Source organism: Glycine max, chromosome 2 (genome assembly GCF_000004515.6).
Source record: "Glycine max cultivar Williams 82 chromosome 2, Glycine_max_v4.0, whole genome shotgun sequence".
Lineage (NCBI taxonomy): Eukaryota > Viridiplantae > Streptophyta > Magnoliopsida > Fabales > Fabaceae > Glycine > Glycine max.
In genome coordinates, this window is record NC_016089.4 from 13,496,280 (window position 1) to 13,640,458 (window position 144,179).

At 36.2% G+C, this 144,179-nt stretch overlaps 5 protein-coding genes and 3 pseudogenes across 5 annotated transcripts in view; all 8 read right to left on the reverse strand.

The window, feature by feature from the left end:
* Positions 1 to 7,278: 7,278 nt before the first annotated feature.
* On the reverse strand, positions 7,279 to 12,724 carry LOC106794277 (phosphoenolpyruvate carboxylase 4). Its single transcript, XM_026127011.2, has 8 exons — positions 12,569 to 12,724; positions 10,681 to 10,776; positions 9,746 to 9,884; positions 9,330 to 9,373; positions 9,024 to 9,234; positions 7,724 to 7,854; positions 7,506 to 7,652; positions 7,279 to 7,284 (listed from the first exon to the last, which is right to left on the reverse strand). Exons 1-8 carry the CDS (start codon positions 12,722 to 12,724, stop codon positions 7,279 to 7,281), a joined length of 930 nt encoding a protein of 309 aa, XP_025982796.2.
* An 11,118-nt stretch (positions 12,725 to 23,842) lies between these two features.
* On the reverse strand, positions 23,843 to 24,855 carry LOC106797228 (uncharacterized). Its single transcript, XM_014771452.1, has 3 exons — positions 24,850 to 24,855; positions 24,216 to 24,756; positions 23,843 to 24,108 (listed from the first exon to the last, which is right to left on the reverse strand). The coding sequence occupies exons 1-3, from the start codon at positions 24,853 to 24,855 to the stop codon at positions 23,843 to 23,845; spliced, it is 813 nt and encodes a 270-aa protein (XP_014626938.1).
* A 3,261-nt stretch (positions 24,856 to 28,116) lies between these two features.
* Positions 28,117 to 45,267, reverse strand: LOC102663750 (phosphoenolpyruvate carboxylase 4-like; annotated as a pseudogene).
* LOC106795734 (uncharacterized) lies at positions 33,565 to 36,419 on the reverse strand. Its single transcript, XM_014766608.3, has 2 exons — positions 34,105 to 36,419; positions 33,565 to 33,829 (listed from the first exon to the last, which is right to left on the reverse strand). Exon 1 carries the CDS (start codon positions 36,042 to 36,044, stop codon positions 34,500 to 34,502), a length of 1,545 nt encoding a protein of 514 aa, XP_014622094.1. The 5' UTR covers positions 36,045 to 36,419; the 3' UTR covers positions 33,565 to 33,829; positions 34,105 to 34,499.
* A 22,364-nt stretch (positions 45,268 to 67,631) lies between the features above and the next one.
* On the reverse strand, positions 67,632 to 73,359 carry LOC100789118 (phosphoenolpyruvate carboxylase 4). Its single transcript, XM_041012617.1, has 10 exons — positions 73,342 to 73,359; positions 73,081 to 73,167; positions 72,117 to 72,212; positions 71,181 to 71,319; positions 70,084 to 70,224; positions 69,663 to 69,727; positions 69,377 to 69,587; positions 68,077 to 68,207; positions 67,859 to 68,005; positions 67,632 to 67,637 (listed from the first exon to the last, which is right to left on the reverse strand). Exons 1-10 carry the CDS (start codon positions 73,357 to 73,359, stop codon positions 67,632 to 67,634), a joined length of 1,041 nt encoding a protein of 346 aa, XP_040868551.1.
* Positions 71,453 to 107,488, reverse strand: LOC100799679 (phosphoenolpyruvate carboxylase 4-like; annotated as a pseudogene).
* A 14,333-nt stretch (positions 107,489 to 121,821) lies between these two features.
* Positions 121,822 to 131,442, reverse strand: LOC102664197 (phosphoenolpyruvate carboxylase 4-like; annotated as a pseudogene).
* A 232-nt stretch (positions 131,443 to 131,674) lies between these two features.
* Positions 131,675 to 144,179, reverse strand: part of LOC106794261 (phosphoenolpyruvate carboxylase 4) — a 33,946-nt gene continuing 21,441 nt past the window's right edge. Inside the window, 10 exon segments of the mRNA XM_041012618.1 lie at positions 131,675 to 132,135; positions 132,275 to 132,364; positions 132,932 to 133,027; positions 133,110 to 133,186; positions 133,863 to 133,941; positions 134,114 to 134,182; positions 134,306 to 134,383; positions 134,635 to 134,723; positions 134,963 to 135,125; positions 136,111 to 136,221. Coding sequence (XP_040868552.1) covers positions 134,988 to 135,125; positions 136,111 to 136,221 — 249 coding nt within the window. The 3' untranslated portion in view covers positions 131,675 to 132,135; positions 132,275 to 132,364; positions 132,932 to 133,027; ... (4 more) ...; positions 134,635 to 134,723; positions 134,963 to 134,987.

Genomic DNA, 144,179 nt, shown 5'->3' on the forward strand with positions numbered 1-144,179 from the left:
AAAAATTAAAATGCCCCCAAATTAGTTAGATAAAATAAATTTAATTAACAATTTGTTATATTTATACTATCATTTAAGAGTTTAATATCTATGTAATAATAGAATAAATCAAACTTACCATACCTGATGAATTGTGATTAGATGATTCTATAAAATATATTACACTATCTATGCATAATTCTTTTCTCATCATTTAATTATTAAACAAAGTACTATATTTTTTTAGTTATCTACAATAACAGTAATGGAGTTTAAACATAAAACATCATACAAACTTAATAACTTTCCTTTCACCCAGCTAACCTTGGTGGGTTTTAATTATAAATGATAATTTTTAATTTTATTTTATAAAAATTACTTTAAAAATAATGCTTAGAGTAACTTTAATTAAAAAGTATTAGGAACATAATCATCTAATTCTAACACATTTTTTATTTAAAATTTATTAAAAATTTAAAAAGTAAAACTCTTTTAAAAAAATAGTTCATAATAAAGATTATGTTTAAAAGAATATTTAAAAAAATATATTACTAACATGTTTTATTTAATTAATAATACAATTTTGTTTTACTAATAATAAAGCATCAAAATTAAACTAAACACAAATAAAATTTGCACTTAAAAAAAATAAGCTGCACTAACTAAGGTCAGTTTAATAATAATAAAAATTCATAATTTATATAAAATTCTAATTTATTTTTACGCCCATATTAAGTTCAAATAATAATAATAATAATATAAAAACAAAAAAACAAAACTAAGCATTACTTGATTATTTCGTTTTCAAAATGTTTGACGAAAAAAAAAACATAATATGAGAGAGAGTAAGGAATTCGAGGTGGCCGCCTAGAAAGGTGAAGGTGGCGTTGCCGACAGCGGAGCGGCAACGACCGAGGAGGATCAATCTGCCCTTCAAGAGGAAGACGACAACCACCACCCGCAGCTCCGACTCGCCACTGTTGTTGTTTTTGTTCTCTATTTCTTTTAGGCTCTTGTTTCACCTCATTGTTACTATGTTGCTAGTCAACACTCAACTTCTGCAGTGTTGAATTATTCAATAAGTGAATGACATGTGGTCTAGTGGTTGTTTTTCTACGAACATGTGTAAACAAATTAATTGTTAGATCAAAATTAATTGTTACAAAATTTATTATCTAAATTTTCATGCGCATTAAATATTAAAAATTTTAGTGTTACATATAGTGACATTAATTATTTTATAATATAATTGATTTATTAGTTTAGTTGGTTAGAGTGTTGTGCTAATAACACAAAACTCGAAGGTTTGATTCTTGCTTGGGTCATTAATTTTAAATAAATTTGAAAAACATTTTTGAAAAAAAAATAAAAAAAAATTATTTGAACCACTTATGGATTGGACAATCCTTAAGCTTCAACACTCGTTTGATGGGTGCACCATCTATTATGCTGGGTGCGTGTAACAAAGCCCCATTATGGAATGGACATCCATCAACTACCATAGAATGGACTTAACTTAGTTTATTGGGACCGATAATAATAGTCGTTTACAACACTTGTCATAAACTTGTAAAAACAAATGTAATAAATTTTGTAGGGAGATAATTACATTATTTTAAAAATTAATATATAAGTATATTTTCCTTCAATTATACATTGTCGTATATGATAAAATTGTTGATTTTAATAATAATTATTTTAAAATCATATTGATAATATTTTTTATTAATCAATAATGTTAATAAAAATATATATTTACTTAACTTACATTTAAAAGATTTTTTAAATGACCTATAGTTTTACCCTTTAACCAAATAAGTTTTTTTTATAAAATTTTATGCATAAGGTTAACTTTTTTTATATAAAAAAAAAAAGTTTGGCTTAACCTAGGCTCTATATAGGATAGGCCATAGGCTTGTATGGAGCAGTTTGATGTATTCTTTTTGCTACAAACTAGATCTTGATAAAAAAAAATGTATATATTTAAAATTCAATAGTACCATCCATAAAAAAATTCAGTAGTACCTTAAACAATATTATTTTCTATAAAAGAATTGTCGTTCTTGTGAAACCAGAAACAAAACACTCAGAATTCTTGTGAAACCAAAAAACAAAAAACTTAGATGAGTAGATACCCTTTTTTTAGTCTTGATGGAACTGGATATAATAATTGATTTGAAGGACTTCATTTAACCCCATTTTAAATAATATAAGAAAAAATAAAAAATCTTAGTCAATTCAATTGAAAAATCTGCACCAGTCCTCGATTTGGCCGATTGCACCAAATTGACTCTTAGCAAAGTTAATTCTGAGACCAGATACCATTTTAAATCTTTTGAGAATAGCCTTAATAACTGTGACATTATCCATAGATTGTTCCCCAAAGAAGATAGTATCATCAGCAAATTGTAGTATGTTGACTGGGATCTTTTTCTTTCCCACCATAAAACTGTGGTAGCAGTTTTTGGAAACAGCTGCCCTCATCATGCCTGTCAAGCCTTCAGCAACTAGGTCAAACAAAAAGGGAGCCAATGAATCCCCTTGTCTCAAGCCTCTTTGAGGTTTAAATTCAGAAGTAGGACTTCCATTCACTAGTATAGATATTGATGTTGATGAAAGACACCCCTTAATCCAGCCAATCCACTTTTCATGAAACCCCATTCTTCTCATCATGTAAAAGAGGAAATGCCAAGACACAGAGTCATATGCTTTTTCAAAATCAACTTTGAACACCAAACAAGGTCTTTTAGATCTCCAAACCTCCTCAACAATCTCATTAGCAATTAAAACTCCATGAAGCAACTGTCTGCCTTTAACAAAAACTGATTGCCTTTCATCTATGAGATGATTCATAACCTTGCTAAGCCTATTTGATAGTACTTTGGCAATAATTTTGTAGACACAACCTATTAGAGATATTGGTCTGAAATCACTAATAAGTTGAGGGTCCTTGATCTTGGGGATAAGAGCAATGAATGATGAGTTGAGACCCTTGGGGAAGACTGCATTCACATAAAATTCTAAGAAGAACCTAAGGAACTCAGGTTTCAGCTCCTTCCAGAAGTGCTTAATGAAGCTAAAATTAAGCCCATCAGGCCCTGGGCTTTTTTCACTGCCACAAGCCCACACTGCACTAGATATCTCCTCCTCTTTGAAGGGTTCCACCAACATCTCACTTTGGATTGAACGCAAGACATTAAAAGAGACCCCATCTAAGTTGGGTTTGTGCAGGTAAGGTTCAACAAATCTGCCTTTAAAATGCTGAAGAACTGCATCCTTAATGGCAACAGGGTTTTCTACCCAACTACCATTAATTTGCATCCCCCTCAAGGCATTCCTCCTTCTGCTAGAATTAATGATTTTGTGGAAGTAGGAAGTGTTGCTATCTCCCTCTTTGATCCACTTACATCTAGACTTCTGTCGCAATATTGATTCATGAAGAATAGAATGCTCCCAAAGGTCAGATTGGGCTTTCTTGAGCTCTTGAACTTGCTGATCAGTAGGTTGAGCTGTGAGGGAATTCTCCAAGTCATTCAGCTTATGCTGGATTAGCTTTACCTTGTTGCCCAAGTCTCCACAATTTTCTTTGCTCCAGGTTTTTAACCTTTGCTTAATTTTCTGAAGTTTGCATTTCAAGGCATATCCCCCCCATCCCATAGGCTGATTAGCAAACCAGCAGTCCCTCACCACCTTATTGAAGTCCTTATTGTGCAACCAAGCATCAAAAACCCTAAAAGGCTTAAGGCCCCAATCAATATTTTTAGAATTCAAAATGATAGGGCAATGATCTGAGTAGTTCCTTTCAAGGTTGTGTTGGGAACTATCAGGCCACTTGGATACCCAATCATCAAAGACCAGCACTCTGTCTAACTTGCTCTTACAAGAACCATTAGGCCTAACCCAAGTAAAGGGCTTGCCCAAGCAAGGAATATCATCTACCTCCATTTCAGCGAGCCACTCATTAAATTCAGCTATAAGATTAGTGTCTGCATTACAAAGAGTGCTTCCCATTCTTTCAGCTGGGTGTTTAATGCAGTTGAAGTCCCCTACAAGGCACCAGCACTGAACCTGGGACTGATTCTTCATTAAATATAGCCTCTGCCATAACTGTCTTTTGCTTTCTAGCTCACAAGAAGCATAGATATTAGCCACCACTACCCTCTGACTTTCTACCAGCCATACCCCCTCCAACATGATGAAACCCCTTTCAGCTATTTTAATATCAACCTGGAAGTTATTGTTATTCCTGACACAGAAAAGCCCCCCAGCTGTATTGACCGCAGGAAACCATTTCCAATCAAAGTCTGACTGACCCCACAGAGCCTGACAAAGTGCCTTGTCAATGGAATCCCTCTTTGTTTCTTGCAAACAAAGAAGATCTATCTTATGCTTCCCAACCAAATTCCTGATAGAACCCTCTAATGTTATAGGATAGGATATTCATTTATGAGGTTTCCTATTCCCCAACTCCTTAGCTTCTTTTCTGTCTCTACACTCCATTTCTGTCTCTACACTCCATAGAAGCATAACTGTGAAGGAAATGTAGGTTATCTGTAACTGTCTCCATGCCTAAGTTTTCTCCGAGATGCCATAATTGTTGAGCCTCTTGCAACACCTTATCACTGCACTCAATTATGCTTTTTAACCTCCTTTCTGAGTCCACGTAACTCTGATTTTTGACCTTATCCTGATTGGCAAGTTGATCTGCTAGAGCCTGGATGCCATCTTGAAGTTGAGGATGCTTTTCCTCAATCTGTGAGAGTCGGGCCTTAAAGAGAGAGTTTTGTTGTCGAAAGTAAACTTTAGAATACTTGTCTGGAGTCTCTTTTATGGATTGGATTACAGGTAGGGATTCCTCCTTATGGCACCCGTCAGTTTTCAAAATTGGGCCTAAATCATTACTTAGCCCACCCTCTTTTTGATTCTGCACAGCTTGCACCCCCAAAAGCTCAACTGGGTGGATGTCTTCTTTATTACACCCTCCTTGAGTCGAAATTGGGCCCTTAATGCAACCTGGCCCAATTCCTTGTTGAATCTGCCCCGATAAAGAAGGAGAGAGAGACTGCGTGACATGTCCCTCTTCTTCCCCGATAAAGGTCTGGTCAGCAGCTACTTTCGCTCCACCATTCAAATACTTTCCCTCTATGTGATTCCTGTGCCTTTGATCATCCTGTAGGGTATTATAGCAGGTTACCTCTTTGGTGTTAGCAGCTTCCTCTTCTGTTCCTGCGAAGCTGTCCCCTAGGTTGAGCTTACCAAAGCTAGAGCCCAGCATACCTTCTACAGTGCCTTTTGACTTTTCTTTGGGTGTAACGTCTGCCTGGATATTACCCAGGGGTCTAAGATCACAACAGCGCACATCGGTCCCTCCTTCTGCCCGTTGGGTACGAGACGGAGACAATTTCTGGTTGGGCAGCTCCGACGAGAAGGAGAAATTGGTATTAGTGTCGTCAAGAACATCGCCAACCTCCCCACCGTCGTCCGATGTTATCATCTCCGACCACCCATCGGACGGCGAGCTTCCTTTCCGGTTCGACCCACCTTCGAACCCTGTCTCTTCCACAATCCATACCCGATACTCAAGCTCCCCCACACGGACGATGACCTCTGACCTTATCAACGGCGGAAGCGGTGTCTGCACCAATACTCGAGCCCGGTCCAATCGTCGGCGGTCCTCTGTGTCATCGTCTGACTCGATGACATCCCCAATAGCAGCTACAGCCCTCCTGAGATTTTTCATTTCCCACACCTGTATCGGAAATCCCCACAGCTGGAGCCAAACAACCCTGTTATTGGGTCTACATTTCGGCGTCCACTTCTCCAGTGAGTAAAAGAGAGAATCATCGCTTTCCGTCTCTGATTGAATGAGGAGTTGAGCTTTGTCATCGGACATCCCAGGGAGAAGAACCATGTCGTCTCCGAGGAACTTAGTGCGGACGTTATATCCTAACTCCCAAGTGATACGATCCTCTAAGGTTTCCACCTCCATCACCTTCTTTAGCATGCCCACCCAGGTTTCGTTACACCAATATTCCCCGCCTTCATCTGGGTTGATCAGAATAGTTGGTGTTTGTGCCTCGTCTGTCCTTTTGTCTCCTTGGCACCCCCCTTTAGTCACCACGTCCACATATGATCTCCGAAGAGCACCAGTAGTTACCCCGCAGGGCTTACTTGCTTCGTCGGTGTACTTCCTCCCAATGGGGTTCTTTTTCAGCAACTCTGTATTCCGAACTGGTCTGTCGAACCTAGGAAGGTTGACAAATAGTTTACAATCGTTGATGAAGATGTTGTCCAGTCTCACCTCCAATCCTTTTGCATCCGAGACTCCCTTGAACCGCATGAACCCGTATCTCCTGCCATCCTTGTTGAGCCTTTTAGCGATGTATACTTCACGTACGTCACCCCAGTTTTTGAAGTGCCTCCATAGCAACTCTTCATTAGCTTCGTCGGGGAAATGGGTGAAATAAAAGGAAGTAATGTCGGCATTGTTCCTCCAGTTAAGGCGATAGTGTTTGTTGTTGTCCCCTATCTCCAGATTCTGTGATTGTCTTCCCGCTAAAGAGGATTTCTGCATAACCTTCATTGATCTTCTGCTTACCACCTTAGTCCAGTTTTCTTCCTCAGCGTAGTCATTGTCCCTTCCGAAAATGTTGACTCGTCGCCCTCCATATGGTTCTTCCCTTCAATCCATACTCCTCCATCTCCTTGAAGGGGAACCGTTTGGAGTTCTTCTGTTTGTGCTAGTCCTCGCCGTGTTTCGATACTGCTTCACACTCGTCCTCGCCGTGTCTGTTTCGCTCCATCTCTCATTTCTTCTGTCTCTGTCTGTCACTCTCCTTCTCTCGCGCCCTCTCTCTGTCTCTCTCCCTCTCTCTCTCTCTTTCTCTCTCATCTTTTTTTGTAAAGTGATCATGTAGGTGTGTAGTATGATAGATGCATTCTGGTTGAACAACTCTTGAGCAAGAAAATCAACCACTCCTTGGAAGCTCTGTTTACGTATCAAGGAGGAATGTTGAAGTGCTAATACACAGTTTCAGTCGCATGTTCTGTTCTAGATATTTTGATAAGGGGTATGAGCTTAACTGAAATTAGGAAAAAGATATGTATGATTAATTGAACCAGTTGATGTATGTAATATTTGCTGATATAGGCAGTTACAGAAAGAGTTTCAGTCCTTATTTTGGGTAAATTTGTATCAAAGTTTGAATTGACTTTTAGCTGGCTTTGAACTTCCTCAAAGTGTAGTGTACTAGCCTTGGTTTACACCATAAACTAAGTTCATAGATCTAGAGTTTAACTTTAAACCTAAAAAGAACAAAAAGCAAGTTATAGGTAATGTAACCAGTCAAAGTTGTAGACTAAAGTTATGCAAAATAAACTCTCAAACTTCAATCAATAATATTGAAAAATGAAAAGAAGCTCAAAATAATTTAAATATCAACTTCTTTCCTTTTCTTAAAATGAAAAGTTTTACCATCCTACTGGATATAGAGCTTGTAAAGCTTTGCTATGTATAACAATCTCACCTCTATACTGGGAGGAACCAGTGGTCTCTTCCCTTTCAACTCTCTAGTTAAGAAGTCCAGTTTCTTTTCTTCATCCCATTCACTGTACGTACCCATATCCAAATACCTTGTAATTGCATCAATGGTTTCAGCATGTCTGCTTGATTCCTGTCACACTGCTAGTTTCAGGCCACAACTGATTATCCAAACAATAATGAACAAAAAACTTTGAAACATACCTGACGCAAGTCAAGCTTCATTAACACCATGCCAAAAGTAGCAACTCTTCGAATCAGATCAGCTAGTCGACCATCAGCTAGCACCCCAGATCCACATAATTGCTGGAGAAATGTAGAGCTAAATGATAATTCTGCACAATATTAGAGGGTAAAAGGGTAGAAAAGAAAGAATACCAAAGATTCATAACAAAGGAGAAGAGGTTCCAAAAGCTGATATTTTGTTTCATAATAATCCATAGGATCATGTTTAGATGGACCATGTCGATAAGAATCTCCAACCGTCTACGAGTTCTCAGAAGCTAAACACATGGAACGAAAGATAATATTACCGGTTATTAAGGCAATATATAAAATCTGCATATTCAATAAAAATGTAGATGTGATTTAGTTTTAATGGCACCCCAGGATACAAATCCTCCACAGACAATATTCAAATCAAAACTAGGAAAATATATTTTTCATACTATGCATATCCTAACGTATATATGGTTCTATCTATATAATCATCTTCACTGTGAAAGCCGTGGAACAAAGCAAATAGGATTGATCTCAAGATTAGTACATTTAACAGTCTTTGACCAAAAAGCAATATGATTTCATCATATCCAGGAACGTTCCTAATAATGCATATAAATTAATGATCCATGTGTCTGCTATCTGTCATTCTACACAAAGACATTTTGCAATTGAATTTCAAATCCGTAGTGCCAAGGCTCAAGTTCAAAAGTCCTTCACTCTTTATCTACAAATAATACAGAAAATATCAATATATGCTGAAATCAATCTCGTAGAGCTTTATTTGCCACAACGTTTTCTACAATAATATCAATCCTTAGTGGTTCTGCTGACTTAATTTCATAACCACGTCTTTCTCCCTAAAGGAAAAATCAAGCCAACAACATAAATAAAGATAAGATAAAAAAAAATATGGTTTTAGATTGTCCATTTACGGGAAAATATTTTGGACTCCCAATATTTCCAAATTATTTGCCGTGGAACTTCACTTCTAAACCAAAATGTAGTTTCTACCAACCCAAACAAACAAACAAAAAGTTATGCAATATCATTTATTTCATTTGCAAACTACAGTCTACACGGGCACATTTAGTACATGCCTGCCAGGTTATAAAGCTAAAAACTCCTAAGACATAAGCAGCATAGTTTTGTACAAAATAAAACAGCAGAAACTGAATACATGTGTCCATGCAACCAATTTTGAAGCATTGTTGAAGTAAACCAGAAGTAATACCTTAACTTTTATATATTCAAGGACAACTCTATAAGGAGCAATTCCAGGAACCTGAGTTTGGCTCCAAAAGCCTCTGAAAACTGGTCCTTCCTATTTGGGATTCTGCAAACAGTTTCCTCTGAGCAACAAGTTGACTAGAGTTGAAAGAAGGAGAGTATGTCATTGAAACTAATGAAGAACTGGAATTTGGTAAAATTGGTATTGACAAACGGACATTTTGACTGCCACCATTGCTCTCAGTTGAACTTGAAGTCTCACCACCCTATCAGTGAATATATGTACACATGTATTATCTAGGATTCAATGGAAAATTAGGAAATCTACTGAATTGATCTACCTTGTGATTGGGTTGTCTACTGAAAATTCTGGCATGTGTCTGGGATACTCAGATCCACCCTCTTCTACATGAAATGTAACATTCAAACCAGAACTTCATACAAGAAGTAATGCATAAAAGAAGACCAAAGAGGGATTAAATGAATGACCAAAGCCTCAAGGATAAATAGATAGAGCATAATATCATCATTCAAAATATTACACGGTAATATTAAGGGTTTCAAAAGGACCATCAAATTCACATGATAATCTAACACAATAAAGAAAAAAAATAAAAAACTATACTATCTTTAAGTGGTTCAATTTGCCTGTGCACATGAACTAGTGTTACTTCTTGACAAACAGTATCCAGAGGTCACATGATATAAAACAAAGATGACTGCTATGCCCATTAGCATTTGGAAGATATCAACAAACACAAAACTAAACAGACAAACCTTTTAGAATTTCATGTGCCAGTTCTGACAACTTATCACCGCACTGGTTCATGGATAGCTCAAATCTTAGGCCATCCACTTCCCGAATGTAGAGGTCAATCGCCATCCATCTTGACAGAAGTGAAACATCTTTTGTGACCTGATGAACAAAACGAAAACCAATTACACAATCAGATTTGAATAACAGGGTCAAATCAAACGCAAATATTCTTCAAGAAAATCCCACTCCTAGGTAAGAAAAAAAATTTCTTGTAATTTATTCGTAATGTTTGAATTACACGCTACAAACTTTAGTAATTGAAACAGCAAAGCACATCCTTCAACTGTAGTAACATCAACACCGACCACAATCAAGCTTTATCCCACACCTGATGGAGTCAAACACGGATCAGTTAATATCAGAAACCAATTTTTCTTTAAAAGCCATTTTTCTGTCCATATCTAAAGAACAATAACAACAATAGTGATGTTAGCTACATGGATCACACAATGTTACTGGGTTCAGTTAAAAACCAAATTCTCAGGCTATTCATGTCTAAATACATTCAATGTAATTTTACATTGGCTATCAACTGCCCAAAATTACCCACCTCTTTTATCCTAGCCTGAGACAATATAAAATTTGACTAAAAAGTACAATATTGGAAAAGTTCCAAGAATATTATTCAAACAAATATTTTGCATGTTAAAAGCTCATTTATTTTTGTCTGCAGTTTTCCCAGTTCAATCATCATTAAACTTGCACTTTCCAAAATGACAGGCAGTAATACTGGACATCTTCAGGTTGTCAATAATATAATGATATTACAGATTCAACTATGCTTCCACTACTAGAAAACTTCTCACGTGTTGAAAAAGAATCATGTAGTTATTTGAGAAAATGAAATCACATAGTAAAAGTACAGGCAGCATGAATGGATATTTGAAGATGCTACCTTTGCTGTCACATTTGGGTTTCCGTCTCTATCACCTCCCATCCAAGATCCAAATTTTATTGGAGTGCAAGTCAATGGAAGTGGTTTTCCTGTGTGCTGCAAGGAAAGATAAATTGCACTGAAAATCTTAAAGAGAAAGAATGTACAAGTTAATTGACATAAATTAAAGATGACAAACCTTCTTTAAAGCGCTGCTAACTCGACGTAAATAATGAGGAACAGCTTTTCAGAGTGACTCCTCCACAATATTCAATACTGGGAGAATTGAAAAATAAATAAACCAAGGGATTCTTCCACTTCTTTTTTTTTTAACAGTGAATCAAATCATGCAAGAGATGACATATTGTTAGATCTCAATATAGACCAGTTATCTGGAGGGTCTATTCTAGAAGGAAGAAAGCCCCTACACGGGAGATAGGATCGAATTAGTTATTAGTTTAATCTTTAGGGCCATCTATCTTTATTATTCTATCTTTATCTTTATTATTCTATCTTTATCAATTAGTTGGATTAGGATATTATAAATAAGAGTATTCTCATTAGAGGAGGGGGTAGAGAAGAATTAGAAATTGTAAAGGGAGGAGGGGGTAGAGAAGAATTAGAAATTGTAAAGGGTTTTCCCTTGGAAGAAGGTTTCCTTCTTGAATCTATTTTCTGTTTCTCTTGTTTTCTCTGCTGTTAGGGATATTTTCTGTTTCTCTTGTTTTCTCTGCTGTTAGGGATATTCAATACCCTAACACATATAAATTGTCAAGGATTCTCTCTTAAAAGATTGATTTATTATGTGTTCATGTAGGTGCCTTTGGGGATAACAAGGACAAAACTCTTGAACACTTGGTCAAAATGGCCATAGACCATTCTTAGGAACAACTAAAAAGCCTAAAGCTAAGAGGTAAAGTATATCTAAATACCAAAACAAACTCTTAAGGAATTTTCAACTCCCAGCGATAAAGATTGTTACACTGTTAACCAATTACCAACGAAATCACACATGAATAAAGGTCAATTTTTCAATTATATGGCAATTCATGATTGGATGACACGCTACATTTCTTGTTAGCACTGTTGCTTGTTAGGAAAAAAAAGAGTAAACCACCATTTGAGTCTGTTACATTAGTTCTTACATATAGTCCCTAGCTAAAAGCTAAAACTAAGGAAATTTTAAATAAGTTCCTGAAAATACAATCTGTCTATCACATTAGTCCAAAAATATAAGAAAATTGTGAATTAATGATAATATTAATAAATGTTTAGGGACCAAAATGGCAATAAGTAGTTATGTTTAAGGACTTAATGAATTCTAGAGACTTATTAGAAATTTCTTTAATTTCAAGGATGAATTTATGTGACAATGCATTACACTTTCACGAACCAAAATGATGATTCACTAAAGGCAAAAACTGTAACTGATACAAAGCAATTGAATTTCCAAACTGAACATGGAATATTGAAGATTCCATTCGTAACATGAGGAACCCAAAAACTAACTAAAAAAGCAATTAAATTTCCAGCATAAGAGGTTTAGCTCAGTCATTATTTGAGTCTTTGCATAAAACAAGAACCCCACATGCATGCGCATTACGCATGTCATGTTTCAACCTTCGCCCATTTTCTCCACAACCGAACAAAACCAAAGACTAATTGATAAAACAGTGATGAAATCACAACGACAAGAACAAAGATAACAAGAAAAAAGAAATTAGAACCCCATCACCGAAAATTCACAAAATCAAGTTAAAATCATTAACAGCATACTCCAATAATTCTAGGAAAAGGTAAAGAAGCAAAACCCATTAAAGAAAACACCAAAAAAAAAAGTGGGGTATTGATTAAAAACCCAAAAACAATTATTTTAAGTGAAAAGAAAAAAGAAAAGAAAAATGAGAACCTGTGAAAGGACTCGAATTTTTTCGAGCTTGTCAACGAAGGTGGAGCCAGCCTCCCTCTGGAGAATGTCGTTGAGAAGGTTCCCTAGCAATTTACAGTCATCTTCGAAGCCCTGGAAGGAGATTTCCTCCGCTATGTCGTCAGTGATGTCCGTCATTGTAATGTTCCCACACACACAACAAAAAACTTAACACACACAAAAAAAAAAACGAATACAGAAGAAGAAGAAAGAGAGTGAGAGAGAGAGGGTTAATGTGTGTGTGGTTGAAGGAGTGAGTAGAGGAGAAAGTGGTGGCATATAATAAGGTGGCAAACAATAACTAACTGGCGCGGAGGAAGGGACCGTTGTGAAATTGTGACGTTTTACTTCCATCCACCTTATAGATTAATACATAAATTAACAATTCTTTTCTCCAATGTTTTAGGATCATATTATTATTATAATATTAATTTAAACTAAGGATTAAGTCTATACTTTAATGCTTAAAATTTGAATGCAGAAAAAGTATTCATTTATGGTGTAACTTAATCAACTGAGCACTGAATTATTATAAACTTATTTGACCAGTTTGATATTTATGAATTAAAAAAATTTATATATTAATCATAGTATGCTAGACTCATAGAAAAATCATATTTTATAAGAAAGGTAATTTTTCATTATCAAAGTGCATTTGCTTTTATCGTAGAAATATTGGAGTATTTAATAATAATAATATTATAACTCTAATTGTATATTAATTAAAATATCTAGGTATATTATTGGTGTATTTTAAGTGTGTTAATAAGTTATATTATTGGTTTATTTTAAGATAATATCTAGGTATAATTTGTTAACGTACTCATATTAAAAAAACAAGTATATATACATTAGTAAACTGGTATATATATTAAAAAAATTCAAAATGTTATTTTTTTGTCAAGATCTAAGCTTGAACATCTGAACCTAAGTAGCATTTTTTAGTTAAATTTTAAATGTAATTTTTGGTGATTAAAAACAATCATAAATTACAAAATAAAAATTAAAAAATCAAATCACAATTTGTGGCTGTACAACAACCACCACACACGTCCAAGGCAAGAGATTCAGATTGAGGGCCCAATTGGTGGCTAGAACAACGGTGTTGCTGGCAAAGTTCAATGTAATCACTGACAACACCATCATAGTCACCCAACGCATCATCAAGAAGCTTCCAATAGGGACAAATTTCAGGCTCACAAATTGCAAGTCCACCCCCGCAAAGCCTCCACCCTACACTCTCACAGATCTGGTTGTCGATGTAGAGGCATCCATCGGAGGAAGAGGCAGTGGTGCACAGTGTCAGGGTTGAGCCAACAGAGGAGGTGGAAGGGCCGACTTGATGAGGAGGAAGTCATCGTCGGAGTCCTAGATTTGGAGGGAGAGAGAAAGAGGGGAAGGCGAACCACTTGTCATCGAGGTTGTCATGGAGGTGAGAGGAGGAGGGACAAGGGCAATAAGGCTTCGGAGTAGAAACAAAGAGGACGAAGGGTAGAGAAAGAGAAGGAAGAGAGGCTAGGATCGTTGGATTAGAGAGAGAGAGAAAGAGAAAGGGAAAGAAAAAGAAAAAGTAGGATAGTGCCTAATTTTTAGTGGACACACATGAGAAACTTAGGTTCGGATTCGTCCAAACCTAACTTCGGGCCAAAAAATAACACATTTCTATTTTGTGAGAACGAAAAACATACAAAATTTTTTACAGAGATATATTCCAAACATTTTGACATTTATAAGAACAACAAATATATTTTAGTCTTATTTTTATTGTTAAAAAATGAGTAATGCTACTAACATACTCTTTAACACACTCCTTCATACACACTTTTCTCCAATGTGTTAAAATGTATTGAAAACTGCAAAATCAAGAGAGAGAAAGTCATTGAATACTATGTGGGACTCACTGAATTTTGTGATTTCAAATAAATTTCAACAAATGAGAGAATGTGTGTTCAAAAGAATGTGTGACCCTAACATTTCTCGTTAAAAAATATAGTAGTTTACATATATAATTGTCCTTTAGTTTATGTTAATCTAAATTAAGAGTGATTTTTTTGTTCAAATGAAAGGATACTAGATGCTAATATAGACCTTCTAATTTTTAAGTGGGTCTATGTTAACATTCCCCATATATAGATAGATATATGAGGAATGTATCTTATATGAGGGTTAGAAGATTAAATTTGGACTGTCTAATCAAACATGAATGATCAAGATTTAATGTCATGTGACCAATTAACCACTTAAAAATTCATGTTATTTTTTTAATAAATCATGTGAATTTTTTAGATTAAACCTTAATACTCCACATATAAGATGTTTCCTCTCATTATATATATATATATATATATATATATATATATATATATATATATATATATAAAGTTAGATATAAATATATTAAGAACTGAGGATTCATAGAGAGTGACGACGGGAGAGTGGAAATCTTATTGGTATTGTTGTAAACTCAACGATGGTTTTTGATAAAACCGTTGTACTTAGCTTTAAACCAAAGATTGTTTTGCAAAAACCGGTGTGTTAAGCTTCAAATCAAAGAAGATTCTATAAAAATCATCTTGAGCACCTTCTTTTAAAGACGGTTTTTCAAATTAAAAAATATTAGTCAATTATTGTTTCATAAAATAAAATAGTAAACAAAATGAAAAATTATTTAAAACGAATTTTTGTAACCATTTTTCTGGCAATTTGATTTGTTTTGAACCGACTTGACTTGTTCATCATCAATTTCTTTTTTTTTTCTTCTTGGGTTTTCTTGACCAATGACATGGACAATTCATGTGTTTTCCAAAAAATAAAATTATGGTTTTCATCAGTTTTCAATTGAATTGACTAATATTTTTTTATTTTTTCCTATATATTAATCAGAATATGCTAGACTCATAGAAAATTCATATTTTATAAGAAAGGTAACTTTTTAATTGTCAAAGTGCATTTGATTTTATCATAGAAATATTGGAGTATTGGAGTATTTGGTAATAATAATAATAATAATAATAATAATAATATAACTCTAATTATATATTAATTAAAATATCTAGGTATATTATTGGTGTATTTTAAGACAATATCTAGGTATAACTTGCTAACGTATTCATATTAAAAAAAAACAAGTATATATACATTAGTAAACTGGTATATATATTAAAAAAATTCAAATATGTTATTTTTTTGTCAAGAGTTAAGCTTGAATGCATTTGAACCTAAGTGACATCTTTTAGTTAAATTTTAAATGTAATTTTTTCAGATTGAGGGCCCAATTGGTGGCTAGAACCACGGTGTTGCTAGCAGAGTTCTATGTCATCACTGACAACACCATCATCGTCACCCAACGCATCATCAAGAAGCTTCCAATAGAGGCCAACTTCAGGCTCACAAATTGCAAGTCCACCCTCGCAAAGCCTCCACCCTACACCCTCGCAAATCTGGTTGTCGATGTAGAGGCATCCATCGGAGGAAGAGACAGTGGTGCACAGTGTCAGGGTTGAGCCAACAGAGGAGGTGGAAGGACCGACTTGATGAGGAGGAAGTCATTGTTGGAGTCCTAGATTTGGAGGGAGAGAGAAAGAGGGGAAGGCGAACCACTTGTCATCGAGGTTGTCATGGAGGTGAGAGGAGGGGGCAAGGGCAAGAAGGGTTCGGAGTAGAAATAGAGACTGCGAAGGGTAGAGAAAGAGAAGGAAGAGAGGTTAGGATCATTGGATTAGAGAGAGAGAGAAAGGGAAAGAAAAAGTAGGATAGTGTCTGGTTTTTAGTGGACACACATCAGAAACTTAGGTTCGGATTCGTCCAAGCTTAGCTTCGAACCAAAAAAACAACACATTTCTATTTTGTGAGGATGAAAAACATACTGAAAATTTTGCAAGGATAAATTCCAAACATTTTGATATTTATAAGAACAAAAAATATATTTTAGCCTTGTTTTTATTGTTAAAAAAAAAGAGAAATGCTACTAACATACTCTTTAACACACTCCTTCATACACACTTTCTCTTATGTGTTAAAATGTATTTAGTTGAAGAACAAGTTCCACAAAATCTTGAACCTACCAAGTGTGATGGTTGGGATTGGTATGAGTGGGATCATTTGCCACACCCTTTGGTTGGGCCTCTTGAGAAAATGGTCAAAGGAGCTTTCGACCCATTTCCAATTTGATTCTGGTAATTGGTATGATTTTTTTTGTGAGGATTCTTGGATAATCGTACGTTTGGGTTAGGTTTAATATGTTTTTGTATGGAATTTTTGTTTAGTCTAACTTATTGTGATGAAAACAATTATGGTTTGAATCGGCATTCAGGATGCACATAAACTTGCAAAATGTCTAATTCGGAAGCAATATTGATATTGTTTGAATTACGTTCCATTTATTCAAACTTATTTATTAAAAATATTTTTTAAATAAAATAAATAGATTGTTTTATATTTTGAGATGTTTTAAACTGCTTTTGGTTTAAAAAATAATAATTTTCTACTTATTTTTTAGAAGTTAACTTTATATGTTTCTTAAAAAAACACTTATTTCACATTTTTTTAAAGTTTAAACAAACTGATCCTTAGTTAAATAATAAAACAATCAATTATTTTGTTACAAATTAATGTAAAAATAAAAAAATAATTATAATTCAATTTTTTTAATATAAAAATTTAAATAACATTGAAGTCTAACTTTTGACATAGAAAGAATATAATAAAAAATTAAATTAAGAGGAGAAATTCATTTCATTATACATAACTATATTATTTGATGAATATTTTTTAATTTTTTATTATTGTAATTAAGTTGTTTTTATTATACATATAAACAACAGGATTTTGGTTATATATATATATATATATATATATATACATCAAGTGTTAGATCATAAATTTTACTCTCAAAAAGTTCCAACACTATATTCATGAACATCAAACCCGTTATCTTCAAAATATCATGTGTCCAATCATTTCGTCTAAATGGATGGACAAAATCTAGTATTGTTTTCTTCTAAAGTCAATTCATTAGAAGACATTGTGGACATTTTTTTGGTACATTTAAGATCATGGTCATAGTTAAAAAAAAACATGATTAAATCATTTTTTTCTACTGGCATTCCAATCTAGGAGCTTGTTTTGAATTTAAAATGGGAGAAAACCATGGCTTGAGACTTGGGAGCTTGAGGAACGAGAGTAAAATTGAAAGGAAATCTTAATATATATTTATACAAATCAAGTTAAGTCTTCAGCCAATGTTTCTCGCCCAAACATAAAAAAAGGCTTTATGTATTTTTTTTTTCCAATTTGTTATTGGAATTTTGGCAAGAGTATTAAATCCCTGAGGTAACAATAGCGATAAGTAGAGTCGTCTCTACAAGAACTTGTGCAATAATTAGGTTATTTAATAATAAATTTAATAGACTATGAATTTCAATGTGATTAAGTGATCAAAAGTAAAGTCTTAAAAAAAGTAACTATAAATAGAAATATCATAAGAAAATGGTTAAATTGTAATTTTAGAATTTTCTTAAGTCTTTTTTTTGAAAACTAAAGTAATCATTTGAAGTATAACTTGATTAAAAGAGATAAAAAAATTTCACAAAAACAAGTTTAAATGATGGAAACATATTTTAAAAAATAGACTATGTTTTTCAAACAAGATCAAATTCAAACACATCTTTTGATGTTGTTTGAAAACTTTTAGAACTTGAACTTCATTTATTAATCATAGGATTCGACAAATCCTAAGAGAATGTCTTGTGAGACAATTTCTGCGAAACGAATCTCAGACACAAAGTACTAAATGAAATCTTAAATATCATCTTTAATGTTGTATCAGATCATGACTTACTTATACTTCCGTCTGAAATATCAAACAGAAGATCATGAAGCATAATCTGATATCACATAAGACAAAACTTTTAACCTTTGTATTTATTTGCATCTAATCAAAATAATTAAGGGTCTTGATTCGTCTTAAAATATATTTTGACTTAACAATAACAAAAAGTAAAGATAATTGCATAAGAGTAAAGAGTTAAAAAGGAAGAAAGTTAGGAATAGGAAAAATTGTCAAGGGTAAACCTTGCGTACCTTGAGTTCCTATGAAGATGGAACTTAGTAATGGAAAGGGCCCATCAAGGGTGAATCTTGGGTTTGTCGAGCCTTGGACCAAGGACGTGTTTGCCCTGGGTTTTGTACTTCCATGGAGTTGTGTCGAGGCTTACCAAGGACGGGCCTTGGATTTTGTAAACCCTTATGGATCAGCAAGCGCGAAGGTTGGGTTTGATGAGTCTTGCGTGCAGTGCAAGTATTGTTCTCTTACATACACGCCTCTTACAAAGTGGCAGGTACTGGAGACACGGTGGTGTCTATCAGTGGGACTCACCAAAGGAGGACCTTGGGTTTCGCAAGCCCTTTGGAGGATTGACCAGGGAATTTTCCGACTTGGGTTTTGAGCACCGTACTCTTGCATACATTGCATACATATCACTCGCCATGGGTGGTATGCACTGAAGACGTAGTGATATGTTTCTGCAATATGTCACTTGCCATGAGTGGCACACACTGGAGTCTTGGTAGGGTGCTTGTGGGCATATGTCACTCACCGTGGGTGACATGTACTGGAGTCACAGTGATGCGCTCTTACATGTATGTCACTCGCTGTGGGTGGCACATACTGGAGTCGCGATGAAAATATGCTCTTGCATGTATGCCACTCATCATGGGTGACACACACTGGATACTTAGTAGTATGCTCTTGCATATATGCCTCTTACGAAGTGGCGCGTACTGGAGACTTAATAACGTGTTGTTACGTGCATGTCACTCGTCGTAGGAGGCATGCACTAGAGGCTTAACTAAATTCTCGTGCATATATGTCGTGGGTGGAACATACTAGAGGCTTAACTAAATTCTCGTGCATATATGTCACTCGTCGTGGGTGACATATACTGGAGTTGTGATGCTTAGAAGGAGGGCTTCCCAAGGACGGACCTTGGGTTTTAAGAGCCTTGTAGGTACGACTATGGATGTTCTTGTCTTGATAAGAGACATGTCAAAAGGAAGTGATGCAAAATTTTATTCAATGTATTTAATTAAGTACAAATCCCCTTCATTACCCCAGATGTGCCACGTTAAAAACCCTTTAAACCAAAACCCTTGATTTTTCTACTTTTGGGACATAAGACTTGATTAGGGAAAAGACTACAACATTAGGTTTAAAGTGTAGGTCAGCTAAAGTAGAACTTCAGGTGGGTGGCATTCAACATTCGTGGAATTACTTTGCCATCCAGCTCTTGTAGGCAGTACGCTCCATTGTCATGGTTGGTTGTGACCCTAAAGGGACCTTCTCAGTTGGGGCTAAGCTTTCCCGCTCTAGGATCTTTTTTGGCTTCCTCTCAGACTCGCCATACGAGGTCGCCAGGTTGAAAGGCTCATGATTGAACCTTTATATTGTATCTTTTGGTTGGCAACTTCTTCTCTAATCCTTGTCATTTCTTGGACTTTATCAATGATTTCAAGTTCCACCCTCATATTTTCTTCATTTTTTTGTTGCTGAAATAATAGTCTCTTTGTCGATGATTCCCCACCTTCTATGGGGATCATGGTGTCTGTGCCATATGTAAGTTGGTAATGAGTTTCATTGGTGGTTGTTTAGGGTGTACAATGGTACGCCTAGAGTATGTTGTAGAGTTCTTCTTTCCATAGGCCTTTAGACTTGTCAAGTCTAGTACGCAGGGCCCTGAGAATGACTCGATTAGTTGCCTCTGCATGTCCGTTATTCTAAGGATGTTCAACAGAGGTGACAAGGTGCTTGATCCCTATCCTTGTCAAGAAGTCTTCGTAAGTCTGAGCTTTGAATTGAGTGTCGTTGTCGATGACGATAGCATATGGGAGGTCGTACTTGGAGATAAGGTATCTCTAGGCGAACTTTTCCACCTCGCTGGCCATAATTTCCTGAAGTGGTCTTGCTTCTATCCACTTGGTGAAGTATTTAATAATGACAAGTAAGTATTTCACAGCTCCTAGGGCCTTTGGTAGCAGTCCCAGTATGTCCATTCCCCACATGGCGAAAGGGCAAGCGCCACATGGCGAAGGACCAAAGGGAGCTTAGACTGTGAAGGTTGTTAGGAGAAGTGCATGGAACGTCTGCAAACTCTTGACATCTTCGGCATCTCTTGGTAAAGTTGAGGGTGTCTATCCTAAGTGTTGGCTAGTAGTAGCCCGCTCGCACCGCTTTAGTGGCCAGGGAGCGTCCTCTGGTATGGAGACCGCAAATCCATTCGTGAAGTGCTCTCATGATGTAGTCTGTCTGTTGACTATTTAGGCACTTGAGTAAGAATGTTGTCAACCCTCTTTTGAATAGCTTGTCATCAAGGATGGCATAGTAATTGACCTTACATTTGAGGTGTTGGGCTTCGTCCTCATTTGGCGATAGGACCCCCCAAATTAGGAAGTTCTTGTAGGAGATCATCTAGTTTGGTTACTTCTCTTCTCCTACCATAATTTCCTCAGCATCTATGGTTGGAGTTTAAAGTGTCTCCTAGATGATTGTCTTGAGGTGCCAACACCTTCTTAATGCTAGCTAGCTTAGAGAGGAGGTCCACTCAAATGTTGCTTTCCCTGGGGATGTAATACATTTAGAAACACCCAAAATTGTTGATGAGAGACTTCGCTATGTGATAGTACTTGAGTAGTACTGTTTCCTTGGTCCGGTATATGTTGGCAACCTGTCCTTGGACAAGTTATGAGTCTATGTAGCTTCGTAGCCACTTGGCTTCAACTTTTCTTGCTAACTTTAGACCTGCAATGAGTGCTTCATGGTTTGCCTAGTTGTTTGAGGCTCTGAAGTTGAGCTTGAGGGCTTGCTCTAGAGTGATATTGTCAAGGCCTTCGAGGATAGTCCCTACCCCGCTTCCTTTTACGTTGGACACACCGTCAACGAAAAGGATCCACCAGTCTAGGGTGGTTTGTCGTTTCCGACGAATTCTACCAAAAATTCAGTCATGAATTGCGTCTTCATGGGGTCGCGTGGTTCGTACTGGATGTCAAACTCTGAAAGTTCGATGGAGCAAGCCACCATCTTTCTTACGAGTTCAGGATTTCCCAAAAACCTGCTTGATGGGGTAGTTCGTCTTGACTACCACTTGATGACTCGGGAAGTAAGGCTTGAGTCATTGGGCCAAGGGAATGAGTGTTAGCGCAACCTTTTCAATCATTTTGTAGCGTTTCTCAATGTCATGGAGCATATGACTGGTGAAGTAGATAAGGAGTTAGTTCTTCCCTTCCTCTTGTACAGGGGCTGAGCTGATAACTTCGTCAATTACTGAGAGATACAAGAGCAAGGGTGCTCTTGGCCTTGATCGACTCAAAGATGGTAGTGTGGTTATGGTCTTCTTGAAAGCTAGAAAGGCTTGTTCACAAGTCTCGTTCCATTAAAAAGGCTTAATTTTCTTGAGCAGTTTGTAAAATGGTTTCGCCTTTTCGGTGAGCTTTGGGAAGAACCTAGACAGGGATGCTAGCCTACGTTGAGCTTCTGAACTTCTTGTATGTTGGTTGGGCTATGCATCACTCGTATGACAGTGCATTTGTCGGGGTTAGCTTCAATCCCCTGGTGGGTGATCATAAAACCAAGGAACTTGTCGCCGCCTACTCCGAAAGTACATATTTTAGGGTTAAGGCGCATTCATATTTTCGTAGTTCCCCGAAGACTTCTTCCTTGTCCGCCACATGTTGGGATATGCTTTGAGACTTGAAAACTATGTCGTCCACATATACCTCGACATTTCATATGATTTGTTGTTTGAAGACTCAGTCCATCAGTCGTTGGTATGTCGCGCCTATGTTTTTTAGGCCGAAAGGCATGACCCTTTAGTAAAATTTGGCATCTTCAATGATGAATATTGTTTTCTCCTCGCCTGGAAGATGCATTCTAATCTAGTTGTATCCGGAGTAGGCTTCTAGAAAGCTTAGCACCTAGAACCCGAATGATCTATCGACTAGCCTGTCGATGCTGGATATAGGGTATGCATCTTTGGGGCATGCCCTGTTCAGTTCAATGTAGTCGATGCACATGCGCCATTTGCCGTTGGCCTTTTTTATCATGACGACATTGGCGAGCTAGGTACATAACCTAACCTCTCTGATGAAGTTTGCGTGGAGTAGCTTGTCAACTTTTTCTTTGACAGCTTTATGCCACTTTTCTCTCGTCTTCCTTTTCTTCTATGATACTTGTTTGGCCTGGGGCCAGATAGCAAGTTGGTGGAAGATTATGTCAAGGTGGATTCTTGACATTTCAGATGGTTGCGAGGCAAAGAGATCAATGTTTTTGCGTAGCATGTCAGCAAGGCACATGTATTCATGAGCGGAGAGGTCTCTATTAAGCCATGTGCACTACCCCAATTTAGGTCTAAGTTGCAACTGCGCAAGATCTTCAATGGGTTTCAGGCCTCTATTGAAGGTGTCATATCGCGGATCTATGTCAAATTCACCACCCAAGCTAGCTTGGTAGACAGTTAAGGCTCGAACATGAGACCCTTCATCCACTGTCATGACTTGTGTGCATTCAGCCACTATAGGGTGAGGCATGGCAGGCTCCTGAATGGGAGGATATGGTGCTACCTTCAGGCTCTCTGCATAGCACTGGCGTGCTTACTTTTGGTCAGCCTTAACTATTACAATCTCCCATGTCAGTGTAGGGAATTTCGTTGTCAAATGGGGCATGGAGGATATGGCTCCCAACTCCTTGAGTGTCTTTCTTCCTATTAAGGCAAAGTATGATGTGGTCGCGTCAACCAGTAGATATCTGATGGTGAAGCTCCTAGAGAGCTTGCCCTGACCGAAGGTGGTCATCAAGTCCACATAGCCTCGGGTTTCGACTCTCTCGCCTATAAAGTCGAGGAATGGACTTGCGTAAGGGTGGACAATGTCGAGTGAAACCTCGAGTCTCTGGAATGTTTTCCAATACAGGATGTTAGGGAAATTGTCCTGGTCGATGAGGACCCTAGACACCATGAAATTCACTATGATGATGGAGACAACCACCGTGATTGTCTTGGTTGACGAGATTGATGCCCCTGAAGTCCTTGTGCCGTAAAGGTGATAGGAGGGACACTTCGCTATAGGAGGTGTCGACAAAATTAATGTTGATGTCCCAGATAGTGTGTAGGTGCTGCTTTCAGGACTGGTTGGACTGTCCTTCATAGGAAAAGCCGCTAGCAATGGTGTTGATTACACCTCTGATGTGCTGGCGGATTCCTATTCTGGTTAAGGTGATCGCTCGTGCCGCTGTGGTTGTTGTCTCTGTCTACCTCGGTCTTCCAGTCTTCTCTTGTCTACTTCTTGGTTCTTGTGTTGCTCCTCTTGATGTCCTTTAGGCCTTGCTCCTGCCTGGTAGTGGTCTGGTCTCTTAACAAACTGGGCTAAGTATCCAGCCTGTATAAGTTCTTCGATCTTGCCGTTCAAGGCCCAACAATCTTTGGTGTTGTGTTCAATACTGCGGTGAAACTTGCAGTACTTGGTTGCGTCTGACCCTGGCCTCAGAGATTTCATTTGGGGTAGCCGGACAGGTACCTCCAGGTCGAAGGCTTCCTCAAGAATCGTGGTACGATTGGCCGTCAAGGGTATCTAACGCTCATACCGGGCCTTTTGGAGAGAGGTTGGCACTTGTCTAGCTTGTGCCTCTTGTCTGACTTGTGCAAGTAGGTCTTGGTGTTTGCTTTGCACCTTTCACACTTTTGTTTGACTTGGTAGACTTCATTCCAGAATTTGGACATTTCTTCTATCTGGATGTAACCCTTGGCTCGTTCGTGCGGCTCATCCATGCTACCAGGTAGTTTTTTGCACAAATTATCTACGAACTTGCTAGGGTGTAGTGCGAGAAGCATGGAATGCAACTTTATCTCAGTGTTGAGATTTCGGATCTGGACGACTGTGCGCCCAAATTTGCCAATGAACTTTCTGAGGGATTCATCGTCTGCTTGTCGTAGACTGGCCAAGGCAGCCAAGGTCATGCAATGAGACCTACTGGTGGCGTACTGCACACTGAATCGTTCGATGAGGGTGTCGAAGCTATCTATGGATCTTGGTGGGAGTCCACCATACCATGTCAATGTTGCTCCCTCGAGGGATATAGGGAAGACACGACATAGAATTGCCTCGTCATTGGTGTAAAGGCTTGTCTATGTTAGGAAGGCATCCAAATGCTCGTCTGGATCTGTTGTCTCATCATACCGCTCGAGGTTAAGTGATTTCCACCCCAAGGGTATGTCTACCTCCATAACGCGGTCGATAAAAGGATGTCAATGGACAGTCTGTGTTGTTGGACGATGCATGAGAGAGACTCGGATCGTCTGCAGTGTTGCTTGAGCGTTGGGGGTGTGATTCCCCTATAAGACTTTTTATGTTATGTTCACTTAACCAAGTCGTGTGTGCCTCGTTTAAACGAGTTTATTAGAAATTCCTAATGCTATGAGCCCACTTGTAGTATAAAAAGGTGGCCTAAAACACAAAGCAACGGTTCCAAAGTTTATGAATTCCAAGGCACAAAGGTAAGAGAGAGTTGTGTGCTGGTTTCCATGCTTAGAGATTCATCCCTAATTGTCTGTTTATTAATTTTTCTTTTCCCATGGTTATGAGTAGCTAAATCCTTTGTTTGTTGGGATTTAATGTAATTGGATACTGCTCACATGTAATTATTGTATTTTCCTTATTCAATAAAGTACTATTATTGTTTCTCTTCTATATTTATTATTTGTTCTTGGTCTGATCATCTTATTGCATGATTCTCTCTATTCAATTGCTTTGCAAAATTAAATTGGATTGAGAACAAAAGAGATCAACCAATGAACTTTATGCCTAGGGATAGGGTAACGATTATTGGTTATCATTTAAAACCCTAGTTCATATTGTTGGTCAATTGATTATATTACTCAAGGGATTGATAGTGCAATCAAAACACTTTGGTTTTCTCACTTAAAAGATTAAGGTTAGCAAAAATTGCAGGTTAATGATAATATATGCTTAATTGAATAGGAATAATTTGTAATGCATGTTACGTTAACCCAATGAAGTTAATCTCCAATGATTTCATCCATTGATACAAACCAAGTTTTCTGGGCACACCAAGTGTTTGAAAAAAATCAACAATCAACTTTATTCCTTTTTAACTCTTTACTCTTATGCAATTGTCTTTACTTTTTGTTATTGTTAAGTCAATAGATATTTTAAGATGAATCAAGACCCTTAATTATTTTTATTAGATACAAATAAATACAACGGTTAAAAGTTTTGTCTTATGTGATATCAGATTATGCTTCATGATCTTCTATTTGATATTTCAGACAGAAGTATGAATAAGTCATGATCTGATACAATATTAAAGATGACATTTAAGACTTCATTTAGTACTTTGTGTCTGAGGTTCATTTCGCAGAAATTGTCTCACAAGACATTCTTTCAGGATTTGTCGAATCCTATGAAGAATAAATGAAGTTTAAGTTCTAAAAGTTTCCAAACAACATCAAAAGATGTGTTTTACTGTGATAGATCTACTTTGACTAAAAGGAACTGATTTTTTGTTATAGTGATCAACACGAAAGCCAATCATAGTGGTTTTCCTGCATGAAGCAGGATATGCGTTTAATGCAAGCATTAAATGATCTAATAACCACAAGCTTCAGATGCAAGCTCAAAGGAAAATTATAATCGTTTAGAAACAACAAACACTTGAAAATGAAAACCTATAAATACTAGATGCTTTGAAGAAATGAGTAACGAACCTACACGCTATCATTCAAATTCTTTATGTAGAAAACTCTTTGTATATTCTTATAAAGTTTGAAAAGCTCTCAAAACATCTTGAATACTCTAAGACAAAAAACTAAATGCTTAGATTTCACATTTGTTTGTAAGATGATTAAGATTTAATCAGTTAGCAAATCAAACAACATATCTTCTGATTTTTATAGAACCAACAGTGGCTTGGTAGGACAAAGAATATTCGGTTGTTAAAGCTTGACGATAAACTTTGTTGTGAGAGCTAAAAGTAACAGTGACAAATACTTGTAACTTTTGTGAAATTAGTGAAACTTGATTGCTAACCAAAAACTGAACTTAGTCTGAATGGTAGAGACAAACCAATATAAATATGGGTCTTACTTTCTTTTTAGTTATCTTTTGTCTTAAACTGACATAGTGTTTGAATTTGATCTTGTTTGAAAAACATATTCTATTTTTTAAAATATGTTTCCATCGTCTAAACTTGTTTTTGCGCAAATTTGTTATCTCGTTTTATTAAGTTATACTTCAAATGATAACTTTAATTTTCACGAAAAAAGACTTAAGAAAATTCTAAAATTACAATTTAACCCCTTATGATATTTCTAATTGTAGTTACTTTTTTTAAGACTTTACTTTTGATCACTTAATAACATTGAAATTCATAGTCTATTAAATTTATTATTAAATAACCTAATTATTGCACAAGTTTTTGTGGAGACGACTCTATTTATCGCTATTGCTACCTGAAGGATTTAATACTCTTGCCAAAATTCCAATAACAAATTGGAAAAAAAATACATAAAGCCTTCGTTAAGTTTGGGAGAGAAACATTGGCTGAAGACTCAACTTGATTTGTATAAATATATATTAAGATTTCCTTTCAATTTTACTCTCATTCCTCAACCTCTCAAACCATTGTTCCCTCCCATTTTAAATTCGAAACAAGCTCCTAGATTGGAATGGCAGCAGAAAAAAATGATTTAATCATGCTTTTTTTAACTATGACCATGATCTTAAATGTACCAAACAAATGTCCACAATGTCTTCTAATGAATTGAATTTAGAAGAAAACAATACTAGATTTTGTCCATCCATTTAGACGAAATGATTAGACACATGATATTTTGAAGATAAAGGATTTGGTGTTCATGAATATAGTGTGGGATATTTTTTAGAGTAAAATTTATGATCTAAAACTTTATATATATATATATATATATATATAACCAAAATCCTGCTGTTTATATGTTTAATAAAAACAACTTAACTACAATTATAAAAAATTAAAAATATTCATCAAATAATATAGTTATGTATAATGAAATGAATTTCTCCTCTTAATTTAATTTTTTTTAATGTTTTTTAACTTTACCAAAATATTCTTTCTTTGTCAAAACTTAGACTTCAATGTTATTTAAATTTTTATATTTAAAATATTGAATTATTAATTATTTTTTATTTTTACATTAATTTGTAACATAAAATAATTGATTGTTTTTATTATTTAACTAAGGATCAGTTTGTTTAAACTTTAAAAAAATTGTGAAATAAGTGTTTTTTTAAGAAACATATAAAGTTAACTTCTCAAAAAAGAAGTAGAAAATTAATATTTTTTTAAACCAAAAGCAGTTTCAAACATATCAAAATATAAAAAAATCTGTTTATTTTATCTAAAAAATATTTTTTAATAAATAGGTTTGAATAAATGAACCCTAATTCAAACACTATCAATGTTGCTTCTGAATTAGACGTTTTACAAATTTACGTGCATCCTGAATGCCATTCAAACCATAATTGTTTTCATCACAATATGTTAAACTAAACAAAAAATTTCATACAAAAGCATATTAAACCTAGCCCAAACGTACGATTATCGAAGAATCTTCACAAAACAAAATCATACCAATTAGCAGAATCAAATTGGAAATGGATCGAAAGCTCCTTTGACCATTTTCTCAAGAGGCCCAAACAGAGGGTGTGACAAATGATCTCACTCGTACCAATCCCAACCATCACACTTGGTAGGTTCAAGATTTTGTGAAACTTGTTCTTTAACTACATCCACGTCCACCATTGCCCTCATGAAAATGGTCACATAGTGACACTTTTTTGGCTGCTCTAACATAGTTTGTTACGGTCAAAATCTGAGTTTCCTATGTCCAACTATGTTTCCTCTTTCACTTCTCTTGCTGCGCATTCCTCAAAACTCTCCTGAAAAATTAAAATGCCCCCAAATTAGTTAGATAAAATAAATTTAATTAACAATTTGTTATATTTATACTATCATTTAAGAGTTTACTATCTATGTACTAATAGAATAAATCAAACTTATCATACCTGATGAATTGCGATTAGATGATTCTATAAAATATATTACACTATCTATGCATAATTCTTCTCATCATTTAATTATTAAACAAAGTACTATATTTTTTTAGTTATCTACAATAACAGTAATGGAGTTTAAACATAAAACATCATACAAACTTAATAACTTTCCTTTCACCCAGCTAACCTTGGTGGGTTTTAATTATAAATGATAATTTTTAATTTTATTTTATAAAAATTACTTTAAAAATAATGCTTAGAGTAACTTTAATTAAAAAGTATTAGGAACATAATCATCTAATTCTAACACATTTTTTATTTAAAATTTATTAAAAATTTAAAAAGTAAAACTCTTCTAACATGTTTTATTTAATTAATAATACAATTTTGTTTTACTAATAATAAAGCATCAAAATTAAACTAAACACAAATAAAATTTGCACTTAAAAAATATAAGCTGCACTAACTAAGGTCAGTTTAATAATAATAAAAATTCATAATTTATATAAAATTCTAAGCCCATATTAAGTTCAAATAATAATAATAATAATAATAATAATAATAATAATAATAATAATAATATAAAAACAAAACTAAGCATTACTTGATTATTTCGTTTTCAAAATGTTTGACGAAAAAAAAAACATAATATGAGAGAGAGTAAGGGAGTGACCGAATTCGAGGTGGCCGCCTAGAAGGGTGAAGGTGGCATTGCCGACAGCGGAGCGGCAGCGACCGAGGAGGATCGATCTGCCCTTCAAGAGGAAGATGACAACCACCACCCGCAGCTCCGACTCGCCACTGTTGTTGTTTTTGTTCTCCATTTCTTTTAGGCTCTTGTTTCACCTCATTGTTACTATGTTGCTAGTCAACACTCAACTTCTGCAGTGTTGAATTATCCAATAAGTGAATGACATGTGATCTAGTGGTTGTTTTTCAACGAACATGTGTAAACAAATTAATTGTTAGATCAAAATTAATTGTTACAAAATTTATTATCTAAACTTTCATGCGCATTAAATATTAAAAATTTTAGTGTTACATATAGTGACATTAATTATTTTATAATATAATTGATTTATTAATTCAGTTGGTTAGAGTGTTGTGCTAATAACACAAAACTCGAAGGTTTGATTCTTGTTTGGGTCATTAATTTTAAATTAATTTGTAAAACGTTTTTAAAAAAAAATAGAAAAAAAATATTTGGACCACTTATGGATTGGACAATCCTTGAGCTTCAACACTCGTTTGATGGGTGCACCATCTATTATGCTGGGTGCGTGTAACAAAACCCCATTATGGAATGGACATCCATCAACTACCATAGAATGGACTTAATTTAGTTTATTGGGACGGATAATAATAGTCGATTACAACACTTTTCATAAACTTGTAAAAACAAATGTAATAAATTTTGTAGGGAGATAATTACATTATTTTAAAAAATTAATATATAAGTATATTTTCCTTCAATTATACATTGTCGTATATGATAAAATTGTTGATTTTAATAATAATTATTTTAAAATCATATTGATAATATTTTTTATTAATCAATAATGTTAATAAAAATATATATTTACTTAACTTACATTTAAAAGATTTTTTAAATGACCTATAGTTTTACCTTTTAACCAAATAAGTTTTTTTTATAAAATTTTATGCATAAGGTTAACTTTTTTTATAAAAAAAAAAAGTTTGGCTTAACCTAGGCTCTATATAGGATAGGCCATAGGCTTGTATGGAGCGGTTTGATGTATTCTTTTTGCTACAAAGATACAAAGGAGATGCCATCTCCTGAGACATGAAAACATAAGCAACAAAATAGCAACCCAACAAAGAAAACTATAAAACCCAACCATACACCCCACACTAGGTAAAGGCCAAAGACATAGATGAGGACCATTGCTGAAAAGGAACAACAAAATCCTTTTCCCACCCCCTCAACCAAGACCAGGTGAGAAAGATTGCATTATCCACCAGCTTAGGGATGACAAACGGTTGATTTTTAAAAATCATGTCATTTCTAAGGTTCCAAATAGATATTGTAGCTGCTATCCACCAAATCTTCCACTTTCTATTAGAATCCCTCAAACCAGCCAAGGAGAAGTGCTGAGAGAAGTTGTCCCCAGGCCTACAGTGCATAACTCTGTCTTCCTTGACCCAAGAGTTAAACTCCCACCACGTTGGCATAACTTTTTTATAAGTGAAAAAGAGATGAGAGGCACATTCAACTTGGCTTTGGCAAAAGGTGCAAAGATCATTTTCAATTACAACTTGCCTTCTAGTTAAGTTTTCCTTAGTCGGTAACCTATCCCAAAGTAGTCTCCAAGCAAAGGATAGGGCTCTAGGAGGTACTTTGATTTCCCACAGCTGACTGAAGCCACGATTTAGGTAGCCAATTGGCTGATCACCTTTAATACAAAGATAGGCAGTTCTAGTAGTAAAGATTCCCTTTGGGTCAGCTCCCCACACCCAATAATCCTTCAAAGCTGCATTAGGGCTTAGTGTTGTAGCCTGTTCAATAAAGGCTGAAGCTCTTCCCAACTCATTGTCGAAAAGATTTCTTCTCCATGAGAATTCCCACTCCCAACCAGCTTCTCCAAAGGACCCCATGCTTTCCACTGTCTGAAATTTTTGAGAGGATATTTGATACAATTTTGGGTATTTATCTCTAAGAGTTATTCCATCACCCACCTAAGAGTCTTCCCAAAATAGTATTTGATCACCACTGCCCAATTTCCAAAGAAACTGCTTTAAGACATCACCCATGCTACTGTGATGAATTATAGACCTCAAATCAGACCACCAAAAGGAATGGGTTTGCTTAGGAAGGCCCTCTTCCAATCCTCTCCACCCCTTGTACTTTGAAGTGAGAATTCTACTCCATAATTGGTCGGGTTGTTGGAACATTAGCCACTTCCACTTGATAAGGAGGGCTCTATTAAAAGCCTTGATGTTTTTGATTCCCAAGCCTCCTTTATCTCTAGGAGCACACACTTGATCCCAAGCCACCCAAGTTATCTTTTTACCTTCTGCACCTCCACCCCAAAGAAAGTGTCTTTGGATAGTAGTAAGCCTATTTATCACTACTGAAGGGGCCCTGAAAAAAGACATGTAAAACAGAGGCAAAGCTGTCAAGACAGAACTTATTAGAGTAATTCTGCCTGCCATTGAGACATTTCTCTGGTTCCATTTATTCAACTTAGCCTCGAATTTTCTAATTATGGGCTCCCACACCACCTTCCTTCTAGGATTGACACCTATAGGCATCCCTAGGTAATTGAATGGAAACTGCAGGGGGCCACAATTCAGGTAATCAGCTGCAAATCTGCACCAGTCCTCGGTTTGGCCGATTGCACCAAATTGGCTATTAGCAAAGTTAATTCTGAGACCAGATACCATTTCAAAGCTTTTGAGAATAGCCTTAATAACTGTGACATTATCCATAGATGGTTCCCCAAAGAAGATAGTATCATCAGCAAATTGTAGTATGTTGACTGGGATCTTTTTCTTTCCCACCATAAAATTGTGGTAGTAGTTTTTGGAAACAGCTGCCCTCATCATGCCTGTCAAGCCTTCAGCAACTAGGTCAAACAAAAGGGAGCCAATGGATCCCCTTGTCTCAAGCCTATTTGAGGTTTAAATTCAGAAGTAGGACTTCCATTCACTAGTATAGATATTGATGCTAATGAAAGACACCCCTTAATCCAGCCAATCCACTTTTCATTAAACCCCATTCTTCTCATCATGTAAAAGAGGAAATGCCAAGACACAGAGTCATGCTTTTTCAAAATCAACTTTGAACACCAAACAAGGTCTCTTAGATCTCCAAACCTCCTCAACAACCTCATTAGCAATTAAAACTCCATGAAACAACTGTCTGCCTTTAACAAAAACTAATTGTCTTTCATCTATGAGATGATTCATAACCTTGCTAAGCCTATTTGATAGTACTTTGGCAATAATTTTGTAGACACAGCCTATTAGAGATATTGGTCTGAAATCACTAATAAGTTGAGGGTCCTTGATCTTGGGGATAAGAGCAATGAATGATGAGTTGAGACCCTTGGGGAAGACTGCATTCACATAAAATTCTGAGAAGAACCTAAGGAACTCAGGTTTCAGCTCCTTCCAGAAGTGCTTAATGAAGCTAAAATTAAGCCCATCAGGCCCTGGGCTTTTTTCACTGCCACAAGCCCACACTGCACTAGATATCTCCTCCTCTTTGAAGGGTTCCACCAACATCTCACTTTGGATTGAACGCAAGACATTAAAAGAGACCCCATCTAAGTTGGGTCTGTGCAGGTAAGGTTCAACAAATCTGCCATTAAAATGCTGAAGAACTGCATCCTTAATGGCAGAAGGGTTTTCTACCCAACTACCATTAATTTGCATCCCCCTCAAGGCATTCCTCCTTCTGCTGGAATTAATGATTTTGTGGAAGTAGGAAGTGTTGCTATCTCCCTCTTTGATCCACTTACATCTAGACTTCTGTCGCAATATTGATTCATGAAGAATAGATTGCTCCCAAAGGTCAGATTGGGCTTTCTTGAGCTCTTGAACTTGTTGATCAGTAGGTTGAGCTGTGAGGGAATTCTCCAAGTCATTCAGCTTATGCTGGATTAGCTTCACCTTGTTGCCCAAGTCTCCACAATTTTCTTTGCTCCAGGTTTTTAACCTTTGCTTAATTTTCTGAAGTTTGCATTTCAAGGCATATCCCCCCCATCCCATAGGCTGATTAGCAAACCAGCAGTCCCTCACCACCTTATTGAAGTCCTTATTGTGCAACCAAGCATCAAAAACCCTAAAAGGCTTAAGGCCCCAATCAATATTTTTAGAATTCAAAATGATAGGGCAATGATCTGAGTAGTTCCTTTCAAGGTTGTGTAGGGAACTATCAGGCCACTTGGATACCCAATCATCAAAGACCAGCACTCTGTCTAACTTGCTCTTACAAGAACCATTAGGCCTAACCCAAGTAAAGGGCTTGCCCAAGCAAGGAATATCATCTACCTCCATTTCAGCGAGCCACTCATTAAATTCAGCTATAAGATTAGTGTCTGCATTACAAAGAGTGCTTCCCATTCTTTCAGCTGGGTGTTTAATGCAGTTGAAGTCCCCTACAAGGCACCAGCACTGAACCTGTTCCTTTCAAGGTTGTGTAGGGAACTATCAGGCCACTTGGATACCCAATCATCAAAGACCAGCACTCTGTCTAACTTGCTCTTACAAGAACCATTAGGCCTAACCCAAGTAAAGGGCTTGCCCAAGCAAGGAATATCATCTACCTCCATTTCAGCGAGCCACTCATTAAATTCAGCTATAAGATTAGTGTCTGCATTACAAAGAGTGCTTCCCATTCTTTCAGCTGGGTGTTTAATGCAGTTGAAGTCCCCTACAAGGCACCAGCACTGAACCTGGGACTGATTCTTCATTAAATATAGCCTCTGCCATAACTGTCTTTTGCTTTCTAGCTCACAAGAAGCATAGATATTAGCCACCACTACCCTCTGACTTTCTACCAGCCATACCCCCTCCAACATGATGAAACCCCTTTCAGCTATTTTAATATCAACCTGGAAGTTATTGTTATTCCTGACACAGAGAAGCCCCCCAGCTGTATTGACCGCAGGAAACCATTTCCAATCAAAGTCTGAGTGACCCCACAGAGCCTGACAAAGTGCCTTGTCAACGGAATCCCTCTTTGTTTCTTGCAAACAAAGAAGATCTATCTTATGCTTCCCAACCAAATTCCTGATAGAGGCCCACTTAATACCTTTACCCAACCCTCTAATGTTATAGGATAGGATATTCATTTAAGAGGTTTCCTATTCCCCAACTCCTTAGCTTCTTTTCTGTCTCTACACTCCATAGAAGCATAACTGTGAAGGAAATGTAGGTTATCTGTAACTGTCTCCATGCCTAAGTTTTCTCCGAGATGCCATAATTGTTGAGCCTCTTGCAACACCTTATCACTGCACTCAATTATGCTTTTTAACCTCCTTTCTGAGTCCACGTAACTCTGATTTTTGACCTTATCCTGATTGGCAAGTTGATCTGCTAGAGCCTGGATGCCATCTTGAAGTTGAGGATGCTTTTCCTCAATCTGTGAGAGTCGGGCCTTAAAGAGAGAGTTTTGTTGTCGAAAGTAAACTTTAGAATACTTGTCTGGAGTCTCTTTTATGGATTGGATTACAGGTAGGGATTCCTCCTTATGGCACCCGTCAGTTTTCAAAATTGGGCCTAAATCATTACTTAGCCCACCCTCTTTTTGATTCTGCACAGCTTGCACCCCCAAAAGCTCAACTGGGTGGATGTCTTCTTTATTACACCCTCCTGGAGTCGAAATTGGGCACTTAATGCAACCTGGCCCAATTCCTTGTTGAATCTGCCCCGATAAAGAAGGAGAGAGAGACTGCGTGACATGTCCCTCTTCTTCCCCGATAAAGGTCTGGTCAGCAGCTACTTTCGCTCCACCATTCAAATACTTTCCCTCTATGTGATTCCTGTGCCTTCGATCATCCTGTAGGGTATTATAGCAGGTTACCTCTTTGGTGTTAGCAGCTTCCTCTTCTGTTCCTACGAAGCTGTCCCCTAGGTTGAGCTTACCAAAGCTAGAGCCCAGCATACCTTCTACAGTGCCTTTTGACTTTTCTTTGGGTGTAACGTCTGCCTGGATATTACCCAGGGGTCTAAGATCACAACAGCGCACATCGGTCCCTCCTTCTGCCCGTTGGGTACGAGACGGAGACAATTTCTGGTTGGGCAGCTCCGGCGAGAAGGAGAAATTGGTATTAGTGTCGTCAAGAACATCGCCAACCTCCCCTTCGTCGTCCGATGTTATCATCTCCGACCACCCATCGGACGGCGAGCTTCCTTTCCGGTTCGACCCACCTTCGAACCCTGTCTCTTCCACAATCCATACCCGATACTCAAGCTCCCCCACACGGACGATGACCTCCGACCTTATCAACGGCAGAAGCGGTGTCCGCACCAATACTCGAGCCCGGTCCAATCGTCGGCGGTCCTCTGTGTCATCGTCTGACTCGATCACATCCCCAATAGCAGCTACAGCCCTCCTGAGATTTTTCATTTCCCACACCTGTATCAGAAATCCCCACAGCTGGAGCCAAACAACCCTGTTATTGGGTCTACATTTCGGCGTCCACTTCTCCAGTGAGTAAAAGAGAGAATCATCGCTTTCCGTCTCTGATTGAATGAGGAGTTGAGCTTTGTCATCGGACATCCCAGGGAGAAGAACCATGTCGTCTCCGAGGAACTTAGTGCGGACGTTATATCCTAACTCCCAAGTGATACGATCCTCTAAGGTTTCCACCTCCATCACCTTCTTTAGCATGCCCACCCAGGTTTCGTTACACCAATATTCCCCACCTTCATCTTGGTTGATCAGAATAGTTGGTGTTTGTGCCTCGTCTGCCCTTTTGTCTCCTTGGCACCCCCCCCTTAGTCATCACGTCCACATATGATCTCCGAAGAGCACCAGTAGTTATCCCGCAGGGCTTACTTGTTTCGTCGGTGTACTTCCTCCTAATGGGGTTCTTTTTCTACAACTCTGTATTCCGAACTGGTCTGTCGAACCTAGGAAGGTTGACAAATAGTTTACAATCGTTGATGAAGATGTTGTCCAGTCTCACCTCCAATCCTTTTGCATCCGAGACTCCCTTGAACCGCATGAACCTGTATCTCCTGCCATGCTTGTTGAGCCTTTTAGCGATGTATACTTCACGTACGTCACCTTTAGCGATGTATACATCACGTACGTCACCCCACTTTTTGAAGTGCCTCCATAGCAACTCTTCATTAGCGTAGTCATTGTCTTCCCGCTAAAGAGGATAATGTTTGTTGTTGTCCCCTATCTCCAGATTTTGTGATTGTCTTCCCGCTAAAGAGGATTTCTGCATAACCTTCATTGATCTTCTGCTTACCACCTTAGTCCAGTTTTCTTCCTCAGCGTAGTCATTGTCCCTTCCGAAAATGTTGACTGGTCGCCCTCCATATGGTTCTTCCCTTCAATCCATACTCCTCCATCTCCTTGAAGGGGAACCGTTTGGAGTTCTTCTGTTTGTGCTAGTCCTCGCCGTGTTTCGATACTGCTTCACACTCGTCCTCGCCGTGTCTGTTTCGCTCCATCTCTCATTTCTTCTGTCTCTGTCTGTCACTCTCCTTCTCTCGCGCCCTCTCTCTCTCTCTCTCTCTCTCTCCCTCTCTCTCTCTCTCTCTTTCTCTCTCATCTTTTTTTGTGAAGTGGTCTTGTATGGTCTTGTAGGTGTGTAGTATGATAGATGCATTCTGGTTGAACAACTCTTGAGCAAGAATACGTATCAAGGAGGAATGTTGAAGTGCTAATACACAGTTTCAGTCGCATGTTCTGTTCTAGATATTGTTCTAGATATTTTGATAAGGGGTATGAGCTTAATTGAAATTAGGAAAAAGATATGTATGATTAATGTTTGTAATATTTGCTGATATAGGCAGTTACAGAAGGAGTTTCAGTCCTTATTTTGGGTAAATTTGTATCAAAGTTTGAATTGACTTTTAGCTGGCTTTGAACTTCCTCAAAGTGTAGTGTACTAGCCTTGGTTTACACCATAAACTAAGTTCATAGATCTAGAGTTTAACTTTAAACCTAAAAAGAACAAAAAGCAAGTTATAGGTAATGTAACCAGTCAAAGTTGTAGACTAAAGTTATGCAAAATAAACTCTCAAACTTCAATCAATAATATTGAAAAATGAAAAGAAGCTCAAAATAATTTAAATATCAACTTCTTTCCTTTTCTTAAAATGAAAAGTTTTACCATCCTACTGGATATAGAGCTTGTAAAGCTTTGCTATGTATAACAATCTCACCTCTATACTGGGAGGAACCAGTGGTCTCTTCCCTTTCAACTCTCTAGTTAAGAAGTCCAGTTTCTTTTCTTCATCCCATTCACTGTACGTACCCATATCCAAATACCTTGTAATTGCATCAATGGTTTCAGCATGTCTGCTTGATTCCTGTCACACTGCTAGTTTCAGGCCACAACTGATTATCCAAACAATAATGAACAAAAAACTTTGAAACATACCTGACGCAAGTCAAGCTTCATTAACACCATGCCAAAAGTAGCAACTCTTCGAATCAGATCAGCTAGTTGACCATCAGCTAGCACCCCAGATCCACATAATTGCTGGAGAAATGTAGAGCTAAATGATAATTCTGTACAATATTAGAGGGTAAAAGGGTAGAAAAGAAAGAATACCAAAGATTCATAACAAAGGAGAAGAGGTTCCAAAAGCTGATATTTTGTTTCATAATAATCCATAGGATCATGTTTAGATGGACCATGTCGATAAGAATCTCCAACCGTCTACGAGTTCTCAGAAGCTAAACACATGGAACGAAAGATAATATTACCGGTTATTAAGACAATATATAAAATCTGCATATTCAATAAAAATGTAGATGTGATTTAGTTTTAATGGCACCCCAGGATACAAATCCTCCACAGACAATATTCAAATCAAAACTAGGAAAATATATTTTTCATCCTATGCATATCCTAACGTATATATGGTTCTATCTATATAATCATCTTCACTGTGAAAGCCGTGGAACAAAGCAAATAGGATTGATCTCAAGATTAGTACATTTAACAGTCTTTGACCAAAAAGCAATATGATTTCATCATATCCAGGAACGTTCCTAATAACGCATATAAATTAATGATCCATGTGTCTGCTATCTGTCATTCTACACAAAGACATTTTGCAATTGAATTTCAAATCCGTAGTGCCAAGACTCAAGTTCAAAAGTCCTTCACTCTTTATCTACAAATAATACAGAAAATATCAATATATGCTGAAATCAATCTCGTAGAGCTTTATTTGCCACAACGTTTTCTACAATAATATCAATCCTTAGTGGTTCTGCTGACTTAATTTCATAACCACGTCTTTCTCCCTAAAGGAAAAATCAAGCCAACAACATAAATAAAGATAAGATAAAAAAAAATATGGTTTTAGATTGTCCATTTACGGGAAAATATTTTGGACTCCCAATATTTCCAAATTATTTGCCGTGGAACTTCACTTCTAAACCAAAATGTAGTTTCTACCAACCCAAACAAACAAACAAAAAGTTATGCAATATCATTTATTTCATTTGCAAACTACAGTCTACACGGGCACATTTAGTACATGCCTGCCAGGTTATAAAGCTAAAAACTCCTAAGACATAAGCAGCATAGTTTTGTACAAAATAAAACAGCAGAAACTGAATACATGTGTCCATGCAACCAATTTTGAAGCATTGTTGAAGTAAACCAGAAGTAATACCTTATCTTTTATATATTCAAGGACAACTCTATAAGGAGCAATTCCAGGAACCTGAGTTTGGCTCCAAAAGCCTCTGAAAACTGGTCCTTCCTATTTGGGATTCTGCAAACAGTTTCCTCTGAGCAACAAGTTGACTAGAGTTGAAAGAAGGAGAGTATGTCATTGAAACTAATGAAGAACTGGAATTTGGTAAAATTGGTATTGACAAACGGACATTTTGACTGCCACCATTGCTCTCAGTTGAACTTGAAGTCTCACCACCCTATCAGTGAATATATGTACACATGTATTATCTAGGATTCAATGGCAAATTAGGAAATCTACTGAATTGATCTACCTTGTGATTAGGTTGCTTGTGATCAGCTCCTGGCATGTGTCTGGGATACTCAGATCCACCCTCTTCTACATGAAATGTAACATTCAAACCAGAACTTCATACTAATAGATAATAAGTTAATAACATATTTGATTGGGTCAAGAATTTATATATGTCGGCATATGAATAAAATTGCACTATATTCCTCATGCATGATAGCATGAGAAGTTATTCAAAGGATTGGAAGGATTCCAATTCATTTGTTCATGCAATCAGCAATGGGCATCATTCCTTAATTAAAAATTGTTAAAGATTATTAAAGTTAGAAGCCACTCAACAAGTAAATATTTTTTTGCAGTTACAGAAGAAAAGAACATGCCAGTTAAAAACAGGATATGCAAACAAAAAACCAGACAGCAATTTTTTGAAAAATTATACGTACCAGGCCAAGCACAAGAGGGTATATGAGCTCCAGCTGGAAGTTTAGTCGGAAGTGGTGAAGCTTGTTGATTAGGATGTTTTGACTGACTTCTACTCATAGATCCATTCCAGTGCTCATGGTGATCCTCCTCATCATTACCTTCTGAAGAGAAAGAAGTGATCATCAAGTCTTAAAAGTGGATTGAAAGAGTATCAAAGATATCTTTGAGGATATAACAGTGACAAGGCGTAGTCTAGAAGAACAAATCATATAGAAAAATCTTCAGCTAATCATGTAAAGACATTGTGAGTGCATTAATAGAACAATAAATGGATGACCATTTCACTTGCAGTGTATCATCAAATACTATAGTGTATCTATATTAGTCTAACTCACACCAAGGTTTAAAATACTTTGTAGTATCTACAAACTATTTTCATGCCGGAAGAAAACTTTCCATTTGAAAAAGCAGATTTTGTTGCCTCATCATATGAAACCTTTTGCAAAAACATTCCGAGGAAACATATAAAAAAGACCTCAAAGCTTTTACCACACGTATGCAACTATTGTCAATCTCATATCATTCAATTGGAAAAGATTTGACAAAGTGGATTGGAGGTAAAAGTTGACAGGTTGATGTCTACGGAAACAAGAGAAAAGTAAAAGAGCAAAACACAGGCGTATTTTGATAAGTTTGAGTTATTAGTAAGGCCACAAAAGAGATACGTCAGGATAATTTTTAAAGGAATTTCCAAGCCAAGAGGACAATGCCTTGATGCACCAAAGAAGTAATGCATAAAAGAAGACCAAAGAGGGATTAAATGAATGACCAAAGCCTCAAGGATAAATAGATAGAGCATAATATCATCATTCAAAATATTACACGGTAATATTAAGGGTTTCAAAAGGACCATCAAATTCACATGATAATCTAACACAATAAAGAAAAAAAATAAAAAACTATACTATCTTTAAGTGGTTCAATTTGCCTGTGCACATGAACTAGTGTTACTTCTTGACAAACAGTATCCAGAGGTCACATGATATAAAACAAAGATGACTGCTATGCCCATTAGCATTTGGAAGATATCAACAAACACAAAACTAAACAGACAAACCTTTTAGAATTTCATGTGCCAGTTCTGACAACTTATCACTGCACTGGTTCATGGATAGCTCAAATCTTAGGCCATCCACTTCCCGAATGTAGAGGTCAATCGCCATCCATCTTGACAGAAGTGAAACATCTTTTGTGACCTGAAGAACAAAACGAAAACCAATTACACAATCAGATTTGAATAACAGGGTCAAATCAAACGCAAATATTCTTCAAGAAAATCCCACTCCTAGGTAAGAAAAAAAATTTCTTGTAATTTATTCGTAATGTTTGAATTACACGCTACAAACTTTAGTAATTGAAACAGCAAAGCACATCCTTCAACTGTAGTAACATCAACACCGACCACAATCAAGCTTTATCCCACACCTGATGGAGTCAAACACGGATCAGTTAATATCAGAAACCAATTTTTCTTTAAAAGCCATTTTTCTGTCCATATCTAAAGAACAATAACAACAATAGTGATGTTAGCTACATGGATCACACAATGTTACTGGGTTCAGTTAAAAACCAAATTCTCAGGCTATTCATGTCTAAATACATTCAATGTAATTTTACATTGGCTATCAACTGCCCAAAATTACCCACCTCTTTTATCCTAGCCTGAGACAATATAAAATTTGACTAAAAAGTACAATATTGGAAAAGTTCCAAGAATATTATTCAAACAAATATTTTGCATGTTAAAAGCTCATTTATTTTTGTCTGCAGTTTTCCCAGTTCAATCATCATTAAACTTGCACTTTCCAAAATGACAGGCAGTAATACTGGACATCTTCAGGTTGTCAATAATATAATGATATTACAGATTCAACTATGCTTCCACTACTAGAAAACTTCTCACGTGTTGAAAAAGAATCATGTAGTTATTTGAGAAAATGAAATCACATAGTAAAAGTACAGGCAGCATGAATGGATATTTGAAGATGCTACCTTTGCTGTCACATTTGGGTTTCCGTCTCTATCACCTCCCATCCAAGATCCAAATTTTATTGGAGTGCAAGTCAATGGAAGTGGTTTTCCTGTGTGCTGCAAGGAAAGATAAATTGCACTGAAAATCTTAAAGAGAAAGAATGTACAAGTTAATTGACATAAATTAAAGATGACAAACCTTCTTTAAAGCGCTGCTAACTCGACGTAAATAATGAGGAACAGCTTTTCAGAGTGACTCCTCCACAATATTCAATACTGGGAGAATTGAAAAATAAATAAACCAAGGGATTCTTCCACTTCTTTTTTTTTTAACAGTGAATCAAATCATGCAAGAGATGACATATTGTTAGATCTCAATATAGACCAGTTATCTGGAGGGTCTATTCTAGAAGGAAGGATCGAATTAGTTATTAGTTTAATCTTTAGGGCCATCTATCTTTATTATTCTATCTTTATCTTTATTATTCTTTATCTTTATTATTCTATCTTTATCAATTAGTTGGATTAGGATATTATAAATAAGAGTCTTTATCAATTAGTTGGATTAGGATATTATAAATAAGAGTATTCTCATTAGAGGAGGGGGTAGAGAAGAATTAGAAATTGTAAAGGGTTTTCCCTTGGAAGAAGGTTTCCTTCTTGAATAAATTCAGTTTGCTCCCAGTATTTTCCGTTTATTCTTCTATTTTCTGTTTCTCTTGTTTTCTCTGCTGTTAGGGATATTCAATACCCTAACACATATAAATTGTCAAGGATTCTCTCTTAAAAGATTGATTTATTATGCATTCATGTAGGTGCCTTTGGGGATAACAAGGACAAAACTCTTGAACACTTGGTCAAAATGGCCATAGACCATTCTTAGGAACAACTAAAAAGCCTAAAGCTAAGAGGTAAAGTATATCTAACATATAATACTCAACCAGCTTACCTGCCCTAGCTTCATCAACTGGAGTGGGTTTTGAACGCCTAAGTTCATCTGTCTGCCATATTGAAGTTTTCTCTCCCACCTAAAAAAGCCAATATGATTGATGAGAATAGAAATAAAGTGTGTTAGAAAAAGGAAATCCACTATCCATTCACATTTAAAGATAATCTACCACACTGAAAAACTAGTGGATTTTTTACTTTTGGGGTACAAACACCGGTGGTTAAGTAGAATGGAAATAGTTCAAGAATGGTACCAGATCTTCAATCCACATATCTCGATCTTCAGGGCTAAGATCAGGTCAATCATTATAATCCAAAAGATGCTGCTTGAAGGTGAAAAAGTAGTTAGAGACAACACACTTCCATAATATTTGAGAGATGATATCATAAAGTTAAAGGCTCAAGCTTCCAGTAATTTAATATATTCAGAAAAGAGAACAACTCACAGCAATTTTAAGGTGTTTATATTGCAAGGTACGATGGTTAATTTGAGTGGGATGAGCAGTGAGAACAATTTCAACCTCCTGTGGCAACAAATGAAATTAGATTTTGAATGACAATAGCAATTGGAACCAGATTCTGTTAAAATCCCTGGCAATACACACATAATGTTTCACTAAATTAATAACAAGATAATTGTCAAGAAAGAAAATAATTACATGCTTTAATCTCAGCTTGCAGAGTGCATAGACAACGAAAGATCATATACTTATTTTCATCTATACGTCTCAGACTATGCAGACCTGCTTGAACACTGTCTTATAAAGCTCAACTGGAGAAACCCCATCTTGCAACAGGTTGTTAAAGATATCATCACAAGATTTTGCAGCAAGAACCATATTTCCTCCTTTAGCAAGAACCATATTTCCTCCTTTACGAACCCTGCAAAAACATAACTTGTTCAAGACTATCATACTGGGGTAATCTTGTTATTAGTCAAAGGTTCGGCTTATTTTGGAGAGATTGCGGCTTAATTTTGCACAGAGCTCAGCCAAATAAAGACAAGACAAATTATCAACTAATGGAATAAAAAGACAACAATAGTTGGAGACAAGAATGTATACCTATGGTGGGTTTCAGCTATACCCATCAAAGTAAGATGATGGCTAAAGGCACGAGCAAGGGGCAAAGCTTCTTCCAGCGTCATCTTGGATAACTCTGAAGCCAATTGCTTCTCTAGCATCTCAGCCAAGTCCTCCATTCCCGCTTGTCTCATATTACAAGCACTCTAAATACCAAAACAAACTCTTAAGGAATTTTCAACTCCCAGCGATAAAGATTGTTACACTGTTAACCAATTACCAACGAAATCACACATGAATAAAGGTCAATTTTTCAATTATATGGCAATTCATGATTGGATGACACGCTACATTTCTAGTTAGCACTGTTGCTTGTTAGGAAAAAAAAGAGTAAACCACCATTTGAGTCTGTTACATTAGTTCTTACATATAGTCCCTAGCTAAAAGCTAAAACTAAGGAAATTTTAAATAAGTTCCTGAAAATACAATCTGTCTATCACATTAGTCCAAAAATATAAGAAAATTGTGAATTAATGATAATATTAATAAATGTTTAGGGGCCAAAATGGCAATAAGTAGTTATGTTTAAGGACTTAATGAATTCTAGAGACTTATTAGAAATTTCTTTAATTTCAAGGATGAATTTATGTGACAATGCATTACACTTTCACGAACCAAAATGATGATTCACTAAAGGCAAAAACTGTAACTGATACAAAGCAATTGAATTTCCAAACTGAACAAGGAATATTGAAGATTCCATTCGTAACATGAGGAACCCAAAAACTAACTAAAAAAGCAATTAAATTTCCAGCATAAGAGGTTTAGCTCAGTCATTATTTGAGTCTTTGCATAAAACAAGAACCCCACATGCATGCGCATTACGCATGTCATGTTTCAACCTTCGCCCATTTTCTCCACAACCGAACAAAACCAAAGACTAATTGATAAAACAGTGATGAAATCACAACGACAAGAACAAAGATAACAAGAAAAAAGAAATTAGAACCCCATCACCGAAAATTCACAAAATCAAGTTAAGATCATTAACAGCATACTCCAATCATTCTAGGAAAAGGTAAAGAAGCAAAACCCATTAAAGAAAACACCAAAAAAAAAAGTGGGGTATTGATTAAAAACCCAAAAACAATTATTTTAAGTGAAAAGAAAAAAGAAAAGAAAAATCAGAACCTGTGAAAGGACTCGAATTTTTTCGAGCTTGTCAACGAAGGTGGAGCCAGCCTCCCTCTGGAGAATGTCGTTGAGAAGGTTCCCTAGCAATTTACAGTCATCTTCGAAGCCCTGGAAGGAGATTTCCTCCGCTATGTCGTCAGTGATGTCCGTCATTGTAATGTTCCCACACACACACAACAAAAAACTTAACACACACAAAAAAAAACGAATACAGAAGAAGAAGAAAGAGAGTGAGAGAGAGGGTTAATGTGTGTGTGGTTGAAGGAGTGAGTAGAGGAGAAAGTGGTGGCATATAATAAGTGGCAAACAATAACTAACTGGCGCGGAGGAAGGGACCGTTGTGAAATTGTGACGTTTTACTTCCATCCAATTTATAGATTAATACATAAATTAACAATTCTTTTCTCCAATGTTTTTGGATCATATTATTATTATAATATTAATTTAAATTAAGGATTAAGTCTATACTTTAATATGCTTAAAATTCCAATGCAGAAAAAGTATTCATTTATGGTGTAACTTAGTCAACTGAGCACTGAATTGTTATAAACTTATTTGACGAGTTTGATTTTTATGAATTAAAAAAATTTATATATTAATCATAGTATGCTAGACTCATAGAAAAATCATATTTTATAAGAAAGGTAATTTTTCATTATCAAAGTGCATTTGCTTTTATCATAGAAATATTGGAGTATTTAATAATAATAATAATATAACTAATTATATATTAATTAAAATATCTAGGTATATTATTGGTGTATTTTAAGTGTGTTAATAAATTATATTATTGGTTTATTTTAAGATAATATCTAGGTATAATTTGTTAACGTACTCATATTAAAAAAACAAGTATATATACATTAGTAAACTAGAATATATTTTAAAAAAATTCAAAATGTTATTTTTTTGTCAAAATTTAAGCTTGAACATCTGAACCTAAGTGGCATTTTTTAGTTAAATTTTCAATGTAATTTTTGGTGATTAAAAACAATCATAAATTACAAAATAAAAATTAAAAGATCAAATCATAATTTGTGGCTGTACAACAACCACCACACACGTCCAAGGCAAGAGATTCAGATTGAGGGCCCAATTGGTGGCTAGAACAACGGTGTTGCTGGCAAAGTTCAATGTAATCACTGACAACACCATCATAGTCACCCAACGCATCATCAAGAAGCTTCCAATAGGGACAAATTTCAGGCTCACAAATTGCAAGTCCACCCCCGCAAAGCCTCCACCCTACACCCTCACAGATCTGGTTGTCGATGTAGAGGCATCCATCGGAGGAAGAGGCAGTGGTGCACAGTGTCAGGGTTGAACCAATAGAGGAGGTGGAAGGGCCGACTTGATGAGGAGGAAGTCATCGTCGGAGTCCTAGATTTGGAGGGAGAGAGAAAGAGGGGAAGGCGAACCACTTGTCATCGAGGTTGTCATGGAGGTGAGAGGAGGAGGGACAAGGGCAATAAGGCTTCGGAGTAGAAACAAAGAGGACGAAGGGTAGAGAAAGAGAAGGAAGAGAGGCTGGGATCGTTGGATTAGAGAGAGAGAGAAAGAGAAAGGGAAAGAAAAAGAAAAAGTAGGATAGTGCCTAATTTTTAGTGGACACACATGAGAAACTTAGGTTCGGATTCGTCCAAACCTAACTTCGGGCCAAAAAATAACACATTTCTATTTTGTGAGAACGAAAAACAAACAAAAAAATTTACAGAGATATATTCCAAACATTTTGACATTTATAAGAACAAAAAATATATTTTAGTCTTATTTTTATTGTTAAAAAATGAGTAATGCTACTAACATACTCTTTAACACACTCCTTCATACACACTTTTCTCCAATGTGTTAAAATGTATTGAAAACTGCAAAATTAAGAGAGAGAAAGTCATTGAATACTATGTGGGACTCACTGAATTTTGTGATTTCAAATAAATTTCAACAAATGAGAGAATGTGTTCAAAAGAATGTGTGACCCTAACATTTCTCGTTAAAAAATATAGTAGTTTACCTATATAATTGTCCTTTAGTTTATGTTAATCTAAATTAAGAGTGATTTTTTTGTTCAAATGAAAGGATACTAGATGCTAATATAGACCTTCTAATTTTTAAGTGGGTCTATGTTAACATTCACCATATATAGATAGATATATGAGGAATGTATCTTATATGAGGGTTAGAAGATTAAATTTGGACTGTCTAATCAAACATGAATGATCAAGATTTAATGTCATGTGACCAATTAACCACTTAAAAATTCATGTTATTTTTTTAATAAATCATGTGAATTTTTTAGATTAAACCTTAATACTCCACATATAAGATGTTTCCTCTCATTATATATATATATATATATATATATATATATATATATATATATATATATATATATATATATAGATATAAATATATTAAGAAGTGAGGATTCATAGAGAGTGACGACGGGAGAGTGGAAATCTTATTGGTATTGTTGTAAACTCAACGATGGTTTTTGATAAAACCGTTGTGCTTAGCTTTAAACCAAAGATTGTTTTGCAAAAACCGGTGTGTTAAGCTTCAAATCAAAGAAGATTCTATAAAAATCATATTGAGCACCTTCTTTTAAAGACGGTTTTTCAAATTAAAAAATATTAGTCAATTATTGTTTCATAAAATAAAATAGTAAACAAAATGAAAAATTATTTAAAATGAATTTTTGTAACCATTTTTCTGGCAATTTAATTTTTTTTAACCGACTTGACTTGTTCATCATCAATTTCTTTTTTTTTTCTTCTTGGGTTTTCTTGACCAATGACATGGACAATTCATGTGTTTTCCAAAAAATAAAATTATGGTTTTCATCAGTTTTCAATTGAATTGACTAATATTTTTTTATTTTTTCCTATATATTAATCAGAATATGCTAGACTCATAGAAAATTCATATTTTATAAGAAAGGTAACTTTTTAATTGTCAAAGTGCATTTGCTTTTATCATAGAAATATTGGAGTATTTGGTAATAATAATAATAATAATAATAATAATAATATAACTCTAATTATATATTAATTAAAATATCTAGGTATATTATTGGTGTATTTTAAGACAATATCTAGGTATAACTTGCTAACGTATTCATATTAAAAAAAACAAGTATATATACATTAGTAAACTGGTATATATTAAAAAAATTCAAATATGTTATTTTTTTGTCAAGAGTTAAGCTTGAATGCATTTGAACCTAAGTGACATCTTTTAGTTAAATTTTAAATGTAATTTTTTCAGATTGAGGGCCCAATTGGTGGCTAGAACCACGGTGTTGCTAGCAGAGTTCTATGTCATCAGTGACAACACCATCATCGTCACCCAACGCATCATCAAGAAGCTTCCAATAGAGGCCAACTTCAGGCTCACAAATTGCAAGTCCACCCTCGCAAAGCCTCCACCCTACACCCTCGCAAATCTGGTTGTCGATGTAGAGGCATCCATCGGAGGAAGAGACAGTGGTGCACAGTGTCAGGGTTGAGCCAACAGAGGAGGTGGAAGGACCGACTTGATGAGGAGGAAGTCATTGTTGGAGTCCTAGATTTGGAGGGAGAGAGAAAGAGGGGAAGGCGAACCACTTGTCATCGAGGTTGTCATGGAGGTGAGAGGAGGGGGCAAGGGCAAGAAGGGTTCGGAGTAGAAATAGAGACTGCGAAGGGTAGAGAAAGAGAAGGAAGAGAGGTTAGGATCATTGGATTAGAGAGAGAGAGAGAAAGGGAAAGAAAAAGTAGGATAGTGTCTGGTTTTTAGTGGACACACATCAGAAACTTAGGTTCGGATTCGTCCAAGCTTAGCTTCGAACCAAAAAAACAACACATTTCTATTTTGTGAGGATGAAAAACATACTGAAAATTTTGCAAGGATAAATTCTGAACATTTTGATATTTATAAGAACAAAAAATATATTTTAGCCTTGTTTTTATTGTTAAAAAAAAAAGAGAAATGCTACTAACATTTTCTTTAACACACTCCTTCATACACACTTTCTCTTATGTGTTAAAATGTATTTAGTTGAAGAACAAGTTCCACAAAATCTTGAACCTACCAAGTGTGATGGTTGGGATTGGTATGAGTGGGATCATTTGCCACACCCTTTGGTTGGGCCTCTTGAGAAAATGGTCAAAGGAGCTTTCGACCCATTTCCAATTTGATTCTGGTAATTGGTATGATTTTTTTTGTGAGGATTCTTGGATAATCGTACGTTTGGGTTAGGTTTAATATGTTTTTGTATGGAATTTTTGTTTAGTCTAACTTATTGTGATGAAAACAATTATGGTTTGAATCGGCATTCAGGATGCACATGAACTTGCAAAATGTCTAATTCGGAAGCAATATTGATATTGTTTGAATTACGTTCCATTTATTCAAACTTATTTATTAAAAATATTTTTTAAATAAAATAAATAGATTTTTTATATTTTGAGATGTTTTAAACTGCTTTTGGTTTAAAAAATAATAATTTTCTACTTATTTTTTAGAAGTTAACTTTATATGTTTCTTAAAAAAACACTTATTTCACATTTTTTTAAAGTTTAAACAAACTGATCCTTAGTTAAATAATAAAACAATCAATTATTTTGTTACAAATTAATGTAAAAATAAAAAATAATTAATAATTCAATTTTTTTAATATAAAAATTTAAATAACATTGAAGTCTAACTTTTGACAAAGAAAGAATATAATAAAAAAATTAAATTAAGAGGAGAAATTCATTTCATTATACATAACTATATTATTTGATGAATATTTTTTAATTTTTTATTATTGTAATTAAGTTGTTTTTATTATACATATAAACAACAAGATTTTGGTTTTATATATATATATATACATCAAGTGTTAGATCATAAATTTTACTCTCAAAAAGTTCCAACACTATATTCATGAACATCAAACATCCGTTATCTTCAAAATATCATGTGTCCAATCATTTCGTCTAAATGGATGGACAAAATCTAGTATTGTTTTCTTCTAAAGTCAATTCATTAGAAGACATTGTGGACATTTTTTTGGTACATTTAAGATCATGGTCATAGTTAAAAAAAACATGATTAAATCATTTTTTTCTACTGGCATTCCAATCTAGGAGCTTGTTTCGAATTTAAAATGGGAGAAAACCATGGCTTGAGACTTGGGAGCTTGAGGAACGAGAGTAAAATTGAAAGGAAATCTTAATATATATTTATACAAATCAAGTTAAGTCTTCAGCCAATGTTTCTCGCCCAAACATAAAAAAGGCTTTATGTATTTTTTTTTCCAATTTGTTAGTGGAATTTTGGCAAGAGTATTAAATCCCTGAGGTAACAATAGCGATAAGTAGAGTCGTCTCTACAAGAACTTGTGCAATAATTAGGTTATTTAATAATAAATTTAATAGACTATGAATTTCAATATGATTAAGTGATCAAAAGTAAAGTCTTAAAAAAAGTAACTATAAATAGAAATATCATAAGAAAATGGTTAAATTGTAATTTTAGAATTTTCTTAAGTCTTTTTTTTGAAAACTAAAGTAATCATTTGAAGTATAACTTGATTAAAAGAGATAAAAAATTTTCACAAAAACAAGTTTAAACGATGGAAACATATTTTAAAAAATAGAATATGTTTTTCAAACAAAATCAAATTCAAACACATCTTTTGATGTTGTTTGAAAACTTTTAGAACTTGCACTTCATTTATTAATCATAGGATTCGACAAATCCTAAAAGAATGTCTTGTGAGACAATTTCTGCGAAACGAATATCAGACACAAAGTACTAAATGAAATCTTACATGTCATCTTTAATGTTGTATCAGATCATGACTTACTTATACTTCCGTCTGAAATATCAAACAAAAGATCATGAAGCATAATCTGATATCACATAAGACAAAACTTTTAACCTTTGTATTTATTTGCATCTAATCAAAATAATTAAGGGTCTTGATTCGTCTTAAAATATATTTTGACTTAACAATAACAAAAAGTAAAGATAATTGCATAAGAGTAAAGAGTTAAAAAGGAAGAAAGTTAGGAATAGGAAAAATTGTCAAGGGTAAACCTTGCGTACCTTGAGTTCCTATGAAGATGGAACTTAGTAATGGAAAGGGCCCATCAAGGGTGAATCTTGGGTTTGTCGAGCCTTGGACCAAGGACGTGTTTGCCCTGGGTTTTGTACTTCCATGGAGTTGTGTCGAGGCTTACCAAGGACGGGCCTTGGATTTTGTAAACCCTTATGGATCAGCAAGCGCGAAGGTTGGGTTTGATGAGTCTTGCGTGCAGTGCAAGTATTGTGCTCTTACATACACGCCTCTTACAAAGTGGCAGGTACTGGAGACACGGTGGTGTCTATCAGTGGGACTCACCAAAGGAGGACCTTGGGTTTCGCGAGCCCTTTGGAGGATTGACCAGGGAATTTTCCGACTTGGGTTTTGAGCACCGTACTCTTGCATACATTGCATACATATCACTCGCCATGGGTGGTATGCACTGAAGACGTAGTGATATGTTTCTGCAATATGTCACTTGCCATGAGTGGCACACACTGGAGTCTTGGTAGGGTGCTTGTGGGCATATGTCACTCACCGTGGGTGACATGTACTGGAGTCATAGTGATGCGCTCTTACATGTATGTCACTCGCTGTGGGTGGCACATACTAGAGTCGCGATGAAAATATGTTCTTGCATGTATGCCACTCATCATGGGTGACACACACTGGATACTTAGTAGTATGCTCTTGCATATATGCCTCTTACGAAGTGGCGCGTACTGGAGACTTAATAACATGTTGTTACGTGCATGTCACTCGTCGTAGGAGGCATGCACTAGAGGCTTAGTAGAATGCTCGTGCGCACATGTCGTGGGTGGAACATACTAGAGGCTTAACTAAATTCTCGTGCATATATGTCACTCGTCGTGAGTGACATATACTGGAGTCGTGATGCTTAGAAGGAGGGCTTCCCAAGGACGGACCTTGGGTTTTAAGAGCCTTGTAGGTACGACTATGGATGTTCTTGTCTTGATAAGAGACATGTCAAAAGGAAGTGATGCAAAATTTTATTCAATGTATTTAATTAAGTACAAATCCCCTTCATTACCCCAGATGTGCCACGTTAAAAACCCTTCAAACCAAAACCCTTGATTTTTCTACTTTTGGGACATAAGACTTGATTAGGGAAAAGACTACAACATTAGGTTTAAAGTGAAGGTCAGCTAAAGTAGAACTTCAGGTGGGTGGCATTCAACGTTCGTGGAATTACTTTGCCATCCAGCTCTTATAGGCAGTACGCTCCATTGTCATGGTTGGTTGTGACCCTAAAGGGACCTTCTCAGTTGGGGCTAAGCTTTCCCGCTCTAGGATCTTTTTTGGCTTCCTCTCGGACTCGCCATACGAGGTCGCCAGGTTGAAAGGCTCATGATTGAACCTTTATATTGTATCTTTTGGTTGGCAACTTCTTCTCTAATCCTTGTCATTTCTTGGACTTTATCAATGATTTCAAGTTCCACCCTCATATTTTCTTCATTTTGTTGTTGCTGAAATAATAGTCTCCTTGTTGATGATTCCCCACCTTTTATGGGGATCATGGTGTCTGTGCCATATGTAAGTTGGTAATGAGTTTCGTTGGTGGTTGTTTAGGGTGTACAATGGTACGCCTAGAGTATGTTGTAGAGTTCTTCTTTCCATAGGCCTTTAGACTTGTCAAGTCTAGTACGCAGGGCCCTGAGAATGACTCGATTAGTTGCCTCTGCATGTCCATTAGTCTAAGGATGTTCAACAGAGGTGACTAGGTGCTTGATCCCTATCCTTGTCAAGAAGTCTTCGTAAGTCTGAGCTTTGAATTGAGTGTCGTTGTCGGTGATGATAGCATATGGGAGGTCGTACTTGGAGATAAGGTATTTCTAGGTGAACTTTTCCACCTCGCTGGCCATAATTTCTTGAAGTGGTCTTGCTTCTATCCACTTGGTGAAGTAGTTAATAATGACAAGTAAGTATTTCACAGCTCCTAGGGCCTTTGGTAGCAGTCCCAGTATGTCCATTCCCACATGGCGAAAGGGCAAGCGCCACATGGCGAAGGACCAAGGGGAGCTTAGACTGTGAAGGTTGTTAGGAGAAATGCATGGAACGTCTGCAAACTCTTGACATCTTCGGCATCTCTTGGTAAAGTTGAGGGTGTCTATCCTAAGTGTTGGCTAGTAGTAGCCTGCTCGCACCGCTTTAGTGGCCAAGGAGCGTCCTCTGGTATGGAGACCGCAAATCCATTCGTGAAGTGCTCTCATGATGTAGTCTGTCTGTTGACTATTTAGGCACTTGAGTAAGAATGTTGTCAACCCTCTTTTGAATAGCTTGTCATCAAGGATGGCATAGTAGTTGGCCTTACATTTGAGGTGTTGGGCTTCGTCCTCATTTGGCGATAGGACCCCCCAAATTAGGAAGTTCTTGTAGGAGATCATCTAGTTTGGTTACTTCTCTTCTCCTACCATAATTTCCTCAGCATCTATGGTTGGAGTTTAAAGTGTCTCCTAGATGATTGTCTTGAGGTGCCAACACCTTCTTAATGCTAGCTAGCTTAGAGAGTAGGTCCACTCAAATGTTGCTTTCCCTGGGGATGTAATACATTTAGAAACACCCAAAATTGTTGATGAGAGACTTCGCTATGTGATAGTACTTGAGTAGTACTGTTTCCTTGGTCCGGTATATGTTGGCAACCTGTCCTTGGACAAGTTATGAGTCTATGTAGCTTCGTAGCCACTTGGCTTCAACTTTTCTTGCTAACTTTAGACCTGCAATGAGTGCTTCGTGGTTTGCCTGGTTGTTTGAGGCTCTGAAGTTGAGCTTGAGGGCTTGCTCTAGAGTGATATTGTCAAGGCCTTCGAGGATAGTCCCTACCCCGCTTCCTTTTACGTTGGACACACCGTCAACGAAAAGGATCCACCAGTCTAGGGTGGTTTGTCGTTTCCGACGAATTCTACCAAAAATTCAGTCATGAATTGCGTCTTCATGGGGTCGCATGGTTCGTACTGGATGTCAAACTCTGAAAGTTCGATGGAGCAGGCCACCATCTTTCTTACGAGTTCAGGATTTCTCAAAAACCTGCTTGATGGGGTAGTTCGTCTTGACTAGCACTTGATGACTCGGGAAGTAAGGCTTGAGTCGTTGGGCCAAGGGAATGAGTTTTAGCGCAACCTTTTCAATCATTTTGCAGCGTTTCTCGGTGTCATGGAGCATATGACTGGAGAAGTAGATAGGGAGTTAGTTCTTCCCTTCCTCTTGTATAGGGGCTGAGCTGACAACTTCGTCAATTACTGAGAGATACAAGAGCAAGGGTGCTCTTGGCCTTGATCGACTCAAAGATGGTAGTGTGGTTATGGTCTTCTTGAAAGCTAGAAAGGCTTGTTCACAAGTCTCGTTCCATTAAAAAGGCTTAATTTTCTTGAGCAGTTTGTAAAATGGTTTCGCCTTTTCGGTGAGCTTTGGGAAGAACCTAGACAGGGATGCTAGCCTACCGTTGAGCTTCTGAACTTCTTGTATGTTGGTTGGGCTATGCATCTCCAGTATGACAGTGCATTTGTCGGGGTTAGCTTCAATCCCCTGGTGGGTGATCATAAAACCAAGGAACTTGTCGCCGCCTACTCCGAAAGTACATATTTTAGGGTTAAGGCGCATTCGTATTTTTGTAGTTCCCCGAAGACTTCTTCCTTGTCCGCCACATGTTGGGGTATGCTTTGAAACTTGAAAACTATGTCGTCCACATATACCTCGACATTTCATATGATTTTTTATTTGAAGACTCAGTCCATCAGTCGTTGGTATGTCGCGCCTATGTTTTTTAGGCCGAAAGGCATGACCCTTTAGTAAAATTTGGCATCTTCAATGATGAATATTGTTTTCTCCTCGCCTGGAAGATGCATTCTAATCTAGTTGTATCAGGAATAGGCTTCTAGAAAGCTTAGCACCTATAACCCGAATGATCTACCGACTAGCCTGTCGATGCTGGATATAGGGTATGCATCTTTGGGGCATGCCCTGTTCAGTTCAATGTAGTCGATGCACATGCGCCATTTGCCGTTGGCCTTTTTTATCATGACGACATTGGCGAGCTAGGTACATAACCTAACCTCTCTGATGAAGTTTGCGTGGAGTAGCTTGTCAACTTTTTCTTTGACAGCTTTATGCCACTTTTCTCTTGTCTTCCTTTTCTTCTATGATACTTGTTTGGCCTGGGGCCAGATAGCAAGTTGGTGGAAGATTATGTCAAGGTGGATTCTTGACATTTCAGATGGTTGCGAGGCAAAGAGATCAATGTTTTTGCGTAGCATGTCAGCAAGGCACATGTATTCATGAGCGGAGAGGTCTCTATTAAGCCATGTGCACTACCCCAATTTAGGTCTAAGTTGCAACTGCGCAAGATCTTCAATGGGTTTCAAGCCTCTGTTGAAGGTGTCATATCGCGGATCTATGTCAAATTCACCACCCAAGCTAGCTTGGTAGACAGTTAAGGCTCGAACATGAGACCCTTCATCCACTGTCATGACTTGTGTGCATTCAGCCACTATAGGGTGAGGCATGGCAGGCTCCTGAATGGGAGGATATGGTGCTACCTTCAGGCTCTCTGCATAGCACTGGCGTGCTTACTTTTGGTCAGCCTTAACTATTACAATCTCCCATGTCAGTGTAGGGAATTTCGTTGTCAAATGGGGCATGGAGGATATGGCTCCCAACTCCTTGAGTGTCTTTCTTCCTATTAAGGCAAAGTATGATGTGGTCGCGTCAACCAGTAGATATCTGATGGTGAAGCTCCTAGAGAGCTTGCCCTGACCGAAGGTGGTCATTAAGTCCACATAGCCTCGGGTTTCGACTCTCTCGCCTATAAAACAGAGGAGTGGACTTGCGTAAGGGTGGACAATGTCGAGTGAAACCTCGAGTCTCTGGAATGTTTTTCAATACAGGATGTTAGGGAAATTGTCCTGGTCGATGAGGACCCTAGACACCATGAAATTCACTATGATGATGGAGACAACCACCGGGATTGTCTTGGTTGATGAGATTGATGCCCCTGAAGTCCTTGTGCCGTAAAGGTGATAGGAGGGACACTTCGCTATAGGAGGTGTCGACAAAATTAATGTTGATGTCCCAGATAGTGTGTAGGTGCTGCTTTCGGGACTGGTTGGACTGTCCTTCATAGGAAAAGCCTCTAGCGATGGTGTTGATTACACCTCTGATGTGCTGGCGGATTCCTATTCTGGTGAAGGTGGTCGCTCGTGCCGCTGTGGTTGTTGTCTCTGTCTACCTCGGTCTTCCACTCTTCTCCTGTCTACTTCTTGGTTCTTGTGTTGCTCCTCTTGATGTCCTTTAGGCCTTGCTCCTGCCTGGTAGTGGTCTGGTCTCTTAACAAACTGGGCTAAGTATCCAGCCTGTATAAGTTCTTCGATCTTGCCGTTCAAGGCCCAACAATCTTTGGTGTTGTGTTCAATACTGCGGTGAAACTTGCAGTACTTGGTTGCGTCTGACCCTGGCCTCAGAGATTTCATTTGGGGTAGCCGGACAGGTACCTCCAGGTCGAAGGCTTCCTCAAGAATCGTGGTACGATTGGCCGTCAAGGGTATGTAACGCTCATACCGGGCCTTTTGGAGAGAGGTTGGCACTTGTCTAGCTTGTGCCTCTTGTCCGACTTGTGCAAGTAGGTCATGGTGTTTGCTTTGCACCTTTCACACTTTTGTTTGACTTGGTAGACTTCATTCCAGAATTTGGACATTTCTTCTATCTGGATGTAACCCTTGGCTCGTTCGTGCGGCTCATCCATGCTACCAGGTAGTTTTTTGCACAAACTATCTACGAACTTGCTAGGGTGTAGTGTGAGAAGCATGGAATGCAACTTTATCTCAGGGTTGAGATTTCGGATCTGGACGACTGTGCGCCCAAATTTGCCAATGAACTTTCTGAGGGATTCATCGTCTGCTTGTCGTAGACTGGCCAAGGCAGCCAAGGTCATGCAATGAGACCTACTGGTGGCGTACTGCACACTGAATCGTTCGATGAGGGTGTCGAAGCTATCTATGGATCTTGGTGGGAGTCCACCATACCATGTCAATGTTGCTCCCTCGAGGGATATAGGGAAGACACGACATAGAATTGTGTCGTCATTGGTGTAAAGGTTTGTCTATGTTAGGAAGGCATCCAAATGCTCGTCTGGATCTGTTGTCTCATCATACCGCTCGAGGTTAAGTGATTTCCACCCCAAGGGTTTGTCTACCTCCATAACGCGGTCGATAAAAGGATGTCAATGGACAGTCTGTGTTGTTGGACGATGCATGAGAGAGACTCGGATCGTCTGCAGTGTTGCTTGAGCGTCGGGGGTGTGATTCCCCTATAAGACTTTTTATGTTATGTTCACTTAACCAAGTCGTGTGTGCCTCGTTTAAACGAGTTTATTAGAAATTCCTAATGCTATGAGCCCACTTGTAGTATAAAAAGGTGGCCTAAAACACAAAGCAACGGTTCCAAAGTTTATGAATTCCAAGGCACAAAGGTAAGAGAGAGTTGTGTGCTGGTTTCCATGCTTAGAGATTCATCCCTAATTGTCTGTTTATCAATTTTTCTTTTCCCATGGTTATGAGTAGCTAAATCCTTTGTTTGTTGGGATTTAATGTAATTGGATACTGCTCACATGTAATTATTGTATTTTCCTTATTCAATAAAGTACTATTATTGTTTCTCTTCTATATTTATTATTTTTTCTTGGTCTGATCATCTTATTGCATGATTCTCTCTATTCAATTGCTTTGCAAAATTAAATTGGATTGAGAACAAAAGAGATCAACCAATGAACTTTATGCCTAGGGATAGGGTAACGATTATTGGTTATCATTTAAAACCCTAGTTCATATTGTTGGTCAATTGATTATATTACTCAAGGGATTGATAGTGCAATCAAGACACTTTGGTTTTCTCACTTAAAAGATTAAGGTTAGCAAAAATTGCAGGTTAATGATAATATATGCTTAATTGAATAGGAATAATTTGTAATGCATGTTACGTTAACCCAATGAAGTTAATCTCCAATGATTTCATCCATTGATACAAACCAAGTTTTCTGGGCACACCAAGTGTTTGAAAAAAATCAACAATCAACTTTATTCCTTTTTAACTCTTTACTCTTATGCAATTGTCTTTACTTTTTGTTATTGTTAAGTCAAAAGATATTTTAAGATGAATCAAGACCCTTAATTATTTTTATTAGATACAAATAAATACAACGGTTAAAAGTTTTGTCTTATGTGATATCAGATTATGCTTCATGATCTTCTGTTTGATATTTCAGACAGAAGTATGAATAAGTCATGATCTGATACAATATTAAAGATGACATTTAAGACTTCATTTAGTACTTTGTGTCTGAGGTTCATTTCGCAGAAATTGTCTCACAAGACATTCTTTCAGGATTTGTCGAATCCTATGAAGAATAAATGAAGTTTAAGTTCTAAAAGTTTCCAAACAACATCAAAAGATGTGTTTTACTGTGATAGATCTACTTTGACTAAAAGGAACTGATTTTTTGTTATAGTGATCAACACGAAAGCCAGTCATAGTGGTTTTCCTACATGAAGCAGGATATGCGTTTAATGCAAGCATTAAATGATCTAATAACCACAAGCTTCAGATGCAAGCTCAAAGGAAAATTATAATCGTTTAGAAACAACAAACACTTGAAAATGAAAACCTATAAATACTAGATGCTTTGAAGAAATGAGTAACGAACCTACACGCTATCATTCAAATTCTTTATGTAGAAAACTCTTTGTATATTCTTATAAAGTTTGAAAAGCTCTCAAAACATCTTGAATACTCTAAGACAAAAAACTAAATGCTTAGATTTCACATTTGTTTGTAAGATGATTAAGATTTAATCAGTTAGCAAATCAAACAACATATCTTTTGATTTGTATAGAACCAACAGTGGTTTGGTAGGACAAAGAATATTCGGTTGTTAAAGCTTGGCGATAAACTTTGTTGTGAGAGCTAAAAGTAACAGTGACAAATACTTGTAACTTTTGTGAAATTAGTGAAACTTGATTGCTAACCAAAAACTGAACTTAGTCTGAATGGTAGAGACAAACCAATATAAATATGAGTCTTACTTCTTAAACTGACATAGTGTTTGAATTTGATCTTGTTTGAAAAACATATTCTATTTTTTAAAATATGTTTCCATCGTTTAAACTTGTTTTTGCGCAAATTTGTTATCTCTTTTTATTAAGTTATACTTCAAATGATAACTTTAGTTTTCACGAAAAAAGACTTAAGAAAATTCTAAAATTACAATTTAACCCCTTATGATATTTCTATTTGTAGTTACTTTTTTTAAGACTTTACTTTTGATCACTTAATCACATTGAAATTCATAGTCTATTAAATTTATTATTAAATAACCTAATTATTGCACAAGTTTTTGTGGAGACGACTCTATTTATCGCTATTGCTACCTGAGGGATTTAATACTCTTGCCAAAATTCCAATAACAAATTGGAAAAAAAATACATAAAGCCTTCGTTAAGTTTGGGCGAGAAACATTGGCTGAAGACTCAACTTGATTTGTATAAATATATATTAAGATTTCCTTTCAATTTTACTCTCATTCCTCAAGCTCTCAAGCCATGGTTCCCTCCCATTTTAAATTCGAAACAAGCTCCTAGATTGGAATGCCAGCAGAAAAAAATGATTTAATCATGCTTTTTTTAACTATGACCATGATCTCAAATGTACCAAACAAATGTCCACAATGTCTTCTAATGAATTGACTTTAGAAGAAAACAATACTAGATTTTGTCCATCCATTTAGACGAAATGATTAGACACATGATATTTTGAAGATAAAGGATTTGGTGTTCATGATATTTTGAAGACAAATGTTCATGAATATTTTTTAATAAATAGGTTTGAATAAATGGACCCTAATTCAAACACTATCAATGTTGCTTCTGAATTAGAAGTTTTACAAATTTACGTGCATCCTGAATGCCATTCAAACCATAATTGTTTTCATCACAATATGTTAAACTAAACAAAAAATTTCCAAGAATCCAAGAATCCTCACAAAACAAAATCATACCAATTACCAGAATCAAATTGGAAATGGGTCGAAAGCTCCTTTGACCATTTTCTCAAGAGGCCCAAACAGAGGGTGTGACAAATGATCCCACTCGTACCAATCCCAACCATCACACTTGGTAGGTTCAAGATTTTGTGGAACTTGTTCTTTAACTACATCCACGTCCACCATTACCCTCATGAAAATGGTCACATAGTGACACTTTTTTGGCTGCTCTAACATAGTTTGTTACGGTCAAAATCTGAGTTTCCTATGTCCAACTATGTTTCCTCTTTCACTTCTCTTGCAGCGCATTCCTCAAAACTCTCCTGAAAAATTAAAATGCCCCCAAATTAGTTAGATAAAATAAATTTAATTAACAATTTGTTATATTTATACTATCATTTAAGAGTTTAATATCTATGTAATAATAGAATAAATCAAACTTACCATACCTGATGAATTGTGATTAGATGATTCTATAAAATATATTACACTATCTATGCATAATTCTTCTCATCATTTAATTATTAAACAAAGTACTATATTTTTTTAGTTATCTACAATAACAGTAATGGAGTTTAAACATAAAACATCATACAAACTTAATAACTTTCCTTTCACCCAGCTAACCTTGGTGGGTTTTAATTATAAATGATAATTTTTAATTTTATTTTATAAAAATTACTTTAAAAATAATGCTTAGAGTAACTTTAATTAAAAAGTATTAGGAACATAATCATCTAATTCTAACACATTTTTTATTTAAAATTTATTAAAAATTTAAAAAGTAAAACTCTTTTAAAAAAATAGTTCATAATAAAGATTATGTTTAAAAGAATATTTAAAAAAATATATTACTAACATGTTTTATTTAATTAATAATACAATTTTGTTTTACTAATAATAAAGCATCAAAATTAAACTAAACACAAATAAAATTTGCACTTAAAAAAAATAAGCTGCACTAACTAAGGTCAGTTTAATAATAATAAAAATTCATAATTTATATAAAATTCTAAGTTATTTTTACGCCCATATTAAGTTCAAATAATAATAATAATAATAATATAAAAACAAAACTAAGCATTACTCGATTATTTCGTTTTCAAAATGTTTGACGAAAAAAAAACATAATATGAGAGAGAGTAAGGGAGTGACCGAATTCGAGGTGGCCGCCTAGAAAGGTGAAGGTGGCGTTGCCGACAGCGGAGCGGCAACGACCGAGGAGGATCAATCTGCCCTTCAAGAGGAAGACGACAACCACCACCCGCAGCTCCGACTCGCCACTTTGTTTTTGTTCTCTATTTCTTTTAGGCTCTTGTTTCACCTCATTGTTACTATGTTGCTAGTCAACACTCAACTTCTGCAGTGTTGAATTATCCAATATGTGAATGACATGTGGTCTAGTGGTTGTTTTTCTACGAACATGTGTAAACAAATTAATTGTTAGATCAAAATTAATTGTTACAAAATTTATTATCTAAATTTTCATGCGCATTAAATATTAAAAATTTTAGTATTACATATAGTGACATTAATTATTTTATAATATAATTGATTTATTAGTTTAGTTGGTTAGAGTGTTGTGCTAATAACACAAAACTCGAAGGTTTGATTCTTGTTTGGGTCATTAATTTTAAATTAATTTGTAAAACATTTTTGAAAAAAAAATAAAAAAAAAATTATTTGAACCACTTATGGATTGGACAATCCTTAAGCTTCAACACTCGTTTGATGGGTGCACCATCTCTTATGCTGGGTGCGTGTAACAAAGCCCCATTATGGAATGGACATCCATCAACTACCATAGAATGGACTTAATTTAGTTTATTGGGACCGATAATAATAGTCGTTTACAACACTTGTCATAAACTTGTAAAAATAAATGTAATAAATTTTGTAGGGAGATAATTACATTATTTTAAAAATTAATATATAAGTATATTTTCCTTCAATTATACATTGTCGTATATGATAAAATTGTTGATTTTAATAATAATTATTTTAAAATCATATTGATAATATTTTTTATTAATCAATAATGTTAATAAAAATATATATTTACTTAACTTACATTTAAAAGATTTTTTAAATGACCTATAGTTTTACCCTTTAACCAAATAAGTTTTTTTTATAAAATTTTATGCATAAGGTTAACTTTTTTTATATAAAAAAAAAAAGTTTGGCTTAACCTAGGCTCTATATAGGATAGGCCATAGGCTTGTATGGAGCAGTTTGATGTATTCTTTTTGCTACAAACTAGATCTTGATAAAAAAAAATGTATATATTTAAAATTCAATAGTACCATCCATAAAAAAATTCAGTAGTACCTTAAACAATATTATTTTCTATAAAAGAATTGTCGTTCTTGTGAAACCAGAAACAAAACACTCAGAATTCTTGTGAAACCAAAAAACAAAAAACTTAGATGAGTAGATACCCTTTTTTTAGTCTTGATGGAACTGGATATAATAATTGATTTGAAGGACTTCATTTAACCCCATTTTAAATAATATAAGAAAAAATAAAAAATCTTAGTCAATTCAATTGAAAAATCTGCACCAGTCCTCGATTTGGCCGATTGCACCAAATTGACTCTTAGCAAAGTTAATTCTGAGACCAGATACCATTTTAAATCTTTTGAGAATAGCCTTAATAACTGTGACATTATCCATAGATTGTTCCCCAAAGAAGATAGTATCATCAGCAAATTGTAGTATGTTGACTGGGATCTTTTTCTTTCCCACCATAAAACTGTGGTAGCAGTTTTTGGAAACAGCTGCCCTCATCATGCCTGTCAAGCCTTCAGCAACTAGGTCAAACAAAAAGGGAGCCAATGAATCCCCTTGTCTCAAGCCTCTTTGAGGTTTAAATTCAGAAGTAGGACTTCCATTCACTAGTATAGATATTGATGTTGATGAAAGACACCCCTTAATCCAGCCAATCCACTTTTCATGAAACCCCATTCTTCTCATCATGTAAAAGAGGAAATGCCAAGACACAGAGTCATATGCTTTTTCAAAATCAACTTTGAACACCAAACAAGGTCTTTTAGATCTCCAAACCTCCTCAACAATCTCATTAGCAATTAAAACTCCATGAAGCAACTGTCTGCCTTTAACAAAAACTGATTGCCTTTCATCTATGAGATGATTCATAACCTTGCTAAGCCTATTTGATAGTACTTTGGCAATAATTTTGTAGACACAACCTATTAGAGATATTGGTCTGAAATCACTAATAAGTTGAGGGTCCTTGATCTTGGGGATAAGAGCAATGAATGATGAGTTGAGACCCTTGGGGAAGACTGCATTCACATAAAATTCTGAGAAGAACCTAAGGAACTCAGGTTTCAGCTCCTTCCAGAAGTGCTTAATGAAGCTAAAATTAAGCCCATCAGGCCCTGGGCTTTTTTCACTGCCACAAGCCCACACTGCACTAGATATCTCCTCCTCTTTGAAGGGTTCCACCAACATCTCACTTTGGATTGAACGCAAGACATTAAAAGAGACCCCATCTAAGTTGGGTCTGTGCAGGTAAGGTTCAACAAATCTGCCTTTAAAATGCTGAAGAACTGCATCCTTAATGGCAACAGGGTTTTCTACCCAACTACCATTAATTTGCATCCCCCTCAAGGCATTCCTCCTTCTGCTGGAATTAATGATTTTGTGGAAGTAGGAAGGGTTGCTATCTCCCTCTTTGATCCACTTACATCTAGACTTCTATCGCAATATTGATTCATGAAGAATAGATTGCTCCCAAAGGTCAGATTGGGCTTTCTTGAGCTCTTGAACTTGTTGATCAGTAGGTTGAGCTGTGAGGGAATTCTCCAAGTCATTCAGCTTATGCTGGATTAGCTTCACCTTGTTGCCCAAGTCTCCACAATTTTCTTTGCTCCAGGTTTTTAACCTTTGCTTAATTTTCTGAAGTTTGCATTTCAAGGCATATCCCCCCCATCCCATAGGTTGATTAGCAGACCAGCAGTCCCTCACCACCTTATTGAAGTCCTTATTGTGCAACCAAGCATCAAAAACCCTAAAAGGCTTAAGGCCCCAATCAATATTTTTAGAATTCAAAATGATAGGGCAATGATCTAAGTAGTTCCTTTCAAGGTTGTGTAGGGAACTATCAGGCCACTTGGATACCCAATCATCAAAGACCAGCACTCTGTCTAACTTGCTCTTACAAGAACCATTAGGCCTAACCCAAGTAAAGGGCTTGCCCAAGCAAGGAATATCATCTACCTCCATTTCAGCGAGCCACTCATTAAATTCAGCTATAAGATTAGTGTCTGCATTACAAAGAGTGCTTCCCATTCTTTCAGCTGGGTGTTTAATGCAGTTGAAGTCCCCTACAAGGCACCAGCACTGAACCTGGGACTGATTCTTCATTAAATATAGCCTCTGCCATAACTGTCTTTTGCTTTCTAGCTCACAAGAAGCATAGATATTAGCCACCACTACCCTCTGACTTTCTACCAGCCATACCCCCTCCAACATGATGAAACCCCTTTCAGCTATTTTAATATCAACCTGGAAGTTATTGTTATTCCTGACACAGAAAAGCCCCCCAGCTGTATTGACTGCAGGAAACCATTTCCAATCAAAGTCTGAGTGACCCCACAGAGCCTGACAAAGTGCCTTGTCAATGGAATCCCTCTTTGTTTCTTGCAAACAAAGAAGATCTATCTTATGCTTCCCAACCAAATTCCTGACCCAACCCTCTAATGTTATAGGATAGGATATTCATTTATGAGGTTTCCTATTCCCCAACTCCTTAGCTTCTTTTCTGTCTCTACACTCCATAGAAGCATAACTGTGAAGGAAATGTAGGTTATCTGTAACTGTCTCCATGCCTAAGTTTTCTCCGAGATGCCATAATTGTTGAGCCTCTTGCAACACCTTATCACTGCACTCAATTATGCTTTTTAACCTCCTTTTTGAGTCCACGTAACTCTGATTTTTGACCTTATCCTGATTGGCAAGTTGATCTGCTAGAGCCAGGATGCCATCTTGAAACTGAGGATGCTTTTCCTCAATCTGTGAGAGTCGGGCCTTAAAGAGAGAGTTTTGTTGTCGAAAGTAAACTTTAGAATACTTGTCTGGATTCTCTTTTATGGATTGGATTACAGGTAGGGATTCCTCCTTATGGCACCCGTCAGTTTTCAAAATTGGGCCTAAATCATTACTTAGCCCACCCTCTTTTTGATTCTGCACAGCTTGCACCCCCAAAAGCTCAACTGGGTGGATGTCTTCTTTATTACACCCTCCTTGAGTCGAAATTGGGCCCTTAATGCAACCTGGCCCAATTCCTTGTTGAATCTGCCCCGATAAAGAAGGAGAGAGAGACTGCGTGACATGTCCCTCTTCTTCCCCGATAAAGGTCTGGTCAGCAGCTACTTTCGCTCCACCATTCAAATACTTTCCCTCTATGTGATTCCTGTGCCTTCGATCATCATGTAGGGTATTATAGCAGGTTACCTCTTTGGTGTTAGCAGCTTCCTCTTCTGTTCCTGCGAAGCTGTCCCCTAGGTTGAGCTTACCAAAGCTAGAGCCCAGCATACCTTCTACAGTGCCTTTTGACTTTTCTTTGGGTGTAACGTCTGCCTGGATATTACCCAGGGGTCTAAGATCACAACAGCGCACATCGGTCCCTCCTTCTGCCCGTTGGGTACGAGACGGAGACAATTTCTGGTTGGGCAGCTCCGGCGAGAAGGAGAAATTGGTATTAGTGTCGTCAAGAACATCGCCAACCTCCCCTTCGTCGTCTGATGTTATCATCTCCGACCACCCATCGGACGGCGAGCTTCCTTTCCGGTTCGACCCACCTTCGAACCCTGTCTCTTCCACAATCCATACCCGATACTCAAGCTCCCCCACACGGACGATGACCTCCGACCTTATCAACGGCGGAAGCGGTGTCCGCACCAATACTCGAGCCCGGTCCAATCGTCGGCGGTCCTCTGTGTCATCGTCTGACTCGATGACATCCCCAATAGCAGCTACATCCCTCCTGAGATTTTTCATTTCCCACACCTGTATCAGAAATCCCCACAGCTGGAGCCAAACAACCCTGTTATTGGGTCTACATTTCGGCGTCCACTTCTCCAGTGAGTAAAAGAGAGAATCATCGCTTTCCGTCTCTGATTGAATGAGGAGTTGAGCTTTGTCATCGGACATCCCAGGGAGAAGAACCATGTCGTCTCCGAGGAACTTAGTGCGGACGTTATATCCTAACTCCCAAGTGATACGATCCTCTAAGGTTTCCACCTCCATCACCTTCTTTAGCATGCCCACCCAGGTTTCGTTACACCAATATTCCCCGCCTTCATCTGGGTTGATCAGAATAGTTGGTGTTTGTGCCTCGTCTGTCCTTTTGTCTCCTTGGCACCCCCCCTTAGTCACGTCCACATATGATCTCCGAAGAGCACCAGTAGTTACCCCGCAGGGCTTACTTGCTCCGCACCAATACTCGAGCCCGGTCCAATCGTCGGCGGTCCTCTGTATTCCGAACTGGTCTGTCGAACCTAGGAAGGTTGACAAATAGTTTACAATCGTTGATGAAGATGTTGTCCAGTCTCACCTCCAATCCTTTTGCATCCGAGACTCCCTTGAACCGCATGAACCTGTATCTCCTGCCATGCTTGTTGAGCCTTTTAGCGATGTATACTTCACGTACGTCACCCCAGTTTTTGAAGTGCCTCCATAGCAACTCTTCATTAGCTTCGTCGGGGAAATGGGTGAAATAAAAGGAGGTAATGTCGGCATTGTTCCTCCAGTTAAGGCGATAATGTTTGTTGTTGTCCCCTATCTCCAGATTTTGTGATTGTCTTCCCGCTAAAGAGGATTTCTGCATAACCTTCATTGATCTTCTGCTTACCACCTTAGTCCAGTTTTCTTCCTCAGCGTAGTCATTGTCCCTTCCGAAAATGTTGACTCGTCGCCCTCCATATGGTTCTTCCCTTCAATCCATACTCCTCCATCTCCTTGAAGGGGAACCGTTTGGAGTTCTTCTGTTTGTGCAAGTCCTCGCCGTGTTTCGATACTGCTTCACACTCGTCCTCGCCGTGTCTGTTTCGCTCCATCTCTCATTTCTTCTGTCTCTGTCTGTCACTCTCCTTCTCTCGCGCCCTCTCTCTGTCTCTCTCCCTCTCTCTCTCTCTTTCTCTCTCATCTTTTTTTGTAAAGTGATCGTGTAGGTGTGTAGTATGATAGATGCTCTCTCTCTTTCTCTCTCATCTTTTTTTGTAAAGTGATCTCCTTGGAAGCTCTATTTACGTATCAAGGAGGAATGTTGAAGTGCTAATACACAGTTTCAGTCGCATGTTCTGTTCTAGATATTTTGATAAGGGGTATGAGCTTAACTGAAATTAGGAAAAAGATATGTATGATTAATTGAACCAGTTGATGTTTGTAATATTTACTGATATAGGCAGTTACAGAAGGAGTTTCAGTCCTTATTTTGGGTAAATTTGTATCAAAGTTTGAATTGACTTTTAGCTGGCTTTGAACTTCCTCAAAGTGTAGTGTACTAGCCTTGGTTTACACCATAAACTAAGTTCATAGATCTAGAGTTTAACTTTAAACCTAAAAAGAAAAAAACCAAGTTATAGGTAATGTAAACCAGTCAAAGTTGTAGACTAAAGTTATGCAAAATAAACTCTCAAACTTCAATCAATAATATTGAAAAATGAAAAGAAGCTCAAAATAATTTAAATATCAACTTCTTTCCTTTTCTTAAAATGAAAAGTTTTACCATCCTACTGGATATAGAGCTTGTAAAGCTTTGCTATGTATAACAATCTCACCTCTATACTGGGAGGAACCAGTGGTCTCTTCCCTTTCAACTCTCTAGTTAAGAAGTCCAGTTTCTTTTCTTCATCCCATTCACTGTACGTACCCATATCCAAATACCTTGTAATTGCATCAATGGTTTCAGCATGTCTGCTTGATTCCTGTCACACTGCTAGTTTCAGGCCACAACTGATTATCCAAACAATAATGAACAAAAAACTTTGAAACATACCTGACGCAAGTCAAGCTTCATTAACACCATGCCAAAAGTAGCAACTCTTCGAATCAGATCAGCTAGTCGACCATCAGCTAGCACCCCAGATCCACATAATTGCTGGAGAAATGTAGAGCTAAATGATAATTCTGCACAATATTAGAGGGTAAAAGGGTAGAAAAGAAAGAATACCAAAGATTCATAACAAAGGAGAAGAGGTTCCAAAAGCTGATATTTTGTTTCATAATAATCCATAGGATCATGTTTAGATGGACCATGTCGATAAGAATCTCCAACCGTCTACGAGTTCTCAGAAGCTAAACACATGGAACGAAAGATAATATTACCGGTTATTAAGGCAATATATAAAATCTGCATATTCAATAAAAATGTAGATGTGATTTAGTTTTAATGGCACCCCAGGATACAAATCCTCCACAGACAATATTCAAATCAAAACTAGGAAAATATATTTTTCATACTATGCATATCCTAACGTATATATGGTTCTATCTATATAATCATCTTCACTGTGAAAGCCGTGGAACAAAGCAAATAGGATTGATCTCAAGATTAGTACATTTAACAGTCTTTGACCAAAAAGCAATATGATTTCATCATATCCAGGAACGTTCCTAATAATGCATATAAATTAATGATCCATGTGTCTGCTATCTGTCATTCTACACAAAGACATTTTGCAATTGAATTTCAAATCCGTAGTGCCAAGGCTCAAGTTCAAAAGTCCTTCACTCTTTATCTACAAATAATACAGAAAATATCAATATATGCTGAAATCAATCTCATAGAGCTTTATTTGCCACAACGTTTTCTACAATAATATCAATCCTTAGTGGTTCTGCTGACTTAATTTCATAACCACGTCTTTCTCCCTAAAGGAAAAATCAAGCCAACAACATAAATAAAGATAAGATAAAAAAAAATATGGTTTTCGATTGTCCATTTATGGGAAAATATTTTGGACTCCCAATATTTCCAAATTATTTGCCGTGGAACTTCACTTCTAAACCAAAATGTAGTTTCTACCAACCCAAACAAACAAACAAAAAGTTATGCAATATCATTTATTTCATTTGCAAACTACAGTCTACACGGGCACATTTTGTACATGCCTGCCAGGTTATAAAGCTAAAAACTCCTAAGACATAAGCAGCATAGTTTTGTACAAAATAAAACAGCAGAAACTGAATACATGTGTCCATGCAACCAATTTTGAAGCATTGTTGAAGTAAACCAGAAGTAATACCTTAACTTTTATATATTCAAGGACAACTCTATAAGGAGCAATTCCAGGAACCTGAGTTTGGCTCCAAAAGCCTCTGAAAACTGGTCCTTCCTATTTGGGATTCTGCAAACAGTTTCCTCTGAGCAACAAGTTGACTAGAGTTGAAAGAAGGAGAGTATGTCATTGAAACTAATGAAGAACTGGAATTTGGTAAAATTGGTATTGACAAACGGACATTTTGACTGCCACCATTGCTCTCGGTTGAACTTGAAGTCTCACCACCCTATCAGTGAATATATGTACACATGTATTATCTAGGATTCAATGGCAAATTAGGAAATCTACTGAATTGATCTACCTTGTGATTGGGTTGCTTGTGATCAGCTCCTGGCATGTGTCTGGGATACTCAGATCCACCCTCTTCTACATGAAATGTAACATTCAAACCAGAACTTCATACTAATAGATAATAAGTTAATAACATACTTGATTGGGTCAAGAATTTATATATGTCGGCATATGAATAAAATTGCACTATATTCCTCATGCATGATAGCATGAGAAGTTATTCAAAGGATTGGAAGGATTCCAATTCATTTGTTCATGCAATCAGCAATGGGCATCATTCCTTAATTAAAAATTGTTAAAGATTATTAAAGTTAGAAGCCACTCAACAAGTAAATATTTTTTTGCAGTTACAGAAGAAAAGAACATGCCAGTTAAAAACAGGATATGCAAACAAAAAACCAGACAGCAATTTTTTGAAAAATTATACGTACCAGGCCAAGCACAAGAGGGTATATGAGCTCCAGCTGGAAGTTTAGTCGGAAGTGGTGAAGCTTGTTGATTAGGATGTTTTGACTGACTTCTACTCATAGATCCATTCCAGTGCTCATGGTGATCCTCCTCATCATTACCTTCTGAAGAGAAAGAAGTGATCATCAAGTCTTAAAAGTGGATTGAAAGAGTATCAAAGATATCTTTGAGGATATAACAGTGACAAGGCGTAGTCTAGAAGAACAAATCATATAGAAAAATCTTCAGCTAATCATGTAAAGACATTGTGAGTGCATTAATAGAACAATAAATGGATGACCATTTCACTTGCAGTGTATCATCAAATACTATAGTGTATCTATATTAGTCTAACTCACACCAAGGTTTAAAATACTTTGTAGTATCTACAAACTATTTTCATGCCGGAAGAAAACTTTCCATTTGAAAAAGCAGATTTTGTTGCCTCATCATATGAAACCTTTTGCAAAAACATTCCGAGGAAACATATAAAAAAGACCTCAAAGCTTTTACCACACGTATGCAACTATTGTCAATCTCATATCATTCAATTGGAAAAGATTTGACAAAGTGGATTGGAGGTAAAAGTTGACAGGTTGATGTCTACGGAAACAAGAGAAAAGTAAAAGAGCAAAACACAGGCGTATTTTGATAAGTTTGAGTTATTAGTAAGGCCACAAAAGAGATACGTCAGGATAATTTTTAAAGGAATTTCCAAGCCAAGAGGACAATGCCTTGATGCACCAAAGAAGTAATGCATAAAAGAAGACCAAAGAGGGATTAAATGAATGACCAAAGCCTCAAGGATAAATAGATAGAGCATAATATCATCATTCAAAATATTACACGGTAATATTAAGGGTTTCAAAAGGACCATCAAATTCACATGATAATCTAACACAATAAAGAAAAAAAATAAAAAACTATACTATCTTTAAGTGGTTCAATTTGCCTGTGCACATGAACTAGTGTTACTTCTTGACAAACAGTATCCAGAGGTCACATGATATAAAACAAAGATGACTGCTATGCCCATTAGCATTTGGAAGATATCAACAAATATAAAACTAAACAGACAAACCTTTTAGAATTTCATGTGCCAGTTCTGACAACTTATCACTGCACTGGTTCATGGATAGCTCAAATCTTAGGCCATCCACTTCCCGAATGTAGAGGTCAATCGCCATCCATCTTGACAGAAGTGAAACATCTTTTGTGACCTGAAGAACAAAACGAAAACCAATTACACAATCAGATTTGAATAACAGGGTCAAATCAAACGCAAATATTCTTCAAGAAAATCCCACTCCTAGGTAAGAAAAAAAATTTCTTGTAATTTATTCGTAATGTTTGAATTACACGCTACAAACTTTAGTAATTGAAACAGCAAAGCACATCCTTCAACTGTAGTAACATCAACACCGACCACAATCAAGCTTTATCCCACACCTGATGGAGTCAAACACGGATCAGTTAATATCAGAAACCAATTTTTCTTTAAAAGCCATTTTTCTGTCCATATCTAAAGAACAATAACAACAATAGTGATGTTAGCTACATGGATCACACAATGTTACTGGGTTCAGTTAAAAACCAAATTCTCAGGCTATTCATGTCTAAAATACATTCAATGTAATTTTACATTGGCTATCAACTGCCCAAAATTACCCACCTCTTTTATCCTAGCCTGAGACAATATAAAATTTGACTAAAAAGTACAATATTGGAAAAGTTCCAAGAATATTATTCAAACAAATATTTTGCATGTTAAAAGCTCATTTATTTTTGTCTGCAGTTTTCCCAGTTCAATCATCATTAAACTTGCACTTTCCAAAATGACAGGCAGTAATACTGGACATCTTCAGGTTGTCAATAATATAATGATATTACAGATTCAACTATGCTTCCACTACTAGAAAACTTCTCACGTGTTGAAAAAGAATCATGTAGTTATTTGAGAAAATGAAATCACATAGTAAAAGTACAGGCAGCATGAATGGATATTTGAAGATGCTACCTTTGCTGTCACATTTGGGTTTCCGTCTCTATCACCTCCCATCCAAGATCCAAATTTTATTGGAGTGCAAGTCAATGGAAGTGGTTTTCCTGTGTGCTGCAAGGAAAGATAAATTGCACTGAAAATCTTAAAGAGAAAGAATGTACAAGTTAATTGACATAAATTAAAGATGACAAACCTTCTTTAAAGCGCTGCTAACTCGACGTAAATAATGAGGAACAGCTTTTCAGAGTGACTCCTCCACAATATTCAATACTGGGAGAATTGAAAAATAAATAAACCAAGGGATTCTTCCACTTCTTTTTTTTTTAACAGTGAATCAAATCATGCAAGAGATGACATATTGTTAGATCTCAATATAGACCAGTTATCTGGAGGGTCTATTCTAGAAGGAAGAAAGCCCCTACACGGGAGATAGGATCGAATTAGTTATTAGTTTAACCCCTACACGGGAGATAGGATCGAATTAGTTATTAGTTTAATCTTTAGGGCCATCTATCTTTATTATTCTATCTTTATCTTTATTATTCTATCTTTATCAATTAGTTGGATTAGGATATTATAAATAAGAGTATTCTCATTAGAGGAGGGGGTAGAGAAGAATTAGAAATTGTAAAGGGTTTTCCCTTGGAAGAAGGTTTTAGAAATTGTAAAGGGTTTTCCCTTGGAAGAAGGTTTCCTTCTTGAATAAATTCAGTTTGCTCCCAGTATTTTCCGTATATTCTTCTATTTTCTGTTTCTCTTGTTTTCTCTGCTGTTAGGGATATTCAATACCCTAACACATATAAATTGTCAAGGATTCTCTCTTAAAAGATTGATTTATTATGTGTTCATGTAGGTGCCTTTGGGGATAACAAGGACAAAACTCTTGAACACTTGGTCAAAATGGCCATAGACCATTCTTAGGAACAACTAAAAAGCCTAAAGCTAAGAGGTAAAGTATATCTAACATATAATACTCAACCAGCTTACCTGCCCTAGCTTCATCAACTGGAGTGGGTTTTGAACGCCTAAGTTCATCTGTCTGCCATATTGAAGTTTTCTCTCCCACCTAAAAAAGCCAATATGATTGATGAGAATAGAAATAAAGTGTGTTAGAAAAAGGAAATCCACTATCCATTCACATTTAAAGATAATCTACCACACTGAAAAACTAGTGGATTTTTTACTTTTGGGGTACAAACACCGGTGGTTAAGTAGAATGGAAATAGTTCAAGAATGGTACCAGATCTTCAATCCACATATCTCGATCTTCAGGGCTAAGATCAGGTCAATCATTATAATCCAAAAGATGCTGCTTGAAGGTGAAAAAGTAGTTAGAGACAACACACTTCCATAATATTTGAGAGATGATATCATAAAGTTAAAGGCTCAAGCCTCCAGTAATTTAATATATTCAGAAAAGAGAACAACTCACAGCAATTTTAAGGTGTTTATATTGCAAGGTACGATGGTTAATTTGAGTGGGATGAGCAGTGAGAACAATTTCAACCTCCTGTGGCAACAAATGAAATTAGATTTTGAATGACAATAGCAATTGGAACCAGATTCTGTTAAAATCCCTGGCAATACACACATAATGTTTCACTAAATTAATAACAAGATAATTGTCAAGAAAGAAAATAATTACATGCTTTAATCTCAGCTTGCAGAGTGCATAGACAACGAAAGATCATATACTTATTTTCAGAAATGAGGAACAAAACCACAGACCTGCTTGAACACTGTCTTATAAAGCTCAACTGGAGAAACCCCATCTTGCAACAGGTTGTTAAAGATATCATCACAAGATTTTGCAGCAAGAACCATATTTCCTTTTGCAGCAAGAACCATATTTCCTCCTTTACGAACCCTGCAAAAACATAACTTGTTCAAGACTATCATATTCCCTCAATGTTGTTATTAGTCAAAGGTTCGGCTTATTTTGGAGAGATTGCGGCTTAATTTTGCACAGAGCTCAGCCAAATAAAGACAAGACAAATTATCAACTAATGGAATAAAAAGACAACAATAGTTGGAGACAAGAATGTATACCTATGGTGGGTTTCAGCTATACCCATCAAAGTAAGATGATGGCTAAAGGCACGAGCAAGGGGCAAAGCTTCTTCCAGCGTCATCTTGGATAACTCTGAAGCCAATTGCTTCTCTAGCATCTCAGCCAAGTCCTCCATTCCCGCTTGTCTCATATTACAAGCACTCTAAATACCAAAACAAACTCTTAAGGAATTTTCAACTCCCAGCGATAAAGATTGTTACACTGTTAACCAATTACCAACGAAATCACACATGAATAAAGGTCAATTTTTCAATTATATGGCAATTCATGATTGGATGACACGCTACATTTCTAGTTAGCACTGTTGCTTGTTAGGAAAAAAAAGAGTAAACCACCATTTGAGTCTGTTACATTAGTTCTTACATATAGTCCCTAGCTAAAAGCTAAAACTAAGGAAATTTTAAATAAGTTCCTGAAAATACAATCTGTCTATCACATTAGTCCAAAAATATAAGAAAATTGTGAATTAATGATAATATTAATAAATGTTTAGGGGCCAAAATGGCAATAAGTAGTTATGTTTAAGGACTTAATGAATTCTAGAGACTTATTAGAAATTTCTTTAATTTCAAGGATGAATTTATGTGACAATGCATTACACTTTCACGAACCAAAATGATGATTCACTAAAGGCAAAAACTGTAACTGATACAAAGCAATTGAATTTCCAAACTGAACAAGGAATATTGAAGATTCCATTCGTAACATGAGGAACCCAAAAACTAACTAAAAAAGCAATTAAATTTCCAGCATAAGAGGTTTAGCTCAGTCATTATTTGAGTCTTTGCATAAAACAAGAACCCCACATGCATGCGCATTACGCATGTCATGTTTCAACCTTCGCCCATTTCCTCCACAACCGAACAAAACCAAAGACTAATTGATAAAACAGTGATGAAATCACAACGACAAGAACAAAGATAACAAGAAAAAAGAAATTAGAACCCCATCACCGAAAATTCACAAAATCAAGTTAAAATCATTAACAGCATACTCCAATCATTCTAGGAAAAGGTAAAGAAGCAAAACCCATTAAAGAAAACACCAAAAAAAAAAGTGGGGTATTGATTAAAAACCCAAAAACAATTATTTTAAGTGAAAAGAAAAAAGAAAAGAAAAAATGAGAACCTGTGAAAGGACTCGAATTTTTTCGAGCTTGTCAACGAAGGTGGAGCCAGCCTCCCTCTGGAGAATGTCGTTGAGAAGGTTCCCTAGCAATTTACAGTCATCTTCGAAGCCCTGGAAGGAGATTTCCTCCGTCAGTGATGTCCGTTATTGTAATGTTCCCACACACACAACAAAAAACTTAACACACACAAAAAAAAACGAATACAGAAGAAGAAGAAAGAGAGTGAGAGAGAGGGTTAATATGTGTGTGGTTGAAGGAGTGAGTAGAGGAGAAAGTGGTGGCATATAATAAGGTGGCAAACAATAACTAACTGGCGCGGAGGAAGGGACCGTTGTGAAATTGTGACGTTTTACTTCCATCCACTTTATAGATTAATACATAAATTAACAATTCTTTTCTCCAATGTTTTAGGATCATATTATTATTATAATATTAATTTAAACTAAGGATTAAGTCTATACTTTTAATAATATTAATTTAAACTAAGGATTAAGTCTATACTTTAATATGCTTAAAATTCGAATGCATAAAAAATATTCATTTATGGTGTAACTTAGTCAATTGAGCACTGAATTGTTATAAACTTATTTGACGAGTTTGATTTTTATGAATTAAAAAAATTTATATATTAATCATAGTATGCTAGACTCATAGAAAAGTGCATTTGCTTTTATCATAGAAATATTGGAGTATTTAATAATAATAATAATAATATAACTCTAATTATATATTAATTAAAATATCTAGGTATATTATTGGTGTATTTTAAGTGTCTTAATAAATTATATTATTGGTTTATTTTAAGATAATATCTAGGTATAATTTGTTAACGTACTCATATTAAAAAAAACAAGTATATATACATTAGTGAACTGGAATATATTTTAAAAAAATTCAAAATGTTATTTTTTTGTCAAAATTTAAGCTTGAACATCTGAACCTAAGTGGCATTTTTTAGTTAAATTTTAAATGTAATTTTTGGTGATTAAAAACAATCATAAATTACAAAATAAAAATTAAAAGATCAAATCACAATTTGTGGCTGTACAACAACCACCACACACGTCCAAGGCAAGAGATTCAGATTGAGGGCCCAATTGGTGGCTAGAACAACGGTGTTGCTGGCAAAGTTCAATGTAATCACTGACAACACCATCATAGTCACCCAACGCATCATCAAGAAGCTTCCAATAGGGACAAACTTCAGGCTCACAAATTGCAAGTCCACCCCCGCAAAGCCTCCACCCTACACTCTCACAGATCTGGTTGTCGATGTAGAGGCATCCATCGGAGGAAGAGGCAGTGGTGCACAGTGTCAGGGTTGAGCCAACAGAGGAGGTGGAAGGGCCGACTTGATGAGGAGGAAGTCATCGTCGGAGTCCTAGATTTGGAGGGAGAGAGAAAGAGGGGAAGGCGAACCACTTGTCATCGAGGTTGTCATGGAGGTGAGAGGAGGAGGGACAAGGGCAATAAGGCTTCGGAGTAGAAACAAAGAGGACGAAGGGTAGAGAAAGAGAAGGAAGAGAGGCTAGGATCGTTGGATTAGAGAGAGAGAGAAAGAGAAAGGGAAAGAAAAAGAAAAAGTAGGATAGTGCCTAATTTTTAGTGGACACACATGAGAAACTTAGGTTCGGATTCGTCCAAACCTAACTTCGGGCCAAAAAATAACACATTTCTATTTTGTGAGAACGAAAAACATACAAAATTTTTTACAGAGATATATTCCAAACATTTTGACATTTATAAGAACAACAAATATATTTTAGTCTTATTTTTATTGTTAAAAAATGAGTAATGCTACTAACATACTCTTTAACACACTCCTTCATACACACTTTTCTCCAATGTGTTAAAATGTATTGAAAACTGCAAAATCAAGAGAGAGAAAGTCATTGAATACTATGTGGGACTCACTGAATTTTGTGATTTCAAATAAATTTCAACAAATGAGAGAATGTGTGTTCAAAAGAATGTGTGACCCTAACATTTCTCGTTAAAAAATATAGTAGTTTACATATATAATTGTCCTTTAGTTTATGTTAATCTAAATTAAGAGTGATTTTTTTGTTCAAATGAAAGGATACTAGATGCTAATATAGACCTTCTAATTTTTAAGTGGGTCTATGTTAACATTCCCCATTTATAGATAGATATATGAGGAATGTATCTTATATGAGGGTTAGAAGATTAAATTTGGACTGTCTAATCAAACATGAATGATCAAGATTTAATGTCATGTGACCAATTAACCACTTAAAAATTCATGTTATTTTTTTAATAAATCATGTGAATTTTTTAGATTAAACCTTAATACTCCACATATAAGATGTAACCACTTAAAAATTCATGTTATTTTTTTAATAAATCATGTGAATTTTTTAGATTAAACCTTAATACTCCACATATAAGATGTTTCCTCTTATTGGTATTGTTGTAAACTCAACGATGGTTTTTGATAAAACCGTTGTGCTTAGCTTTAAACCAAAGATTGTTTTGCAAAAACCGGTGTGTTAAGCTTCAAATCAAAGAAGATTCTATAAAAATCATCTTGAGCACCTTCTTTTAAAGACGGTTTTTCAAATTAAAAAATATTAGTCAATTATTGTTTCATAAAATAAAATAGTAAACAAAATGAAAAATTATTTAAAACGAATTTTTGTAACCATTTTTCTGGCAATTTGATTTGTTTTGAACCGACTTGACTTGTTCATCATCAATTTCTTTTTTTTTTCTTCTTCTTGGGTTTTCTTGACCAATGACATGGACAATTCTAGTGTTTTCCAAAAAATAAAATTATGATTTTCATCAGTTTTCAATTAAATTGACTAATATTTTTTTATTTTTTCCTATATATTAATCAGAATATGCTAGACTCATAGAAAATTCATATTTTATAAGAAAGGTAACTTTTTAATTGTCAAAGTGCATTTGCTTTTATCATAGAAATATTGGAGTATTTGGTAATAATAATAATAATAATAATAATAATAATAATATAACTCTAATTATATATTAATTAAAATATCTAGGTATATTATTGGTGTATTTTAAGACAATATCTAGGTATAACTTGCTAACGTATTCATATTAAAAAAAAACAAGTATATATACATTAGTAAACTGGTATATATATTAAAAAAATTCAAATATGTTATTTTTTTGTCAAGAGTTAAGCTTGAATGCATTTGAACCTAAGTGACATCTTTTAGTTAAATTTTAAATGTAATTTTTTCAGATTGAGGGCCCAATTGGTGGCTAGAACCACGGTGTTGCTAGCAGAGTTCTATGTCATCACTGACAACACCATCATCGTCACCCAACGCATCATCAAGAAGCTTCCAATAGAGGCCAACTTCAGGCTCACAAATTGCAAGTCCACCCTCGCAAAGCCTCCACCCTACACCCTCGCAAATCTGGTTGTCGATGTAGAGGCATCCATCGGAGGAAGAGACAGTGGTGCACAGTGTCAGGGTTGAGCCAATAGAGGAGGTGGAAGGACCGACTTGATGAGGAGGAAGTCATTGTCGGAGTCCTAGATTTGGAGGGACAGAGAAAGAGGGGAAGGCGAACAACTTGTCATCGAGGTTGTCATGGAGGTGAGAGGAGGAAGGGCAAGGGCAAGAAGGGTTCCGAGTAGAAATAGAGACGGCAAAGGGTAGAGAAAGAGAAGGAAGAGAGGCTAGGATCGTTGGATTAGAGAGAGAGAGAGAGAAAGGGAAAGAAAAAGTAGGATAGTGTCTGGTTTTTAGTGGACACACATCAGAAACTTAGGTTCGGATTCGTCCAAGCTTAGCTTCGAACCAAAAAAACAACACATTTCTATTTTGTGAGGATGAAAAACATACTGAAAATTTTGCAAGGATAAATTCCAAACATTTTGATATTTATAAGAACAAAAAATATATTTTAGCCTTGTTTTTATTGTTAAAAAAAAAAAAGAGAAATGCTACTAACATACTCTTTAACACACTCCTTCATACACAGTTTCTCTTATGTGTTAAAATGTATTTAGTTGAAGAACAAGTTCCACAAAATCTTGAACCTACCAAGTGTGATGGTTGGGATTGGTATGAGTGGGATCATTTGCCACACCCTTTGGTTGGGCCTCTTGAGAAAATGGTCAAAGGAGCTTTCGACCCATTTCCAATTTGATTCTGGTAATTGGTAATGATTTTTTTGTGAGGATTCTTGGATAATCGTACGTTTGGGTTAGGTTTAATATGTTTTTGTATGGAATTTTTGTTTAGTCTAACTTATTGTGATGAAAACAATTATGGTTTGAATCGGCATTCAGGATGCACATGAACTTGCAAAATGTCTAATTCGGAAGCAATATTGATATTGTTTGAATTACATTCCATTTATTCAAACTTATTTATTAAAAATATTTTTTAAATAAAATAAATAGATTTTTTATATTTTGAGATGTTTTAAACTGCTTTTGGTTTAAAAAATAATAATTTTCTACTTATTTTTTAGAAGTTAACTTTATATGTTTCTTAAAAAAACACTTATTTCACATTTTTTTAAAGTTTAAACAAACTGATCCTTAGTTAAATAATAAAACAATCAATTATTTTATGTTACAAATTAATGTAAAAATAAAAAATAATTAATAATTCAATTTTTTTTAATATAAAAATTTAAATAACATTGAAGTCTAACTTTTGACAAAGAAAGAATATAATAAAAAAATTAAATTAAGAGGAGAAATTCATTTCATTATACATAACTATATTATTTGATGAATATTTTTTAATTTTTTATTATTGTAATTAAGTTGTTTTTATTATACATATAAACTGCAGGATTTTGGTGTTATATATTTATATATATATATATATATATCAAGTGTTAGATCAAAAAGTTCCAACACTATATTCATGAACATCAAACCCGTTATCTTCAAAATATCATGTGTCCAATCATTTCGTCTAAATGGATGGACAAAATCTAGTATTGTTTTCTTCTAAAGTCAATTCATTAGAAGACATTGTGGACATTTTTTTGGTACATTTAAGATCATGGTCATAGTTAAAAAAAACATGATTAAATCATTTTTTTCTACTGGCATTCCAATCTAGGAGCTTGTTTCGAATTTAAAATGGGAGAAAACCATGGCTTGAGACTTGGGAGCTTGAGGAACGAGAGTAAAATTGAAAGGAAATCTTAATATATATTTATACAAATCAAGTTAAGTCTTCAGCCAATGTTTCTCGCCCAAACATAAAAAAGGCTTTATGTATTTTTTTTTCCAATTTGTTATTGGAATTTTGGCAAGAGTATTAAATCCCTGAGGTAACAATAGCGATAAGTAGAGTCGTCTCTACAAGAACTTGTGCAATAATTAGGTTATTTAATAATAAATTTAATAGACTATGAATTTCAATGTGATTAAGTGATCAAAAGTAAAGTCTTAAAAAAAGTAACTATAAATAGAAATATCATAAGAAAATGGTTAAATTGTAATTTTAGAATTTTCTTAAGTCTTTTTTTTGAAAACTAAAGTTATCATTTGAAGTATAACTTGATTAAAAGAGATAAAAAAATTTCACAAAAACAAGTTTAAACGATGGAAACATATTTTAAAAAATAGAATATGTTTTTCAAACAAGATCAAATTCAAACACATCTTTTGATGTTGTTTGAAAAATTTTAGAACTTGAACTTCATTTATTCTTCATAGGATTCGACAAATCCTAAAAGAATGTCTTGTGAGACAATTTCTGCGAAACGAATCTCAGACACAAAGTACTAAATGAAATCTTAAATATCATCTTTAATGTTGTATCAGATCATGACTTACTTATACTTCCGTCTGAAATATCAAACAGAAGATCATGAAGCATAATCTGATATCACATAAGACAAAACTTTTAACCTTTGTATTTATTTGCATCTAATCAAAATAATTAAGGGTCTTGATTCGTCTTAAAATATATTTTGACTTAACAATAACAAAAAGTAAAGATAATTGCATAAGAGTAAAGAGTTAAAAAGGAAGAAAGTTAGGAATAGGAAAAATTGTCAAGGGTAAACCTTGCGTACCTTGAGTTCCTATGAAGATGGAACTTAGTAATGGAAAGGGCCCATCAAGGGTGAATCTTGGGTTTGTCGAGCCTTGGACCAAGGACGTGTTTGCCCTGGGTTTTGTACTTCCATGGAGTTGTGTCGAGGCTTACCAAGGACGGGCCTTGGATTTTGTAAACCCTTATGGATCAGCAAGCGCGAAGGTTGGGTTTGATGAGTCTTGCGTGCAGTGCAAGTATTGTGCTCTTACATACACGCCTCTTACAAAGTGGCAGGTACTGGAGACACGGTGGTGTCTATCAGTGGGACTCACCAAAGGAGGACCTTGGGTTTCGCGAGCCCTTTGGAGGATTGACCAGGGAATTTTCCGACTTGGGTTTTGAGCACCGTACTCTTGCATACATTGCATACATATCACTCGCCATGGGTGGTATGCACTGAAGACGTAGTGATATGTTTCTGCATATATGTCACTTGCCATGAGTGGCACACACTAGAGTCTTGGTAGGGTGCTTGTGGGCATATGTCACTCACCGTGGGTGACATGTACTGGAGTCACAGTGATGCGCTCTTACATGTATGTCACTCGCTGTGGGTGGCACATACTGGAGTCGCGATGAAAATATGCTCTTGCATGTATGCCACTCGTCATCGGTGACACACACTGGATACTTAGTAGTATGCTCTTGCATATATGCCTCTTACGAAGTGGCGCGTACTGGAGACTTAATAACGTGTTGTTACGTGCATGTCACTCGTCGTAGGAGGCATGCACTAGAGGCTTAGTAGAATGCTCGTGCGCACATGTCGTGGGTGGAACATACTAGAGGCTTAACTAAATTCTCGTGCATATATGTCACTCGTCGTGGGTGACATATACTGGAGTTGTGATGCTTAGAAGGAGGGCTTCCCAAGGACGGACCTTGGGTTTTAAGAGCCTTGTAGGTACGACTATGGATGTTCTTGTCTTGATAAGAGACATGTCAAAAGGAAGTGATGCAAAATTTTATTCAATGTATTTAATTAAGTACAAATCCCCTTCATTACCCCAGATGTGCCACGTTAAAAACCCTTCAAACCAAAACCCTTGATTTTTCTACTTTTGGGACATAAGACTTGATTAGGGAAAAGACTACAACATTAGGTTTAAAGTGTAGGTCAGCTAAAGTAGAACTTCAGGTGGGTGGCATTCAACGTTCGTGGAATTACTTTGCCATCTAGCTCTTGTAGGCAGTACGCTCCATTGTCATGGTTGGTTGTGACCCTAAAGGGACCTTCTCAGTTGGGGCTAAGCTTTCCCGCTCTAGGATCTTTTTTGGCTTCCTCTCGGACTCGCCATACGAGGTCGCCAGGTTGAAAGGCTCATGATTGAACCTTTATATTGTATCTTTTGGTTGGCAACTTCTTCTCTAATCCTTGTCATTTCTTGGACTTTATCAATGATTTCAAGTTCCACCCTCATATTTTCTTCATTTTGTTGTTGCTGAAATAATAGTCTCTTTGTCGATGATTCCCCACCTTCTATGGGGATCATGGTGTTTGTGCCATATGTAAGTTGGTAATGAGTTTCATTGGTGGTTTTTTAGGGTGTACAATGGTACGCCTAGAGTATGTTGTAGAGTTCTTCTTTCCATAGGCCTTTAGACTTGTCAAGTCTAGTACGCAGGGCCCTGAGAATGACTCGATTAGTTGCCTCTGCATGTCCGTTAGTCTAAGGATGTTCAACAGAGGTGACAAGGTGCTTGATCCCTATCCTTGTCAAGAAGTCTTCGTAAGTCTGAGCTTTGAATTGAGTGTCGTTGTCGGTGACGATAGCATATGGGAGGTCGTACTTGGAGATAAGGTATCTCTAGGTGAACTTTTCCACCTCGCTGGCCATAATTTCCTGAAGTGGTCTTGCTTCTATCCACTTGGTGAAGTATTTAATAATGACAAGTAAGTATTTCACAGCTCCTAGGGCCTTTGGTAGCAGTCCCAGTATGTCCATTCCCCACATGGCGAAAGGGCAAGCGCCACATGGCGAAGGACCAAGGGGAGCTTAGACTGTGAAGGTTGTTAGGAGAAATGCATGGAACGTCTGCAAACTCTTGACATCTTCGACATCTCTTGGTAAAGTTGAGGGTGTTGGCTAGTAGTAGCCCGCTCGCACCGCTTTAGTGGCCAGGGAGCGTCCTTTGGTATGGAGACCGCAAATCCATTCGTGAAGTGCTCTCATGATGTAGTCTGTCTGTTGACTATTTAGGCACTTGAGTAAGAGTGTTGTCAACCCTCTTTTGAATAGCTTGTCATCAAGGATGGCATAGTAGTTGGCCTTACATTTGAGGTGTTGGGCTTCGTCCTCATTTGGCGATAGGACCCCCCAAATTAGGAAGTTCTTGTAGGAGATCATCTAGTTTGGTTACTTCTCTTCTCCTGCCATAATTTCCTCAGCATCTATGGTTGGAGTTTAAAGTGTCTCCTAGATGATTGTCTTGAGGTGCCAACACCTTCTTAATGCTAGCTAGCTTAGAGAGGAGGTCCACTCAAATGTTGCTTTCCCTGGGGATGTAATACATTTAGAAACACCCAAAATTGTTGATGAGAGACTTCGCTATGTGATAGTACTTGAGTAGTACTGTTTCCTTGGTCCGGTATATGTTGGCAACCTGTCCTTGGACAAGTTATGAGTCTATGTAGCTTCGTAGCCACTTGGCTTCAACTTTTCTTGCTAACTTTAGACCTGCAATGAGTGCTTCGTGGTTTGCCTGGTTGTTTGAGGCTCTGAAGTTGAGCTTGAGGGCTTGCTCTAGAGTGATATTGTCAAGGCCTTCGAGGATAGTCCCTACCCCGCTTCCTTTTACGTTGGACACACCGTCAACAAAAAGGATCCACCAGTCTAGGGTGGTTTGTTGTTTCCGACGAATTCTACCAAAAATTCAGTCATGAATTGCGTCTTCATGGGGTCGCGTGGTTCGTACTGGATGTCAAACTCTGAAAGTTCGATGGAGTAGGCCACCATCTTTCTTACGAGTTCAGGATTTCTCAAAAACCTGCTTGATGGGGTAGTTCGTCTTGACTAGCACTTGATGACTCGGGAAGTAAGGCTTGAGTCGTTGGGCCAAGGGAATGAGTGTTAGCGCAACCTTTTCAATCATTTTGTAGCGTTTCTCGGTGTCATGGAGCATATGACTGGAGAAGTAGATAGGGAGTTAGTTCTTCCTTTCCTCTTGTACAGGGGCTGAGCTGATAACTTCGTCAATTACTGAGAGATACAAGAGCAAGGGTGCTCTTGGCCTTGATCGACTCAAAGATGGTAGTGTGGTTATGGTCTTCTTGAAAGCTAGAAAGGCTTGTTCACAAGTCTCGTTCCATTAAAAAGGCTTAATTTTCTTGAGCAGTTTGTAAAATGGTTTCGCCTTTTCGGTGAGCTTTGGGAAGAACCTGGACAGGGATGCTAGCCTACGTTGAGCTTCTGAACTTCTTGTATGTTGGTTGGGCTATGCATCACCCGTATGACAGTGCATTTGTCGGGGTTAGCTTCAATCCCCTGGTGGGTGATCATAAAACCAAGGAACTTGTCGCCGCCTACTCCGAAAGTACATATTTTAGGGTTAAGGCGCATTCATATTTTCGTAGTTCCCCGAAGACTTCTTCCTTGTCCGCCACATGTTGGGATATGCTTTGAGACTTGAAAACTATGTCGTCCACATATACCTCGACATTTTCATATGATTTGTTGTTTGAAGACTCAGTCCATCAGTCGTTGGTATGTCGCGCCTATGTTTTTTAGGCCGAAAGGCATGACCCTTTAGTAAAATTTGGCATCTTCAATGATGAATATTGTTTTCTCCTCGCCTGGAAGATGCATTCTAATCTAGTTGTATCCGAAGTAGGCTTCTAGAAAGCTTAGCACCTAGAACCCGAATGATCTATCGACTAGCCTGTCGATGCTGGATATAGGGTATGCATCTTTGGGGCATGCCCTGTTCAGTTCAATGTAGTCGATGCACATGCGCCATTTGCCGTTGGCCTTTTTTATCATGACGACATTGGCGAGCTAGGTACATAACCTAACCTCTCTGATGAAGTTTGCGTGGAGTAGCTTGTCAACTTTTTCTTTGACAGCTTTATGCCACTTTTCTCTTGTCTTCCTTTTCTTCTATGATACTTGTTTGGCCTGGGGCCAGATAGCAAGTTGGTGGAAGATTATGTCAAGGTGGATTCTCGACATTTCAGATGGTTGCGAGGCAAAGAGATCAATGTTTTTGCATAGCATGTCAGCAAGGCACCGATATTCATGAGCGGAGAGGTCTCTATTAAGCCATGTGCACTACCCCAATTTAGGTCTAAGTTGCAACTGCGCAAGATCTTCAATGGGTTTCAGGCATCTGTTGAAGGTGTCATATCGCGGATCTATGTCAAATTCACCACCCAAGCTAGCTTGGTAGACAGTTAAGGCTCGAACATGAGACCCTTCATCCACTGTCATGACTTGTGTGCATTCAGCCACTATAGGGTGAGGCATGGCAGGCTCCTGAATGGGAGGATATGGTGCTACCTTCAGGCTCTCTGCATAGCACTGGCGTGCTTACTTTTGGTCAGCCTTAACTATTACAATCTCCCATGTCAGTGTAGGGAATTTCGTTGTCAAATGGGGCATGGAGGATATGGCTCCCAACTCCTTGAGTGTCTTTCTTCCTATTAAGGCAAAGTATGATGTGGTCGCGTCAACCAGTAGATATCTGATGGTGAAGCTCCTAGAGAGCTTGCCCTGACCGAAGGTGGTCATTAAGTCCACATAGCCTCGGGTTTCGACTCTCTCGCCTATAAAACAGAGGAGTGGACTTGCGTAAGGGTGGACAATGTCGGGTGAAACCTCGAGTCTCTGGAATGTTTTTCAATACAGGATGTTAGGGAAATTGTCCTGGTCGATGAGGACCCTAGACACCATGAAATTCACTATGATGATGGAGACAACCACCGGGATTGTCTTGGTTGATGAGATTGATGCCCCTGAAGTCCTTGTGCTGTAAAGGTGATAGGAGGGACACTTCGCTATAGGAGGTGTCGACAAAATTAATGTTGATGTCCCAGATAGTGTGTAGGTGCTGCTTTCGGGACTGGTTGGACTGTCCTTCATAGGAAAAGCCTCTAGCGATGGTGTTGATTACACCTCTGATGTGCTGGCGGATTCCTATTCTGGTTAAGGTGGTCGCTCGTGCCGCTGTGGTTGTTGTCTTTGTCTACCTCGGTCTTCCAGTCTTCTCTTGTCTACTTCTTGGTTCTTGTGTTGCTCCTCTTGATGTCCTTTAGGCCTTGCTCCTTCCTGGTAGTGGTCTGGTCTCTTAACAAACTTGGCTAAGTATCCAGCCTGTATAAGTTCTTCGATCTTGCCGTTCAAGGCCCAACAATCTTTGGTGTTGTGTTCAATACCGCGGTGAAACCTGCAGTACTTGGTTGCGTCTGACCCTGGCCTCAGAGATTTCATTTGGGGTAGCCGGACAGGTACCTCCAGGTCGAAGGCTTCCTCAAGAATCGTGGTACGATTGGCCGTCAATGGTATGTAACGCTCATACCGGGCCTTTTGGAGAGAGGTTGGCGCTTGTCTAGCTTGTGCCTCTTGTCCGACTTGTGCAAGTCGGTCTTGGTGTTTGCTTTGCACCTTTCACACTTTTGTTTGACTTGGTAGACTTCATTCCAGAATTTGGACATTTCTTCTATCTGGATGTAACCCTTGGCTCGTTCGTGCGGCTCATCCATGCTACCAGGTAGTTTTTTGCACAAACTATCTACGAACTTGCTAGGGTGTAGTGCGAGAAGCATGGAATGCAACTTTATCTCAGGGTTGAGATTTCGGATCTGGACGACTGTGCGCCCAAATTTGCCAATGAACTTTCTGAGGGATTCATCGTCTGCTTGTCGTAGACTGGCCAAGGCAGCCAAGGTCATGCAATGAGACCTACTGGTGGCGTACTGAACACTGAATCGTTCGATGAGGGTGTCGAAGCTATCTATGGATCTTGGTGGGAGTCCACCATACCATGTCAATGTTGCTCCCTCGAGGGATATAGGGAAGACACGACATAGAATTGTGTCGTCATTGGTGTAAAGGTTTGTCTATGTTAGGAAGGCGTCCAAATGCTCGTCTGGATCTGTTGTCTCATCATACCGCTCGAGGTTAAGTGATTTCCACCCCAAGGGTATGTCTACCTCCATAACGCGGTCGATAAAAGGATGTCAATGGACAGTCTGTGTTGTTGGACGATGCATGAGAGAGACTCGGATCGTCTGCAGTGTTGCTTGAGCGTCGGGGGTGTGATTCCCCTATAAGACTTTTTATGTTATGTTCACTTAACCAAGTCGTGTGTGCCTCGTTTAAACGAGTTTATTAGAAATGCCTAATGCTATGAACCCACTTGTAGTATAAAAAGGTGGCCTAAAACACAAAGCAACGGTTCCAAAGTTTATGAATTCCAAGGCACAAAGGTAAGAGAGAGTTGTGTGGTGGTTTCCATGCTTAGAGATTCATCCCTAATTGTCTGTTTATTAATTTTTCTTTCCCATGGTTATGAGTAGCTAAATCCTTTGTTTGTTGGGATTTAATGTAATTGGATACTGCTCACATGTAATTATTGTATTTTCCTTATTCAATAAAGTACTATTATTGTTTCTCTTCTATATTTATTATTTGTTCTTGGTCTGATCATCTTATTGCATGATTCTCTCTATTCAATTGCTTTGCAAAATTAAATTGGATTGAGAACAAAAGAGATCAACCAATGAACTTTATGCCTAGGGATAGGGTAACGATCATTGGTTATCATTTAAAACCCTAGTTCATATTGTTGGTCAATTGATTATATTACTCAAGGGATTGATAGTGCAATCAAGACACTTTGGTTTTCTCACTTAAAAGATTAAGGTTAGCAAAAATTGCAGGAATAATTTGTAATGCATGTTACGTTAACCCAATGAAGTTAATCTCCAATGATTTCATCCATTGATACAAACCAAGTTTTCTGGGCACACTAAGCTTTTGAAAAAAATCAACAATCAACTTTATTCCTTTTTAACTCTTTACTCTTATGCAATTGTTTTTAACTCTTTACTCTTATGCAATTGTCTTTACTTTTTGTTATTGTTAAGTCAAAAGATATTTTAAGATGAATCAAGACCCTTAATTATTTTTATTAGATACAAATAAATACAACGGTTAAAAGTTTTGTCTTATGTGATATCAGATTATGCTTCATGATCTTCTGTTTGATATTTCAGACAGAAGTATGAATAAGTCATGATCTGATACAATATTAAAGATGACATTTAAGACTTCATTTAGTACTTTGTGTCTGAGGTTCATTTGGCAGAAATTGTCTCACAAGACATTCTTTCAGGATTTGTCGAATCCTATGAAGAATAAATGAAGTTTAAGTTCTAAAAGTTTCCAAACAACATCAAAAGATGTGTTTTACTGTGATAGATCTACTTTGACTAAAAGGAACTGATTTTTTGTTATAGTGATCAACACGAAAGCCAGTCATAGTGGTTTTCCTACATGAAGCAGGATATGCGTTTAATGCAAGCATTAAATGATCTAATAACCACAAGCTTCAGATGCAAGTTCAAAGGAAAATTATAATCGTTTAGAAACAACAAACACTTGAAAATGAAAACCTATAAATACTAGATGCTTTGAAGAAATGAGTAACGAACCTACACGCTATCATTCAAATTCTTTATGTAGAAAACTCTTTGTATATTCTTATAAAGTTTGAAAAGCTCTCAAAACATCTTGAATACTCTAAGACAAAAAACTAAATGCTTAGATTTCACATTTGTTTGTAAGATGATTAAGATTTAATCAGTTAGCAATCAAACAACATATCTTCTGATTTGTATAGAACCAACAGTGGTTTGGTAGGACAAAGAATATTCGGTTGTTAAAGCTTGGCGATAAACTTTGTTGTGAGAGCTAAAAGTAACAGTGACAAATACTTGTAACTTTTGTGAAATTAGTGAAACTTGATTGCTAACCAAAAACTGAACTTAGTCTGAATGGTAGAGACAAACCAATATAAATATGAGTCTTACTTTCTTTTTAGTTATCTTTTAACTTAAACTGACATAGTTTTTGAATTTGATCTTGTTTGAAAAACACATTCTATTTTTTAAAATATGTTTCCATCGTCTAAACTTGTTTTTGCACAAATTTGTTATCTCGTTTTATTAAGTTATACTTCAAATGATAACTTTAATTTTCACGAAAAAAGACTTAAGAAAATTCTAAAATTACAATTTAACCCCTTATGATATTTCTAATTGTAGTTACTTTTTTTAAGACTTTACTTTTGATCACTTAATAACATTGAAATTCATAGTCTATTAAATTTATTATTAAATAACCTAATTATTGCACAAGTTTTTGTGGAGACGACTCTATTTATCGCTATTGCTACCTGAAGGATTTAATACTCTTGCCAAAATTCCAATAACAAATTGGAAAAAAAATACATAAAGCCTTCGTTAAGTTTGGGCGAGAAACATTGGCTGAAGACTCAACTTGATTTGTATAAATATATATTAAGATTTCCTTTCAATTTTACTCTCATTCCTCAAGCTCTCAAACCATGGTTCCCTCCCATTTTAAATTCGAAACAAGCTCCTAGATTGGAATGGCAGTAGAAAAAAATGATTTAATCATGCTTTTTTTAACTATGACCATGATCTTAAATGTACCAAACAAATGTCCACAATGTCTTCTAATGAATTGACTTTAGAAGAAAACAATACTAGATTTTGTCCATCCATTTAGACGAAATGATTAGACACATGATATTTTGAAGATAAAGGATTTGGTGTTCATGAATATAGTGTGGGATATTTTTTAGAGTAAAATTTATGATCTAAAACTTTATATATATATATATATATATATATATATATATATATATATATATATATATATATATATATATATATATATAACCAAAATCCTGCTGTTTATATGTTTAATAAAAACAACTTAACTACAATTATAAAAAATTAAAAATATTCATCAAATAATGTTTTTTAACTTTACCAAAATATTCTTTCTTTGTCAAAAGTTAGACTTCAATGTTATTTAAATTTTTATATTTAAAATATTGAATTATTAATTATTTTTTATTTTTACATTAATTTGTAACATAAAATAATTGATTGTTTTTATTATTTAACTAAGGATCAGTTTGTTTAAACTTTAAAAAAATTGTGAAATAAGTGTTTTTTTAAGAAACATATAAAGTTAACTTCTCAAAAAGCAGTAGAAAATTAATATTTTTTAAACCAAAAGCAGTTTCAAACATATCAAAATATAAAAAAATCTGTTTATTTTATCTAAAAAATATTTTTTAATAAATAGGTTTGAATAAATGGACCCTAATTCAAACACTATCAATGTTGCTTCTGAATTAGACGTTTTACAAATTTACGTGCATCCTGAATGCCATTCAAACCATAATTGTTTTCATCACAATATGTTAAACTAAACAAAAAATTTCATACAAAAGCATATTAAACCTAGCCCAAACGTACAATTATCCAAGAATCCTCACAAAACAAAATCATACCAATTACCAGAATCAAATTGGAAATGGATCGAAAGCTCCTTTGACCATTTTCTCAAGAGGCCCAAACAGAGGGTGTGACAAATGATCCCACTCGTACCAATCCCAACCATCACACTTGGTAGGTTCAAGATTTTGTGGAACTTGTTCTTTAACTACATCCACGTCCACCATTGCCCTCATGAAAATGGTCACATAGTGACACTTTTTTGGCTGCTCTAACATAGTTTGTTACGGTCAAAATCTGAGTTTCCTATGTCCAACTATGTTTCCTCTTTCACTTCTCTTGCTGCGCATTCCTCAAAACTCTCCTGAAAAATTAAAATGCCCCCAAATTAGTTAGATAAAATAAATTTAATTAACAATTTGTTATATTTATACTATCATTTAAGAGTTTACTATCTATGTACTAATAGAATAAATCAAACTTATCATACCTGATGAATTGCGATTAGATGATTCTATAAAATATATTACACTATCTATGCATAATTCTTCTCATCATTTAATTATTAAACAAAGTACTATATTTTTTTAGTTATCTACAATAACAGTAATGGAGTTTAAACATAAAACATCATACAAACTTAATAACTTTCCTTTCACCCAGCTAACCTTGGTGGGTTTTAATTATAAATGATAATTTTTAATTTTATTTTATAAAAATTACTTTAAAAATAATGCTTAGAGTAACTTTAATTAAAAAGTATTAGGAACATAATCATCTAATTCTAACACATTTTTTATTTAAAATTTATTAAAAATTTAAAAAGTAAAACTCTTTTAAAAAAATAGTTCATAATAAAGATTATGTTTAAAAGAATATTTAAAAAAATATATTACTAACATGTTTTATTTAATTAATAATACAATTTTGTTTTACTAATAATAAAGCATCAAAATTAAACTAAACACAAATAAAATTTGCACTAATAATAATAATAATAATATAAAAACAAAACTAAGCATTACTTGATTATTTCGTTTTCAAAATGTTTGACGAAAAAAAAAACATAATATGAGAGAGAGTAAGGGAGTGACCGAATTCGAGGTGGCCGCCTAGAAGGGTGAAGGTGGCATTGCCGACAGCGGAGCGGCAGCGACCGAGGAGGATCGATCTGCCCTTCAAGAGGAAGATGACAACCAGCACCCGCAGCTCCGACTCGCCACTGTTGTTGTTTTTGTTCTCCATTTCTTTTAGGCTCTTGTTTCACCTCATTGTTATTATGTTGCTAGTCAACACTCAACTTCTGCAATGTTGAATTATCCAATAAGTGAATGACATGTGGTCTAGTGGTTGTTTTTCTACGAACATGTGTAAACAAATTAATTGTTAGATCAAAATTAATTGTTACAAAATTTATTATCTAAACTTTCATGCGCATTAAATATTAAAAATTTTAGTGTTATATATAGTGACATTAAATATTTTATAATATAATTGATTTATTAATTCAGTTGGTTAGAGTGTTGTGCTAATAACACAAAACTCGAAGGTTTGATTCTTGTTTGGGTCATTAATTTTAAATTAATTTGTAAAACGTTTTTAAAAAAAAAATAGAAAAAAAATATTTGGACCACTTATGGATTGGACAATCCTTGAGCTTCAACACTCGTTTGATGGGTGCACCATCTATTATGTTGGGTGCGTGTAACAAAACCCCATTATGGAATGGACATCCATCAACTACCATAGAATGGACTTAATTTAGTTTATTGGGACGGATAATAATAGTCGATTACAACACTTGTCATAAACTTGTAAAAACAAATGTAATAAATTTTGTAGGGAGATAATTACATTATTTTAAAAAATTAATATATAAGTATATTTTCCTTCAATTATACATTGTCGTATATGATAAAATTGTTGGTTTTAATAATAATTATTTTAAAATCATATTGATAATATTTTTTATTAATCAATAATGTTAATAAAAATATATATTTACTTAACTTACATTTAAAAGATTTTTTAAATGACCTATAGTTTTACCTTTTAACCAAATAAGTTTTTTTTATAAAATTTTATGCATAAGGTTAACTTTTTTTATAAAAAAAAAAAGTTTGGCTTAACCTAGGCTCTATATAGGATAGGCCATAGGCTTGTATGGAGCGGTTTGATGTATTCTTTTTGCTACAAAGATACAAAGGAGATGCCATCTCCTGAGACATGAAAACATAAGCAACAAAATAGCAACCCAACAAAGAAAACTATAAAACCCAACCATACACCCCACACTAGGTAAAGGCCAAAGACATAGATGAGGACCATTGCTGAAAAGGAACAACAAAATCCTTTTCCCACCCCCTCAACCAAGACCAGGTGAGAAAGATTGCATTATCCACCAGCTTAGGGATGACAAACGGTTGATTTTTAAAAATCATGTCATTTCTAAGGTTCCAAATAGATATTGTAGCTGCTATCCACCAAATCTTCCACTTTCTATTAGAATCCCTCAAACCAGCCAAGGAGAAGTGCTGAGAGAAGTTGTCCCCAGGCCTACAGTGCATAACTCTGTCTTCCTTGACCCAAGAGTTAAACTCCCACCACGTTGGCATAACTTTTTTATAAGTGAAAAAGAGATGAGAGGCACATTCAACTTGGCTTTGGCAAAAGGTGCAAAGATCATTTTCAATTACAACTTGCCTTCTAGTTAAGTTTTCCTTAGTCGGTAACCTATCCCAAAGTAGTCTCCAAGCAAAGGATAGGGCTCTAGGAGGTACTTTGATTTCCCACAGCTGACTGAAGCCACGATTTAGGTAGCCAATTGGCTGATCACCTTTAATACAAAGATAGGCAGTTCTAGTAGTAAAGATTCCCTTTGGGTCAGCTCCCCACACCCAATAATCCTTCAAAGCTGCATTAGGGCTTAGTGTTGTAGCCTGTTCAATAAAGGCTGAAGCTCTTCCCAACTCATTGTCGAAAAGATTTCTTCTCCATGAGAATTCCCACTCCCAACCAGCTTCTCCAAAGGACCCCATGCTTTCCACTGTCTGAAATTTTTGAGAGGATATTTGATACAATTTTGGATATTTATCTCTAAGAGTTATTCCATCACCCACCTAAGAGTCTTCCCAAAATAGTATTTGATCACCACTGCCCAATTTCCAAAGAAACTGCTTTAAGACATCACCCATGCTACTGTGATGAATTATAGACCTCAAATCAGACCACCAAAAGGAATGGGTTTGCTTAGGAAGGCCCTCTTCCAATCCTCTCCACCCCTTGTACTTTGAAGTGAGAATTCTACTCCATAATTGGTCGGGTTGTTGGAACATTAGCCACTTCCACTTGATAAGGAGGGCTCTATTAAAAGCCTTGATGTTTTTGATTCCCAAGCCTCCTTTATCTCTAGGAGCACACACTTGATCCCAAGCCACCCAAGTTATCTTTTTACCTTCTGCACCTCCACCCCAAAGAAAGTGTCTTTGGATAGTAGTAAGCCTATTTATCACTACTGAAGGGGCCCTGAAAAAAGACATGTAAAACAGAGGCAAAGCTGTCAAGACAGAACTTATTAGAGTAATTCTGCCTGCCATTGAGACATTTCTCTGGTTCCATTTATTCAACTTAGCCTCGAATTTTCTAATTATGGGCTCCCACACCACCTTCCTTCTAGGATTGACACCTATAGGCATCCCTAGGTAACTGAATGGAAACTGCAGGGGGCCACAATTCAGGTAATCAGCTGCAAATCTGCACCAGTCCTCGGTTTGGCCGATTGCACCAAATTGGCTATTAGCAAAGTTAATTCTGAGACCAGATACCATTTCAAAGCTTTTGAGAATAGCCTTAATAACTGTGACATTATCCATAGATGGTTCCCCAAAGAAGATAGTATCATCAGCAAATTGTAGTATGTTGACTGGGATCTTTTTCTTTCCCACCATAAAATTGTGGTAGTAGTTTTTGGAAACAGCTGCCCTCATCATGCCTGTCAAGCCTTCAGCAACTAGGTCAAACAAAAGGGAGCCAATGGATCCCCTTGTCTCAAGCCTATTTGAGGTTTAAATTCAGAAGTAGGACTTCCATTCACTAGTATAGATATTGATGCTAATGAAAGACACCCCTTAATCCAGCCAATCCACTTTTCATTAAACCCCATTCTTCTCATCATGTAAAAGAGGAAATGCCAAGACACAGAGTCATATGCTTTTTCAAAATCAACTTTGAACACCAAACAAGGTCTCTTAGATCTCCAAACCTCCTCAACAACCTCATTAGCAATTAAAACTCCATGAAGCAACTGTCTGCCTTTAACAAAAACTGATTGCCTTTCATCTATGAGATGATACATAACCTTGCTAAGCCTATTTGATAGTACTTTGGCAATAATTTTGTAGACACATCCTATTAGAGATATTGGTCTGAAATCACTAATAAGTTGAAGGTCCTTGATCTTGGGGATAAGAGCAATGAATGATGAGTTGAGACCCTTGGGGAAGACTGCATTCACATAAAATTCTGAGAAGAACCTAAGGAACTCAGGTTTCAGCTCCTTCCAGAAGTGCTTAATGAAGCTAAAATTAAGCCCATCAGGCCCTGGGCTTTTTTCACTGCCACAAGCCCACACTGCACTAGACATCTCCTCCTCTTTGAAGGGTTCCACCAACATCTCACTTTGGATTGAAGGCAAGACATTAAAAGAGACCCCATCTAAGTTGGGTCTGTGCAGGTAAGGTTCAACAAATCTGCCTTTAAAATGCTGAAGAACTGCATCCTTAATGGCAGAAGGGTTTTCTACCCAACTACCATTAATTTGCATCCCCCTCAAGGCATTCCTCCTTCTGCTGGAATTAATGATTTTGTGGAAGTAGGAAGTGTTGCTATCTCCCTCTTTGATCCACTTACATCTAGACTTCTGTCGCAATATTGATTCATGAAGAATAGATTGCTCCCAAAGGTCAGATTGGGCTTTCTTGAGCTCTTGAACTTGTTGATCAGTAGGTTGAGCTGTGAGGGAATTCTCCAAGTCATTCAGCTTATGCTGGATTAGCTTCACCTTGTTGCCCAAGTCTCCACAATTTTCTTTGCTCCAGGTTTTTAACCTTTGCTTAATTTTCTGAAGTTTGCATTTCAAGGCATATCCCCCCCATCCCATAGGCTGATTAGCAAACCAGCAGTCCCTCACCACCTTATTGAAGTCCTTATTGTGCAACCAAGCATCAAAAACCCTAAAAGGCTTAAGGCCCCAATCAATATTTTTAGAATTCAAAATGATAGGGCAATGATCTGAGTAGTTCCTTTCAAGGTTGTGTAGGGAACTATCAGGCCACTTGGATACCCAATCATCAAAGACCAGCACTCTGTCTAACTTGCTCTTACAAGAACCATTAGGCCTAACCCAAGTAAAGGGCTTGCCCAAGCAAGGAATATCATCTACCTCCATTTCAGCGAGCCACTCATTAAATTCAGCTATAAGATTAGTGTCTGCATTACAAAGAGTGCTTCCCATTCTTTCAGCTGGGTGTTTAATGCAGTTGAAGTCCCCTACAAGGCACCAGCACTGAACCTGGGACTGATTCTTCATTAAATATAGCCTCTGCCATAACTGTCTTTTGCTTTCTAGCTCACAAGAAGCATAGATATTAGCCACCACTACCCTCTGACTTTCTACCAGCCATACCCCCTCCAACATGATGAAACCCCTTTCAGCTATTTTAATATCAACCTGGAAGTTATTGTTATTCTTGACACAGAGAAGCCCCCCAGCTGTATTGACCGCAGGAAACCATTTCCAATCAAAGTCTGAGTGACCCCACAGAGCCTGACAAAGTGCCTTGTCAATGGAATCCCTCTTTGTTTCTTGCAAACAAAGAAGATCTATCTTATGCTTCCCAACCAAATTCCTGATAGAGGCCCACTTAATACCTTTACCCAACCCTCTAATGTTATAGGATAGGATATTCATTTAAGAGGTTTCCTATTCCCCAACTCCTTAGCTTCTTTTCTGTCTCTACACTCCATAGAAGCATAACTGTGAAGGAAATGTAGGTTATCTGTAACTGTCTCCATGCCTAAGTTTTCTCCGAGATGCCATAATTGTTGAGCCTCTTGCAACACCTTATCACTGCACTCAATTATGCTTTTCAACCTCCTTTCTGAGTCCACGTAACTCTGATTTTTGACCTTATCCTGATTGGCAAGTTGATCTGCTAGAGCCTGGATGCCATCTTGAAGTTGAGGATGCTTTTCCTCAATCTGTGAGAGTCGGGCCTTAAAGAGAGTTTTGTTGTCGAAAGTAAACTTTAGAATACTTGTCTGGAGTCTCTTTTATGGATTGGATTACAGGTAGGGATTCCTTCTTATGGCACCCGTCAGTTTTCAAAATTGGGCCTAAATCATTACTTAGCCCACCCTCTTTTTTATTCTGCACAGCTTGCACCCCCAAAAGCTCAACTGGGTGGATGTCTTCTTTATTACACCCTCCTTGAGTCGAAATTGGGCCCTTAATGCAACCTGGCCCAATTCCTTGTTGAATCTGCCCCGATAAAGAAGGAGAGAGAGACTGCGTGACATGTCCCTCTTCTTCCCCGATAAAGGTCTGGTCAGCAGCTACTTTCGCTCCACCATTCAAATACTTTCCCTCTATGTGATTCCTGTGCCTTCGATCATCATGTAGGGTATTATAGCAGGTTACCTCTTTGGTGTTAGCAGCTTCCTCTTCTGTTCCTGCGAAGCTGTCCCCTAGGTTGAGCTTACCAAAGCTAGAGCCCAGCATACCTTCTACAGTGCCTTTTGACTTTTCTTTGGGTGTAACGTCTGCCTGGATATTACCCAGGGGTCTAAGATCACAACAGCGCACATCGGTCCCTCCTTCTGCCCGTTGGGTACGAGACGGAGACAATTTCTGGTTGGGCAGCTCCGGCGAGAAGGAGAAATTGGTATTAGTGTCGCCAAGAACATCGCCAACCTCCCCTTCGTCGTCTGATGTTATCATCTCCGACCACCCATCGGACGGCGAGCTTCCTTTCCGGTTCGACCCACCTTCGAACCCTGTCTCTTCCACAATCCATACCCGATACTCAAGCTCCCCCACACGGACGATGACCTCCGACCTTATCAACGGCGGAAGCGGTGTCCGCACCAATACTCGAGCCCGGTCCAATCGTCGGCGGTCCTCTGTGTCATCGTCTGACTCGATGACATCCCCAATAGCAGCTACATCCCTCCTGAGATTTTTCATTTCCCACACCTGTATCAGAAATCCCCACAGCTGGAGCCAAACAACCCTGTTATTGGGTCTACATTTCGGCGTCCACTTCTCCAGTGAGTAAAAGAGAGAATCATCGCTTTCCGTCTCTGATTGAATGAGGAGTTGAGCTTTGTCATCGGACATCCCAGGGAGAAGAACCATGTCGTCTCCGAGGAACTTAGTGCGGACGTTATATCCTAACTCCCAAGTGATACGATCCTCTAAGGTTTCCACCTCCATCACCTTCTTTAGCATGCCCACCCAGGTTTCGTTACACCAATATTCCCCACCTTCATCTGGGTTGATCAGAATAGTTGGTGTTTGTGCCTCGTCTGCCCTTTTGTCTCCTTGGCACCCCCCCCTTAGTCATCACGTCCACATATGATCTCCGAAGAGCACCAGTAGTTATCCCGCAGGGCTTACTTGCTTCGTCGGTGTACTTCCTCCTAATGGGGTTCTTTTTCTACAACTCTGTATTCCGAACTGGTCTGTCGAACCTAGGAAGGTTGACAAATAGTTTACAATCGTTGATGAAGATGTTGTCCAGTCTCACCTCCAATCCTTTTGCATCCGAGACTCCCTTGAACCGCATGAACCTGTATCTCCTGCCATGCTTGTTGAGCCTTTTAGCGATGTATACTTCACGTACGTCACCCCAGTTTTTGAAGTGCCTCCATAGCAACTCTTCATTAGCTTCGTCGGGGAAATGGGTGAAATAAAAGGAGGTAATGTCGGCATTGTTCCTCCAGTTAAGGCGATAATGTTTGTTGTTGTCCCCTATCTCCAGATTTTGTGATTGTCTTCCCGCTAAAGAGGATTTCTGCATAACCTTCATTGATCTTCTGCTTACCACCTTAGTCCAGTTTTCTTCCTCAGCGTAGTCATTGTCCCTTCCGAAAATGTTGACTCGTCGCCCTCCATATGGTTCTTCCCTTCAATCCATACTCCTCCATCTCCTTGAAGGGGAACCGTTTGGAGTTCTTCTGTTTGTGCTAGTCCTCGCCGTGTTTCGATACTGCTTCACACTCGTCCTCGCCGTGTCTGTTTCGCTCCATCTCTCATTTCTTCTGTCTCTGTCTGTCACTCTCCTTCTCTCGCGCCCTCTCTCTGTCTCTCTCCCTCTCTCTCTCTCTTTCTCTCTCATCTTTTTTTGTAAAGTGATCGTGTAGGTGTGTAGTATGATAGATGCATTCTGGTTGAACAACTCTTGAGCAAGAAAATCAACCACTCCTTGGAAGCTCTGTTTACGTATCAAGGAGGAATGTTGAAGTGCTAATACACAGTTTCAGTCGCATGTTCTGTTCTAGATATTTTGATAAGGGGTATGAGCTTAACTGAAATTAGGAAAAAGATATGTATGATTAATTGAACCAGTTGATGTATGTAATATTTGCTGATATAGGCAGTTACAGAAGGAGTTTCAGTCCTTATTTTGGGTAAATTTGTATCAAAGTTTGAATTGACTTTTAGCTGGCTTTGAAATTCCTCAAAGTGTAGTGTACTAGCCTTGGTTTACACCATAAACTAAGTTCATAGATCTAGAGTTTAACTTTAAACCTAAAAAGAACAAAAAGCAAGTTATAGGTAATGTAACCAGTCAAAGTTGTAGACTAAAGTTATGCAAAATAAACTCTCAAACTTCAATCAATAATATTGAAAAATGAAAAGAAGCTCAAAATAATTTAAATATCAACTTCTTTCCTTTTCTTAAAATGAAAAGTTTTACCATCCTACTGGATATAGAGCTTGTAAAGCTTTGCTATGTATAACAATCTCACCTCTATACTGGGAGGAACCAGTGGTCTCTTCCCTTTCAACTCTCTAGTTAAGAAGTCCAGTTTCTTTTCTTCATCCCATTCACTGTACGTACCCATATCCAAATACCTTGTAATTGCATCAATGGTTTCAGCATGTCTGCTTGATTCCTGTCACACTGCTAGTTTCAGGCCACAACTGATTATCCAAACAATAATGAACAAAAAACTTTGAAACATACCTGACGCAAGTCAAGCTTCATTAACACCATGCCAAAAGTAGCAACTCTTCGAATCAGATCAGCTAGTCGACCATCAGCTAGCACCCCAGATCCACATAATTGCTGGAGAAATGTAGAGCTAAATGATAATTCTGCACAATATTAGAGGGTAAAAGGGTAGAAAAGAAAGAATACCAAAGATTCATAACAAAGGAGAAGAGGTTCCAAAAGCTGATATTTTGTTTCATAATAATCCATAGGATCATGTTTAGATGGACCATGTCGATAAGAATCTCCAACCGTCTACGAGTTCTCAGAAGCTAAACACATGGAACGAAAGATAATATTACCGGTTATTAAGACAATATATAAAATCTGCATATTCAATAAAAATGTAGATGTGATTTAGTTTTAATGGCACCCCAGGATACAAATCCTCCACAGACAATATTCAAATCAAAACTAGGAAAATATATTTTTCATACTATGCATATCCTAACGTATATATGGTTCTATCTATATAATCATCTTCACTGTGAAAGCCGTGGAACAAAGCAAATAGGATTGATCTCAAGATTAGTACATTTAACAGTCTTTGACCAAAAAGCAATATGATTTCATCATATCCAGGAACGTTCCTAATAATGCATATAAATTAATGATCCATGTGTCTGCTATCTGTCATTCTACACAAAGACATTTTGCAATTGAATTTCAAATCCGTAGTGCCAAGGCTCAAGTTCAAAAGTCCTTCACTCTTTATCTACAAATAATACAGAAAATATCAATATATGCTGAAATCAATCTCATAGAGCTTTATTTGCCACAACGTTTTCTACAATAATATCAATCCTTAGTGGTTCTGCTGACTTAATTTCATAACCACGTCTTTCTCCCTAAAGGAAAAATCAAGCCAACAACATAAATAAAGATAAGATAAAAAAAAATATGGTTTTAGATTGTCCATTTACGGGAAAATATTTTGGACTCCCAATATTTCCAAATTATTTGCCGTGGAACTTCACTTCTAAACCAAAATGTAGTTTCTACCAACCCAAACAAACAAACAAAAAGTTATGCAATATCATTTATTTCATTTGCAAACTACAGTCTACACGGGCACATTTAGTACATGCCTGCCAGGTTATAAAGCTAAAAACTCCTAAGACATAAGCAGCATAGTTTTGTACAAAATAAAACAGCAGAAACTGAATACATGTGTCCATGCAACCAATTTTGAAGCATTGTTGAAGTAAACCAGAAGTAATACCTTAACTTTTATATATTCAAGGACAACTCTATAAGGAGCAATTCCAGGAACCTGAGTTTGGCTCCAAAAGCCTCTGAAAACTGGTCCTTCCTATTTGGGATTCTGCAAACAGTTTCCTCTGAGCAACAAGTTGACTAGAGTTGAAAGAAGGAGAGTATGTCATTGAAACTAATGAAGAACTGGAATTTGGTAAAATTGGTATTGACAAACGGACATTTTGACTGCCACCATTGCTCTCAGTTGAACTTGAAGTCTCACCACCCTATCAGTGAATATATGTACACATGTATTATCTAGGATTCAATGGAAAATTAGGAAATCTACTGAATTGATCTACCTTGTGATTGGGTTGTCTACTGAAAATTAGGCATGTGTCTGGGATACTCAGATCCACCCTCTTCTACATGAAATGTAACATTCAAACCAGAACTTCATACTAATAGATAATAAGTTAATAACATACTTGATTGGGTCAAGAATTTATATATGTCGGCATATGAATAAAATTGCACTATATTCCTCATGCATGATAGCATGAGAAGTTATTCAAAGGATTGGAAGGATTCCAATTCATTTGTTCATGCAATCAGCAATGGGCATCATTCCTTAATTAAAAATTGTTAAAGATTATTAAAGTTAGAAGCCACTCAACAAGTAAATATTTTTTTGCAGTTACAGAAGAAAAGAACATGCCAGTTAAAAACAGGATATGCAAACAAAAAACCAGACAGCAATTTTTTGAAAAATTATACGTACCAGGCCAAGCACAAGAGGGTATATGAGCTCCAGCTGGAAGTTTAGTCGGAAGTGGTGAAGCTTGTTGATTAGGATGTTTTGACTGACTTCTACTCATAGATCCATTCCAGTGCTCATGGTGATCCTCCTCATCATTACCTTCTGAAGAGAAAGAAGTGATCATCAAGTCTTAAAAGTGGATTGAAAGAGTATCAAAGATATCTTTGAGGATATAACAGTGACAAGGCGTAGTCTAGAAGAACAAATCATATAGAAAAATCTTCAGCTAATCATGTAAAGACATTGTGAGTGCATTAATAGAACAATAAATGGATGACCATTTCACTTGCAGTGTATCATCAAATACTATAGTGTATCTATATTAGTCTAACTCACACCAAGGTTTAAAATACTTTGTAGTATCTACAAACTATTTTCATGCCGGAAGAAAACTTTCCATTTGAAAAAGCAGATTTTGTTGCCTCATCATATGAAACCTTTTGCAAAAACATTCCGAGGAAACATATAAAAAAGACCTCAAAGCTTTTACCACACGTATGCAACTATTGTCAATCTCATATCATTCAATTGGAAAAGATTTGACAAAGTGGATTGGAGGTAAAAGTTGACAGGTTGATGTCTACGGAAACAAGAGAAAAGTAAAAGAGCAAAACACAGGCGTATTTTGATAAGTTTGAGTTATTAGTAAGGCCACAAAAGAGATACGTCAGGATAATTTTTAAAGGAATTTCCAAGCCAAGAGGACAATGCCTTGATGCACCAAAGAAGTAATGCATAAAAGAAGACCAAAGAGGGATTAAATGAATGACCAAAGCCTCAAGGATAAATAGATAGAGCATAATATCATCATTCAAAATATTACACGGTAATATTAAGGGTTTCAAAAGGACCATCAAATTCACATGATAATCTAACACAATAAAGAAAAAAAATAAAAAACTATACTATCTTTAAGTGGTTCAATTTGCCTGTGCACATGAACTAGTGTTACTTCTTGACAAACAGTATCCAGAGGTCACATGATATAAAACAAAGATGACTGCTATGCCCATTAGCATTTGGAAGATATCAACAAACACAAAACTAAACAGACAAACCTTTTAGAATTTCATGTGCCAGTTCTGACAACTTATCACTGCACTGGTTCATGGATAGCTCAAATCTTAGGCCATCCACTTCCCGAATGTAGAGGTCAATCGCCATCCATCTTGACAGAAGTGAAACATCTTTTGTGACCTGAAGAACAAAACGAAAACCAATTACACAATCAGATTTGAATAACAGGGTCAAATCAAACGCAAATATTCTTCAACTGTAGTAACATCAACACCGACCACAATCAAGCTTTATCCCACACCTGATGGAGTCAAACACGGATCAGTTAATATCAGAAACCAATTTTTCTTTAAAAGCCATTTTTCTGTCCATATCTAAAGAACAATAACAACAATAGTGATGTTAGCTACATGGATCACACAATGTTACTGGGTTCAGTTAAAAACCAAATTCTCAGGCTATTCATGTCTAAAATACATTCAATGTAATTTTACATTGGCTATCAACTGCCCAAAATTACCCACCTCTTTTATCCTAGCCTGAGACAATATAAAATTTGACTAAAAAGTACAATATTGGAAAAGTTCCAAGAATATTATTCAAACAAATATTTTGCATGTTAAAAGCTCATTTATTTTTGTCTGCAGTTTTCCCAGTTCAATCATCATTAAACTTGCACTTTCCAAAATGACAGGCAGTAATACTGGACATGTTAAGGTTGTCAATAATATAATGATATTACAGATTCAACTATGCTTCCACTACTAGAAAACTTCTCACGTGTTGAAAAAGAATCATGTAGTTATTTGAGAAAATGAAATCACATAGTAAAAGTACAGGCAGCATGAATGGATATTTGAAGATGCTACCTTTGCTGTCACATTTGGGTTTCCGTCTCTATCACCTCCCATCCAAGATCCAAATTTTATTGGAGTGCAAGTCAATGGAAGTGGTTTTCCTGTGTGCTGCAAGGAAAGATAAATTGCACTGAAAATCTTAAAGAGAAAGAATGTACAAGTTAATTGACATAAATTAAAGATGACAAACCTTCTTTAAAGCGCTGCTAACTCGACGTAAATAATGAGGAACAGCTTTTCAGAGTGACTCCTCCACAATATTCAATACTGGGAGAATTGAAAAATAAATAAACCAAGGGATTCTTCCACTTCTTTTTTTTTTAACAGTGAATCAAATCATGCAAGAGATGACATATTGTTAGATCTCAATATAGACCAGTTATCTGGAGGGTCTATTCTAGAAGGAAGAAATCGAATTAGTTATTAGTTTAATCTTTAGGGCCATCTATCTTTATTATTCTATCTTTATCTTTATTATATCTTTATCTTTATTATTCTATCTTTATCAATTAGTATTCTATCTTTATCTTTATTATTCTATCTTTATCAATTAGTTGGATTAGGATATTATAAATAAGAGTATTCTCATTAGAGGAGGGGGTAGAGAAGAATTAGAAATTGTAAAGGGTTTTCCCTTGGAAGAAGGTTTCCTTCTTGAATAAATTCAGTTTGCTCCCAGTATTTTCCGTTTATTCTTCTATTTTCTGTTTCTCTTGTTTTCTCTGCTGTTAGGGATATTCAATACCCTAACACATATAAATTGTCAAGGATTCTCTCTTAAAAGATTGATTTATTATGTGTTCATGTAGGTGCCTTTGGGGATAACAAGGACAAAACTCTTGAACACTTGGTCAAAATGGCCATAGACCATTCTTAGGAACAACTAAAAAGCCTAAAGCTAAGAGGTAAAGTATATCTAACATATAATACTCAACCAGCTTACCTGCCCTAGCTTCATCAACTGGAGCGGGTTTTGAACGCCTAAGTTCATCTGTCTGCCATATTGAAGTTTTCTCTCCCACCTAAAAAAGCCAATATGATTGATGAGAATAGAAATAAAGTGTGTTAGAAAAAGGAAATCCACTATCCATTCACATTTAAAGATAATCTACCACACTGAAAAACTAGTGGATTTTTTACTTTTGGGGTACAAACACCGGTGGTTAAGTAGAATGGAAATAGTTCAAGAATGGTACCAGATCTTCAATCCACATATCTCGATCTTCAGGGCTAAGATCAGGTCAATCATTATAATCCAAAAGATGCTGCTTGAAGGTGAAAAAGTAGTTAGAGACAACACACTTCCATAATATTTGAGAGATGATATCATAAAGTTAAAGGCTCAAGCTTCCAGTAATTTAATATATTCAGAAAAGAGAACAACTCACAGCAATTTTAAGGTGTTTATATTGCAAGGTACGATGGTTAATTTGAGTGGGATGAGCAGTGAGAACAATTTCAACCTCCTGTGGCAACAAATGAAATTAGATTTTGAATGACAATAGCAATTGGAACCAGATTCTGTTAAAATCCCTGGCAATACACACATAATGTTTCACTAAATTAATAACAAGATAATTGTCAAGAAAGAAAATAATTACATGCTTTAATCTCAGCTTGCAGAGTGCATAGACAACGAAAGATCATATACTTATTTTCATCTATACGTCTCAGACTATGCAGATTAACCAGAAATGAGGAACAAAACCACAGATCTGGAGAAACCCCATCTTGCAACAGGTTGTTAAAGATATCATCACAAGATTTTGCAGCAAGAACCATATTTCATTTTGCAGCAAGAACCATATTTCCTCCTTTACGAACCCTGCAAAAACATAACTTGTTTAAAGAAGTATAGTATTCCCTCAATGTTGTTATTAGTCAAAGGTTCGGCTTATTTTGGAGAGATTGCGGCTTAATTTTGCACAGAGCTCAGCCAAATAAAGACAAGACAAATTATCAACTAATGGAATAAAAAGACAACAATAGTTGGAGACAAGAATGTATACCTATGGTGGGTTTCAGCTATACCCATCAAAGTAAGATGATGGCTAAAGGCACGAGCAAGGGGCAAAGCTTCTTCCAGCGTCATCTTGGATAACTCTGAAGCCAATTGCTTCTCTAGCATCTCAGCCAAGTCCTCCATTCCCGCTTGTCTCATATTACAAGCACTCTAAATACCAAAACAAACTCTTAAGGAATTTTCAACTCCCAGCGATAAAGATTGTTACACTGTTAACCAATTACCAACGAAATCACACATGAATAAAGGTCAATTTTTCAATTATATGGCAATTCATGATTGGATGACACGCTACATTTCTAGTTAGCACTGTTGCTTGTTAGGAAAAAAAAGAGTAAACCACCATTTGAGTCTGTTACATTAGTTCTTACATATAGTCCCTAGCTAAAAGCTAAAACTAAGGAAATTTTAAATAAGTTCCTGAAAATACAATCTGTCTATCACATTAGTCCAAAAATATAAGAAAATTGTGAATTAATGATAATATTAATAAATGTTTAGGGGCCAAAATGGCAATAAGTAGTTATGTTTAAGGACTTAATGAATTCTAGAGACTTATTAGAAATTTCTTTAATTTCAAGGATGAATTTATGTGACAATGCATTACACTTTCACGAACCAAAATGATGATTCACTAAAGGCAAAAACTGTAACTGATACAAAGCAATTGAATTTCCAAACTGAACAAGGAATATTGAAGATTCCATTCGTAACATGAGGAACCCAAAAACTAACTAAAAAAGCAATTAAATTTCCAGCATACGAGGTTTAGCTCAGTCATTATTTGAGTCTTTGCATAAAACAAGAACCCCACATGCATGCGCATTACGCATGTCATGTTTCAACCTTCGCCCATTTCCTCCACAACCGAACAAAACCAAAGACTAATTGATAAAACAGTGATGAAATCACAACGACAAGAACAAAGATAACAAGAAAAAAGAAATTAGAACCCCATCACCGAAAATTCACAAAATCAAGTTAAGATCATTAACAGCATACTCCAATCATTCTAGGAAAAGGTAAAGAAGCAAAACCCATTAAAGAAAACACCAAAAAAAAAAGTGGGGTATTGATTAAAAACCCAAAAACAATTATTTTAAGTGAAAAGAAAAAAGAATAGAAAAATCAGAACCTGTGAAAGGACTCGAATTTTTTCGAGCTTGTCAACGAAGGTGGAGCCAGCCTCCCTCTGGAGAATGTCGTTGAGAAGGTTCCCTAGCAATTTACAGTCATCTTCGAAGCCCTGGAAGGAGATTTCCTCCGCTATGTCGTCAGTGATGTCCGTCATTGTAATGTTCCCACACACACACAACAAAAAACTTAACACACACAAAAAAAAAACGAATACAGAAGAAGAAGAAAGAGAGTGAGAGAGAGGGTTAATGTGTGTGTGGTTGAAGGAGTGAGTAGAGGAGAAAGTGGTGGCATATAATAAGGTGGCAAACAATAACTAACTGGCGCGGAGGAAGGGACCGTTGTGAAATTGTGACGTTTTACTTCCATCCACTTTATAGATTAATACATAAATTAACAATTCTTTTCTCCAATGTTTTAGGATCATATTATTATTATAATATTAATTTAAACTAAGGATTAAGTCTATACTTTAATGCTTAAAATTTGAATGCAGAAAAAGTATTCATTTATGGTGTAACATAGTCAACTGAGCACTGAATTGTTATAAACTTATTTAACGAGTTTGAGATTTTTATGAATTAAAAAAATTTATATATTAATCATAGTATGCTAGACTCATAGAAAAATCATATTTTATAAGAAAGGTAATTTTTCATTATCAAAGTGCATTTGCTTTTATCATAGAAATATTGGAGTATAATAATAATAATAATAATAATAATAATAATAATAATAATAATAATAATATAACTCTAATTATATATTAATTAAAATATCTAACTCTAATTATATATTAATTAAAATATCTAGGTATATTATTGGTGTATTTTAAGTGTGTTAATAAACTAGTATAATTTGTTAACGTACTCATATTAAAAAAAACAAGTATATATACATTAGTAAACTGGAATATATTTTAAAAAAATTCAAAATGTTATTTTTTTGTCAAAATTTAAGCTTGAACATCTGAACCTAAGTGGCATTTTTTAGTTAAATTTTAAATGTAATTTTTGGTGATTAAAAACAATCATAAATTACAAAATAAAAATTAAAAGATCAAATCACAATTTGTGGCTGTACAACAACCACCACACACGTCCAAGGCAAGAGATTCAGATTGAGGGCCCAATTGGTGGCTAGAACAACGGTGTTGCTGGCAAAGTTCAATGTAATCACTGACAACACCATCATAGTCACCCAACGCATCATCAAGAAGCTTCCAATAGGGACAAATTTCAGGCTCACAAATTGCAAGTCCACCCCCGCAAAGCCTCCACCCTACACCCTCACAGATCTGGTTGTCGATGTAGAGGCATCCATCGGAGGAAGAGGCAGTGGTGCACAGTGTCAGGGTTGAGCCAACAGAGGAGGTGGAAGGGCCGACTTGATGAGGAGGAAGTCATCGTCGGAGTCCTAGATTTGGAGGGAGAGAGAAAGAGGGGAAGGCAAACCACTTGTCATCGAGGTTGTCATGGAGGTGAGAGGAGGAGGGACAAGGGCAATAAGGCTTCGGAGTAGAAACAAAGAGGACGAAGGGTAGAGAAAGAGAAGGAAGAGAGGCTAGGATCGTTGGATTAGAGAGAGAGAGAAAGAGAAAGGGAAAGAAAAAGAAAAAGTAGGATAGTGCCTAATTTTTAGTGGACACACATGAGAAACTTAGGTTCGGATTCGTCCAAACCTAACTTCGGGCCAAAAAATAACACATTTCTATTTTGTGAGAACGAAAAACATACAAAATTTTTTACAGAGATATATTCCAAACATTTTGACATTTATAAGAACAACAAATATATTTTAGTCTTATTTTTATTGTTAAAAAATGAGTAATGCTACTAACATACTCTTTAACACACTCCTTCATACACACTTTTCTCCAATGTGTTAAAATGTATTGAAAACTGCAAAATCAAGAGAGAGAAAGTCATTGAATACTATGTGGGACTCACTGAATTTTGTGATTTCAAATAAATTTCAACAAATGAGAGAATGTGTGTTCAAAAGAATGTGTGACCCTAACATTTCTCGTTAAAAAATATAGTAGTTTACATATATAATTGTCCTTTAGTTTATGTTAATCTAAATTAAGAGTGATTTTTTTGTTCAAATGAAAGGATACTAGATGCTAATATAGACCTTCTAATTTTTAAGTGGGTCTATGTTAACATTCCCCATATATAGATAGATATATGAGGAATGTATCTTATATGAGGGTTAGAAGATTAAATTTGGACTGTCTAATCAAACATGAATGATCAAGATTTAATGTCATGTGACCAATTAACCACTTAAAAATTCATGTTATTTTTTTAATAAATCATGTGAATTTTTTAGATTAAACCTTAATACTCCACATATAAGATGTTTCCTCTTATTGGTATTGTTGTAAACTCAACGATGGTTTTTGATAAAACCGTTGTGCTTAGCTTTAAACCAAAGATTGTTTTGCAAAAACCGGTGTGTTAAGCTTCAAATCAAAGAAGATTCTATAAAAATCATCTTGAACACCTTCTTTTAAAGACGGTTTTTCAAATTAAAAAATATTAGTCAATTATTGTTTCATAAAATAAAATAGTAAACAAAATGAAAAATTATTTAAAATGAATTTTTGTAACCATTTTTCTGGCAATTTAATTTTTTTTAACCGACTTGACTTGTTCATCATCAATTTCTTTTTTTTAGTTTTTTCTTCTTGGGTTTTCTTGACCAATGACATGGACAATTCATGTGTTTTCCAAAAAATAAAATTATGGTTTTCATCAGTTTTCAATTGAATTGACTAATATTTTTTTATTTTTTCCTCAGAATATGCTAGACTCATAGAAAAATCATATTTTATAAGAAAGGTAACTTTTTAATTGTCAAAGAAGGGTAGAGAAAGAGAAGGAAGAGAGGTTAGGATCATTGGATAATAATAATAATAATAATAATAATAATAATAATAATATAACTCTAAGTGGACACACATCAGAAACTTAGGTTCGGATTCGTCCAAGCTTAGCTTCGAACCAAAAAAACAACACATTTCTATTTTGTGAGGATGAAAAACATACTGAAAATTTTGCAAGGATAAATTCCGAACATTTTGATATTTATAAGAACAAAAAATATATTTTAGCCTTGTTTTTATTGTTAAAAAAAAAAAAGAGAAATGCTACTAACATATTCTTTAACACACTCCTTCATACACACTTTCTCTTATGTGTTAAAATGTATTTAGTTGAAGAACAAGTTCCACAAAATCTTGAACCTACCAAGTGTGATGGTTGGGATTGGTATGAGTGGGATCATTTGCCACACCCTTTGGTTGGGCCTCTTGAGAAAATGGTCAAAGGAGCTTTCGACCCATTTCCAATTTGATTCTGGTAATTGGTATGATTTTTTTTGTGAGGATTCTTGGATAATCGTACGTTTGGGTTAGGTTTAATATGTTTTTGTATGGAATTTTTGTTTAGTCTAACTTATTGTGATGAAAACAATTATGGTTTGAATCGGCATTCAGGATGCACATAAACTTGCAAAATGTCTAATTCGGAAGCAATACTGATATTGTTTGAATTACGTTCCATTTATTCAAACTTATTTATTAAAAATATTTTTTAAATAAAATAAATAGATTTTTTATATTTTGAGATGTTTTAAACTGCTTTTGGTTTAAAAAATAATAATTTTCTACTTATTTTTTAGAAGTTAACTTTATATGTTTCTTAAAAAAACACTTATTTCACATTTTTTTAAAGTTTAAACAAACTGATCCTTAGTTAAATAATAAAACAATCAATTATTTTGTTACAAATTAATGTAAAAATAAAAAAATAATTATAATTCAATTTTTTTAATATAAAAATTTAAATAACATTGAAGTCTAACTTTTGACAAAGAAAGAATATAATAAAAAAATTAAATTAAGAGGCGAAATTCATTTCATTATACATAACTATATTATTTGATGAATATTTTTTAATTTTTTTATTATTGTAATTAAGTTGTTTTTATTATACATATAAACAACAGGATTTTGGTTTTATATATATATATATACATCAAGTGTTAGATCATAAATTTTACTCTCAAAAAGTTTCAACATTATATTCATGAACATCAAATCCGTTATCTTCAAAATATCATGTGTCCAATCATTTCGTCTAAATGGATGGAATAAATCTAGTATTGTTTTCTTCTAAAGTCAATTCATTAGAAGACATTGTGGACATTTTTTTGGTACATTTAAGATCATGGTCATAGTTAAAAAAAACATGATTAAATCATTTTTTTCTACTGGCATTCCAATCTAGGAGCTTGTTTCGAATTTAAAATGGGAGAGAACCATGGCTTGAGACTTGGGAGCTTGAGGAACGAGAGTAAAATTGAAAGGAAATCTTAATATATATTTATACAAATCAAGTTAAGTCTTCAGCCAATGTTTCTCGCACAAACTTAAAAAAGGCTTAATGTATTTTTTTTTCTAATTTGTTATTGGAATTTTGGCAAGAGTATTAAATCCCTGAGGTAACAATAGCGATAAGTAGAGTCGTCTCTACAAGAACTTGTGCAATAATTAGGTTATTTAATAATAAATTTAATAGACTATGAATTTCAATGTGATTAAGTGATCAAAAGTAAAGTCTTAAAAAAAGTAACTATAAATAGAAATATCATAAGAAAATGGTTAAATTGTAATTTTAGAATTTTCTTAAGTCTTTTTTTTGAAAACTAAAGTAATCATTTGAAGTATAACTTGATTAAAAGAGATAAAAAAATTTCACAAAAACAAGTTTAAACGATGGAAACATATTTTAAAAAATAGAATATGTTTTTCAAACAAGATCAAATTCAAACACATCTTTTGATGTTGTTTGAAAACTTTTAGAACTTGAACTTCATTTATTAATCATAGGATTCGACAAATCCTAAGAGAATGTCTTGTGAGACAATTTCTGCGAAACGAATCTCAGACACAAAGTACTAAATGAAATCTTACATGTCATCTTTAATGTTGTATCAGATCATGACTTACTTATACTTCCGTCTGAAATATCAAACAAAAGATCATGAAGCATAATCTGATATCACATAAGACAAAACTTTTAACCTTTGTATTTATTTGCATCTAATCAAAATAATTAAGGGTCTTGATTCGTCTTAAAATATATTTTGACTTAACAATAACAAAAAGTAAAGATAATTGCATAAGAGTAAAGAGTTAAAAAGGAAGAAAGTTAGGAATAGGAAAAATTGTCAAGGGTAAACCTTGCGTACCTTGAGTTCCTATGAAGATGGAACTTAGTAATGGAAAGGGCCCATCAAGGGTGAATCTTGGGTTTGTCGAGCCTTGGACCAAGGACGTGTTTGCCCTGGGTTTTGTACTTCCATGGAGTTGTGTCGAGGCTTACCAAGGACGGGCCTTGGATTTTGTAAACCCTTATGGATCAGCAAGCGCGAAGGTTGGGTTTGATGAGTCTTGCGTGCAGTGCAAGTATTGTGCTCTTACATACACGCCTCTTACAAAGTGGCAGGTACTGGAGACACGGTGGTGTCTATCAGTGGGACTCACCAAAGGAGGACCTTGGGTTTCGCAAGCCCTTTGGAGGATTGACCAGGGAATTTTCCGACTTGGGTTTTGAGCACCGTACTCTTGCATACATTGCATACATATCACTCGCCATGGGTGGTATGCACTGAAGACGTGGTGATATGTTTCTGCATATATGTCACTTGCCGTGAGTGGCACACACTGGAGTCTTGGTAGGGTGCTTGTGGGCATATGTCACTCACCGTGGGTGACATGTACTGGAGTCACAGTGATGCGCTCTTACATGTATGTCACTCGCTGTGGGTGGCACATACTGGAGTCGCGATGAAAATATGCTCTTGCATGTATGCCACTCATCATGGGTGACACACACTGGATACTTAGTAGTATGCTCTTGCATATATGCCTCTTACGAAGTGGCGCGTACTGGAGACTTAATAACGTGTTGTTACGTGCATGTCACTCGTCGTAGGAGGCATGCACTAGAGGCTTAGTAGAATGCTCGTGCGCACATGTCGTGGGTGGAACATACTAGAGGCTTAACTAAATTCTCGTGCATATATGTCACTCATCGTGAGTGACATATACTGGAGTCGTGATGCTTAGAAGGAGGGCTTCCCAAGGACGGACCTTGGGTTTTAAGAGCCTTGTAGGTACGACTATGGATGTTCTTGTCTTGATAAGAGACATGTCAAAAGGAAGTGATGCAAAATTTTATTCAATGTATTTAATTAAGTACAAATCCCCTTCATTACCCCAGATGTGCCACGTTAAAAACCCTTCAAACCAAAACCCTTGATTTTTCTACTTTTGGGACATAAGACTTGATTAGGGAAAAGACTACAACATTAGGTTTAAAGTGTAGGTCAGCTAAAGTAGAACTTCAGGTGGGTGGCATTCAACGTTCGTGGAATTACTTTGCCATCTAGCTCTTGTAGGCAGTACGCTCCATTGTCATGGTTGGTTGTGACCCTAAAGGGACCTTCTCAGTTGGGGCTAAGCTTTCCCGCTCTAGGATCTTTTTTGGCTTCCTCTCGGACTCGCCATACGAGGTCACCAGGTTGAAAGGCTCATGATTGAACCTTTATATTGTATCTTTTGGTTGGCAACTTCTTCTCTAATCCTTGTCATTTCTTGGACTTTATCAATGATTTCAAGTTCCACCCTCATATTTTCTTCATTTTGTTGTTGCTGAAATAATAGTCTCCTTGTTGACTATTCCCCACCTTCTATGGGGATCATGGTGTCTGTGCCATATGTAAGTTGGTAATGAGTTTCGTTGGTGGTTGTTTAGGGTGTACAATGGTACGCCTAGAGTATGTTGTAGAGTTCTTCTTTCCATAGGCCTTTAGACTTGTCAAGTCTAGTACGCAGGGCCCTGAGAATGACTCGATTAGCTGCCTCTGCATGTCCGTTAGTCTAAGGATGTTCAACAGAGGTGACTAGGTGCTTGATCCCTATCCTTGTCAAGAAGTCTTCGTAAGTCTGAGCTTTGAATTGAGTGTCGTTGTCGGTGACGATAGCATATGGGAGGTCGTACTTGGAGATAAGGTATTTCTAGGTGAACTTTTCCACCTCGCTGGCCATAATTTCCTGAAGTGGTCTTGCTTCTATCCACTTGGTGAAGTAGTTAATAATGACAAGTAAGTATTTCACAGCTCCTAGGGCCTTTGGTAGCAGTCCCAGTATGTCCATTCCCACATGGCGAAAGGGCAAGCGCCACATGGCGAAAGACCAAGGGGAGCTTAGACTGTGAAGGTTGTTAGGAGAAGTGCATGGAACGTCTGCAAACTCTTGACATCTTCGGCATCTCTTGGTAAAGTTGAGGGTGTCTATCCTAAGTGTTGGCTAGTAGTGGCCCGCTCGCACCGCTTTAGTGGCCAAGGAGCGTCCTCTGGTATGGAGACCGCAAATCCATTCGTGAAGTGACTATTTAGGCACTTGAGTAAGAATGCTGTCAACCCTCTTTTGAATAGCTTGTCATCAAGGATGGCATAGTAATTGGCCTTACATTTGAGGTGTTGGGCTTCGTCCTCATTTGGCGATAGGACCCCCCAAATTAGGAAGTTCTTGTAGGAGATCATCTAGTTTGGTTACTTCTCTTCTCCTGCCATAATTTCCTCAGCATCTATGGTTGGAGTTTAAAGTGTCTCCTAGATGATTGTCTTGAGGTGCCAACACCTTCTTAATGCTAGCTAGCTTAGAGAGTAGGTCCACTCAAATGTTGCTTTCCCTGGGGATGTAATACATTTAGAAACACCCAAAATTGTTGATGAGAGACTTCGCTATGTGATAGTACTTGAGTAGTACTGTTTCCTTGGTCCGGTATATGTTGGCAACCTGTCCTTGGACAAGTTATGAGTCTATGTAGCTTCGTAGCCACTTGGCTTCAACTTTTCTTGCTAACTTTAGACCTGCAATGAGTGCTTCGTGGTTTGCCTGGTTGTTTGAGGCTCTGAAGTTGAGCTTGAGGGCTTGCTCTAGAGTGATATTGTCAAGGCCTTCGAGGATAGTCCCTACCCCGCTTCCTTTTACGTTGGACACACCGTCAACGAAAAGGATCCACCAGTCTAGGGTGGTTTGTCGTTTCCGACGAATTCTACCAAAAATTCAGTCATGAATTGCGTCTTCATGGGGTCGCGTGGTTCGTACTGGATGTCAAACTCTGAAAGTTCGATGGAGCAGGCCACCATCTTTCTTACGAGTTCAGGATTTCTCAAAAACCTGCTTGATGGGGTAGTTCGTCTTGACTAGCACTTGATGACTCGGGAAGTAAGGCTTGAGTCGTTGGGCCAAGGGAATGAGTGTTAGCGCAACCTTTTCAATCATTTTGTAGCGTTTCTCGGTGTCATGGAGCATATGACTGGAGAAGTAGATAGGGAGTTAGTTCTTCCCTTCCTCTTGTATAGGGGCTGAGCTGACAACTTCGTCAATTACTGAGAGATACAAGAGCAAGGGTGCTCTTGGCCTTGATCGACTCAAAGATGGTAGTGTGGTTATGGTCTTCTTGAAAGCTAGAAAGGCTTGTTCACAAGTCTCGTTCCATTAAAAAGGCTTAATTTTCTTGAGCAGTTTGTAAAATGGTTTCGCCTTTTCGGTGAGCTTTGGGAAGAACCTAGACAGGGATGCTAGCCTACCGTTGAGCTTCTGAACTTCTTGTATGTTGGTTGGGCTATGCATCTCCAGTATGACAGTGCATTTGTCGGGGTTAGCTTCAATCCCCTGGTGGGTGATCATAAAACCAAGGAACTTGTCGCCGCCTACTCCGAAAGTACACATTTTAGGGTTAAGGCGCATTCGTATTTTTGTAGTTCCCCGAAGACTTCTTCCTTGTCCGCCACATGTTGGGGTATGCTTTGAAACTTGAAAACTATGTCGTCCACATGTACCTCGACATTTCATATGATTTTTTGTTTGAAGACTCAGTCCATCAGTCGTTGGTATGTCGCGCCTATGTTTTTTAGGCCGAAAGGCATGACCCTTTAGTAAAATTTGGCATCTTCAATGATGAATATTTTTTTCTCCTCGCCTGGAAGATGCATTCTAATCTAGTTGTATCAGGAATAGGCTTCTAGAAAGCTTAGCACCTAGAACCCGAATGATCTATCGACTAGCCTGTCGATGCTGGATATAGGGTATGCATCTTTGGGGCATGCCCTGTTCAGTTCAATGTAGTCGATGCACATGCGCCATTTGTCGTTGGCCCTTTTGATCATGACGACATTGGCGAGCTAGGTACATAACCTAACCTCTCTGATGAAGTTTGCGTGGAGTAGCTTGTCAACTTTTTCTTTGACAGCTTTATGCCACTTTTCTCTCGTCTTCCTTTTCTTCTATGATACTTGTTTGGCCTGGGGCCAGATAGCAAGTTGGTGGAAGATTATGTCAAGGTGGATTCTCGACATTTCAGATGGTTGCGAGGCAAAGAGATCAATGTTTTTGCGTAGCATGTCAGCAAGGCACATGTATTCATGAGCGGAGAGGTCTCTATTAAGCCATGTGCACTACCCTAATTTAGGTCTAAGTTGCAACTGCGCAAGATCTTCAATGGGTTTCAGGCCTCTATTGAAGGTGTCATATCGCGGATCTATGTCAAATTCACCACCCAAGCTAGCTTGGTAGACAGTTAAGGCTCGAACATGAGACCCTTCATCCACTGTCATGACTTGTGTGCATTCAGCCACTATAGGGTGAGGCATGGCAGGCTCCTGAATGGGAGGATATGGTGCTACCTTCAGGCTCTCTGCATAGCACTGGCGTGCTTACTTTTGGTCAGCCTTAACTATTACAATCTCCCATGTCAGTGTAGGGAATTTCGTTGTCAAATGGGGCATGGAGGATATGGCTCCCAACTCCTTGAGTGTCTTTCTTCCTATTAAGGCAAAGTATGATGTGGTCGCGTCAACCAGTAGATATCTGATGGTGAAGCTCCTAGAGAGCTTGCCCTGACCGAAGGTGGTCATCAAGTCCACATAGCCTCGGGTTTCGACTCTCTCGCCTATAAAGTCGAGGAATGGACTTGCGTAAGGGTGGACAATGTCGAGTGAAACCTCGAGTCTCTGGAATGTTTTTCAATACAGGATGTTAGGGAAATTGTCCTGGTCGATGAGGACCCTAGACACCATGAAATTCACTATGATGATGGAGACAACCACCGGGATTGTCTTGGTTGATGAGATTGATGCCCCTGAAGTCCTTGTGCCGTAAAGGTGATAGGAGGGACACTTCGCTATAGGAGGTGTCGACAAAATTAATGTTGATGTCCCAGATAGTGTGTAGGTGCTGCTTTCGGGACTGGTTGGACTATCCTTCATAGGAAAAGCCTCTAGCGATGGTGTTGATTACACCTCTGATGTGCTGGCGGATTCCTATTCTGGTGAAGGTGGTCGCTCGTGCCGCTGTGGTTGTTGTCTCTGTCTACCTCGGTCTTCCACTCTTCTCCTGTCTACTTCTTGGTTCTTGTGTTGCTCCTCTTGATGTCCTTTAGGCCTTGCTCCTGCCTGGTAGTGGTCTGGTCTCTTAACAAACTGGGCTAAGTATCCAGCCTGTATAAGTTCTTCGATCTTGCCGTTCAAGGCCCAACAATCTTTGGTGTTGTGTTCAATACTGCGGTGAAACTTGCAGTACTTGGTTGCGTCTGACCCTGGCCTCAGAGATTTCATTTGGGGTAGCCGGACAGGTACCTCCAGGTCGAAGGCTTCCTCAAGAATCGTGGTACGATTGGCCGTCAAGGGTATGTAACGCTCATACCGGGCCTTTTGGAGAGAGGTTGGCACTTGTCTAGCTTGTGCCTCTTATCTGACTTGTGCAAGTAGGTCTTGGTGTTTGCTTTGCACCTTTCACACTTTTGTTTGACTTGGTAGACTTCATTCCAGAATTTGGACATTTCTTCTATCTGGATGTAACCCTTGGCTCGTTCGTGCGGCTCATCCATGCTACCAGGTAGTTTTTTGCACAAACTATCTACGAACTTGCTAGGGTGTAGTGCGAGAAGCATGGAATGCAACTTTATCTCAGGGTTGAGATTTCGGATCTGGACGACTGTGCGCCCAAATTTGCCAATGAACTTTCTGAGGGATTCATCGTCTGCTTGTCGTAGATTGGCCAAGGCAGCCAAGGTCATGCAATGAGACCTACTGGTGGCGTACTGCACACTGAATCGTTCGATGAGGGTGTCGAAGCTATCTATGGATCTTGGTGGGAGTCCACCATACCATGTCAATGTTGCTCCCTCGAGGGATATAGGGAAGACACGACATAGAATTGTGTCGTCATTGGTGTAAAGGTTTGTCTATGTTAGGAAGGCGTCCAAATGCTCGTCTGGATCTGTTGTCTCATCATACCGCTCGAGGTTAAGTGATTTCCACCCCAAGGGTATGTCTACCTCCATAACGCGGTCGATAAAAGGATGTCAATGGACAGTCTGTGTTGTTGGACGATGCATGAGAGAGACTCGGATCGTCTGCAGTGTTGCTTGAGCGTCGGGGGTGTGATTCCCCTATAAGACTTTTTATGTTATGTTCACTTAACCAAGTCGTGTGTGCCTCGTTTAAACGAGTTTATTAGAAATGCCTAATGCTATGAACCCACTTGTAGTATAAAAAGGTGGCCTAAAACACAAAGCAACGGTTCCAAAGTTTATGAATTCCAAGGCACAAAGGTAAGAGAGAGTTGTGTGGTGGTTTCCATGCTTAGAGATTCATCCCTAATTGTCTGTTTATCAATTTTTCTTTTCCCATGGTTATGAGTAGCTAAATCCTTTGTTTGTTGGGATTTAATGTAATTGGATACTGCTCACATGTAATTATTGTATTTTCCTTATTCAATAAAGTACTATTATTGTTTCTCTTCTATATTTATTATTTTTTCTTGGTCTGATCATCTTATTGCATGATTCTCTCTATTCAATTGCTTTGCAAAATTAAATTGGATTGAGAACAAAAGAGATCAACCAATGAACTTTATGCCTAGGGATAGGGTAACGATTATTGGTTATCATTTAAAACCCTAGTTCATATTGTTGGTCAATTGATTATATTACTCAAGGGATTGATAGTGCAATCAAGACACTTTGGTTTTCTCACTTAAAAGATTAAGGTTAGCAAAAATTGCAGGTTAATGAAAATATAAGCAAAAATTGCAGGAATAATTTGTAATGCATGTTACGTTAACCCAATGAAGTTAATCTCCAATGATTTCATCCATTGATACAAACCAAGTTTTCTGGGCACACTAAGCTTTTGAAAAAAATCAACAATCAACTTTATTCCTTTTTAACTCTTTACTCTTATGCAATTGTCTTTACTTTTTGTTATTGTTAAGTCAAAAGATATTTTAAGATGAATCAAGACCCTTAATTATTTTTATTAGATACAAATAAATACAACGGTTAAAAGTTTTGTCTTATGTGATATCAGATTATGCTTCATGATCTTCTGTTTGATATTTCAGACAGAAATATGAATAAGTCATGATCTGATACAATATTAAAGATGACATTTAAGACTTCATTTAGTACTTTGTGTCTGAGGTTCATTTGGCAGAAATTGTCTCACAAGACATTCTTTCAGGATTTGTCGAATCCTATGAAGAATAAATGAAGTTTAAGTTCTAAAAGTTTCCAAACAACATCAAAAGATGTGTTTTACTGTGATAGATCTACTTTGACTAAAAGGAACTGATTTTTTGTTATAGTGATCAACACGAAAGCCAATCATAGTGGTTTTCCTGCATGAAGCAGGATATGCGTTTAATGCAAGCATTAAATGATCTAATAACCACAAGCTTCAGATGCAAGCTCAAAGGAAAATTATAATCGTTTAGAAACAACAAACACTTGAAAATGAAAACCTATAAATACTAGATGCTTTGAAGAAATGAGTAACGAACCTACACGCTATCATTCAAATTCTTTATGTAGAAAACTCTTTGTATATTCTTATAAAGTTTGAAAAGCTCTCAAAACATCTTGAATACTCTAAGACAAAAAACTAAATGCTTAGATTTCACATTTGTTTGTAAGATGATTAAGATTTAATCAGTTAGCAAATCAAACAACATATCTTCTTATTTGTATAGAACCAACAGTGGCATGGTAGGACAAAGAATATTCGGTTGTTAAAGCTTGGCGATAAACTTTGTTGTGAGAGCTAAAAGTAACAGTGACAAATACTTGTAACTTATTGCTAACCAAAAACTGAACTTCGTCTGAATGGTAGACACAAACCAATATAAATATGTGTCTTACTTTCTTTTTAGTTATCTTTTGTCTTAAACTGACATAGTGTTTGAATTTGATCATGTTTGAAAAACATATTCTATTTTTTAAAATATGTTTCCATCGTTTAAACTTGTTTTTGCGCAAATTTGTTATCTCTTTTTATTAAGTTATACTTCAAATGATAACTTTAGTTTTCACGAAAAAAGACTTAAGAAAATTCTAAAATTACAATTTAACCCCTTATGATATTTCTATTTGTAGTTACTTTTTTTAAGACTTTACTTTTGATCACTTAATCACATTGAAATTCATAGTCTATTAAATTTATTATTAAATAACCTAATTATTGCACAAGTTTTTGTGGAGACGACTCTATTTATCGCTATTGCTACCTGAGGGATTTAATACTCTTGCCAAAATTCCAATAACAAATTGGAAAAAAAATACATAAAGCCTTCGTTAAGTTTGGGCGAGAAACATTGGCTGAAGACTCAACTTGATTTGTATAAATATATATTAAGATTTCCTTTCAATTTTACTCTCATTCCTCAAGCTCTCAAGTCATGGTTCCCTCCCATTTTAAATTCGAAACAAGCTCCTAGATTGGAATGCCAGCAGAAAAAAATGATTTAATCATGCTTTTTTTAACTATGACCATGATCTCAAATGTACCAAACAAATGTCCACAATGTCTTCTAATGAATTGACTTTAGAAGAAAACAATACTAGATTTTGTCCATCCATTTAGACGAAATGATTAGACACATGATATTTTGAAGATAAAGGATTTGGTGTTCATGATATTTTGAAGACAAATGTTCATGAATATTTTTTATCTAAAACTTTATATATATATAACCAAAATCCTGCTGTTTATATGTATAATAAAAACAACTTAACTACAATTATAAAAAATTAAAAATATTCATCAAATAATATAGTTATGTATAATGAAATGAATTTCTCCTCTTAATTTAATTTTTTTAACGTTTTTTAACTTTACCAAAATATTCTTTCTTTGTCAAAAGTTAGACTTCAATGTTATTTAAATTTTTATATTTAAAATATTAAATTATTAATTATTTTTTATTTTTACGTTAATTTGTAACATAAAATAATTGATTGTTTTTATTATTTAACTAAGGATCAGTTTGTTTAAACTTTAAAAAAATTGTGAAATAAGTGTTTTTTTAAGAAACATATAAAGTTAACTTCTCAAAAAGAAGTAGAAAATTAATATTTTTTAAACCAAAAGCAGTTTCAAACATATCAAAATATAAAAAAATCTGTTTATTTTATCTAAAAAATATTTTTTAATAAATAGGTTTGAATAAATGGACCCTAATTCAAACACTATCAATGTTGCTTCTGAATTAGACGTTTTACAAATTTACGTGCATCCTGAATGTCATTCAAACCATAATTGTTTTCATCACAATATGTTAAACTAAACAAAAAATTTCCAAGAATCCTCACAAAACAAAATCATACCAATTACCAAAATCAAATTGGAAATGGGTCGAAAGCTCCTTTGACCATTTTCTCAAGAGGCCCAAGCAGAGGGTGTGACAAATGATCCCACTCGTACCAATCCCAACCATCACACTTGGTAGGTTCAAGATTTTGTGGAACTTGTTCTTTAACTACATCCACATCCACCATTGCCCTCATGAAAATGGTCACATAGTGACACTTTTTTGGCTGCTCTAACATAGTTTGTTACTGTCAAAATCTGAGTTTCCTATGTCCAACTATGTTTCCTCTTTCACTTCTCTTGCAGCGCATTCCTCAAAACTCTCCTGAAAAATTAAAATGCCCCCAAATTAGTTAGATAAAATAAATTTAATTAACAATTTGTTATATTTATACTATCATTTAAGAGTTTAATATCTATGTAATAATAGAATAAATCAAACTTACCATACCTGATGAATTGTGATTAGATGATTCTATAAAATATATTACACTATCTATGCATAATTCTTTTCTCATCATTTAATTATTAAACAAAGTACTATATTTTTTTAGTTATCTACAATAACAGTAATGGAGTTTAAACATAAAACATCATACAAACTTAGTAACTTTCCTTTCACCCAGCTAACCTTGGTGGGTTTTAATTATAAATGATAATTTTTAATTTTATTTTATAAAAATTACTTTAAAAATAATGCTTAGAGTAACTTTAATTAAAAAGTATTAGGAACATAATCATCTAATTCTAACACATTTTTTATTTAAAATTTATTAAAAATTTAAAAAGTAAAACTCTTTTAAAAAAATAGTTCATAATAAAGATTATGTTTAAAAGAATATTTAAAAAAATATATTACTAACATGTTTTATTTAATTAATAATACAATTTTGTTTTACTAATAATAAAGCATCAAAATTAAACTAAACACAAATAAAATTTGCACTTAAAAAAAATAAGCTGCACTAACTAAGGTCAGTTTAATAATAATAAAAATTCATAATTTATATAAAATTCTAATTTATTTTTACGCCCATATTAAGTTCAAATAATAATAATAATAATATAAAAACAAAACTAAGCATTACTCGATTATTTCGTTTTCAAAATGTTTGACGAAAAAAAAAACATAATATGAGAGAGAGTAAGGGAGTGACCGAATTCGAGGTGGCCGCCTAGAAAGGTGAAGGTGGCGTTGCCGACAGCGGAGCGGCAACGACCGAGGAGGATCAATCTGCCCTTCAAGAGGAAGACGACAACCACCACCCGCAGCTCCGACTCGCCACTGTTGTTGTTTTTGTTCTCTATTTCTTTTAGGCTCTTGTTTCACCTCATTGTTACTATGTTGCTAGTCAACACTCAACTTCTGCAGTGTTGAATTATCCAATAAGTGAATGACATGTGGTCTAGTGGTTGTTTTTCTACGAACATGTGTAAACAAATTATTTGTTAGATCAAAATTAATTGTTACAAAATTTATTATCTAAATTTTCATGCGCATTAAATATTAAAAATTTTAGTGTTACATATAGTGACATTAATTATTTTATAATATAATTGATTTATTAGTTTAGTTGGTTAGAGTGTTGTGCTAATAACACAAAACTCGAAGGTTTGATTCTTGTTTGGGTCATTAATTTTAAATTAATTTGTAAAACATTTTTGAAAAAAAAATAAAAAAAAAATTATTTGAACCACTTATGGATTGGACAATCCTTAAGCTTCAACACTCGTTTGATGGGTGCACCATCTCTTATGCTGGGTGCGTGTAACAAAGCCCCATTATGGAATGGACATCCATCAACTACCATAGAATGGACTTAATTTAGTTTATTGGGACCGATAATAATAGTCGTTTACAACACTTGTCATAAACTTGTAAAAATAAATGTAATAAATTTTGTAGGGAGATAATTACATTATTTTAAAAATTAATATATAAGTATATTTTCCTTCAATTATACATTGTCGTATATGATAAAATTGTTGATTTTAATAATAATTATTTTAAAATCATATTGATAATATTTTTTATTAATCAATAATGTTAATACAAATATATATTTACTTAACTTACATTTAAAAGATTTTTTAAATGACCTATAGTTTTACCTTTTAACCAAATAAGTTTTTTTTATAAAATTTTATGCATAAGGTTAACTTTTTTTATATAAAAAAAAAAGTTTGGCTTAACCTAGGCTCTATATAGGATAGGCCATAGGCTTGTATGGAGCAGTTTGATGTATTCTTTTTGCTACAAACTAGATCTTGATAAAAAAAAATGTATATATTTAAAATTCAATAGTACCATCCATAAAAAAATTCAGTAGTACCTTAAACAATATTATTTTCTATAAAAGAATTGTCGTTCTTGTGAAACCAGAAACAAAACACTCAGAATTCTTGTGAAACCAAAAAACAAAAAACTTAGATGAGTAGATACCCTTTTTTTAGTCTTGATGGAACTGGATATAATAATTGATTTGAAGGACTTCATTTAACCCCATTTTAAATAATATAAGAAAAAATAAAAAATCTTAGTCAATTCAATTGAAAAATCTGCACCAGTCCTCGATTTGGCCGATTGCACCAAATTGGCTCTTAGCAAAGTTAATTCTGAGACCAGATACCATTTTAAATCTTTTGAGAATAGCCTTAATAACTGTGACATTATCCATAGATTGTTCCCCAAAGAAGATAGTATCATCAGCAAATTGTAGTATGTTGACTGGGATCTTTTTCTTTCCCACCATAAAACTGTGGTAGCAGTTTTTGGAAACAGCTGCCCTCATCATGCCTGTCAAGCCTTCAGCAACTAGGTCAAACAAAAAGGGAGCCAATGGATCCCCTTGTCTCAAGCCTCTTTGAGGTTTAAATTCAGAAGTAGGACTTCCATTCACTAGTATAGATATTGATGTTGATGAAAGACACCCCTTAATCCAGCCAATCCACTTTTCATGAAACCCCATTCTTCTCATCATGTAAAAGAGGAAATGCCAAGACACAGAGTCATATGCTTTTTCAAAATCAACTTTGAACACCAAACAAGGTCTTTTAGATCTCCAAACCTCCTCAACAATCTCATTAGCAATTAAAACTCCATGAAGCAACTGTCTGCCTTTAACAAAAACTGATTGCCTTTCATCTATGAGATGATTCATAACCTTGCTAAGCCTATTTGATAGTACTTTGGCAATAATTTTGTAGACACAGCCTATTAGAGATATTGGTCTGAAATCACTAATAAGTTGAGGGTCCTTGATCTTGGGGATAAGAGCAATGAATGATGAGTTGAGACCCTTGGGGAAGACTGCATTCACATAAAATTCTGAGAAGAACCTAAGGAACTCAGGTTTCAGCTCCTTCCAGAAGTGCTTAATGAAGCTAAAATTAAGCCCATCAGGCCCTGGGCTTTTTTCACTGCCACAAGCCCACACTGCACTAGATATCTCCTCCTCTTTGAAGGGTTCCACCAACATCTCACTTTGGATTGAACGCAAGACATTAAAAGAGACCCCATCTAAGTTGGGTCTGTGCAGGTAAGGTTCAACAAATCTGCCTTTAAAATGCTGAAGAACTGCATCCTTAATGGCAGAAGGGTTTTCTACCCAACTACCATTAATTTGCATCCCCCTCAAGGCATTCCTCCTTCTGCTAGAATTAATGATTTTGTGGAAGTAGGAAGTGTTGCTATCTCCCTCTTTGATCCACTTACATCTAGACTTCTGTCGCAATATTGATTCATGAAGAATAGATTGCTCCCAAAGGTCAGATTGGGCTTTCTTGAGCTCTTGAACTTGCTGATCAGTAGGTTGAGCTGTGAGGGAATTCTCCAAGTCATTCAGCTTATGCTGGATTAGCTTTACCTTGTTGCCCAAGTCTCCACAATTTTCTTTGCTCCAGGTTTTTAACCTTTGCTTAATTTTCTGAAGTTTGCATTTCAAGGCATATCCCCCCCATCCCATAGGCTGATTAGCAAACCAGCAGTCCCTCACCACCTTATTGAAGTCCTTATTGTGCAACCAAGCATCAAAAACCCTAAAAGGCTTAAGGCCCCAATCAATATTTTTAGAATTCAAAATGATAGGGCAATGATCTGAGTAGTTCCTTTCAAGGTTGTGTTGGGAACTATCAGGCCACTTGGATACCCAATCATCAAAGACCAGCACTCTGTCTAACTTGCTCTTACAAGAACCATTAGGCCTAACCCAAGTAAAGGGCTTGCCCAAGCAAGGAATATCATCTACCTCCATTTCAGCGAGCCACTCATTAAATTCAGCTATAAGATTAATGTCTGCATTACAAAGAGTGCTTCCCATTCTTTCAGCTGGGTGTTTAATGCAGTTGAAGTCCCCTACAAGGCACCAGCACTGAACCTGGGACTGATTCTTCATTAAATATAGCCTCTGCCATAACTGTCTTTTGCTTTCTAGCTCACAAGAAGCATAGATATTAGCCACCACTACCCTCTGACTTTCTACCAGCCATACCCCCTCCAACATGATGAAACCCCTTTCAGCTATTTTAATATCAACCTGGAAGTTATTGTTATTCCTGACACAGAAAAGCCCCCCAGCTGTATTGACCGCAGGAAACCATTTCCAATCAAAGTCTGACTGACCCCACAGAGCCTGACAAAGTGCCTTGTCAATGGAATCCCTCTTTGTTTCTTGCAAACAAAGAAGATCTATCTTATGCTTCCCAACCAAATTCCTGATAGAGGCCCACCAAATTCCTGACCCAACCCTCTAATGTTATAGGATAGGATATTCATTTATGAGGTTTCCTATTCCCCAACTCCTTAGCTTCATTTCTGTCTCTACACTCCATAGAAGCATAACTGTGAAGGAAATGTAGGTTATCTGTAACTGTCTCCATGCCTAAGTTTTCTCCGAGATGCCATAATTGTTGAGCCTCTTGCAACACCTTATCACTGCACTCAATTATGCTTTTTAACCTCCTTTTTGAGTCCACGTAACTCTGATTTTTGACCTTATCCTGATTGGCAAGTTGATCTGCTAGAGCCTGGATGCCATCTTGAAGTTGAGGATGCTTTTCCTCAATCTGTGAGAGTCGGGCCTTAAAGAGAGAGTTTTGTTGTCGAAAGTAAACTTTAGAATACTTGTCTGGAGTCTCTTTTATGGATTGGATTACAGGTAGGGATTCCTCCTTATGGCACCCGTCAGTTTTCAAAATTGGGCCTAAATCATTACTTAGCCCACCCTCTTTTTGATTCTGCACAGCTTGCACCCCCAAAAGCTCAACTGGGTGGATGTCTTCTTTATTACACCCTCCTTGAGTCGAAATTGGGCCCTTAATGCAACCTGGCCCAATTCCTTGTTGAATCTGCCCCGATAAAGAAGGAGAGAGAGACTGCGTGACATGTCCCTCTTCTTCCCCGATAAAGGTCTGGTCAGCAGCTACTTTCGCTCCACCATTCAAATACTTTCCCTCTATGTGATTCCTGTGCCTTCGATCATCCTGTAGGGTATTATAGCAGGTTACCTCTTTGGTGTTAGCAGCTTCCTCTTCTGTTCCTGCGAAGCTGTCCCCTAGGTTGAGCTTACCAAAGCTAGAGCCCAGCATACCTTCTACAGTGCCTTTTGACTTTTCTTTGGGTGTAACGTCTGCCTGGATATTACCCAGGGGTCTAAGATCACAACAGCGCACATCGGTCCCTCCTTCTGCCCGTTGGGTACGAGACGGAGACAATTTCTGGTTGGGCAGCTCCGGCGAGAAGGAGAAATTGGTATTAGTGTCGTCAAGAACATCACCAACCTCCCCTTCGTCGTCCGATGTTATCATCTCCGACCACCCATCGGACGGCGAGCTTCCTTTCCGGTTCGACCCACCTTCGAACCCTGTCTCTTCCACAATCCATACCCGATACTCAAGCTCCCCCACACGGATGATGACCTCCGACCTTATCAACGGCGGAAGCGGTGTCCGCACCAATACTCGAGCCCGGTCCAATCGTCGGCGGTCCTCTGTGTCATCGTCTGACTCGATGACATCCCCAATAGCAGCTACAGCCCTCCTGATATTTTTCATTTCCCACACCTGTATCAGAAATCCCCACAGCTGGAGCCAAACAACCCTGTTATTGGGTCTACATTTCGGCGTCCACTTCTCCAGTGAGTAAAAGAGAGAATCATCGCTTTCCGTCTCTGATTGAATGAGGAGTTGAGCTTTGTCATCGGACATCCCAGGGAGAAGAACCATGTCGTCTCCGAGGAACTTAGTGCGGACGTTATATCCTAACTCCCAAGTGATACGATCCTCTAAGGTTTCCACCTCCATCACCTTCTTTAGCATGCCCACCCAGGTTTCGTTACACCAATATTCCCCGCCTTCATCTGGGTTGATCAGAATAGTTGGTGTTTGTGCCTCGTCTGTCCTTTTGTCTCCTTGGCACCCCCCTTTAGTCACCACGTCCACATATGATCTCCGAAGAGCACCAGTAGTTATCCCGCAGGGCTTACTTGCTTCGTCGGTGTACTTCCTCCTAATGGGGTTCTTTTTCTACAACTCTGTATTCCGAACTGGTCTGTCGAACCTAGGAAGGTTGACAAATAGTTTACAATCGTTGATGAAGATGTTGTCCAGTCTCACCTCCAATCCTTTTGCATCCGAGACTCCCTTGAACCGCATGAACCCGTATCTCCTGCCATCCTTGTTGAGCCTTTTAGCGATGTATACTTCACGTACGTCACCCCAGTTTTTGAAGTGCCTCCATAGCAACTCTGCATTAGCTTCGTCGGGGAAATGGGTGAAATAAAAGGAGGTAATGTCGGCATTGTTCCTCCAGTTAAGGCGATAGTGTTTGTTGTTGTCCCCTATCTCCAGATTCTGTGATTGTCTTCCCGCTAAAGAGGATTTCTGCATAACCTTCATTGATCTTCTGCTTACCACCTTAGTCCAGTTTTCTTCCTCAGCGTAGTCATTGTCCCTTCCGAAAATGTTGACTGGTCGCCCTCCATATGGTTCTTCCCTTCAATCCATACTCCTCCATCTCCTTGAATGGGAACCGTTTGGAGTTCTTCTGTTTGTGCTAGTCCTCGCCGTGTTTCGATACTGCTTCACACTCGTCCTCGCCGTGTCTGTTTCGCTCCATCTCTCATTTCTTCTGTCTCTGTCTGTCACTCTCCTTCTCTCGCGCCCTCTCTCTCTCTCTCTCTCTCTCTCCCTCTCTCTCTCTCTCTTTCTCTCTCATCTTTTTTTGTGAAGTGGTCTTGTAGGTGTGTAGTATGATAGATGCATTCTGGTTGAACAACTCTTGAGCAAGAAAATCAACCACTCCTTGGAAGCTCTGTTTACGTATCAAGGAGGAATGTTGAAGTGCTAATACACAGTTTCAGTCGCATGTTCTGTTCTAGATATTTTGATAAGGGGTATGAGCTTAATTGAAATTAGGAAAAAGATATGTATGATTAATTGAACCAGTTGATGTTTGTAATATTTGCTGATATAGGCAGTTACAGAAGGAGTTTCAGTCCTTATTTTGGGTAAATTTGTATCAAAGTTTGAATTGACTTTTAGCTGGCTTTGAACTTCCTCAAAGTGTAGTGTACTAGCCTTGGTTTACACCATAAACTAAGTTCATAGATCTAGAGTTTAACTTTAAACCTAAAAAGAACAAAAAGCAAGTTATAGGTAATGTAACCAGTCAAAGTTGTAGACTAAAGTTATGCAAAATAAACTCTCAAACTTCAATCAATAATATTGAAAAATGAAAAGAAGCTCAAAATAATTTAAATATCAACTTCTTTCCTTTTCTTAAAATGAAAAGTTTTACCATCCTACTGGATATAGAGCTTGTAAAGCTTTGCTATGTATAACAATCTCACCTCTATACTGGGAGGAACCAGTGGTCTCTTCCCTTTCAACTCTCTAGTTAAGAAGTCCAGTTTCTTTTCTTCATCCCATTCACTGTACGTGCCCATATCCAAATACCTTGTAATTACATCAATGGTTTCAGCATGTCTGCTTGATTCCTGTCACACTGCTAGTTTCAGGCCACAACTGATTATCCAAACAATAATGAACAAAAAACTTTGAAACATACCTGACGCAAGTCAAGCTTCATTAACACCATGCCAAAAGTAGCAACTCTTCGAATCAGATCAGCTAGTCGACCATCAGCTAGCACCCCAGATCCACATAATTGCTGGAGAAATGTAGAGCTAAATGATAATTCTGCACAATATTAGAGGGTAAAAGGGTAGAAAAGAAAGAATACCAAAGATTCATAACAAAGGAGAAGAGGTTCCAAAAGCTGATATTTTGTTTCATAATAATCCATAGGATCATGTTTAGATGGACCATGTCGATAAGAATCTCCAACCGTCTACGAGTTCTCAGAAGCTAAACACATGGAACGAAAGATAATATTACCGGTTATTAAGACAATATATAAAATCTGCATATTCAATAAAAATGTAGATGTGATTTAGTTTTAATGGCACCCCAGGATACAAATCCTCCACAGACAATATTCAAATCAAAACTAGGAAAATATATTTTTCATACTATGCATATCCTAACGTATATATGGTTCTATCTATATAATCATCTTCACTGTGAAAGCCGTGGAACAAAGCAAATAGGATTGATCTCAAGATTAGTACATTTAACAGTCTTTGACCAAAAAGCAATATGATTTCATCATATCCAGGAACGTTCCTAATAATGCATATAAATTAATGATCCATGTGTCTGCTATCTGTCATTCTACACAAAGACATTTTGCAATTGAATTTCAAATCCGTAGTGCCAAGGCTCAAGTTCAAAAGTCCTTCACTCTTTATCTACAAATAATACAGAAAATATCAATATATGCTGAAATCAATCTCGTAGAGCTTTATTTGCCACAACGTTTTCTACAATAATATCAATCCTTAGTGGTTCTGCTGACTTAATTTCATAACCACGTCTTTCTCCCTAAAGGAAAAATCAAGCCAACAACATAAATAAAGATAAGATAAAAAAAAATATGGTTTTAGATTGTCCATTTACGGGAAAATATTTTGGACTCCCAATATTTCCAAATTATTTGCCGTGGAACTTCACTTCTAAACCAAAATGTAGTTTCTACCAACCCAAACAAACAAACAAAAAGTTATGCAATATCATTTATTTCATTTGCAAACTACAGTCTACACGGGCACATTTAGTACATGCCTGCCAGGTTATAAAGCTAAAAACTCCTAAGACATAAGCAGCATAGTTTTGTACAAAATAAAACAGCAGAAACTGAATACATGTGTCCATGCAACCAATTTTGAAGCATTGTTGAAGTAAACCAGAAGTAATACCTTAACTTTTATATATTCAAGGACAACTCTATAAGGAGCAATTCCAGGAACCTGAGTTTGGCTCCAAAAGCCTCTGAAAACTGGTCCTTCCTATTTGGGATTCTGCAAACAGTTTCCTCTGAGCAACAAGTTGACTAGAGTTGAAAGAAGGAGAGTATGTCATTGAAACTAATGAAGAACTGGAATTTGGTAAAATTGGTATTGACAAACGGGCATTTTATTGTCAATCTCATATCATTCAATTGGAAAAGATTTGACAAAGTGGATTGGAGGTAAAAGTTGACAGGTTGATGTCTATGGAAAATTAGGAAATCTACTGAATTGATCTACCTTGTGATTGGGTTGTCTACTGAAAATTAGGCCATGTGTCTGGGATACTCAGATCCACCCTCTTCTACATGAAATGTAACATTCAAACCAGAACTTCATACTAATAGATAATGCATAAAAGAAGACCAAAGAGGGATTAAATGAATGACCAAAGCCTCAAGGATAAATAGATAGAGCATAATATCATCATTCAAAATATTACACGGTAATATTAAGGGTTTCAAAAGGACCATCAAATTCACATGATAATCTAACACAATAAAGAAAAAAAATAAAAAACTATACTATCTTTAAGTGGTTCAATTTGCCTGTGCACATGAACTAGTGTTACTTCTTGACAAACAGTATCCAGAGGTCACATGATATAAAACAAAGATGACTGCTATGCCCATTAGCATTTGGAAGATATCAACAAACACAAAACTAAACAGACAAACCTTTTAGAATTTCATGTGCCAGTTCTGACAACTTATCACTGCACTGGTTCATGGATAGCTCAAATCTTAGGCCATCCACTTCCCGAATGTAGAGGTCAATCGCCATCCATCTTGACAGAAGTGAAACATCTTTTGTGACCTGAAGAACAAAACGAAAACCAATTACACAATCAGATTTGAATAACAGGGTCAAATCAAACGCAAATATTCTTCAAGAAAATCCCACTCCTAGGTAAGAAAAAAAATTTCTTGTAATTTATTCGTAATGTTTGAATTACACGCTACAAACTTTAGTAATTGAAACAGCAAAGCACATCCTTCAACTGTAGTAACATCAACACCGACCACAATCAAGCTTTATCCCACACCTGATGGAGTCAAACACGGATCAGTTAATATCAGAAACCAATTTTTCTTTAAAAGCCATTTTTCTGTCCATATCTAAAGAACAATAACAACAATAGTGATGTTAGCTACATGGATCACACAATGTTACTGGGTTCAGTTAAAAACCAAATTCTCAGGCTATTCATGTCTAAATACATTCAATGTAATTTTACATTGGCTATCAACTGCCCAAAATTACCCACCTCTTTTATCCTAGCCTGAGACAATATAAAATTTGACTAAAAAGTACAATATTGGAAAAGTTCCAAGAATATTATTCAAACAAATATTTTGCATGTTAAAAGCTCATTTATTTTTGTCTGCAGTTTTCCCAGTTCAATCATCATTAAACTTGCACTTTCCAAAATGACAGGCAGTAATACTGGACATCTTCAGGTTGTCAATAATATAATGATATTACAGATTCAACTATGCTTCCACTACTAGAAAACTTCTCACGTGTTGAAAAAGAATCATGTAGTTATTTGAGAAAATGAAATCACATAGTAAAAGTACAGGCAGCATGAATGGATATTTGAAGATGCTACCTTTGCTGTCACATTTGGGTTTCCGTCTCTATCACCTCCCATCCAAGATCCAAATTTTATTGGAGTGCAAGTCAATGGAAGTGGTTTTCCTGTGTGCTGCAAGGAAAGATAAATTGCACTGAAAATCTTAAAGAGAAAGAATGTACAAGTTAATTGACATAAATTAAAGATGACAAACCTTCTTTAAAGCGCTGCTAACTCGACGTAAATAATGAGGAACAGCTTTTCAGAGTGACTCCTCCACAATATTCAATACTGGGAGAATTGAAAAATAAATAAACCAAGGGATTCTTCCACTTCTTTTTCTTTTAACAGTGAATCAAATCATGCAAGAGATGACATATTGTTAGATCTCAATATAGACCAGTTATCTGGAGGGTCTATTCTAGAAGGAAGAAATCGAATTAGTTATTAGTTTAATCTTTAGGGCCATCTATCTTTATTATTCTATCTTTATCTTTATTATTCTTTATCTTTATTATTCTATCATCTAATCTTTATTATTCTATCTTTATCTTTATTATTCTATCTTTATCAATTAGTTGGATTAGGATATTATAAATAAGAGTATTCTCATTAGAGGAGGGGGTAGAGAAGAATTAGAAATTGTAAAGGGTTTTCCCTTGGAAGAAGGTTTCCTTCTTGAATAAATTCAGTTTGCTCCCAGTATTTTCCGTATATTCTTCTATTTTCTGTTTCTCTTGTTTTCTCTGCTGTTAGGGATATTCAATACCCTAACACATATAAATTGTCAAGGATTCTCTCTTAAAAGATTGATTTATTATGTGTTCATGTAGGTGCCTTTGGGGATAACAAGGACAAAACTCTTGAACACTTGGTCAAAATGGCCATAGACCATTCTTAGGAACAACTAAAAAGCCTAAAGCTAAGAGGTAAAGTATATCTAACATATAATACTCAACCAGCTTACCTGCCCTAGCTTCATCAACTGGAGTGGGTTTTGAACGCCTAAGTTCATCTGTCTGCCATATTGAAGTTTTCTCTCCCACCTAAAAAAGCCAATATGATTGATGAGAATAGAAATAAAGTGTTAGAAAAAGGAAATCCACTATCCATTCACATTTAAAGATAAGCTACCACACTGAAAAACTAGTGGATTTTTTACTTTTGGGGTACAAACACCGGTGGTTAAGTAGAATGGAAATAGTTCAAGAATGGTACCAGATCTTCAATCCACATATCTCGATCTTCAGGGCTAAGATCAGGTCAATCATTATAATCCAAAAGATGCTGCTTGAAGGTGAAAAAGTAGTTAGAGACAACACACTTCCATAATATTTGAGAGATGATATCATAAAGTTAAAGGCTCAAGCTTCCAGTAATTTAATATATTCAGAAAAGAGAACAACTCACAGCAATTTTAAGGTGTTTATATTGCAAGGTACGATGGTTAATTTGAGTGGGATGAGCAGTGAGAACAATTTCAACCTCCTGTGGCAACATAAATGAAATTAGATTTTGAATGACAATAGCAATTGGAACCAGATTCTGTTAAAATCCCTGGCAATACACACATAATGTTTCACTAAATTAATAACAAGATAATTGTCAAGAAAGAAAATAATTACATGCTTTAATCTCAGCTTGCAGAGTGCATAGACAACGAAAGATCATATACTTATTTTCATCTATACGTCTCAGACTATGCAGATTAACCAGAAATGAGGAACAAAACCACAGACCTGCTTGAACACTGTCTTATAAAAACAGGTTGTTAAAGATATCATCACAAGATTTTGCAGCAAGAACCATATTTCCTCCTTTACGAACCCTGCAAAATTCCTCCTTTACGAACCCTGCAAAAACATAACTTGTTCAAGACTATCATACTGGGGTAATCTTAGATTAAAGAAGTATAGTATTCCCTCAATGTTGTTATTAGTCAAAGGTTCGGCTTATTTTGGAGAGATTGCGGCTTAATTTTGCACAGAGCTCAGCCAAATAAAGACAAGACAAATTATCAACTAATGGAATAAAAATACAACAATAGTTGGAGACAAGAATGTATACCTATGGTGGGTTTAAGCTATAACCATCAAAGTAAGATGATGGCTAAAGGCAGAGCAAGGGGCAAAGCTTCTTCCAGTGTCATCTTGGATAACTCTGAAGCCAATTGCTTCTCTAGCATCTCAGCCAAGTCCTCCATTCCCGCTTGTCTCATATTACAAGCACTCTAAATACCAAAACAAACTCTTAAGGAATTTTCAACTCCCAGCGATAAAGATTGTTACACTGTTAACCAATTACCAACGAAATCACACATGAATAAAGGTCAATTTTTCAATTATATGGCAATTCATGATTGGATGACACGCTACATTTCTAGTTAGCACTGTTGCTTGTTAGGAAAAAAAAGAGTAAACCACCATTTGAGTCTGTTACATTAGTTCTTACATATAGTCCCTAGCTAAAAGCTAAAACTAAGGAAATTTTAAATAAGTTCCTGAAAATACAATCTGTCTATCACATTAGTCCAAAAATATAAGAAAATTGTGAATTAATGATAATATTAATAAATGTTTAGGGGCCAAAATGGCAATAAGTAGTTATGTTTAAGGACTTAATGAATTCTAGAGACTTATTAGAAATTTCTTTAATTTCAAGGATGAATTTATGTGACAATGCATTACACTTTCACGAACCAAAATGATGATTCACTAAAGGCAAAAACTGTAACTGATACAAAGCAATTGAATTTCCAAACTGAACAAGGAATATTGAAGATTCCATTCGTAACATGAGGAACCCAAAAACTAACTAAAAAAGCAATTAAATTTCCAGCATACGAGGTTTAGCTCAGTCATTATTTGAGTCTTTGCATAAAACAAGAACCCCACATGCATGCGCATTACGCATGTCATGTTTCAACTTTCGCCCATTTCCTCCACAACCGAACAAAACCAAAGACTAATTGATAAAACAGTGATGAAATCACAACGACAAGAACAAAGATAACAAGAAAAAAGAAATTAGAACCCCATCACCGAAAATTCACAAAATCAAGTTAAAATCATTAACAGCATACTCCAATAATTCTAGGAAAAGGTAAAGAAGCAAAACCCATTAAAGAAAACACCAAAAAAAAAAGTGGGGTATTGATTAAAAACCCAAAAACAATTATTTTAAGTGAAAAGAAAAAAGAAAAGAAAAATGAGAACCTGTGAAAGGACTCGAATTTTTTCGAGCTTGTCAACGAAGGTGGAGCCAGCCTCCCTCTGGAGAATGTCGTTGAGAAGGTTCCCTAGCAATTTACAGTCATCTTCGAAGCCCTGGAAGGAGATTTCCTCCGCTATGTCGTCAGTGATGTCCGTCATTGTAATGTTCCCACACACACACACAACAAAAAACTTAACACACACAAAAAAAAACGAATACAGAAGAAGAAGAAAGAGAGTGAGAGAGAGGGTTAATATGTGTGTGGTTGAAGGAGTGAGTAGAGGAGAAAGTGGTGGCATATAATAAGGTGGCAAACAATAACTAACTGGCGCGGAGGAAGGGACCGTTGTGAAATTGTGACGTTTTACTTCCATCCACTTTATAGATTAATACATAAATTAACAATTCTTTTCTCCAATGTTTTAGGATCATATTATTATTATAATATTAATTTAAACTAAGGATTAAGTCTATACTTTAATGCTTAAAATTTGAATGCAGAAAAAGTATTTATTTATGGTGTGCTTAAAATTCGAATGCATGAAAAATATTCATTTATGGTGTAACTTAGTCAACTGAGCACTGAATTGTTATAAATTTATTTGACGAGTTTGATTTTTATGAATTAAAAAAATTTATATATTAATCATAGTATGCTAGAAAGTGCATTTGCTTTTATCGTAGAAATATTGGAGTATTTAATAATAATAATATTATAACTCTAATTGTATATTAATTAAAATATCTAGGTATATTATTGGTGTATTTTAAGTGTGTTAATAAGTTATATTATTGGTTTATTTTAAGATAATATCTAGGTATAATTTGTTAACGTACTCATATTAAAAAAACAAGTATATATACATTAGTAAACTGGTATATATATTAAAAAAATTCAAAATGTTATTTTTTTGTCAAGATCTAAGCTTGAACATCTGAACCTAAGTAGCATTTTTTAGTTAAATTTTAAATGTAATTTTTGGTGATTAAAAACAATCATAAATTACAAAATAAAAATTAAAAAATCAAATCACAATTTGTGGCTGTACAAAAACCACCACACACGTCCAAGGCAAGAGATTCAGATTGAGGGCCCAATTGGTGGCTAGAACAACGGTGTTGCTGGCAAAGTTCAATGTAATCACTGACAACACCATCATAGTCACCCAACGCATCATCAAGAAGCTTCCAATAGGGACAAACTTCAGGCTCACAAATTGCAAGTCCACCCCCGCAAAGCCTCCACCCTACACTCTCACAGATCTGGTTGTCGATGTAGAGGCATCCATCGGAGGAAGAGGCAGTGGTGCACAGTGTCAGGGTTGAGCCAACAGAGGAGGTGGAAGGGCCGACTTGATGAGGAGGAAGTCATCGTCGGAGTCCTAGATTTGGAGGGAGAGAGAAAGAGGGGAAGGCGAACCACTTGTCATCGAGGTTGTCATGGAGGTGAGAGGAGGAGGGACAAGGGCAATAAGGCTTCGGAGTAGAAACAAAGAGGACGAAGGGTAGAGAAAGAGAAGGAAGAGAGGCTGGGATCGTTGGATTAGAGAGAGAGAGAAAGAGAAAGGGAAAGAAAAAGAAAAAGTAGGATAGTGCCTAATTTTTAGTGGACACACATGAGAAACTTAGGTTCGGATTCGTCCAAACCTAACTTCGGGCCAAAAAATAACACATTTCTATTTTGTGAGAACGAAAAACAAACAAAAAAATTTACAGAGATATATTCCAAACATTTTGACATTTATAAGAACAAAAAATATATTTTAGTCTTATTTTTATTGTTAAAAAATGAGTAATGCTACTAACATACTCTTTAACACACTCCTTCATACACACTTTTCTCCAATGTGTTAAAATGTATTGAAAACTGCAAAATCAAGAGAGAGAAAGTCATTGAATACTATGTGGGACTCACTGAATTTTGTGATTTCAAATAAATTTCAACAAATGAGAGAATGTGTTCAAAAGAATGTGTGACCCTAACATTTCTCGTTAAAAAATATAGTAGTTTACCTATATAATTGTCCTTTAGTTTATGTTAATCTAAATTAAGAGTGATTTTTTTGTTCAAATGAAAGGATACTAGATGCTAATATAGACCTTCTAATTTTTAAGTGGGTCTATGTTAACATTCCCCATTTATAGATAGATATATGAGGAATGTATCTTATATGAGGGTTAGAAGATTAAATTTGGACTGTCTAATCAAACATGAATGATCAAGATTTAATGTCATGTGACCAATTAACCACTTAAAAATTCATGTTATTTTTTTAATAAATCATGTGAATTTTTTAGATTAAACCTTAATACTCCACATATAAGATGTTTCCTCTTATTGGTATTGTTGTAAACTCAACGATGGTTTTTGATAAAACCGTTGTGCTTAGCTTTAAACCAAAGATTGTTTTGCAAAAACCGGTGTGTTAAGCTTCAAATCAAAGAAGATTCTATAAAAATCATCTTGAACACCTTCTTTTAAAGACGGTTTTTCAAATTAAAAAATATTAGTCAATTATTGTTTCATAAAATAAAATAGTAAACAAAATGAAAAATTATTTAAAATGAATTTTTGTAACCATTTTTCTGGCAATTTAATTTTTTTTAACCGACTTGACTTGTTCATCATCAATTTCTTTTTTTTAGTTTTTTCTTCTTGGGTTTTCTTGACCAATGACATGGACAATTCATGTGTTTTCCAAAAAATAAAATTATGGTTTTCATCAGTTTTCAATTGAATTGACTAATATTTTTTTATTTTTTCCTATATATTAATCAGAATATGCTAGACTCATAGAAAAATCATATTTTATAAGAAAGGTAACTTTTTAATTGTCAAAGTGCATTTGCTTTTATCATAGAAATATTGGAGTATTTGGTAATAATAATAATAATAATAATAATAATAATAATAATAATATAACTATATAACTCTAATTATATATTAATTAAAATATCTAGGTATATTATTGGTGTATTTTAAGACAATATCTAGGTATAACTTGCTAACGTATTCATATTAAAAAAAAAAACAAGTATATATACATTTATATTAAAAAAATTCAAATATGTTATTTTTTTGTCAAGAGTTAAGCTTGAATGCATTTGAACCTAAGTGACATCTTTTAGTTAAATTTTAAATGTAATTTTTTCAGATTGAGGGCCCAATTGGTGGCTAGAACCACGGTGTTGCTGGCAGAGTTCTATGTCATCACTGACAACACCATCATCGTCACCCAACGCATCATCAAGAAGCTTCCAATAGAGGCCAACTTCAGGCTCACAAATTGCAAGTCCACCCTCGCAAAGCCTCCACCCTACACCCTCGCAAATCTGGTTGTCGATGTAGAGGCATCCATCGGAGGAAGAGACAGTGGTGCACAGTGTCAGGGTTGAGCCAACAGAGGAGGTGGAAGGACCGACTTGATGAGGAGGAAGTCATTGTTGGAGTCCTAGATTTGGAGGGAGAGAGAAAGAGGGGAAGGCGAACCACTTGTCATCGAGGTTGTCATGGAGGTGAGAGGAGGGGGCAAGGGCAAGAAGGGTTCGGAGTAGAAATAGAGACTGCGAAGGGTAGAGAAAGAGAAGGAAGAGAGGTTAGGATCATTGGATTAGAGAGAGAGAGAGAGAAAGGGAAAGAAAAAGTAGGATAGTGTCTGGTTTTTAGTGGACACACATCAGAAACTTAGGTTCGGATTCGTCCAAGCTTAGCTTCGAACCAAAAAAACAACACATTTCTATTTTGTGAGGATGAAAAACATACTGAAAATTTTGCAAGGATAAATTCCGAACATTTTGATATTTATAAGAACAAAAAATATATTTTAGCCTTGTTTTTATTGTTAAAAAAAAAAAAGAGAAATGCTACTAACATATTCTTTAACACACTCCTTCATACACACTTTCTCTTATGTGTTAAAATGTATTTAGTTGAAGAACAAGTTCCACAAAATCTTGAACCTACCAAGTGTGATGGTTGGGATTGGTATGAGTGGGATCATTTGCCACACCCTTTGGTTGGGCCTCTTGAGAAAATGGTCAAAGGAGCTTTCGACCCATTTCCAATTTGATTCTGGTAATTGGTATGATTTTTTTTGTGAGGATTCTTGGATAATCGTACGTTTGGGTTAGGTTTAATATGTTTTTGTATGGAATTTTTGTTTAGTCTAACTTATTGTGATGAAAACAATTATGGTTTGAATCGGCATTCAGGATGCACATGAACTTGCAAAATGTCTAATTCGGAAGCAATATTGATATTGTTTGAATTACGTTCCATTTATTCAAACTTATTTATTAAAAATATTTTTTAAATAAAATAAATAGATTTTTTATATTTTGAGATGTTTTAAACTGCTTTTGGTTTAAAAAATAATAATTTTCTACTTATTTTTTAGAAGTTAACTTTATATGTTTCTTAAAAAAACACTTATTTCACATTTTTTTAAAGTTTAAACAAACTGATCCTTAGTTAAATAATAAAACAATCAATTATTTTGTTACAAATTAATGTAAAAATAAAAAATAATTAATAATTCAATTTTTTTAATATAAAAATTTAAATAACATTGAAGTCTAACTTTTGACAAAGAAAGAATATAATAAAAAAATTAAATTAAGAGGCGAAATTCATTTCATTATACATAACTATATTATTTGATGAATATTTTTTAATTTTTTATTATTGTAATTAAGTTGTTTTTATTATACATATAAACAACAGGATTTTGGTTATATATATATATATATATATATATATATATATATATATATATCAAGTGTTAGATCATAAATTTTACTCTCAAAAAGTTTCAACATTATATTCATGAACATCAAATCCGTTATCTTCAAAATATCGTCTAAATGGATGGACAAAATCTAGTATTGTTTTCTTCTAAAGTCAATTCATTAGAAGACATTGTGGACATTTTTTTGGTACATTTAAGATCATGGTCATAGTTAAAAAAAACATGATTAAATCATTTTTTTCTACTAGCATTCCAATCTAGGAGCTTGTTTCGAATTTAAAATGGGAGAGAACCATGGCTTGAGACTTGGGAGCTTGAGGAACGAGAGTAAAATTCAAAGGAAATCTTAATATATATTTATACAAATCAAGTTAAGTCTTCAGCCAATGTTTCTCGCCCAAACATAAAAAAGGCTTTATGTATTTTTTTTTCCAATTTGTTATTGGAATTTTGGCAAGAGTATTAAATCCCTGAGGTAACAATAGCGATAAGTAGAGTCGTCTCTACAAGAACTTGTGCAATAATTAGGTTATTTAATAATAAATTTAATAGACTATGAATTTCAATGTGATTAAGTGATCAAAAGTAAAGTCTTAAAAAAAGTAACTATAAATAGAAATATCATAAGAAAATGGTTAAATTGTAATTTTAGAATTTTCTTAAGTCTTTTTTTGTGAAAACTAAAGTTATCATTTGAAGTATAACTTGATTAAAAGAGATAAAAAAATTTCACAAAAACAAGTTTAAACGATGGAAACATATTTTAAAAAATAGAATATGTTTTTCAAACAAGATCAAATTCAAACACATCTTTTGATGTTGTTTGAAAAATTTTAGAACTTGAACTTCATTTATTCTTCATAGGATTCGACAAATCCTAAAAGAATGTCTTGTGAGACAATTTCTGCGAAACGAATCTCAGACACAAAGTACTAAATGAAATCTTAAATATCATCTTTAATGTTGTATCAGATCATGACTTACTTATACTTCCGTCTGAAATATCAAACAGAAGATCATGAAGCATAATCTGATATCACATAAGACAAAACTTTTAACCTTTGTATTTATTTGCATCTAATCAAAATAATTAAGGGTCTTGATTCGTCTTAAAATATATTTTGACTTAACAATAACAAAAAGTAAAGATAATTGCATAAGAGTAAAGAGTTAAAAAGGAAGAAAGTTAGGAATAGGAAAAATTGTCAAGGGTAAACCTTGCGTACCTTGAGTTCCTATGAAGATGGAACTTAGTAATGGAAAGGGCCCATCAAGGGTGAATCTTGGGTTTGTCGAGCCTTGGACCAAGGACGTGTTTGCCCTGGGTTTTGTCACTTCCATGGAGTTGTGTCGAGGCTTACCAAGGACGGGCCTTGGATTTTGTAAACCCTTATGGATCAGCAAGCGCGAAGGTTGGGTTTGATGAGTCTTGCGTGCAGTGCAAGTATTGTGCTCTTACATACACGCCTCTTACAAAGTGGCAGGTACTGGAGACACGGTGGTGTCTATCAGTGGGACTCACCAAAGGAGGACCTTGGGTTTCGCAAGCCCTTTGGAGGATTGACCAGGGAATTTTCCGACTTGGGTTTTGAGCACCGTACTCTTGCATACATTGCATACATATCACTCGCCATGGGTGGTATGCACTGAAGACGTGGTGATATGATTCTGCATATATGTCACTTGCCGTGAGTGGCACACACTGGAGACTTGGTAGAGTGCTTGTGGGCATATGTCACTCAGCGTGGGTGACATGTACTGAAGTCACAGTGATGCGCTCTTACATCTTAACAAACTGGGCTAAGTATCCAGCCTGTATAAGTTCTTCGATCTTGCCGTTCAAGGCCCAACAATCTTTGGTGTTGTGTTCAATACTGCGGTGAAACTTGCAGTACTTGGTTGCGTCTGACCCTGGCCTCAGAGATTTCATTTGGGGTAGCCGGACAGGTACCTCCAGGTCGAAGGCTTCCTCAAGAATCGTGGTACGATTGGCCGTCAAGGGTATCTAACGCTCATACCGGGCCTTTTGGAGAGAGGTTGGCACTTGTCTAGCTTGTGCCTCTTGTCTGACTTGTGCAAGTAGGTCTTGGTGTTTGCTTTGCACCTTTCACACTTTTGTTTGACTTGGTAGACTTCATTCCAGAATTTGGACATTTCTTCTATCTGGATGTAACCCTTGGCTCGTTCGTGCGGCTCATCCATGCTACCAGGTAGTTTTTTGCACAAACTATCTACGAACTTGCTAGGGTGTAGTGCGAGAAGCATGGAATGCAACTTTATCTCAGGGTTGAGATTTCGGATCTGGACGACTGTGCGCCCAAATTTGCCAATGAACTTTCTGAGGGATTCATCGTCTGCTTGTCGTAGATTGGCCAAGGCAGCCAAGGTCATGCAATGAGACCTACTGGTGGCGTACTGCACACTGAATCGTTCGATGAGGGTGTCGAAGCTATCTATGGATCTTGGTGGGAGTCCACCATACCATGTCAATGTTGCTCCCTCGAGGGATATAGGGAAGACACGACATAGAATTGTGTCGTCATTGGTGTAAAGGTTTGTCTATGTTAGGAAGGCGTCCAAATGCTCGTCTGGATCTGTTGTCTCATCATACCGCTCGAGGTTAAGTGATTTCCACCCCAAGGGTATGTCTACCTCCATAACGCGGTCGATAAAAGGATGTCAATGGACAGTCTGTGTTGTTGGACGATGCATGAGAGAGACTCAGATCGTCTGCAGTGTTGCTTGAGCGTCGGGGGTGTGATTCCCCTATAAGACTTTTTATGTTATGTTCACTTAACCAAGTCGTGTGTGCCTCGTTTAAACGAGTTTATTAGAAATGCCTAATGCTATGAACCCACTTGTAGTATAAAAAGGTGGCCTAAAACACAAAGCAACGGTTCCAAAGTTTATGAATTCCAAGGCACAAAGGTAAGAGAGAGTTGTGTGGTGGTTTCCATGCTTAGAGATTCATCCCTAATTGTCTGTTTATTAATTTTTCTTTTCCCATGGTTATGAGTAGCTAAATCCTTTGTTTGTTGGGATTTAATGTAATTGGATACTGCTCACATGTAATTATTGTATTTTCCTTATTCAATAAAGTACTATTATTGTTTCTCTTCTATATTTATTATTTGTTCTTGGTCTGATCATCTTATTGCATGATTCTCTCTATTCAATTGCTTTGCAAAATTAAATTGGATTGAGAACAAAAGAGATCAACCAATGAACTTTATGCCTAGGGATAGGGTAACGATTATTGGTTATCATTTAAAACCCTAGTTCATATTGTTGGTCAATTGATTATATTACTCAAGGGATTGATA

Excerpts from the sequence above, each read along its gene's own strand:
- LOC106797228 (XM_014771452.1), bottom strand. Across the intron at positions 24,109-24,215 it reads ACCTCTCTCCAAAAGGCCCG|GGTCAGACGCAACCAAGTAC; the intron begins GTATGAGCGTTA and ends CTCTGAGGCCAG.
- LOC106795734 (XM_014766608.3), bottom strand. The coding sequence starts at position 36,044 with ATGCTAAAGAAGGTGATGGAGGTGGAAACCTTAGAGGATCGTATCACT.
- LOC106794277 (XM_026127011.2), bottom strand. The coding sequence starts at position 12,724 with ATGACGGACATCACTGACGACATAGCGGAGGAAATCTCCTTCCAGGGC. Across the intron at positions 10,777-12,568 it reads AAATTCGAGTCCTTTCACAG|CACACAGGAAAACCACTTCC; the intron begins GTTCTCATTTTT and ends CTTTCCTTGCAG. Across the intron at positions 7,653-7,723 it reads TGAAGCTTGACTTGCGTCAG|GAATCAAGCAGACATGCTGA; the intron begins GTATGTTTCAAA and ends GCAGTGTGACAG.
- LOC100789118 (XM_041012617.1), bottom strand. Across the intron at positions 69,728-70,083 it reads ACCCTCTTGTGCTTGGCCTG|AAGAGGGTGGATCTGAGTAT; the intron begins GTACGTATAATT and ends CATTTCATGTAG. Across the intron at positions 69,588-69,662 it reads ACAAGCAACCCAATCACAAG|GGTGGTGAGACTTCAAGTTC; the intron begins GTAGATCAATTC and ends ATTCACTGATAG.